Source organism: Ambystoma mexicanum, chromosome 3p (genome assembly GCF_040938575.1).
Source record: "Ambystoma mexicanum isolate Mex_15411 chromosome 3p, UKY_AmexF1_1, whole genome shotgun sequence".
Taxonomy (NCBI): Eukaryota; Metazoa; Chordata; class Amphibia; order Caudata; family Ambystomatidae; genus Ambystoma; species Ambystoma mexicanum.
This window is the reverse complement of record NC_090925.1, coordinates 1,079,799,413-1,079,943,591: the sequence shown is the minus strand read 5'-3', so window position 1 is coordinate 1,079,943,591 and position 144,179 is coordinate 1,079,799,413.

The following is a 144,179-nucleotide window of genomic DNA, read 5'->3' as shown; positions in this document are numbered from 1 at the left end:
TAGCGTTACCACTGCTCGGTCCAGTGCTATTGGGGTGGCGCTATTAGCGCTGGCGCAAATAGTACTGAAAACTGGCTGGAAATTGAGATTTTTACCTCCGGCAAAAAGCTGTAGGTAAAACACCCATTTTGCTCCAGACTCATAATTGGGCCAATCCTTAGAAGCGCTGTAATAGCGTTACCGCTGCATTTAAGGGCTACCGCCCAACTCGTGATGAGACCCCGTGGTCTAGCAGGGCTGTTATGGAAGAATACTTGCTAAACAAATACAGAAGCAGACAACCCACTCACCGCCTCGGTTACACATACTTCAACTGATAACAAGTGTACTGAGCCAGCCCACACCATCACAGAGGATTGCAGCACCACGGTAATTGAAGCAATTGGAGATACAACCAACAGAGCGTGTGCACGCTTTCCGAGACAAACCAGGTCAGTCCTTGAAAGGAAAAAGTGAAATCATAAAAAAATTATAATGAACTTCAGATACAACGGAAGGGCAGCCGCAAGAACTGTCCGGCCAGCTGCCACAAGGACACTAAAGGAAAGCACCTCTAAGCGTAGTGCTGCGTGTGAAGAAACAAAGGAAACTCAATGGAGAAGGTTTCATATTGTCACCTAGCAACATAGATCTATAACATTACTACCGCATTTAAGGAAATACTAATGCTAATACTACGGTCACCAAGCAACACAGAATTATGGTATTACTACCGTATTAAAGGAAATAAATAAATTGAAACATTGTAAAAAGACACTACAAAGCACCAATAACAAACCAAACAGCAGAAGAGATGAGAGACTCTCAATACTAAAATAGAAAGGTCTGCAAAATCACAAAGCACAGGTAAATAACCAAAGCATTGGGATAGGAGGGAGCAATCATCAGCCAACAAAGACATTGGGACCAAAGGGAACCATCCCCAACAGTGATATTACACAACACAATGCAAAATATCCCTCCACCAATGACTGTCCTCCCATCATCTGCAGATCCACCCATCCCACGGAAGAGCGGGAAAAAGGCATTTGAACATTACGCGAATGCAGTGTGTGGAACCAGCTACGGAATAGAAAGAAAGGAATCATTACATATGTATTGCCTAGGGACCGAAACACGTGAATGCCTTCAGGAACTTCACTCGGAAGATACAGAGAATTTAAATGAGTACAAAAAAAATCACTGAATTAGACAAACACTTTGAGACTATCATGAGTGCAACACTGGAGGGGTATCGATTTGGGAAACAATCACATTCTTGTGAGAGTGTAGAATAATTTATCGCTGCATTAAGAGGGTTAGCCAGAATGTGCCATTTTGGACAAAAACCAATGAAGGCCTACAAGACCAGCGTATGCCTGAATGCAGAGACAGAACAGTGAGAGAACAACTGTGGTCAAAAGGCAAGTTTAGCGATTAGCCAACAAAGTAGAGCATACAAACATATGTGTAAAAACCCTGGAGAAGAGATACATAGAAGCATTAACTATGCCGTGGAAGAAGGGAGAAAAAAAGCATCAGACACAAGTGCAATCGCGGCAAAGCCACAAAGCAAGCCTCCAGTGAGGACCACCAGTTGAGGGAGATCATACCAACTCCCAATTCCATGCATCAATAAACCTGGGTGTGTAAGGAATTAAGAAGAGCTTCCCCCACAGAGGTGCTACAGATGCATTGCTGCATGTCCTTCCACCAGCAGTCCAGCTTGCCCAGCGTTGAATATCACCTGCAATAGATGCAAACATAAGGTTCACTTAGCAAGGTGCTGTAGTTAAGCAGAAGCAATATATGCAGAATCAGAGCAAGCAGTTTTTGCAATAGGAGAGGAAGAAGATTAAGAGGGGCCAAAGGTTACGGTAGCCATGAATAATATTCTAATAAGGAGGATGATTGATTCAGATGCAAGATATACCCTACTTCCAAGCACAGTTTTTAATAGAGTAGTCAGAGGCATGAAATTAAACGAAGTGGACATCAAACTGGAGGCATATTGTGGTGTGAGGACAGACATCACTGGTTGCCTTCCAGTGGAGATCATATTCAAATTGATGAGTCCTGGAGCATTCCGTGACCTGCGTTATTAAAGAGATTGGTTGCTTTATTTCCTTCAACTAAAGCCTAGTGCTGTAGTTCCTCTTTCTAAACACTTGCATCAAAGAAAACTGCTAACTACAATCGGACTGTATTTAGGACTTGCACCCATTTCAGACCCCAGACACTCTCCAGACCCGAAACACTCTCTCTAGACCCCAGACACTCTCTCTAGACCCTAGACACTCTCCAGACCCCAAACACTCTCTGTAGACCCCAGACACTCTCTCTCCACTGCAGCATCATAAATAAAATATGATACGTGTTCAAAAGTAATGTGAGGTAGCTTTGTTTGAGTGGGGGGTGGGTGCTGCTCTCTCCTCAACGCAGAACCATTATGAACAGCTCAAACCAGCGTCGTCAGCAGGGGCGTTGCTAGGTATGTAAAAGATCTGGTTCTAGAGCCCATGGCAAGTTTAGACAACCACATAACTAGTCTATATCATATGAACACACACGTGTGCTTTCAAGCGTTATTATTGCATAGTATATTGGTCCTACCCATTTGGAGTACTGCTAACATGTAGCTCTACTGCAACTCCAAAGTGTGAACGTTCATCCGGTAGTGCTGGGTAATTCATCATGCGGTTATGCAAGACAAAGAAAAGCCTTTGGACAGGACAGCCAAAGACTTGCTGTGGATTGAGAAATTGTATTTAAGCAGCAGATGGAGAGCTGCCTGTTTGCCACACTAGCCATACAGTCGCTGGCTGCTTGTTGTCGGGCTGACAAACGGACAGGGGCCTGCTAGTGGGATTAACAAGTGGCGGGACATAATGAATGTAATTATACAATGTAGAGAGCGAGCGCAGAGAGCAGCCTGAACTTGAGAAGGGGAATACAGGGAGGGGGCTTTGTTCGAGAGAAAAAAAACTGTCAAAATCATACACAATTTAGCAGGATTTTTCAAAAATAACCAGAAAAGTACATATGTATGTTTCGGAGTGATATAGAGGGCTACCGAATACTGCACCGCTAATAAACTGCAGCCAACGGCAAGCAGGCGGATACAACTACCCAAATAACATAACGTAACTAACAAATGAAAAGCATTTCCAACTACAACATAACTTTTTAAACTATGACATTTGCGGATTTATTCCATTGTTGTGTGAGTTGCATTTAGTAGAAATGCAGTATCGACAGAACATACTGCAGTAGAAACGAATGATGCAGTTCCTTCAGCTGGTGTAGTGCCCCTTGCAAAATGCAATAATGAGAAGTTCGGGAATTTAACTCAATTTTGCCAACCATTCTCAACGACTTGAATTCTTTTGCTCATTACAATACCACACAATTCAACTAGTCATACTACAGGTCTTTCTAAATGCATGGCATCCATCCACAATTGTGAAGACACCCACCACGCATAGCAATTGGGAGAAAAGGAGTTAGTCAAGGAAAAATGAATGAAATCATGACAATGCCCCTGCTAAAAAGATGCACAGCAAATGCATAAAACCAAATATGCTGCAATCGTCTTCCCCTCATCAGACATCATGCACAGTCTTCCGCATACACGTACTGGGGGTCATTACGACCCTGGCCTTAAGGCTTTAACTGCGCCGTAAAAGGTGTCGGCGCCGTTAAACCCTTAACGCCTGATTACGAGGTCCCTTTGCGGGACCCAACCTTAACGGCTGGCTTTACCAGCCGTTAAAGTAGGGTGCCGCAAAGGGACCTCGGTGCTAATTACGGTACCGCAATTTGCAGTACCGTACTTAGCGCCTTCCCCAGTCCCATTGAGCCATATGGGGCGAAAATGGGCATGGGGAAGGGCCTTGGTGAAATGGGGAAATACCGCCCCGCCAACCTTGGAATGGGACAGTATTTCCCCATTCCACCATGGCGGACTCATTAAAACACCGGCACCAACCATAGTGCTAATAGCGCCATGGTTTAGTGCCGGGGTTGTAATGAGGGCCACTGTTTTTACAACAATGATAGCTGGAGAAATTGAAAACTACTGGGGTATATATACATTTCATGTTGGGTGCAGGAGTGTGGCAAAGAATGAAAACTCACCCCTTCCGAGTGGTTCGGGCAACCATTCAAAGGACATTTTGAAACGAGTGGCTTTTTTTATGACCCATTTTACAGAGGAAAAAGTGATAATAAACTGCCTTATGCGCTGCGGTAACCAATGAAATATTCCAGTACTTGTAGTAGCAAATAACTCTCAACCTATAGACGAGCATGTTCTGACAGCAAATTAAAGTAGCCAGCAGACAATTGTATTATGCCCAAACAACACTTGTTGCATACTAGCACACACATATTTATCACCCGAACCCTGACCTCCCTTACCCCTCTTACACTGCAGCCGATGCTGCTCTGCCAGATCCTTAGTCTGCTCTGCTGACTGCCTTAATTCAAAATACAGTGCGCGTGCCAGAATCTCAGCGTAAGGCAGGGCGGCTGAAGAAACTTACATCAGAAGCTGGCTCGCAGGACTGACCCCAGTACAGGCGAGACGATTAGGGACCATCCGCAAAGTACTAAGCCCCTACTAATCCAAGCTACTAATCCAAGCGTAGGGGGTAAGTATGCTATTCAATTGTACGCTAATGTTGGGACTCTGTGCTACCCTTTTGCAGTGGCGTAGCACAAAATTTGGGCCCCACTTCTGTAAGCCACGCTGAGGATGCCCCCCTACGTTCCTTGACAAAGCACAGGGCACGCCACACTCCAGGCTGGCCCGCAACCACCACGTGTGTGCAATGTCCATGATGATTATGCCGCTGCAGGGACACGCACTTCTCCAGGTGAAAGATGTAACTATGTTTTTTAATCAAAGCTTAAATGTTTGACCTAGCGTAGAAAAAAGGGGGTGATGCCTGGTCTCCTAATATCCCAGCAACCAGTGGTGGCTGGTGAGTTGTTTTATTGGAGGATGTACATTTTTGCCACAAGTATGCGATTGCGACCGAGCATAGCGAGGGAGCCCGAACCAACAAAAATGGGTTTGGCGGGTCAGGGGGGATTCTTTCCACTCCCCAGAGAAAATGTTTTGAATAATGTGCTCTTTCTGCAATGCAAGGCCCTGGGGGGTAACTCTAGCTAGTTTACAGGTTACTGTTAAGATCCATCCTGAGAAATATGTCTAACTAGCTGAAGTACCCCTTCTCCAAACAGTTTCTGTAGAAAGACATGATAACACTGATCCTGGAGGTCACTGTTCCGATTCGCTTATTGCTTGATGTGCTTTGCACTTTGAGTTAAATTGCAATGAGAATACTGGCTGACATACCCCGGATCAGAAGTTGGAGGGGAGGCGAGAGTTGGTGTGCTGATGCGTACTGGGACCTTCTGTGCTCTCTCCTCACCTATCGCCTCACCCTAGCGTGGAGTAGTTTGTTTGCGATGCATTGAGGTTCAGACATCTTGGCAACCATGCATCCTAGGGCCTGGACCTCGACTTTTATTCCTCATGCCGGGACCGGTCCTTCTATGACCACATTGATGTTTCCCCCGATTTCAGTCAACCGTCTCATGCTGAAATCCGGGGAATGGGGTGGGGTCTCCAAATCTCATGAAGCTAGTAATGTCCAGAGGGCCCTAACGGGCAACTATGCAAAATGTGCTGCAGATTGGTGAAACAGTGTGGAATTATATAAGGAACAACGCTTCGCCAAAATCAAACACTTTTTCTCTTTTATATATAGTTTATGTACTAATAGGATCTGTGAAGAAGTACACCATATATTTATTTAAAAAACTATTGGATTCATTTAGATGGTCAAAAATATTATGTAGTGAATAAAATCGAATTAAATATTGTTCTCGCTCCTTATCTAGGAGGTTATATCATTAATGCAAATTCATTGCACTGCTTCATCTTCATTAAAAACCACATGGGTTCTCTTTACCCCAGTGAATGCCATCACCACTAACTAATAAACAGTACTAATATCACATGAGCCCTCATTAAGATACCGGCGCTAAACCATGGCGCTATTAGCACCATGGTTGGTGCTGGTATCGTAACGTGTCCGCCATGGTGAAATGGGGAAATACCGCCCCATTCGAAGTTTGGCGGGGCGGTATTTCCCCATTTCCCCATGGCCCTTCCCCTTTCAAATTTTTCCCCATAGGGCATAATGGGAATGGGGAAGGCGCTAAGTACGGTACCGCAAATTGCGGTACCATACTTACCGCAAAGGTCCCTTTGTGGGTCCCTACTTTAACGGCTGGCCTAGACCAGCCGTTAAGGTCGGGTCCCGCAAAGGGACCTTGTAATTAGGCGCTAATGGGTTAACGGCGCCGCAGCCTTTTACGGCGCCGTTAACCCATTAGCGCCAGGGTCGTAATGAGGCCCATGGACTCGGTATGAATCCCTAATGGGTCGCTAGGAAAGCTCCCTTGGATCTTAGGACCATGTCACAGTAAATTAAATGGATTCTGAGTATTTGGATTTCAAAACATTTGATTGCAGTCAGTCTATTTCAATACTGACAAGTTAATCATTACTTGTTCACGACCCGACATGTCATGTTTCTGTTCTCTTCTGTGCATATAGAACACATATTCAGTGGTGTATAATTAGAGGGCGTATTCATAAGTTCATTTCTTTTGCCACGTATGACCATTAATACAGTTGTGGTCTGTTCTTCTTAGTGTTCCCATGTCCAATTGTGACACTCTGCTGCTACACATTCGTGTTTTCTTTTGTTTTTGTGCTCTAGCTGGGGGGTTTTATTACATCACCCGTGACTGGAGGTGTCACTTTCTTTTTGTGTGCGGGACTGGATCTTCGCATCTGTGTGTGGCTTTCCTGTGTTTAGGGCTCCACCTTTGGCGCAGTTTCTTTTCAAACAGGGCGTCTGTCTGGACATCCTTCCTTGTATCTCTCCGTGGCGCCCTGCAATTTGTATTACCGTGTCCGGCGCGTCTCGGAATGTCTACCGCGAATGCAATTTACAGTTGAATAAGGGGTTCAAATGGTGCATTGTACAGCACACTTTCTGACAGCAATTGGGTAAAAGGCCAAACAGTTTGCAATCGGTTTTGCAGGGTAACTCGTGAAAAAAACCAATAGATGCAAGTCACCAAAAGTGCACAGGTGGATTTCCCAATGCATTATCATGCTGGTCCCTGCAATATCTGCAGGTATAAAAAACATTTTTATGCTGGCTGTGCCCATACATGTCCATGCTGCCTCCACCAGAATATGCCAGTATTCCCATATAAGAACATACTCGTGTTTGCTTTGACATGTTCTTTTTACAGCTTCATTTCTGGCATTAGCAACAAAGCTGGCTCTGCCAACATATGCCAGTACTCCTTTGTAAGAACATCCTCCCGTTGGTTTGGTCATTAAAACCACACTGACACACTCACACTCACCCCCTTTCACCCAGCTGGGGGTTATTTAATAATGAGTGGTTTTATAGCACGCACCAGGTCGTGAATTACCTCTGGCTATTACTAATAATACTACAACTATAGCATTCAATGATACTCATTTTACCGTCTTTGGAAAGGTGTGCCGTCCTATCAAGGTGACAACTATCTCACGCATAGAGGTCTGCAGCTTTCGCTGAACCCACTGAGCTATCTTTCCAAGACTTAGAAATATGAGAGTGGCTGGCGGTGCTCACCATGCTATGAAGGTCTGTAGCCCAGAGGCCAGGTCAGACTAAGCTGTGTGCTCCAAGGAGGGCAGGGTAACCCGATCCTGCCCAGATGTATATATGCTGTGCAATAATTTTAAAAAAATCTATTTACCTTAGAGTGACAATAACTTTATTTTTTATTTGGATATAAAGTACTAAATTAAGAGTTTGCTCTGGTTTTAAGAGGGTGTACTGCACTCTGCAGAAGCGCTGCCTATGCCGCTGTTCCTGGGGAGCGAACGTATAGAACCAGCATATTACAGTATTTAAAAATACAAAGTATAACAGGAGCTTAAAGCAGACTGTAGTGTAGCTCTCAGACACGGGCTGCCCTGAATGCATATATGTGTCCATAGACAGGCTGTTGTGTAGCACCTAATGCCACCTTCTGGCAGCTTCAAAAGGCTGGCACGTGCATTCATCTTTTCCGCTGTTCCTAACTACTGGTACACGAAGAACAGCTTAGTGTGATAATGCGCCTGTTGCAGAGATCGGTGTGCAATCTACAGGCGCCAGGTTTGACTTGCTTTTTTGCCCATTCATCTTTCTGGGGTTCATTCATTCAGCAGTACCTTTCCTAATAGTAATGCGTGCCATTCACAGAGCGTGCATACCCTCGAGGGGGTCCGGCACTCCCGGTGAGTAGGTGCGCATGCTTGCCTGCTCGTATAGGGCTTAGCTCCACTCCCAGAGTCCTGCTGAAAGTGCTGCCGGAGGGGAAGGTGTTTGGGGAGAAGGGGGACGTGCACGGGGAGGAAGGGGCTGGTGAGGGTGTCCGTGAGGGGGCTGATGACGAGAAAAGGATTGGGTTTCGCATCTGGAGACATAGGGATGGAGAAGGTGCAGGCTGGTGACGGCAGTGGTCGAAGTGTACGAAAAGAAGTAGTGGAACTATGTTCCCTGCTGGCCTGCCGGCTCCCCACAAACCCCATCGCTGCACCCCCTCAGACACACAATCCAAGCCCCCAAACAAACACACCTGCTGTTTATGGGAATGTTCAGTGCTCTGCACTGAAATGCAAGCTTCAACTTCTTCCTACACTTTTATTTTAAAACGAAACCATTCCAGAACGGTTTCTTTTTAAAATAAAAGTATAGGAATAGTGAAGCTTAAAAATAAAAAGTATAGGAACACCACTCCCACCCACATCAACCTCTGGGTGACGGGCATTGGGGAAGAAGGGGCAGGTGACGTGGTGAGGGTGAGTGAAAGAAGGGGCACGCTGGTGATGATACAGGGTAGAATGGAGTCTGAGGACGATGATGCCAAAAAGGCATGGGGAGAAGAGAGACACGTGAGGTAACATTGGTGGGGGGTTGGGGAGGGGAAGAGGCTGGATATGGAGCAGGTGAGAGTCAAGAGGACTCAGGAGAACAGTTAAACAGGCTGGGTGATGCATGTTCTGGTGGGTGGGAGGTGGGGTACCCTACCGGCTGCCGCTGCATCAGTGGCGTAGCACAAAATTTGCCCCCCCCCTGCAAATCTTGCTGATGGTCCTCCCCCCACGCTCAGCAACAAATCACGGGTCGTGCCACGCTCTGGGCTGGCCTAGACTACAACCCCAACTGCCAAAATCATCTTTTCATTCCAGAATTACCTCGACATCCCTCTTCCTCATCCCAGTACTTACTGATGAGGTAACTTGCCTCATAGGTAAGTACTGATATGAGGAAAAGTGGGATTAAGAGTAATGAAATTACAGTGGTTGTGTTGAGCTATCCCTTGATAGTGCGCCGAAAAATAATGGAATGGCAAGTAGTGATGATTAATCAATTCCTGTTTATTTTTGTGATGTTAGAGCCTTTGTGGATGACACGTGTTTCGGCAGAGCTGCCTTTATCGAATCCAGGCTATATAGATAGCTCATAAGTCACTGCATAATGCATAAAGGTGCTGAAGTTCACAGGGATGAATCCCTCCTGGATTCATCCCTGTGAACTTCAGCACCTTTATGCATTATGCAGTGACTTATGAGCTATCTATATAGCCTGGATTCGATAAAGGCAGCTCTGCCGAAACACGTGTCATCCACAAAGGCTCTAACATCACAAAAATAAACAGGAATTGATTAATCATCACTACTTGCCATTCCATTATTTTTCGGCGCACTATCAAGGGATAGCTCAACACAACCATTATATATTGTCACAAACGGAGTGGAGGGACTCTAAGTCTCCGTAGTAGCTAAACCTGGTGCGACGCAAGATCTTTAACATCACCTCAACTCTCATGGACAAACCCTTTTAATTTAACGGGGCGCGTAGGTACTGCAGCAGGTGTCATCACAAACAGTCCCTCACCAAGAATGAAATTACAGTTAAGTGAGCCAGGCATTACATCCACATCCCTCTACCTCATCCTAGTACTTGTGAATGAGGCAACAAGCCTCATCCACAAGTACTATGATGAGGAAGAGTAAGACTAGGAGTAATGAAGATTACCTGTAAGTAATGAGAGCATTCACCATACACTCAAACACGCACACCCAGTCACCCATACATTTACATGTGCATCGTTTCACAATATATACACACACACACACACGCACACACGCACGCACACACACACACCCAGGCAGCCACCCATACACCATGCACACACTAATTCACACACATCACATTATATACATATACACATACAGACTTACATGCGCACACACACACATTTACACAAAATACATGTTCTTACCTTTGAATCAATTGAGACAGGGCAGGCAACGAGACCTCCCACTCCCTGCAGCAGGAACGCTTTTTCCCGTCATGGAGCTGGAGGCCTCCATGTCACGGTGTGCGGGGGACCCCTATGATTTCAAAAATAAATGGTTTCTTTTTGAAGACACTCTGCCTTCATAAAGAACTTATTTTTATTGCAAGATCAATTACCATACCCAATATAATTTATTTATGACGGCAGGACTTCAAAAAGAAATGTTTTCTTTTTGAAGTCCGTGGGGGCATCCCATCAGGACATATGGCAGTGAGGCCCCAACACTGCGGGGGCTGCGGTGGCCTCCGCTATGCCACTGCGCTGCACACACAACGAGCAGCAAATCAGGCGACTGTCAGTCAGCCTGGCAGCAGCCTGCACGGTAGGCCTAATAGGCAGTGGCGTCGCTAGGGGAGGGCCCGGCCCCTCCTCTGAAGTCCTGGGCACCCCACCTTGTTCTCCGCCGCAATCTCAACTGGTTTACTTTGTCTGCACTGTCTGCAGTGCTGTGTCCGCCAGCACACACACAGGGCAGCGATCAATGCTGCCACACATCAAAGAAGAGCTGTTAAGTCACCCTGGAGCCAAGAGCAGCCCCTCCAATCATAATGTAGCGCACAAAACCGCTAATGATGGGTCATTAGTGACTTAATGGTTTAGTGCCTACATTCTGATGGGAGGTAAGGTGCACAAAAGGGGTGTGTTAGTTGGTGTGCACAAAAGATTCTCTACAGGAGTGTTTCTGACGTCACACATTGCCCTTTTATAGGCACCCCCCTACTTGTGTCTGTGGCCCCCTCTGTGCCCCTCCTAAATTTGATCCCTTGCAACGCCACTGCTAATAGGTCAATGGAGGTTTGTCTGAGTACGACCGGCGTCCAGGCCAGATATCGTTGCCAAATGGGCACCGGCACCACCCTTGGCACACAACGTGAGTCCAGAGGGCCTCCAGACACTGACTGAAGTCAATCGTGCTACTGCTGTCGTCAGACAAGGGAGTGACTAGGTATGGCTGCTGTTGTAGAAATGGCACCGAGCATGTTGTGGCGCTGCCCCCTTAAGGGACGTGCACGCGGCGGCGTGATGTTGCACGCCGCCGCGTGCATCATAAATAAAGGGGGTGTTGCCGGGCATGGCAGTGCGACCGGGAAGCCCGAGACGATCAGACGTGTCCGTGTGAGTCTGTTCGTACTTGGGGGCTTACGGGTATCGCAGATGGGGGTTCTGACACACCCGCAACAGTAGCGACGAGGTTGGGGTAATGCCTGGGCCCGGCAGTGAGAGTCATTTCAATTTTTCTCCCTGAAATGGAGATCTGTGAAGATTTTCATCTCGCGCCGTAGGCCGTGCAATAACCACGCGGCAGGCGGCCACCTTAGTTTTCGGGTGGTGGACACTCATCGAGCTTCAGTTCAGCCGGTGAGAGGCATCCAGGCCCTTTTTGGAAATACTGATTGCAGGCAGTTCTGCCTGCAAATCCATGCCCAGATTTTGGATTTTTTCTGTTTCCTGTGCCTCCTACATCGAGTGAAGGCGAGGTGAAGGGCTGAAATGGCTGGGCCTGCTTAGCCCAATTCCTCCCTGGCTCATTTTTTGGGACCTCTGTTCCTGACCACTGCACTGCGGCTGCTGTGGACGTCCATATTCATTGTCCTCTTCATCATCACACCTGTGGGTGTGGAATACTGCCAATCATCATCATCATCATCCCCAGGTTTGGATTTGTGTTGCCTGGGTGTGGTTGGGACTGGTGGCAAGTGGTTCCCAGGAGGGACTGAACTGTGGGTGGTGGGAGTAAGTTGCGGCCCCCAAAGCCAAGCTGGGGTTGCCTGTGCGCTCTAACCCATGAATGCGCCTGGTGACCAGGACGGTGGGAAGCCTGCAGACATGCAGCAAACTCAAGTGCAGCCACAACCTCAGGTGCAGCCACAACCTCAAGTGCAGCCACAACCTCAGGTACAGCCACAACCGCAAGCGCAACCGCAAGCTCCACCAGGGGCTCAACCAGGTGTACAGCAGTCCCCCCCAGCCATGGCGCAGATGCGGGCCCGGCAGCCCTGCAGCCCATCCCGGAGTTTGATGTCTCAGGCCCACCATCCAGCCTGGGGCCCAGATGGAAAGGTGGGTGGATCGTCTAGATATGTACTTTAGGGCAACTATGGAAACGGACGATGACAGCAAGCTTGCCACCATGCTGTATGCGGCTGGACCTGCAGTGCAGGAAATATTTGAATCACTCCACACAGCTGACGGCACCTATACAGCTGCAAAGGCTGTTCTTCAGGCTCATTTCCTGTCCCTCGCCAATGCTGACTACGAGAGGTTCGTGATATTGTCGGCTCGGCAGAAGGAGGAGGAAACTTTAGATACTTTTTATGGCCGCCTCAAACGCCTGTCCATTGCCTGTGCATGGGGTGATGCAGAAGACATGATTCGGACGATGCTCATTCAGGCATGTTCATCTGGTAAACTGAGACAGCAGGTGTTGAGGGAACCAGGCATCACGCTCCCTCGCATCCTTGAGCTAGGACGCTGCCATCACACCCGGTGAAGACTGAGGAGGTGTGTGCCAAGTGGCGAGGCGGCAGAGGTGTCAGAAGACCTGGGTATGGCCTCCGTGACAGGGGTGGAAGAGTCGGTGAGTTGTGCCAGAAGTGTGGATATGACTTGCCCCACCCTGCTGAGTGTCTTGCGGCTGGAAGGACTTGCGGAAGTTGTGGTCTCGTGGATCATTTTTCCCTGGTGTGTAGGGTAGCCCTGCCTGTGATGGTGCCCAGAGGCCTGGTCCGGTCTGGATTCTTTCGTCAGAATGCCCCACAAATGTGGCCCAAGTTGATCAGGGCGAGGAGGGCGCCCCAGCGGAAGAGGAGCAAGATTAGGAGGAAGAGAACATCTTCTTCGTGTCAAGTGTGGGGGTCCTCAAGTCAAAGAACAGATGCCAGCCGAGGTGTGTGGTGGAGGTTAACAAGTCACTGGTCCCAGTACTCTTAGACACGGGGCCTCGATCAATGTGATGGCCCGGGGACACTATGATGCTATGGACACGCCTCACAGGTTGATCAGTCCGAAGGCCCGCATCTTTGCTTTTGGGGGCTCGGAACTCATCCCGGTGTCTTTGTTGCGAAAGTGGAACATGATGCCTCGCAGATCACAGCCCGCTTCTACGTCATGTCAGTGAGCACAAACACTCTCTTGAGTTGCGCTGCAGCAGAGGCCCTCGGCATTGTCAGTTTCACATATTCCATGTATCTTGAAGACATCAATGATCTGCTGGACAAGTATTCCACACTGTTCCATGGAATTGGACGAATGACTGGTGACTCGGTGAGGCTGCACATTGACGAATCGGTGCACGCCATAGCCCTGAAACATCTGCGGGTGCCTTTTCATATTCGGGAGCAGGTGGATAAAGAGTTGGACAATCTCGTGAACTTACACATCATCGAGAAGGTGGAGGGTCCGACTCCGTGGGTGTCCCCGATTGTTGTGGCAAGGAAGCCTAAGCAACCTGACGCCATCCGCATATGTGTCGACATGAGGCTACCCAACAAGGCCATCAAGCGGGAAAGACGTCTCACCCCAACTATCGATGACATCATTACGGAGGTGCAGGGTGCTCGATTTTTCTGTAAGCTGGATCTCCGGGCCGGTTACCATCAGGTCGTCCTACACCCAGAATCGAGATACATAACCACGTTTTCCACCCATCGTGGACTCTACCGTTATAAGAGACTCAGTTTTGGCGTGTCCTTGGCGGCAAAGGTGTTTCAGAACATCATCCGGGGAGCCCTCGCTGACCTGGAGGGCATCTTAAACATTAGTGATGATATCCTAGTGTTTGCCAGAACTGAGGTGGATCACCTGCGCAAGCTGGCACTGACTTTTGAAAGGCTACAATCCCTCGGCCTCACGCTCCACAGGGAGAAGTGTGAGTTCCTGCGCCCATCCATCGAATTCTTTGGGTTCATCTTCAAAGAGGGAGGGGTGTCACCAGATCCAAGGAAGGTTCAGTACATCAAGAAGGCCCAACCTCCTAAGTCGGTGTCTGATGTGAGGAGTTTTCTCGGCATGGTAACTTACTGTGGACGATTCATTCAGAACCTGGCCTCAAGATCTGAGCCCCTGAGGGCCCTTACAAAGAAGGAGACCACCTGGCAGTGGGGCCCCCTCGAACAGGCGGCCTTTGACGATATCAAGAGCGCCCTCACGGCAGAAGATACCATGGAGTTCTTCAACACCACCCTGCCATCAGAAATCATCTTGGATGCCAGCACGTTTGGCCTGGGGGCTGTGTTAACGCAATTCGACCGGGATGGTGGTGTCCGCCCAGTGGGTTACGCCAGCAAAGCACTGTCCAACACCGAACAGCGATACTCGCAAATCAAACGTGAGGCTCTGGCAGTGCTATGGGGCTGCCGGCATTTCAGACTCTATGTCCTGGGCCGCCCAGTGACTGTTGTAATGGACCATAAGCCCCTGCTTCCCATTCTGGTGGGATTCTCATCCAAGCCACCGGTGAGGATAGAGCAATGGATGCTGGCCCTCCTGGAATATGGGGTTACTCTCGTATATCGGCCAGGTGCGAACAACGCAGCAGACTACTTGTCCAGGCATCCAGGCGCGACCGGGGGTGAAGAACAAGACCCATGTGCCGAAGAGGCGGACGATCACATTCGCATGGTCATCGACGCGGCTACCTCCAATGCCATGCCACTCGAAGATCTGGAGGCAGCGGCAGCGGGTGATGAGTGTTTCCAAATCTTGAAACACGCCATGCAACAGGGCTCTTGGAAGACGGTGCTGGAATTCCTGGCCGGGTGCACACAAGATGCCAAGATAGGGCTAGAGCAGCTGTGGAAGGTGCGGGATGAGTTGTCATTCTCGGCTTCCGGTCTTCTGCTGAGGGGCGACCGAATAGTCATGGCCCAGTCAAAGATCAAGGAGGTAATCACTCTGGCTCACCATGGACACCAGGTCGACGATTTTGTTGCTGCCTGTGTCTGGTGTCAGGCGGCGTGCCCTCTGCAGAGAGAGCCGGAAATTGAGGCCATGCCCTGAGGAACGATGCCCTGGGAAGTAGTGCATCCAGACTTTGGATCCACCACGATGGGCACCCATTTCTTGGTCATCGTGGATGAGTACTCTCGATATCCAGAGGTGGAGTTTGTGGACTCGGTGGCTTTTGAGCATGTGGTGGTGGCCATCGAGAAGGTGTTCGCTGCCCATGGGTTCCCAAACACCCTGTGCTGCGACAACGGGGCGCCATTTCAAAGTGAGCGGTTCTCAGAGCGGATGGAGGGGTATTGGATACAGCACCAGAAGATTACTTCACTCTGGCCGCGGGTGAATGGTGAGGCAGAGAGACTAATGAGGACACTAAACAAGACATTCAGGATAGCCCAGGGCCAGGGACAGTGCCTGCAGCGGGCCCTTTACCAATTCTTGCGTGTATATCGCACTACTCCTCATGCCTCCACAGGAGTGGCGCCGGTTGAAGCTCTGTTCAAACGGTGCCCCCGAGGGCTGCTGCCAGAGGTGGGGGAGAAGGGGCGGGCCACCGGATGGACTACCCGTGCCGGAGGTAAGCGGGAGGTACCCCCAGAGGTCTGGGTGAGGGAAACCCGCTTACCTCAGTGATTACGTGTTGGGACATGTTTCATGAGTGGCCCGTTGGCTCATAGTGTGACTTAAGGGGATCCAGGGTGGTTGTGAATAAAGGGTCTTGACGTGCATATTGAAAAGTTATGTTGACAAGTTATTTGGTGATTGTTTAGGTTATTAAAGTATTGTTGTTTGTCCTCATGGAAAAGGAGGAGTGTGGTGCTGCCCCTTAAGTCACGCGCACGCGGCGGTGTGACATTGCACGCCGCCGCGTGCATCATAAATAAAGGGGGCGTTCCCGGGCACGGCAGTGCGACCGGGAAGCCCGAGACGATCAGACGTGTCCATGTGAGTCTGTTCGTACTTGGGGGCTTACGGGCATTGCAGATGGGGGTTCTGACACACCCCCCAACACATGTGATGTCAAGTGAAATAATGGCGGCAGTGGAGCCGGGCAAACCGTTATATTATTTCCCACTGCCACTCGCTCTAGAATGGGCTGGCCAGGCGAGGGCTCAGAACGCACAGTAGCAAGTTTTGCCGCTCTGAGCACAAGGATGCAACCTACGTTGCAGCCAAGAGGAAGTCCACTGTCTGCACCCTCTGACCGGGGCCCCATGAGCGGTTGGCTGCATATGCTGCACACGCCCAGAAGCCCAGTTTCCCGTACGGACAAGCACAAGATGTCCGATATTTTTGGGTTTACAGCTCTTCTAGGGAGTTTCCTCATAAGGCCACTAGATGGCAGAACATTATCATTTTTCGTGTGGACGTCCGTGTTGACACACCTGAGTGGAATGGCAGACGATTAATTCCTTCGGATCTTCTGCTGTGGCCGGATGGGCAGACACTGGATTCCTTCTTGCGTAATCCCCGTGACACTCAGTTGGTCAAATGGTGCACCAGACCAACATAACACATCGGGCCGCCCTCCTCCGGTCCTCAATTTCGGATTGGAATGCAGGGAAATAGGTCAATGCCGAAGCGCTTGACCAATTGCCTAGAAAGGTTCCGTTTTGTGGGGCAACATGTTATGATGTTATGTACATATGTTATTAAGATTTGTACCTCGCACTGCTACAGTTTGCATGGTAAAATAGTGCACTGCGAAGTACTGACCCAATGTGCTTTCAGTTGTGTTGTCACACACTTTGAACACAAATGGGCCTCTGGGTAACAACAGTTTGTATAGGGGGACCAGATTTCCAAAATGAAAAACCGGGACGACCAACAACATAAAAGAGGGACTACCCCAGCGCAGCCCACCAATTACCAGCCCTACCCCAACACGCCCACACAACCACCACCCAATCAAATTTCCAGCACTTCTCATTTGTGCAGTTTTTTCTGTGAATCTTGGCATGTTAATTCAAAACAGGCGTTTGCTCTAATTGATATAACACGGCTTGCTGTACACTAATTTCCAAGCTAGTCTCTGTGGCACAGTCAGTAAGTGTTGTGACTTGTACCGGGGAGCCAATCCTCCGACTTCAAAATTCTGAAAGTGTTGTGAAAAATAAATTCAATTTTAATTATGGTAGGCACCACGGAGGGTGATTTCCCCGAACTGTCCCGGGAAAACTGGGACGTCTGGTCACCCTAAGTTTGTATCCAAAATTAACATATTGTGGTTAAAAATTGTGGGCCTTATTTGAGCCTATTTTGGGGTCCCAGTTGTATAGTTTATGCATAAACAAAGAAAACCACCACCTGCTTTCCAACTACCTATTTCTTTGAAAGTAAAATATCACACGGCGGTAGCATAACCCTACTAGGGTCGTAGTGAGGCAAAAAAAACCAAGGCCAGACAACCATAAAAGGGGCTCAAATTCACTTACACATCTCAGTCTAACTCTTTTGTGTGGAAACTTGGGGTGCATTTTGGCCTTATTTGCAGGACATTTTAGCACAGGCGTTGGCAGACTGGAAGGGGTGAAAATCCTTTTAAAGTGCATCATTATGGATGTTTACATCCAGAGCAAGGGGTTGTTACCGACCTTACTCTAGTGGAAAACAGGCTAGAAGCCCTTACAGAGTTTTATTTTTGTACCCCTATTTGAAGGTGAAGGGGATTTTTGGCTGTGGGAGTAGTCAGTTTCCTTGGATGCGCCTTGCAAACCCCGTTTTCAAAGGTGCATACTTTGTGATCCCCATCAGGCAGCATGATCGGGAATAACTGCACCATTTTGGCGGTGGCAAGCGATGGCAGTTGTGGAGAACCAGAATGAGAAGTCGGACTTGAGATTAACATTTCAAGAGTGTTTATCTGAAGTAAAGAGAAAATGCTTCCCTGTCTCTATTGCTATGATGGATTTTCCCTGCCTAAGAGCTGAAAGCTAAGGGCACTCGTCAATTGCCTAAATCCAAATCGTGCTCAGTCCGAAACCTAACCTCTATCTGTCCCTACCACTTTTAGAAAATGTAACATAAAATGTAGCTAGTGTATTAGCCCTTTAAGTCAGGCTTCTGATGAAAACTACTTTGGTGGCGCCCAAGTACTAGCTGTCAGTCTAACGTGGGTTTTTCATAGTTTATTAAAGTAAGGTTTTCCGCCCTCTCTTCTGGTTCCTTATAACAGGTTTGAAGTCTTTACACAAATACAGTAGTTCCAATTCCTAAAAGGGAGAAATAATTATCTTAGTGCGACTCTACCAACTTGGACATTGTCCTTCAAATTGTTCTTGATTTAGGATTGAGTAATTGAACCCTCCAGATTCCCTGGTTTCCAAGTGTTGAAAAATGTTACTTATTTTTCCAGGGCTCCCCAAAGACTTCTGGCCTTCTGACTGTCTCAGTGGCGGCTGGTAACTTTGAAAGGTGGTGGGGTGGAAATTTAGCTGGCCGAATTTGTAAGCGAGCGAGAGCAGAGAGCGAGCCCGGCCCACGTCATGACAGGGGATTTCCTGTTGCAAAATGTTTGGACAAATGGCAGCCTAAATGTGCAGTTTACTGCCAAACCCACACACACGGGACCTAAACGGCATTAGGTTCTAGGTATTAATGGCAAACATTTCGAAACAAGATAATTTGCTAATTGTCGGTGAATTTTTAGCATTACTGAAGGGCAGGAGTCCTATAGCACGAAGCATAATCAGTGCTGTCTTCCAGGGTGTGCTCCAAGGACCGCACAGTACCCCAAACCCGTTTCAAAGGGTCATGTCAGCCTGTCTTTTTCCACGCTCCCATGTATGCTGTATCAGGAGAGCACCCAGGCCCGGCTGAAGATGTTTGGGGGCCATTTCAACATGATAGTTGCAACCTCCCACCCCTTGTTTCGAGCGAAAACAGTCTGAGGCCCCCCACCCGTGGGGTGCATACATTATAATGGTGACACAGATAAGGTTTATAGCCACAGGTAAACACAAAATGGCCAGCCAACAGGGGGATTGAACACTAAATTCCCTCTGAAAAGGGCAACGAAAGTTCTAACACTTTTGCATACCCCAAGGTATAGTCGGCCTTAGGGGGGGCGAGCCAGCGACTGCCCGGGGCACCACGACCCCCAGGGCACCATTAGCCCCCACCACGCCAGCTCGGGGAGTCTTTCAAGGGCTCCCCCGAGCTGGCGTGGTGGTAGAAGGCGTGGCAGGTGCCGCATTGTCATTGAATGCACCCGCGGCGGCAGGCTCATTCAATGACAATGGGGTGCTGACTGTTGACGCACCCTATTTAACCTCCTCGCCGGAGCGAGGTTAAAAAATAAATAAATAAAAGAGTGGCCCATCCTAGACCGCCCCCTTCCACCCTGCTCCCTGTTAAACAGGGGCACACAGAGGATGAGGGGGGTGCCAATTCACCCAGGGCTCTGCTGCCCTTAAAGCCGGCCCTGCCCCGAGGGAAGTGACGGCTCGAAGGGCTCCAGCAAACGCGTCTTGTAACGCAAGTGCTCCAAAGCGCACATTTAAAGCCCCAGAACAAAATATATAAAGGAATATATTGCTGTGTCATGAGAATGCTGACTGGCAACATGGGGGCAGTTGATAGGGCCCCCCTGAGACTCGAGGCCCCTTTGATTTGAAGAGGTTGAAAGGCCCTAACACTGTGTCTGCGTGCACCTCGAATATAATTATGGGTGGTGGCAGGGGGGGCTAACCCTTCAAATGCTGGTAGAGGAACTAACTTCAGACACTGTGGGGGGGCAAATTCACTTGTGTGGGGCATCTAACTTCTTTGCTCATTGTAATCAGGTTATTCTGGTGCAGATTCAATGTGACAAGCAGTTAACCCTCTCTTTCACATCTGAAACCATACACTTCAGAACTGCTGTGAGAATGAGTGTCTTCTGTCCCCGACCCTTCCCATAAATCACTCCCCAGACATGCAAGTGCTAACACTCCATCACGATTTCTATTGCCTAAAAATGATGGGTGCATTAGAATGCATTTGCGAACACTGAGCCTGCTTTACATTAGTAGTTGCTGGGCTTTTGTTAAATGTGCAGCCACAGCCCCCACTTATTGTCTTGGTACTGTCCTGACGCCTGCCACTGCTCTGTAGGTCAGTCGGTTCAAGTAAACATAGGCTGGAGGCTATAGCCCTATTTGCCCAATGGTCGTTGCCAGGGCTGGTCTTGGACCAGATAACATCCCCGGCAGGGCTCATCCTCGGCGCCTCCCTTCCTCCCCCACTGAAAGCAAAAAATAATTTGCATTTTCGCTGTGTACCCTTTCTCCTTTGCACCTTCAAGCTTTCATCGGTGTCTCCCTTTTCACATTCCCCTTCCCCTTCCATGGTGACACTGACACCCTTCTTCTTTCTTTTCTCAGTGACTCTGTTCTTTGACCAAATGTTCTCTGCTCAAATGGCCAGAATATGATCACCCATCTTCTGTCTCTCCACAGGGACAACCTTTTATCATCTGTTTTTCCCTCTCTCCTCTACTGCCTGAAAAATCCTCCCATCCTGCTTTCTGTTTTCTTACACTCAGGCTAGGGGTTGCGGCATGGCTCTGCTGTAGCAACATTCTCATTCCAATTTCTGATTTCTGAATTGTGATGTAGAATACAAGTGCATGCACAACGCCGTATGCCGCAATTCTCCCTGACAGCGAGACCACTGTGTGTTCCACGAAAAGCAGTCATATTTTTAATGTTACTGTTTGCGGTGGCGTAACACAAAATGAGGGGGCCCCCCTGCGAGCCATGCTGAGGGCCCCGCCCCCTAACTCAGCAACAAATCACGGGTCGTGCTACTCTCCGGGCCGGCCTAGATTATCACACTTGCACAACACACACGAACGTGCTGCTGAAGGGGTATGCCACACACTTTGCTAGGAGAAAGATATAAATATGTGTTTTAATGCAATATTCAGCACACTTTCTGAGAAAAATATCTAAAAAGCGAGAGAGTTTGCAATTGGTTTGTAGGGTAACATCAATCCAATACATGCAAGTCACCAACAGTGCCAGGAACATTAATGCTTTGATATTAAAAATACCATGTCACATTGAAAACATGTCCCACTGGCTGCACAATGTAGACCAGTGTAGACAAGTAATAACATTACAGTAAAACATGCCAGGCCACATTTAGACATACCTAGACTGGTTGCACAAAAATGCCAGTCGAAGCAAAAAACACTCATCAAGAAGAGAGCAAACATTGAAGCCCGGGTCTCTGCAGGCCTCTAACAACACGGGCAAACTCTTTATAATCTGCATGGAACTGGTCAATCCTGTTGCGGTCTCTACCTCTCCTGTTCCCTCTCAGGCCCTCTGTATGGCTCTGGCCTCTCACTTCTCCGGTAAAACTCAGGACATCCTGTCCACTATCTCCTCTTCTTGTCCTCTCCCGGCCCCCCCTTAGGCCATCTGTACCTCACCTCCTCCTTTCTCCTCTTTTTCTCTGACAACAACTGATGAGGTTTCTAGACAAGTCCGATCCATGAAAGTGTTGTCCAAACAGGTGCTCCCCTGCTCTTCCAGAACCATCAAGGACCATATTGACCCCCTTGCTGCAGCCTTGGCCGATTTCTGTAATCCCGCTTTCACCACTGGAATGTTCCCCTCTACCCTTAAGCACTCTCTTGTGCACCAACGACTCAAGGCGCTGTCTTCCGATCCTACCTGTCTGGCAAACTATCGCCCAACCTCCATCACCTCTTTCCTAGGCAAACTCTTGGAAAAAAAGCTGACCATCTCCCAGCTTACTCTCCACATTTAATCTGTTTGTTGTCTCCATGACCATCAGTCTGGCTTCAAAGCTGCCAGAGGCACAGAAACTGCTCTCCTGAACACCCGTGAAGATTTGCTCTCCAACCTTGATTCCAGCATTCCTTCTGTCCTAATCCTCCTTGATCTTTCTTCTACTTTTGACATAATCAACCACACCATCCTGATCAATCGACTCTGTGAGAACCTGGGCATCACGGATCATGCCCTGGAGTGGCTGACCTCCTTCCTCTTGGACTGCCCCTCCCAGGTCCAACTTGGTCCCTTTCTCTCCGCCACCTCTCTCTCTACCTGTGGCATTCCCCATGGCTCTATCCTCTAACCCTGGTTTTTCAACCTCGACTTGGCCCCACTGATTTCTACCTTCTCCTCTAATTTTCAGTGTTATGCGGATGGCACTCTGCTTTCCTTCAGGCTCCTCTCATCTCTTGCTCATTCCTGACTGTCTATCGTGATTCAGGATTGGTGTGCCTCCAAAGATCTCTGCCTTAATGCCATTAAGATGGAGATCCTTCTCATTGGCACCCCTGCCCCTGCTTTCCCTCTCTCACTCTGGCTGTCCACCTTGGGCCCTCTTCCTTCGCCTTCCTGCGTGGCAAAAAACTTTTTTGTCATCTTTGACTCCACTCTCTCTTTCCCTCCTCGCATCTCAGCCAAGAAGTCCCACTACCTACTAGCTGCCCCTCCTCAAAGGGACTCTTGCCTTTCTCACTTTCCCCCAGAAGCTCACTGTCTCCAGAGCCCTGTTTCTCTTTAGGCTGGACTACTGCAACAGCCTCTTTCTCAAGCTGCCTTCCTATACTCTCTGCCCTCTGCAACTAATCCAGAACAGGACTGCAAGACTTATCCTTGGCCACAAGTCCAGGGATCATATCTCTCCACTGGCTGGTGGTGGTTGCAAGAATCAAGTTCAAGACCCTTTGCATTGTCCACAAGGCTTTCTGGCGTCGTGCCCACACTACATCCACCGCTCTCTTCCAAAAAAACCTTCTTTCTCGACCCCTTGCCCCAGCTACCTCCAACTCTCTAAGGGGTAGACGCTTCTCCAGGCACGGAGTGGGGGTAGATCTCTCTCCTCTGCAGATGCCTCCCTCTGGAATGGCCTCCCTGCCCCTCTCAAACGTGAGCATACCACCTGGTGTTCTGGAAGCAGCTCAAAACGTTCCTCTTCTCCTCTGCTTTCGCTTTGTCCCTTCCCTGCTGACCTACCTGTCTGCTGTACCGACTTGTTGCTTGGCTACCCTCAGAATCTCACTGAGTCCAGGCTCTTTCTTGGTCAGTCACCCTTGCAGTGTCTCCAGCCTACCACGCACTTAGGGGCTGTAACTGTAACGCTACAGTTCTTTGTTCTCCTTGCACTACGCAGAGCTGCGCTGCCCTGGCTGCACTTACTCAGAGCATTACTGCCCTGTTTCCCCCCCCCCTTCTTCCTTGCACTTCCCCCCTCCCTTTCCCCTCGCATTTCTCATTCTCGCACTTGCACAATCTGAATGACACAAGGACTAGTAAGATCATTTGTCTTGTTCTCCCTCTATCTTCCCTCCCTTGCTTGTCGTGCCTAGAAACACTTGTGTACAGGCGTGTTCTAATAGTACAGATGTGTTATAATAGACTTATATCATATCATTTTATCACAGATGCCCAAAACAATATACAAAACCGCAGTAAGAAACGTCTGGACTGGCAGCACCCAAATGCCAGTCTAGCCAGGTAATTACACTCAGCAGGACTGCTTTATCAGAAATGCACAGTTAAAAAATAGTCATACCAAACTGAGGACTAACTAGACTGGCTGCACCAAAATGCCTCTCTAGCCACGAATACCACATATCATGCCTGCTTAGCCTGGACATGGACAACCATTATGATTTATCACACAATCCCGCCCCACACATCCCTTCTCCCTCCCACGCCCTACCCCACCTCCAAAATCAGATCCTTGGTGCAGAATTACCTTCACGTCCCTCTTCCTTGTCCCAGAGCTTATGTTTGATGCTCCTTGCCTCATAGGTAAGTACTGGGATGAGGAAGAGTGGGATTAGGAGTAATGAAGATACAGGTAGCTAAGTCAGGCATTACCTCCATGTACCTCTACCTCATCCCAGTACTTGTGTATGAGGCACATGAGCACATTGCATTATACTGAGTGGCAGATATAGAGCTTCATACACAAGTACTGCCTCATACTCAACTACAGGGACAAGGAAGAATAGGGCTAGGAGTAATGACGATTACCAATAAGTAATTAAGGCATTAAACACAAGTAGGGGCTTAACAATATTGAGTTGACTGGGCTGCAGCACTCACCCCCAGAAATGTTAGGCTATGTTGACTCAACCTGGCTGACCTTCAGAGCAGTTGCTGGACAGGACAGGACACAGATGTTAAACGGCAACTGGGTTTCGCTGTTAACAAGGGCCAAGCAATTAGTAACATAAAGCATTTCACTGTTAGTACCTGCATTCAAATGCCACATTTTTTAGGCAATTTAAATTGTGATGTGGGTTTAGTACTTTCATGCCAGGGAAGTGATTGGAAGGATTGAAAGGGAACAGGAGACCTTTCATTCTCAAAGTAGTTCATAGGTGGGTGCTTTCACACTTAAAGGAGAGAGTTAACTGCTTGTAACATTAAAGCTGCACTAGAATAGTCTCATTAAAATGCGTAAAGAGGTTAGATGCCCCCACACAAATAGGTTTTGTTGCGCCCCTGAACACACCATTCACCATATACACGCACACACACACAGCCATCCATACATTTAAGCGTGCACTCTTTCACCATACAGGCACACACACCCAGGCATCCACCCATACATTTAAGAGTGCACCCTTTCACCGTACACACACACACACACACATGCACACCCAACCACCCATACATTTGTGTGCACCCTTTCACCATACACTCACACAGGCAGCCACCTACACATTTAAGTGTACACCCTTTCACAATACATTCACACACCCACACGTCACAGGGTTGAGGGAGCCTTATTACTTCAAAAAGAAATTGTTTCTTTTTGAAATCACTCTGACTTCATAAACAAATTATTTCTGTTAAGGAGCGAACCATAACGGAATTCATTTATGAAGGCAGAGGGACTTAAAAAATAAACCATTTCTTTTTCAAGTAATAGGGCTCCCCCACCCCATGACATGGACGCCTCCAGCCTCGGGTCTTCCATGTCATGGGGTGGTGGGAGCCCACAGACTTCAAAAAGAATGTTTATTTTTGTAGTCACTCTGCCTTCATAAAGGCATTATTTCTGTTACAGAAATAATTTATTTATGAAGGCAGAGTGATTTCACACTTAAAGGAGAGAGTTAACTGCTTGTAACATTAAAGCTGCACTAGAATAGTCTCATTAAAATGTGTAAAGAGGTTAGATGCCCCCACACAAATAGGTTTTGTTGCGCCCCTGAACACACCATTCACCATATACACGCACACACACACAGCCATCCATACATTTAAGTGTGCACTGTTTCACCATGCAGGCACACCCAGGAAGCCATCCATACATTTAAGTATGCACCCTTTCACCATACACTCACACCGGCAGCCACCTATACATTTAAGTGTGCACCCTTTCACAGTGCAGGCACACCCAGGCATCCACCCATACATTTAAGAGTGCACCCTTTCACCGTACACACACACACACACACATGCACACCCAACCACCCATACATTTGTGTGCACCCTTTCACCATACACTCACACAGGCAGCCACCTACACATTTAAGTGTACACCCTTTCACAATACATTCACACACCCACACGTCACGGGGTTGAGGGAGCCTTATTACTTCAAAAAGAAATTGTTTCTTTTTGAAATCGATCTGACTTCATAAACAAATTATTTCTGTTAAGGAGCGAACCATAACGGAATTAATTTATGAAGGCAGAGGGACTTAAAAAATAAACCATTTCTTTTTCAAGTAATAGGGCTCCCCCACCCCATGACATGGACGCCTCCAGCCTCGGGTCTTCCATGTCATGGGGTGGTGGGAGCCCACAGACTTCAAAAAGAATGTTTATTTTTGTAGTCACTCTGCCTTCATAAAGGCATTATTTCTGTTACAGAAATAATTTATTTATGAAGGCAGAGTGATTTCAAAAAGAAATGTTAACATTTTTTTTTCAAGTGGGGCCAACTCCCAGGACATGTGCTAGCGGGGCCCTCTGCACCGCGGGCCCTCTGCACCGCGGGGCCCTCTGCACCGCGGAGCCCTCTGCACCGCAGGGGCTGCAGGTGCTCCTGTTACGCCAGTGACTGTTTGCTCTTATGACAACCCTTGCTACAGTGCAACACAATAGGCAAATATGACCTCCCCCTCTGTCTCAGATCTCAGTCCAGAGATTTTACAATCCCAAATTGTTGCATGCATCCAATATTCACATTGCAATAGTCTTGCATGGGCAGTCCAGCATTATAAATGTCTACAGACCTAAAATGGCTTCTTTCAAGGTGTTGACGGTATTGCTGTCGCTGTACGTAGCACATTCAGTAGCGCATTGCATGTGCTGAGGGTTGGTGCAAGTCAAGGCCTGTCTGTAGAGCCCAGCAGGGTCTCACAGTCTTTTCTCACTGCCAGAACTGTGATGAAAGGTTGCCTTTAATATGCAGGTTACCTTACAAAATTCCTTCATCGGCAGGTTCAGCAAGCCACTGGGGCCTCACAAATACTTAACTCGTTTTGTTATCTGTAGAACGTTTGACCCCTTAAGTGCCAAGGGAGAGTATGCTCGTCCTTTTGCATAGAGTTGCATAATAGCATGGCAGTTATGGTAAGTTCTTCATCAATGATGGTGCATTAGAGTAGCTCTTGTTTCTGACAAGACCCTAATCCGTATTACCATTTGGGTGATAAGCACTTTGATAGGAGCATATGTCTTATGAAAGCCTGCATACAGCTCCAGTTGTCTACCAAACTCTTTGCTTCTTTCGAAACAAATTAAATTTGTCATGCAGACAAAATATTTCAAATTGTCTCCTTAATTTTCATGTGTGTTTAGTCGATGCACACAACTGAGTTTGCTCTTTTCTGGAATGTTACACTTTCTTCACATCCTATATAATAACAAGCAACATGGCAGTATCTAACAATGAGTATAAGCACTTTATCGTGCAGCATCTTTTGTTATGTGCCATTAAATGTTGAAAGTAGGTCTGCAAAACCCAAATGACATTTGGTAGCCTCTCATTGCTTTTCATCCTGGTACTTGAATCCTTCCATTCAAGATGGGAAAATAAAGCTACAGCATACTCTTTTTGTTTAAGATATGAAGACTCTATATATTTGTCATGTTGGTTTATTATGCCCTTTGTGTCCTTTTCAACTCAACAATATAAAAGAGTATGCTTGAAAGACAAGCTACATTTTTCTACCAATTAGATTTGTAATAGTATGCTGTCAAGTGGCAGAATTACAGACTGGTGTCCTATCCCATCTTCACACTTAACCTGTGCGATCCTGGACAAATTATTGTGTATCCTTGTAATGTCTCTGAAAAAACGTAGGAGTCCCTACAAGTGATTCAATAAGTTCACGCTGCAAGCTGGTCACAGGGGCCTGCTAATTTACATGTAATCATAATAATCGTGACCATTCATATATTGTTTGCATCACAAAGTTTATCTCTTCGCTTACTCAGAGCAATTTCTTGAAATCTAACTTCCCATGATCCACTTGAGTAGCAAAGTCACACTCTATGAAATAATTCTTCAGTGATGTTACTTTTAATTATGTCAATACAAATGCAAATTGGAGAGTCTGCAGTCTTTTGCAGCAACAGCCCTGCACGTGCCTCCACTATTTACCAAAACACACTATGACCCACCCAGTCCCCAAGTGTGCCTAGTGCCCATGGAACTCACTGTAACAAACATACACACCTACGACTGCACAGCTTTACTAGCAAATGCGCCCAGGCGCACACCCAGTTATTCCACAAGACATTTGGCATTGTGTGGAATGCTTATAAACAAAGGGAGCAAGCATAGACACACACACACACACACAGACATGCACAAGCACACGCACACGCGCGCGCGCGCTTCAGTTCCTGGTCTTAGGGTTCTTACTTTCCAAGGTTCACAAAAGTAACAGTCTTTAAAGGTCAAGGGCACTTCCCTCCTTGTAACCTTCTCTGGTCTCACCGTCTTTCTCCTCGTATTAAACTGGCATCTTGGAACTGCTTTTTCCTTGTGTGTTTTGCCTCGCTCAGAGTGTGCTTTTGTGCTCCGCCTTTTATCCGTGTGGGAAAGTGTGATCGAAGTCAGGCGTGTTTAATGATCATTTGTTTCCTTACCTTTGTATTGGGACATGTCAGGTATACGGCTCTGGTATTAGTCAGTTGTCGCTCAAGGTGAGCTGTCCGTGAGAAAGTGTTTGTGTCGGGAAAGGTGTTGGGGGGTTGAGTTCCTTGTTATCCTACCTGGTAGTTTGGGGGGAAAAGGTGTTACAGGGAAGGGGATACAGCATCTCACCATCCGGTGTCCCCCTACCACTCACCAAAAGCCTCTCATCCAGGTGATTCTCCTGAACTGGTCGACCCTCAAGAACTGGATCTAAAAGCGATGGCCGTGTCCTGGCAGCCTGGATGACAGATCCCCAGGGCCTAGCGGGTGAGACACCTTCAAGTTTCTCACGGTGCCCAGCAATGTCACCGTCCAACTCATTGTTATTCATTAAAAGTGGATAAATAGCCCTGCCAACCTGAGTCATCAGGTTCATGAATAACAATGAGCTCTTCCATACAGAACCCTGGCCAGTGCACACTGCAGTGCTTGAAATTAAGGTTCAATGAGCAGGAGCTCAAATCAGCTCCTGGGTGTTGGGCATCACCCAGTAAGTAGGAGGTACAGCTGGGTAACCAGGAGTGGGTGCACAGCGCACCACAAATCTAACTTCACATTAACCTTTTGGCTACTATGAATGATCCATTATGTTTAAATGTGTCCTAGATGTGTCCCAGTTCTGCTTTATTAACGTTTTCAAGCACTCAAAGTTAATGCAACATATGCATGTTTGTAAGGCACTACTTGGACTGTGAAGACAAAAGTAGTTTCTTGTAGCTGTTGGTTTCATGGTAACCATGGGGTAGAGGTAGGCGCTAAATAGCTCCCAGCAATTTCGAACCTTGCACTGTTGTTGTTATATTACTATGACTGACGGACAGTTAAAATGATAAAGTTGCCAAAACACCACAACATAATTAAGCTGGAATCAACAATAAGTGCAGGGGCTCAGAAATATCTGCACGCGCTCAGCTCTGGCAAGCCCTTCCACAAATGAATCACTGCTGTATATGCTTTCTCTCAAGCAGTGCAATTACTGTGTCAACTCAAAGTGCATATTACTACTTTCTTTACCGTAAGCCTCTGCCCTGGAAGTCACACTCCTTGACACACACTCTGTTCTACATCTCCCTCATTCTCTATGCACAAAAGAAACCAGAATATTTCCCCGTTTCTCCTTGTTAATCAGTGCCTCTCCCAAACGGAGTGGACTAAACTAATGCCTCCCAAACTGTTTTGGGGGTAGAGTGGTCTAGTTACTGGAAAACATTTCAGGGATGCAATGTTACTTTCAGAGTACAGTAGTAAACCGAATGTGGCGCATGTACAAAAGACAATGTGATGTGCAGCAAAACTGCTTTTCACAGTGCTAGAAACATGTGTTTAGGTTACAAGAAACATGAACCACTGGAATCTGTCTTGTGATTAGAGAGGTGCAGGTCGATGACTAGTGCACACTGGGTGTAGGCCCTGCGCATTCAAAAACTTAGAATGTTCTGGGTTTACATTTTACATGGGATGTTTCATAACGTTTTCAAAATGGCCGATTTGAATCCTCGTGAACATGACAGTGCACAATTAAATTGCACAGCCTGTTGAAATCGAAAGTTTAGCTCCCTTCCGCTCTTTTTCATAGGTATGTACGGCCCTCGTTTCTTTTCCTTCTTCCTTGCCCCTTCAGCAGCCCACTTGTTTCTGACCTGCACGTATTTAAAGTGTTGTAACACGCAAAGCACACTTATGCAGTCATCAGGACAAGGGGCAGGGAGCCCTGTCATCGTATCTTCGATCAGTTTGATTGGTTGGTCAGGCCAGTGTGCTGCTCTGCAAACTGTCAGTCACTCCATGTCGGGTCACCCAGTGATCGATTGCTCTTCCACTGGCAGGCCGCAGGCTAGTTCGTGGTAGTGGGTGACTCTGGGCCCGCCAGTGACTCGGCTGACCTGCTGCCTTTTCCTTGATCTTGCCATGGAGCCCGATTGTGAGGCTCATGATGGGTTTTGCTGCAGTGATTCTAATCTCTTAGTCAGGGGAGTTGCTAGGTCTGGAAAAGACCCGGGGCTAAGCTGATGTTGGAACTGTTGGGACTGGGGGCTAGCTAGTCTTTTGGCTGCAGCTGCTGAGATTTTATCCGGGGCTACAACCAAAAGATCAGGGGCTATAGCCCCCTCAGCCCCCCCCTAGCAACGCCCCTGCTCTTAGTCCCTGTCCGACGACCGTCCGAGCTGAGCATCCCAGCACAATCACCCCCAACTCTAGCACATGCGCTGAGGAGGGGGCACGTGCGGTTGGGTCAGGCCCGGGCTCGGGAACTGATAAGCAACAAATGTTGCTTTTAAGGCCCTGCATCTGGGACTTGCAGAGACATCATGAGGTGCCAGCCTAGCTTTGCCCGCACTGCTGTGTGCCGACAGTGACAGCAGGCATGCTGCTCAGACTGGAAGTCTGATGATTTCATAGGTAGCACTTTTTGTTTTAACACATTTTTTTACAATAATTTCACACAAATTGGGAAAAGTGCCTTGCCCTGACATGGTCCCTATTGCTTGGTACAGGCATGGAGTGGCTATATGGACTCCTTATCTGTTGAAACTCTTTAATGTTTGCTAGCAGCAAATACAGTCCCACATTCGTGCACCCCAGCAGTACCTGTTCTCAAATTCAATAAGGGAAATAGGGGATCCCCTTCCAACTACAGACCCATCTCCCTTCTTGATGCTTCGGGGCAAGTTGTTTGCAAAGGCAGTATGATATGATATGATAGGTTATTTATAATGCGCTTAATACTCAGAGGTTTTTAAGCACAGAGCCGAGGGATTGAACCCGTGTTGCTCCGTGACATCTTGCTTCCAAGGCGAGCACGTTGCCCCTGAGCCATCCCACCGAGCCTAAGACCGATTTAGAAAATCTGCTCTGAGATATCATTTGGATGTTTGGGCTCTGGAAGCAGGAGCCTTGAGTCATCTTCAGGCCGGGTTCCACCACAACGTTCGCACAATTGATCAGGTTATGAGACTATACGTGCTATGACAGACTGTTAGAATTCTTCCTCTTGGACTTGGCCCTGTAGTGTAGAAGAAGAATTCTTCCTGCTAATATATCACTTTGAATGTGCAAATAAACATACAAAGCAATCTATTGACTGGAAGATTGGATTCCCATCGAGACCTCGTGGCTGTAGAAAATAAACAAGATTGATATGATTAGAACAACTGACAATGGGTACAAAAAATAATTTCTCTAGAGTTACTCCAAACTAACCTGACTAATGTTTAGAGACTTCACAAGGAAAAAAAGGAAACCCAATTGATGTTCTGAAAGAGGGAAAAAACAATGTGAGCCTATAACCCTGGGATCAAAATGAAGAGTGACAATAAGCAACAAGAACCATATTCTGCTTATAATAATGTAGAAAGTTTACCGAGTGAGGCCTTCTTCCTAGGCAGAGCGGAGGCTGTCCCACGGTGCAGTGGCGGCTGTCCCACGGTGCAGCGGAGGCTGTCCCACGGTGCAGCGGCGGCTCTCCCACGGTGCAGCGGCGGCTGTCCCACGGTGCAGCGGCGGCTGTCCCACGGTATCCAATGGTTATGTTAGTCTCTAATACGCGGAGGTGAGATAATGTCTTTACTGAGTACAAAACAACAGAACGAAAAAACCAGAGAGTTGCCAAGTACAAACCGGGCCGTGAATCCACGCGGGCAAGCACAGGAACAGAAGGAAAAATGGTCAGACGTAGTCGAGGGACAAAAGCAAGAGTTCGTTACCAAGAAGACCAAAGTTTTCAAAGCAGGCAAGGATGATCCAAAAGAGTAGTCGAGTCAGAAAGCCGGGTCAGGAACGTGAATTAAATCAGAACAAGAAAAAGGCCAAAAACCGAACGCCAAAGAAAGCTCGATCAGAAGCACTGAACAACGTGGAGGCGTGGTTTAAATAGTCCAGGTCACCTGATCAATGCCGTGATCCCAAACGAACGTTGCGCTTCCTTAGCAACGTATCACGTAGTTTCCATGGCAATCTCCATTCACTGTGGCGAGTAGTGCTCCGATACGAAAGTTCTCTTACTGCATTAGCGGGACCAAACTTGCGTGAACCAACGCGCAGCGGTCCACGCAAGACACAGACACCATAATACTGCCCACTCTCATAACATTGCTACTAGCAGCAAATCAGCACCCTACTATGGATCTGTCTTGCACCAGAGGTACCTACTTCCAATTAAGAAAGGGCTTAGCCCGCCTACACTGTCTTCGTCACCATCCTACGCCTTGTCCCACCTCTTTCCTCAACAAAATAGCGCCCTTTCCCACTGGCCCACCACACACAAACCCCAGACCTGCCCAGTAAAAGCGTGACCTGTTCTCTCTCCCATACCAAGGATCTCCCATACACTTCACTGCTACCTGACATACTCTCTAGACTTCACCGCCTCTCTGCAAGAACCAGACAAATGCCTGCCCACGATGCCTCAACCTCTCTCCGAAAAAACATTTGTCCACTGACTCTACAGCCATTACACCCCTACTACTTTCATGCCCAAGCACAGTATCAGTGAGAGCTCTTAGACTCGCCTCTTGTTTTGTCATACGGCCAAGTAAATCACACTCCACCTCAAACCTCTCTGCACCATGCCCTTACACCTCAAACACTCCTAAACCTCACAAAGCAGCCCCTAGCATCGTACTAGACAGTATGAATGCAACCACATTAAAAGATGCACTCATCAATGCTAGATCCATCACAGCACACGCCCTAGATATCGCAGACAGTATTACAGTCAATGACCTTGACTTTCTAGAAGTTACAGAAACTTGGCTACACTCAGCCTCAGGACCTCAGCTATCCTTAGCCATCTCTCAGGGATACACTATCTTCAGAAAAGACAGAGTCACCTCAAGAGGTGGTGGCGTTGCTGTACTAGCTAAGGACACCCTAAACATAAGAATATCCCCAGATCCTCTCCCTAGCACGGGCGCATTCATCACACAAAAAAATCCCTTACGCCCTCCTGCACGCTCACCCATCACACTGTCTATAGACCACTTGGATCCATCTCCGCCTTCGAAGATGACACTACAGCACTCTTGACTCACAATACGAAACCACACTCCAAAGTAATCATCTTGGGCGATTTCAACTTAGGCCTGGATGACCCATCAGACATCCGTGCAGACCTCCTAGCCAAATCCATGGAAGCCCTTGGATTCACACAAAGGATCCTAGCCCCCACCCGTGACAAAGGATGCACCTTGGATAGTTTAGCGGACTCCAACTGCACCACTAAAATACTTGCAATACTCCTACACCATCATCTTCACGTCCACCATCATTATGAAAACTCTGAACCACACCGCTCCTGCACCTATGCCCCCATCTAGAAGCTTCAAAAATATGAATGAAGACAATGTGCTTTCCTCTAAACCCCATTTCTAGACGCGAGACATGCAGAGAATGACCCATCAACCTTGATATGTCAATACAATGAGATCATGCAAGAAGCTATCAATAAAGTCGCCCCACTAAAGAGTAAGAAAACTAAGCGTCCAGTACACATCAAACCTTGTTTCGACCCTGAACTCAGAATATTGCGCACCTCTAAAAAATCTTCTGAAAATAACTGGCTCAAATCGCCAACCACAGCAAACAAAAGCCTTTTCCAGACAGTAGCCAACAACTACAAAAAATAAATTCTTCTAGCAAAAAGCAAAGTATACAACCAAAGAATAACTAATGCTCAATCCAATACTAGAGAACTATTCACAATCCTCAGTGAATTAGAATCCCCAGCACCTACCCCAGACCATATTATCAAGGATGAACAATGGTGTCTTAACATTCAAAATGCTTTAGCAGACAACATCTCCTCTCTCCAAAAGAAAATAGAATTAGAAAAAGATAAACTCTGCCTCACTCAAGCCCAGTCAACACCACCTTCACAAACGAAGACTAAGAACTTCTCATTCTCACCACTCTCCATCCCTGACACGATCAACATCATCAACAGCTTAAAACCATCTAGATGTAAAGGCGATATCTGCCCGGCAACACTAATAAAAGAATGTGCATCAGAATTTGCACCCTTCATAACCAACCTCATTAACAGTTCTTTTGCCTCCAACACAGTACCAAGCGACTTAGAAAACAGCCTGAGTTCTACCCCTACTTAAGAAACCAACACTAGACCCCAATGTCCCGACAAACTTCCAACCGATCACCAGCGTACCATTTTTTTTGTTGAAAATATGTTTTTATTGACATTTTGTAGGTTATTATTGCAGACATTGCACCAAAAAACAAAATTACATTTTTAGAAAGCGTACCCACCAATAACCCTTTTATCCCCCCCGCCCCCACCCCCCTAGCCGTTTAATCAAAGTAGACTCTTGATTGCACACTTTGGAACACACTGCACAGTCCCAGAGCACAGGTGATGGGCACATTTTGCACACTTGTCCTTGGGCTCAACCTATTAGGACCCCCTTATTGGGGGGAGAAAGCATGTCCCAGTCAATGGGTGCCTTTGGAGTCCCCGACTTTACAGTTTCACAATGTCCAAAGGACAGAACCAGGTCCACCCTGAAGACTGGGCCCTTTATGCACTGCGCTCGTATCTTTCAAAAAATGGAAGCCAGAGTTCTCCGATGCTGGTTTTAGACTCATCAAGAACGTGCGTAAGGAATTCCATGTCATAAATCGCTCGGACCTTGGTGACCCATTCCTTTTCCTGTGGCATGTTTGGGTTTTTCCATTTTTGGGCCAGGCAACACCTGGCCACCACGAGCATGACCTGGAGCATGTGGCCCTGGGTGTCCTCCTGATCGTCCCCAACCTCAATTCCAAAGAGGAGTAACCAGGGGCAAAGGGGTCTATCTATCCCATCAACTCCCTGATCCAGGATAGGACCTCGCCCCAATACATCTGTACCCTGGGGCATGACCACCACATATGTATGTAGTCTCCAGTGGTGTTTCGACATTTCCAGCAGTGTGGGTCATAGCCTGGGAGCATTCTGGATATTCTCTGGGGGGGATAATGCCACCTATGTAGGACCTTTAATGCCTGATGTCTGTATTGGAGGGACGTAGTTGAGCGATGGGCTCGGATGCACATCTTGGTCCATCTCCTATCATCTATTGCCATGCCAAGCTCTCTTTCCCATTGCGTTCATGCCGGGGGGGGGGTCCCTTGGTATTGAAAACAAGAGGAGTCTGTACAACCAAGCTATCACCCCTCTGGAGCCCCGGGTGGAGATAATCATTTTCTCAAAATCTGTAAGGTCCCTCCTAAGAGTGTCCCCCCATGAGGGTTCCGAAAGGACTCCCTTAAGCTGAAGGTAGCGGAATGGCGACAGCCTACCCAGACCCAGAGCCTCCTCGAGATCGGGAAGGGGCATGAAGGATCCCCCCACCCATAGATGGCCGGCCCTAACTAGGCCCGCCTCGTACCAACTCTGGTATGCTGCTGGTTCTGCTATTTTGGCCAGGAATGGTGGCGCCCAGATGCAACTCAGCGGGGAGGGCCAGGTCGTGAGCCACCTGAAGTAGCTCCCCTCCTTCCAGATCGACCAAAGAACCCCCAAAACTGGATGTTCGTGTACCCTCCTGGGAATGCGTGTTCTTGGGACCCATAACTGCTCGTCGATCGTTACTGGGGCGAGAAGTCTATTGTCTAGAGCCACCCACTGCTTCTCCGTCCCAGGATTAAAATGGTCAACCAGAATCCTTAGCTGGGATGCCCTGTAATATGCATCGAAATCGGGAAACCCCACCCCTCCATCCTCCTTCGGTCTTGTCAAGACATCGTAAGAGATTCTGTGTTTCTTTCCCGCCCAGAGGAATCGAAGCAATACCCGCTTCATTGAGTCGAAAAAGGGCTTCGGCACCTGGGTGGGGAGCATCTGGAAGAGAAATAGGAACTTAGGGAGTATTACCATCTTAATCAGATTGAGCTGTGCCATCCATGAAAACCCCGCCACCGCCCACCTCTCAATATCTCTCTTGACAGCTGTCCATAGTGGGGTAAAATTGCGCGCAAAGAGGTCGCCCGGAGTGGATGGGATTTAGATTCCCAGGTACCGGAACCCCTCCCTCTGCAGTTGAAAGGGGAGACTTTCTACATATTGTACCTCCGATTCTGGCAACTGACCCCCCACAAAAGCCACGGACTTGTCTAAGTTGACCTTGTACCCGGAGAGGTTACCATAGCGCGTCAGGGCCTGTAGTAAATGAGGGATCGTCTGCGATGGCTTGGTAACGTACAGGAGGACGTCATCTGCGAACAGACTAATCTTGCAATGGGAGTCGCCCAACCGGACCCCTGTGATGATTTCATTGTTGCATACCGAAACTGCCCAGGGTTCCATAACTAAGGCGTATATCAGGGGGGATAGTGGGCATCCCTGTCTTGTACCTCGCCCCAGGGGGAAAGGCTCTGACTTCGTCCCGTTGGCCACAACCCTGGCTTTTGGGGAGGAGTACCGTGCCGCCATCCAGCCCAGCCACCTCCGGCCCATCCCCACCGCAGACAAGACCTCTCCCATGAATTCCCAGCTCACCCTATCGAAGGCCTTCTCCGCGTCTAGGGACAGGAGCAGAGCTCCCTCGTCCCGGATCTCCCTTGAGTACAGCACATGAAGAGTTTTACGCATGCTGTCCGAGGCTTGTCTATTAAGTATGAAACCCGCCTGGTCAGGGTGAACCAGTCGTGGGAGGCACTTTTTATAGGCGAGATGCCAGAATTCTAGTGAATATCTTGGCGTCAAGATTTAAGAGGGAGATGGGTCTGTAGGAGCCACGTTCCCTCGGGTCCCTTCCCGGCTTCGGGATAACCGTAATGAGGGCCTGGAGGAAGGAGGGTGGGAGCGTCTCCTCGTTTCGGATTTGGTTAAAGAGCTTGGCTAGGGGCTCCACCAGCGAAGGTGAGAACTGTTTGTAAAAATCGGCTGTGTAGCCGTCTCCCCCCGGTGCCTTGCCCACCCTCAGCCTCTTGATGGCCGCCTCGACCTCGTCAACCGTTATGTCCGACTCTAGTTCCTGTAATTCCGCCTCCGTCAAGCGGGGCGGGGGGTATTCCTCCAAGTATGCCCGCATCTCCTCTGTTGATGTTCCCCCCTGTTTTGTATACAGTTCCTTATAGTAATCTGCGAAGGAGCCCACAACCTCTGCCTTGTTATTAAGCATGGAGCCCTCCCGGTCTCTGATGGGGCCAACCCTTCTCTCCAGTCGACATCCCCTGGCTCTGCGACCCAGCAGCGTTCCCACCCTGTCTCCCCTCTCGTAGTACCTCTGTCGTGTGTATCTCAGCTTCTTAACCACCTCTCCTATGAGAACCGTGTGTAGGGCCTGTCGTTTCTCGCTCATTTCCACTAAGATGGATTCCCTGTCCATCCCCCCCTGGTTGAGCCTACCCCGCAAGATTCCAAGGTCCGCCCGTATCCTGGCTTCGATGAGCCCTCTCTCCCGTTTACGTCTGGCTCCCTCCGCTATGAGGAGGCCGCGAAAGGTGGCCTTTGCTGCCTCCCACACCGTCGGCATGTCTGTTTCCCCATTATCATTTGTTTCGAAGTATGCCGCCATTTCGCCTCTCAGGAAGTCCCTAAAGACTGGGTCTCTGAGAAGCACATCATTGCACCTCTAGTGGGTTGATTGAGGGGAGACGGGGAGAAGCCAGCTCGCCACTAGGAGCTTGTGATCGGACCAGGTTATTGCCTCGACTCGTGGATCCGTGGCCACCCCGCCTCCTTCCTTAGAGGTCAGGAGCAGGTCAATTCTGGTGTATGTATAGTGTGGAGGGGAGAAAAATGTATAGCCTCCCGGTTCTGGGTGTGTCGCCCGCCAAACATCTTCCCAATAGTGTTCCCTCAGGAGATTCTGGAATGAGATATTGTCTTTAGATGTCGCCTTGGGTTCAACCCCTCGGGCCATCCACCAGTCTAGTTTGGGGTCCACTACCAGATTGAAGTCGCCCCCGAGGATCATGGCCCCCTCCGCCCATTCATCGATTACCCCCATAATTTGGGTTAGGAACCTAATCTGGCCAGAGTTGGGTGCATAGAGGGTGGCCAGAGTGATGCGTTCGCCCTCATGAGTGCCCTTGATTGCCAGGAACCGCCCCCCAAAGCCCCTCTTGGTTTCAGTATTGGAGAGATGGAACGTTTTATTCAGGAGGATCCCTAACCCCTCCTTCTTTGAGCTTCTGTGTGATGCCCAATAATTGGATCCAATGTCCCTTCCCCTTATGGGTGATTCCTTGCCCTGTCTATAGTGAGTTTCTTGGAGGAAGAGTACCATTAGTTGTTGTTTGCGAAACATGTTACTCGTCAGGGATCTCTTGTTCTGGGAGTTAAGGCCCTTGACATTAAGTGTGCCTATCTTGCCCTCAACCATTGTCGTATGGGGATGCCCCCTCTGTTTGTCCTGTGTCGCAGTGTTGCCCTGTAGTCTGTTTCCGCATTGTGAGCCCTAGTTTGATTCGGCTATTCCCCCCTCCCTTCCCCTGCGTTCCACACCCTCCCTCCCCCACCCAGTCCTCCCCTCTCACCCCCTCCCCCATTCCCTTTTCCCTTTCATTGTAAGGCGTCCGTCCACGCCCCCCAACTAGTGTCGGGGTTGGTCAACGAACCACCAAGGACTCTTACCCCAGCCCCGGGTATTTCTTATATTAGGGATCCCCAACTCTTGTTTTTCCGTCTATATCGACCCCAACCATTACCTCGGTGGGGGTAGTCAGCACAGGAGCCAAAGAGCCCCCCCGGCCCCCACACCCACCCCAAGGTTCAAACTCAGCCCCACACCGGGAAAACCACAACCAAACCATTAACATTGCATCAAACTGCTTCCCGCCCTTCAACCTGGCGGGTTAAAACTCGCGCCGACGTGGCGCCCGGCCTTGGCCTCGTGAGGCCAGGCCTCAATTTCCAGCTCTGCCAAAGCTTAGAATACAGGAGCCTCAGTAGGGATCCTCAACCCCCGAGAGAGTGGTATAGTCATGAGTTCGGGTGGTCCTCGGAGGCCGTTGATGGGTGTCTTGTTTTCTGGAATTTGCGAGTACCCTTGACCTTAGACCTGCCGCTGAGCTTTCCCGAACCGACCGGGCCCCTAGGGAGGTCTTGGGTGCCACCCACTCTACCTCCAGAGGGAGCGGGGATGTCGCCAAGTAGGTCATCTGTGGCCCTCTGGATGTCCTCCTCCGAGATCAGATGGTACTTCTCTCCCTGCCATTCAAACGATAAATAAAAGGGGTGGCCCCAGCGGTATCTGACCCCCTTCCCCTGTAGCCATCTTGTGAGGGTGCCACATTTCTTCCTCATTAGTAGGGTGAGGGCTGAGAGGTCCTGAAATATGGACACCCTAGAGTCCCCGTATTGGATGTTGCCTAGGTTCTTCGCCTTCTCTAGGATCTTGGCTTTGTCTTTGTAGTGATGCAATCGAGCCAGCACCGAGCGCGGGCCCCTGCCCCCTCCGCCCGCCCGGTGGACCCTATCAAATTTGATCTCGCCTCCAGCACTCTCACCCAGGGCAATCCTTATAATGTCCAGTACTTTGCCCTCCAGACCTTGTGTGGTCTCGCCCTCGGATTCCACCAGCCCAAAAATGCGTAGGTTGTTCCTCCTTTCTCTATTTTCCATGTCGTCCACTTTAAACCTAAGTTCCTCCTCCCGCCGTTGCATATCCTGGAATCTGACCTCCATTTGGGTCTCGAGAAGTGCCGTGGAGAGCTGATTATTTTCGACCCCCTCCATCCGGTCCTCGAGGGTGGTGACTTTGGTGGTAAGGTCCGCCAATTTGGCCTCCATGTCCGTTCTCATCCAGCGTATCTCCTCTAGGATTATCTGGATATTGTTTTGTATAGCCCCCAGGTCGGGGGGAGGGGTAGAGGTGCCCCCCGCCGCCATCTCGCCCTCAGAAGCCACAAATTGGTATTTGGCGAGGCTCTCCCTCCAGCTCATGGGAAGAGCACTCCGGTGGGCTGTGGTTGGTGTGACCTATCCAACCCACAATTTTGATCATGGGAGGATGCAGTGTGTAGTTGACAACCCCGGAGGTGGGACGGGCAGGCACCTGGTGGACGAATGCCCCCCCGACGACGATCCCGGGCGGTGGGGGCAGCCAAGCCGAAGCTTTCGTGTGTGGAACGTGGCCTAGTCGAAAAAGTGGGGGTCCGGTGTCGGTGGTGTCCTCTGGTGTGCCTCCGGTGCCCTCTCTTCCCACAGTGTGCTCGCGGCGTCGTGTTCTGGTGGGGTGGATGTGAGGGGAATGGTCTGATTGACCTCTCGCCAATAGTCCGTGGTCCCTTGTATTCCTCCGTGTATCGGCCTCTTTGTCGTAGGTCTCACCTCTCAGGGTCCCACCTTGACAGTCACTCTGGGTTCACTTCCCTTTTCTGCGCTCTCTTTATCATCGGGGGGGAGAGCCAAAGCCGGGGCGAGAGAGAGGGCGGCGGGGGGGGAGGGGCGCGCTCCAGCGTCGGCCCCCCGATCCGTTGGTGTATTAGGGGCTGGGGCCGCTGCAGTCCCACCTCAAGCCCCGCTTGTCCCAGATGGGGAGAGTCAAGATTGGGGGGTGGGGGGGCGCGCTCCCGCATCGGCCCCCCCGGGATTCACTGGTGCAGTAGGGGCTTGGGCCGCCACGGACCCGCTTCGGGCCCCGTTCGTCCCCGGAGAGGGGGGGGACAAGGCTAGAAAAAGAGGGGGGGCCGCGCACCCGCGTCGGCCTCCCGTGTTCGTGGGGGTGTCTGGGGTCGCTGTCCCACGTCGAGCCCCGTGCGTCTTCAGGTAAGGAGGTTGAAGCCGGGGGGGGCGCTCCCGTGACGCCCCTCTGGATCCGTGGGTGCGCCGGGGGCGATCTCACCTCTCGCACCGGGCCGACGCGCTGCACTGCGGGTCCGGGCTTCAGGTTGTGTCCTCGCTCGGCCGCGGGTCCCGCATCCAGTCTCCGCCTTGGCCTCCGCACTCTCCGCGTCGTGTCTGGTCCCTCCTTCTCTGGGTCTGGCGTGGCCGGCGTGGCCTATGGCCGAGCTCCACTCCAGGGTGTGGGGGGAGGGGCCGGCGGATCTCTCGGGCGGCGGAACTCGGCGACGCCTTGACGGACGAGGGTCGGAGTTGGACCCAGCTGGGGGCCGAGAGTTCCCACAATCTCGTGGGGGGGTCTCGAGGAGGATGGGGCCCCCACACTTCTTTGCTGCCAACAATTACCCGGGGCTGGGTACGGAGCTCTCAGCTCAGGCGGCCATGTTGCCTGCGCCCCCTGGTGGCCTCCACCAGCGTACCATTTTGAAAAAAAATACTCGACCGTGAAACCTATCTGCAGATCCAAAAACATCTGGAAGAGAATAACCTCTTGGGTCAAAGACAATCAGGCTTCAGGCCAGGCCATGGCACTGAGACCTCCTTACTAGATTTGAAAACACAAATGGTTCAATACAGAGACAAAGGGGAACTCTGCATCCTCCTTCTCTTAGATCTATCCGCAGCCTTCAATCTGGCCAATCATGACATCCTCTGCCAGCACCTCGAGACCGCCTCCCAATTCTCAGCAGACGCTATCAAGTGGATGAAGTCCTTCTTCACCAATCGAACCATGAGAGTGTTCTCCAAAAACTCAGCAGCTCCCCCCCCAGTAACTGTGAACTGTGGCGTTCCACAAGGCTCTTGTGTGTAACCAACACTACACAACGCCTTCACTAAGTTACTGTTCGATAAACTGGATAGCATGGGCATTACGTAAACTAACTATGTGTATGATACACAAATACTTATACCCATCACCTGATGCCATGACACCGACTCCAAAAATCTAAATACGATATATCTGGCCATCCAGGCTTAGATGGCACTCAATGAATTGTGTCTTAATGACGATAAGACTGAGTTACTCCTTATCGGCAACAAAACTAAACTTAACAACCTCCCTCAGACCTACAAGTCATTCATTATAGACAGCAATACTATCACAGTCGCCAAGGAAACAAAAACCCTGGGGGTGTATATTGACTCCTCCCTTACCTTAAACAGACAAGTCAATGCTGTTGTTTCCTCAGCAGCATACACTGCCAAATTAATAAGAGCTAGCAAGCAGACTGTTCCTCTCCGCTGACAACTCTATCACCCTAGCTAGAGCCTTGATATTATCCGGGATAGATTACTGCAACTCTCTATTTGGAGGCACTAGCTCAAGAATCATCAAAAAATTACAGGTTGTCCAAAACAACACTATTAGAGCTGCCCTTAACAATCCTAGACACGAGAAAGATTCATTGGCCCCCCCGTCCAGGACAGAATAAACTTTAAAATCCTGACGCTCATTCACAAATGTATTACAAACAAAGCACACCCATACCTCAGTAACCTCATCCACAAAGTCCACTCCAACAGACCAACCCGCGCCCAATACACTTATCTCCTCACCATTCCCAAATTCAAAAGACAGAATGCTGGAGGAACCAGCTTCCCCACGATAGCTCCCAAACTGTAGAATGCCCTCCCTACTCATCTCAGAAAAGAAACGACACCTCACTCTGGTCTTTTAGAAAACATCTGAAGACATTACTCTTCAGGACAGACCTCCCACATTAGCTACTCTAGCACCTGCTGAGTACCTGTTTAACTGTGTATATAATTGTATATAAATGGATATTGCTTTTCATGTAAAAAGTTTACTGTGTAACCTGATGATATGTTTCAAACAACTGTAACCATCTTCTTAAGTATGTAACAGCGCCTTGTTGCCTCTGGGCTTTGAGCGCGATACAAATGACAAAATAAAATAAATAAATAAAAAATAAAATATACCTGATCCTGGAGAAGTTTGTCACGCTAAGGAGCATGAAAGTCTACGCCATATTTGTTGACCTCAAAACGTCTTTTGACAGTGTGCCTAGGGCCAGATTGTGGCAAGTTTTGATGGGCTTGGGCATTCCCTCTGGTGTTCTGCGAGACGTCCAATCCTTATACACTAATAATGAGGCGGTAATCAGATACACATTGGATGGCCAAACAACGGGAAAAATAAAAATTGATGTGGGAGTGAGGAAGGCTGTATCCTTGCCCCCAGTTTGTTCTGCTTGTTCATTAATTGGGTTATTGATTCGCTGTTGGCCGCGTCAACTGACGCACCATCGCTGGTGAATGAAAAAATCCCATGTCTACTATTTGCAGATGATAAAGTCTTACTTTCCCTTAACCCCAAGGTCTTTGGAGGCAATTACCTGATTATGAAAACTTTTCTGAGTCAAATGGTCTGACTATAAATGTTAAGAAAACCCAGTCACTTGTGTTTACTAAAAGCAGAGCCAAGAGTAAACCACATCTTATAACAAGCTTCAGATATGGTCCAATTGAGCAGGTCACTCAGTACATTTATTTAGGTGTTAGAATGACAGCCAATTGTGCATGGAGTGACCAGGTAAATAGGGCGGCACTTAAGTTAACTAGACCGTGTGGGGCTGTGTCGAGATTTATTCAGGACCAAGCGGCACGCCCAGTTAGCGCCACCCTGCAGATATAGAAGAGTCAAGTTAGACAAGTTGCCCTATATGGGACCGAGCTCTGGGCCATGGGTAATACTAGAACGTTGCAGGTTGTGGAACATACATTTGTAGAAACTATTCTGGGCCTCCCTGTAAATCGTCCTAATGTCCTGGTTATTTGGGAGATGGATATGCAGATGATTGGTTTTATCTGTGGAGCGCAGCCTGTGTTTTCTTATGGGTTTGCTGATGGACCAATTGTAACGTGGGCAACTACAGAAAAGCAATAAAAGATGTCTCATCCCAACCTGGCCATAAGAAACAAGCTCTTTTCCATGGGGTGGGGAAGCTACTGGCTCTGCCCTGATTCAATACCCAAAATGTTTAAGACACAACTAAAGAAGGCGTATGAGAGAAGATGAGAGAAGATGAGAGAAGATGGGTGAGTGAAATTTCTGTGAAATTAGCTAACTCGATTAGCTTAACTTCATATATATTATGGAAGTCAAAGCCTGGCTTTGAATGCTATGTAGATAGGCCTAAACCTATGAATATTCTACACACGAAGCTGCGATTTGGTATTCCCCCTTTAGCCAGCCTGAAGCATAAATGCAGCCCGAGCAAATCAGCAATTTGCCCGTTCTGCCCAACCGTTGTCGTACGCACAGTGCACTTGACCTTCTTCTGTCCAGAATATCTTTCCATTAGAAATAAATATCTGCTTCCCCTTTTGAGAGAATTTTGTACAAGAAGAGTAAGGGCCTGATTCACAGAAGAGTTTTATAATTACCAATCCCACAGGAAAACGTTCCGTGAACCAGGCGCTAAGTGAGGCGCTCCATTTGTGTCTCGTGCAGGGGAGCAAATTAGTAACCGATTGTATGGGGAATTATATACACCAGGCATGGAGGAAGCAATCAAAGCATATTAGCTGTTTAACGACTGATGTTTTAGTCCTGGATAATGAATTGCTTACATTTTAATCTTAAGCATGTATCTTATTATTACTAATTTTATCCATTGTTGATTGTTTCACGTGATGAACTTTGAATGTGACTTTTATGATCTGTCGGATTGACATAAAGTTATATGACATGGAAATAATGAAATGGTCTACCATGCTGTACGACAGTGGTGTTGTTGCAATCTGGCACCCCCAAGAAGCTGGCACATCAGGCAGCCGCCTGCACTGCCTGATGCAAAGACTGGTCCTGCGCCAGGCTGATTGAGTCGTCCTACATCTTTCAGCCCGGAAGTATGGAATCAATGTGTCATAACAACATTATAACATTCTTCTGGGCTGCATGATGCAGGTAGAAGTGAGTGTGCGGGAAATGCACAGTCCGTGCTTCTTAAGCCCTTTACTGGAGTGGGCCTGCTCCCGTCTCCAGCCAGAGGCCGCCGTAGGTGGAGGCTGCTTGGCAGGCCCAATCTACGGCTCAGTAATAACTAAACTGTGTGTCGGCTTAGCCCGGGCGCCCACCGCATCATGTTAGCTTTTGATTTGGCGTGCAATTATCATCCTATTAATTGGGCCAGGATCTGCCTCCCCAGTCCTTTTCATTTATTCAGAGGGCTTCCCCCATTCTTGTAATAAACGTGCACGTTTTGCGCATCCAGCTACGAAATACTGATGTGGTCAGAAGGATTGTCATAAGGTCACTCTGACAGATGTGTGTAATTCAATGTACAAAAACGAATTGCTTCGGGACTCTATGCAATTCATTTTTTGAGCATTTGACTACACACGTCTGTAGCTGTCTGAGCCCCATGCCATGCCACTTATCCTACCACAAGCAGCACTGCTACAAGGCCTGCAGCAGACCAGGTTGCACTGTGCCAGCGACAATGATGACCCACTTGACTCGGTCCACCACCTGAGGGAGAGCACGGTTGCGGAGTGGACTGAAGAGGATCAGGTGACCCTCTCTTGTCTATCCAGTCTCTTCCCTCCTCTCTCATCCATGGAGATGGAGAACACAGGGTTCAGGCAGGGAATGGAGGCCTGTAACATGACTGGACTACTGGTCTATTGAATGGACCAGTAGTCCTGCCACGGTACACGCTGGGGCATGGGCTAGGGGTTGTGAAGACATCACAGACAACTGAATCTAGTTTGGGCTATAAACTTTTATTAACTGAAAAGGTGGGTTGAAAAAAGGCCTAACTTGCCCTATGCTAAGGTGGGATTTCCCTACCTAAATAAAACCAGTGGTTGTCTGTGTCAGGAAGTCCAAAGCAAAATGTCTGTCTCTGTCCAAAACCTATACTTGCCCTCCCATCTAAATGTATACAATATGTAGGGATGTCAGTATTAAATGACAAGTGTTCAGAACTTCTTCCAGCTCTTGGGTGGAAAAGGGGTTTCCTTTCCCCAAGGTTCAAATAGTTCACATTATCAAAGAGAGGGTTCCCTTCCCAAACCTTTCAAGTCTCTAAATGTTCCAAAATAACTGAATTCCTCGGGATACATTGCAGCTATTCTGGTATGGTTACCTTTCACCAATTTATAAAGTTCTGTTCCTTAAGTTCAGTACACATATGTTTTCCTTTATTCGATCACACAGTGGCTTTTCCTTCGGTGGGTGTACTCAGTCTAGGCACAGTTGTTAGACCACATGGTCCACCCAACCAACTTGTGTCAGCTTCATGCCACAGTTTCAGCATTTGTGGAAACACTTGTGTACAGGCGTGTTATAAATAATCACATTATATCACATGCCATTGATGCTTTATTATTGCTTGTTTGCCACCATTCACTTGTTTGGTAGCTTTTGCTTGCAAAGACCAACATAGGCTTCCCAGTACACTCTCCTGCTAGGACAATCAGTCGCTGTTATAGTTCTTTTGCACAATCCATCATAAGCTTCCCATTACACTCTCCTGCTAGGAAACATATTCACTGTTTCAACTCTTTTGACCAAAACATCAGGTGCCCTTTGCCAGGTTTCATCGTACTTTACTCTTGAATGCAGGTTTTCGTTTCTCAACCTTTCACTTCTTTCAGTAATACTTAATAAGATCTGCTTGACTCACGGCAATGCTTGCAGGACTCTTGGCAAGGCTTACTTGACTATAGGCAATCCTTATTTGCTTCTTGCCAATGTTCATCACAACCATTCATTTCTTTCAGTAATGTTTAATGATATCTGCTTGACTTTTGGCAGTGCTTGCCTGACTCTTGGCAATGCTTGTTTGCTTCTTTAACAGTTCTCGGCCCCCTGTTCTTGGACTTTTAATATATTTAAGTTTTTTTAGCTTCTTTTGTGCAATCAACATGCCCCAGTGTCCCTTTGCCTTCTGATAGACTAACCGGTTTCCTGTCACGTGTTTGTCGGCTTGGGTGGGGTGCTGGATAACCTCCTTCGGTTCTTGCTGCTAAGCGCCACCTTTCCACAGCCTCGGGTTCACTTCTAAAGGACTTCGCTTCAACCCACTGCCTTCCCTGGAGCACCGGTAAGCACTGCCCTCGTGGCCCTGCAGCAGCAAATGTCCAGGATGCTTATCTCTGCGTTCCTGCAGTTTTCAACAACATCGGTTCTGCTTCAACCAGCTGACTCATGAGTCTCTTCCCTCCGGTTCCATGCTCCTCTACTGCTGCAGCCTGTCCGGGTCCCTGCATCTGGTCCTGTGTCCCGCTGTGTTACTCTGGGCAATAGTGAATTTCAAATGTGGGTTTTTTCATGTTTAACCATTCAAAAAATAGATTTGCTTACAAGTGACTTTTTCTATTACCTAACCACCCTTCGGTCTGGGTACCAGGATATGGTAGGGGGGAAGGTTAAGTTATTAGATTATCCTTCCTCTTATCATGCTCAACATGTTTCAGTTCTAAAACCCTTCATGGTGAACTTTCTTCAGGAGCTTTTCATTTTGTCACTTCTGAACAAGTTATAATGACTTGTATTCATTGGAGGCTCTTCCTCATTAACTACAAGAAAAGAAGAAATGGGATATTCTTTAGCACTGAATGCTAATCTGGGTTTTGGGAGTGGTAGGGAACTTCCCTTCCACTCACTTCACTTCCCTCACGGGTGTGCTTACCCGTGGGGGGTCTCTGGCAAACACTGGAGGGTTGGGCATCCACGACTCTTATTGGGCTCTCACTGTTTATCCACCTACAATCAAGACATTCAATGGCACCGAACCTGGCCAATTTATACGTAGAATGTTTTGATAAAGCAGTTATTTACGCAGACACTAACCCTTATAGGGATCACATAAAAGAATGGACCAGATACATTGACAGTATATTGATGGTATGGGAAGTGTCAGCAGAAACAGCCAATCTATTTTTTTAATGGTTAAACACGAAAAACCCACATTTGAAATTCACCATGGCCCAGAGTAATCAGGAGATTAATTTTCTGGACATCACAATCTATCAAGAAGAAGGGAAATTATTGATCAAATCTTACCATAAACCAATGGATACAAACTCCTTGCCAAAAAAACAAGGACAGAGTCGAGGCTACCCTTCCCTTCAATGCACAGGTAGTGCTGGAAAACCTACAGGAGGCTAGGAGTTATTTGGACTAGCCATATAGGATCGCACTTACAGAATGAAAAAACATTGGTAAAACAAAATGTATCCTAAATCGAAAAACATAATAAACATAATAAAATCACAGAGGAGCAAGTGAAGATTACTTTAACAAATAGGACTTCTATTGAGTATAAGGCACAAGTCTTCTCCTGCGTACCCCCCCAAGCAAACAGAATATGTGAGCGACTCAACAGTCTCCTTAAAGAGAGGATTGCCAAGATTAAATTGTCCTTAAATAAGGGATGGCTTTATTGCCTACCCCAAGCCTTGTATGTCCTTCGAAATCAGCCAGGTTCTGACCACCACCTCAGCCCTCATGAATTAGTGACACAGCGTCACATGACAACGCCTCTTACGCCTCCATCTAGAGTAAGGAGTGATGCCCAGAGTGTAGCGAAGACTCTAGGTGATATGATGCATGATTATTTGACATGTATGGCTATCAGTGTTTCTTTCATTTTAGATCAAATTAAACATCAAAGGGCGGGGTCAAGGAACACGAAAGAGGACAATCCAGCGACCAATCCAAGTGAACTATTGCCACCGCCAAAGTCATATGTTGGTGACTTGGTTCTCATTAAACATTCTACTAGAAGGTGGCACAAACCTAGGTTTAATGGCCCCTTTATTGTTGAGGAAGTCTCCCCTTCTGCAGTTAAGGTATTGGGAAGACAAGCTTGGCTGCATCTAGGTGATGTGAAAGTTTATAAAGGCAAGACCCTCCCTCCAGCGGTTGCTCATCCAAAAGCAAGACAAGAAGAAGACTTTCTGTGTGTGCAGACTCGATCGATGACCAAGAAGAAGGATGATACAGCAGCGAGTGGTTAGCACATATTTATTTTTGGACTGGAATTCAATAGTGTGAGGTTGGAAACCCCGGTACCAGTGAGGTTGGCCGGCAATGGCCAGGAGAAACAGAAAAACCACAAGGAAACTCCAACCAGGGAGTTAAGTCGAGTAATCCTGAGTCACCAAAAACAGTGAATCCCACTAATGAAAACACGAGAAATGTCAATATGTCACTGGTAGGAATTGCAAGAAGTTTTCCTACAGGAGATGTCAGACCACGGACTACATCTCCCATAATGCCTCTGGGTCAGCACAAATATATTCCTTTCAAACTAAAAATGAATAAAAAGGGGTTGCATACTAGGAAGGAAAGGTTCCCTTTTCCCTATAGTCGTGCCAGGAAGAGATACGAGGTGGGCAAGGTACGGGATATGGAAGTTGCACTGTGCCATGATAAAAACAAAGAAGCAGAAAAACCAATGCCTCGGGAGGTGAAGAGGGAAAGGGAGGGACTGACTGGGGAAAGGTGGAAGGAATTGCGCACACCTGAACGTGAAGTGGGTGGAGGGGAGGTGCGGTTAAAAACAGCCACCTGGAACTCATTAGCTCTCCCGATTTTTTTATCCAGGAGCCGAGTGCAGGCACAGCAGAGAGGAGCCCGGACGTCAGTGGATTCGAGTGGGCATACTAAGTCAATCTATCCCTGGGACCGAGGAAGCCCCTACAGCCGCACATTCAAACCAGGGATCCGGACAACCAAAGCGAAAACAAAGACGGCAAGGAAAGGGTGCTCTTGGAACTCCTGGGACATTTTACGAGCAGAGCTCTAATTGCGAGAGCACAACGCCATCTGGGCAGAAAGTTTGTGGTTTTGTTTTCTTTATTTCCCTTCTTGGTTCAAACACTGCTCACGAGGAAAAGCCGGCAGAAAAAAAGGAATGTTCCGTGATATGGCCAGTGCAAGTGAGGTGCAGGACTGAAAAGCCTATTAGTTTTTTTTGCATTATTGTTGGTTTAAGTTTCAAAGGCTGCAATTTCGTTCCGAATAACACAGTGCCAGTGAGAAGCCTATTTACTTTGCATTAATTGTCATATGAGTTATACAAACTGCAAATTCGGTCGTAAAACCTGAATAAACCCCTTCTTTGATTTAACCCGAATTACTGACTCCTGCCTGCTATTTAACAGTGGTGGCAGCGGGGGGATTCACGGTAACGCCTTACTGCCGCGTCCATCATGGAAGCAGTAATAAAAACCTTGGCAGAAGGGCAACAGCAACTACAGCAGCTGATTCAAGTGCAAGGCCACCAGGCACAAGCTGATCGCCAGGCATTGCTGCAAGCCATACAAGTACAGAGCGCGCACAGGACCAAGGAAGAGAGGCGCTAAGGATCCTGGGGGAGGCTGTAGCCGCAAACAGGACACAACCGGCTATACCACCTACTATTCTGCAAAAATACCAAAACGGGGATGACCCAAGTTTTTTCTTTGTTAACTTTGAGCGTATTGCAAGAGCAGCACAATGGCCACAGGAGAGATGGGCATTCTTTTTGGCCCCTTTACTAACGGGATTTATGCAAGGGGCCTACCAAGCCGCCAACCCCACAGGTGATACCCCGTATGCCGAGCTTAAGAAAACAATCCTCAAAAGACTTGGAATGGATGAAGAATCCTACAGGATTAAATACAGAGAGACCCGATTAAAGCCTGGAGAAAGCCCAAGACAGCTGTTCTATAGGATACAAGATTTAGCCGAAAAATGGCTGCAGCCCAGCACCGCTACAGTAGGACAAATCAGAGACAAAATCATATTGGAACAGTTTGTGGAGGCCTTACCCAGCCCAATCCAAAGATGGGTAAGACAACATCACCACTTAACCCTGCCTGAGGCCATAGATGTAGCCACCGCTTACCATAAAGCAGGAGCGCCCAGATCTTTTACAATACCTTCTGTGAAACCACTTGGTGAGGCTACAACTCAGCGTCAGGGGCCCTACCGGACACTCCCAACGGAGCCTAGAACTAGAACAGAACTCCGGCCAGTAGTAGGTGGTGGCATCCAAAAAAATGCAGGCCCACAGTGTTTTGAATGTGGAGAATGGGGTCACATCGCGAGGTTCTGTTCCAAAAAAACAAAATCAGAACCCATGGAAATTGGAACCCTTCAATCACAAGAATACCGAAGGAAGAAAGTACCCTATGTGATAGAAGTCACTGTAGATGGCCATCCTGCACAAGCCATGCTGGACAGCGTAAGCAGACAGACAGCGATCCAGCCACTTGTGAGCAGTTCAGAGAAATACCAGGTGAGAAACATAGCGGTGAAATGTGTGCATGGGGATGTGAAAGAGTATCCCACACAAGACATTATCCTGGGGAAAAAAGGGGACATGATACCTATAAAAGCGGCGGTAATACCCTCCCTTCCAGCACCAGTCCTAATAGGCACAGACTTTCCCAAATTCGAAAAATGGTTACAGGAAGCTCCTTATGCTGGTTCTGAAATAAGAGAATATCCAAAAAGAGAACAGTTATCCCGGGCTCAGAAGAGGGAAATCAAAGCAAAGTGGAGGGTAGAGGCCCATGACATAGCCCTGATAGAATGGAGAGTGGAAGATCATATTCCCTCCTTCCGCACTGAATCAGAGAACGATGACTCACTCAAAAGAGCGAGAGAACAAGCACAGGAAGGGAACTCTAACAGAGGTTCCACGCCATATTTCAAGGAAAAACAGGGCTTCTATTACCGGATTACTAGAAGGGCTGACCACACAGAACAGGAGCAGCTATTGGTACCCCAATCTTACCGCTCGAATTTGGTGCAGCTAGCACATGATCACAACACGGGGGGACATTTGACGGAGAACATGACGCTTAAGAGATTACTCCAGAATTACTATTGGCCAGGAATATATGCAGAGGTGGCTAAATATTGCCAAGAATGTACTACCTGTCAAAAGACCAGCACCCACATACCGCCCAGGGCCCCATTGCAGAGAATGCCCATCATCAGAGAACCGTTCCAAAGAATAGGGATGGACATTGTGGGACCTCTTCAACCAAGCAGTCGGGGATATAAGTACATATTGGTAGTGGTTGGTTATGCCGCCAGGTATCCAGAAGCTTTTCCTTTAAGAGGTACCTCAGCGAAACAATTATGCGATGTCCTGCTTCCCTATTTCTCAAGAGTGGGAATACCCCAAGAAATAGTGACAGATCAAAGGAGTAACTTTATGTCGGTGGTAATGAAAGAGGTATGCAAGACCCTGGGAATAACCCATCTCAAGACATCAGTGTATCACCCTCAGACGGATGGTCTGGTGGAGAGGTACAATCAAACAATAAAACAAATGTTACGAAGAGCCACCAGCCCTACCGGGTTGGGCTGGGACAGAACTCTACCTTGGGTCTTAATGATCTTGCGCGACACCCCACAATCATCTACAGGGTTTTCACCATTCGAACTATTGTTTGGGAGACAACCTAGGTCCATCCTAAGGGTGTTAAGAGAAACATGGGAATCCCAGGAGGAGACCAATTTATCGGATTATGTTAATAATCTACAAGAACACCGGGGACACCTGCGGGACCTGGCCCAAGAGAAGTTAGGAAGAACACAATTGCAGCAGGAGAAATATTACGATCAAGGGACCAGATTACGCACCTTTAAAGCCGGGGACAAAGTGCTGGTATTACTACCTACCAGCTCCAATAAGATGTTGGCTCAATGGAAGGGTCCATATAAGATCACAAAGGTTTTAGGTCTTGTAAATTATGAAGTGGAACAGCCAGACCGACAAGTGAAACAACAGAACTATCATGTGAACCTGCTTAAATTGTGGAAGGAAACGACCTCTTCGATTTTGTGTAGCACCCCGTCAGAACTATCGGTAACGGAACAAATGGTTCCCATGGTTCAGAGCGGTTTACAGGATGTCGTGGTAGGAGATAAGCTGAATGAAGAACAAATCACTGAATTATTCAGCCATCTGCAACCAGTTTCAGGTGTTTTCTCAGGACTTCCCGGGCAAACTAAGATGGTGTCACACCACATTAACACAGAACCAGGAAAGATTGTACGACTACGTCCTTATCGTATACCCGAGGCAAAAAGAGAAGACATGAATCAAGAAATAAATGAAATGTTGAAACTGGGCGTCATTATACCATCTAAAAGCGCCTCGTGTTCCCTGATAGTTTTAGTGCCCAAACCAGATGGAACCACCAGATTCTGCATGGATTTCAGGCAACTAAATGCCATATCTCACTATGAGGCGTATCCCATGCCCAGAATAGATGAGTTATTAGAGAAATTAGGGGCAGCAGCGTATCTAAGCACATTGGACTTAACAAAAGGGTACTGGCAAATTCCCTTACATCCAAACAACCAAGAAAAAACAGCATTTGCCACTCCTCAGGGTCTCTTCCAGTTCACAGTGTTACCCTTTGGGCTACACGGGGCACCAGCTACCTTCCAAGCACTAATGGACCAGTTACTTAAACCACATGAAAAATACGCTGCAGCGTATCTGGACGATATAGTCATATTCAGCACATCCTGGGAAGAGCATCTAGTACATCTAAAAAAGATAGTGACAACCTTGGGAAAAGCGGGCCTTCATATAAACCCAAAAAAATCCAAACTAGCAGCCAAGACCACCAAGTATTTGGGTTACTCAGTAGGTGGCGGGGTCATAACCCCCTTATTAGATAAGGTCCAAGCCTTACAACAGCTACAAATACCAACCACCCGGAAGGGAATAAGGGCATTTTTAGGGTTTGTGGGATATTACCAGAGATTCATACCTCATTTCTCCACCATTGCAGCTCCACTAACAGACGCCCTAAAAACTAATAAACCACTGGAAATCAAGGAGGACGTCATCAAAGCCTTTAATGACCTGGTTGGCATGATTGCTAACAGACCAGTTCTACACTGCCCTGATTTTTCCCAACACTTCTATTTACAAGCAGATGCATCAGGTTGCGGTCTGGGAGCTGTTTTGTTGCAAGGAACCGAGAATAACCTATGTCCCATCGCCTTTATTAGTAGGAAACTGCTACAGCATGAATTACCCTATTCAACCCTGGAAAAGGAGTGTCTTGCTATTAAATGGGCAGTGGAGTTCTTGCGCTACTACCTACTCGGAAGGAAGTTCACCATATTCACAGACCATGCACCTCTACGTTGGCTAGCTACTCAAAAAGATTCTAATCATAGAGTTTTGCGGTGGTTCCTCACGTTGCAACCTTACAATTTTGAAACTGTACATAAGCCTGGAAAGTATCAGTTGGTGGCGGACTACCTCTCTCGCTCTTTGGATACGCCCAATCGGCGTGATCCTTTGAGGGGAGTATGTGAGGTTGGAAACCCCGGTGCCAGTGATGTTGGCCGGCAATGGCCAGGAGAAACAGAAAAACCACAAGGAAACTCCAACCAGGGAGTTAAGTCGAGTAATCCTGAGTCACCAAAAACAGTGAATCCCACTAATGAAAACACGAGAAATGTCAATATGTCACTGGTAGGAATTACAAGAAGTTTTCCTACAGGAGATGTCAGACCACGGACTACATCTCCCACAATGCCTCTGGGTCAGCACAAATATATTCCTTTCAAACTAAAAATGAATAAAAAGGGGTTGCATACCAGGAAGGAAAGGTTCCCTTTTCCCTATAGTCGTGCCAGGAAGAGATACGAGGTGGGCAAGGTACGGGATATGGAAGTTGCACTGTGCCATGATAAAAACAAAGAAGCAGAAAAACCAATGCCTCGGGAGGTGAAGAGGGAAAGGGAGGGACTGACTGGGGAAAGGTGGAAGGAATTGCGCACACCTGAACGTGAAGTGGGTGGAGGGGAGGTGCAGTTAAAAACAGCCACCTGGAACTCATTAGCTCTCCCGATTTTTTCATCCAGGAGCCGAGTGCAGGCACAGCAGAGAGGAGCCCGGACGTCAGTGGATTTGAGTGGGCATACTAAGTCAATCTATCCCTGGGACCGAGGAAGCCCCTACAGCCGAACATTCAAACCAGGGATCCGGACAACCAAAGCGAAAACAAAGACGGCAAGGAAAGGGTGCTCTTGGAACTCCTGGGACATTTTACGAGCAGAGCTCTAATTGCGACAGCACAACGCCATCTGGGCAGAAAGTTTGTGGTTTTGTTTTCTTTATTTTCCTTCTTGGTTCAAACACTGCTCACGAGGAAAAGCCGGCAGAAAAAAAGGAATGTTCCGTGATATGGCCAGTGCAAGTGAGGTGCAGGACTGAAAAGCCTATCAGTTTTTTTTGCATTATTGTTGGTTTAAGTTTCAAAGGCTGCAATTTCGTTCCGAATAACACAGTGCCAGCGAGAAGCCTATTTACTTTGCATTAATTGTCATATGAGTTATACAAACTGCAAATTCGGTCGTAAACCTGAATAAACCCCTTCTTTGATTTAACCTGAATTACTGACTCCTGCCTGCTATTTAACAAATAGACACTCATTTTATATTTTAGCAGAATGGGCAAAGACTTGCAGAGAAATTCCAGAGGCTGAAATAAACTTTTAGAAATTCCTTGAAGAAATAAATATTGCATCAACATTATTCTTAAGCATCAGTTCCTGATTAAAAATTGGATGAGGGGTCAATACCCAGATCCATTTTGTGTATAATACCTGTTTTACTTGATAAAATACATGATACCTGTTGGCACTAACAAAAACAGTCTTGTGGTTGCTATTTTTGTATTTTTGTGTTTATACTTCAAACCTACCCTGCCTTGGTAGGAGAGATGTTAACATTCACATGTTTTTTACACGATCCCAAGAATGGTCCAATGATAAGGAAACTCATAACAGCGATAATTGAACAGATTACAGATGCAAAATTAAATAATTGAAGTAAAAATTATTTGCGAAGAAGATAATGTGATTCCAACAAGTATTAGGATGGCAAACTAAATGTGTTTCCAGACTCCTATGCCTGATATACATATATGGCTATGTATTCTTTTTCTCTTTCTGTATCTTACATTTCTGAAAATCTATTTCCCTACTGATCGAATTGAAAAAAGATTGTCTATGATTGTTATAAGTGCGGGTACAAATCGCGATAATCTCTATGAGCAGGTTAAGCGACATAAGAGAGATGCAGGCGATAAATACCTACCTTGATAATGCAGCTCACCTAGGGAATAACGTTTTATTAGCACATGAAAACATTGGTGGAGAGAGCATCTGGTGAAAATTGCTGTCTGCTCTCTCATCCCCTATGCCATGAATACTGTCAAAACCTTCATTTAAAAAGAGATGCCGGCACAAGATGCGGAGCGCCTTAGTCATCTAGCAGTATGTACTACCAGAGGACAGTTCCAGGGGAGCTGGGCAATGTTGCGATGGAGATAAAGACAGTCATTTCCATACCAGGATGATTATATCAAGACAACCCAAATGGAGAAAGAACCTGGATGGACAGACAGGATGCTCATATATCCGGCTGTAGGCGAGGACAAGGTGATCATTGAAGAAATTAAAAGAATGAACTTTTCTGACATGACAGAGAAGAATGGAATGCCTGTATGCTGAGAAAGGTCACAGCTGCTGATTTATGGGCAAGTGCATACCAGTAAAGGATGGGAAGATGGAATTATGTCATGTGCAGCCCATCTGTTGAGAAGGAATCAGTGCAAGAAGTAGAGAAGGTGAACAATTAGTGCTGGAAGTCATGGTCTAAATACTCTAAATTGCTGACATGGGTGGAGGATGAAGCTGGGCCAGTATCCGTAGTCCCATTAATAAATGCGACCATGTGCTTTCAAGGCAATGTAAAAAGTTATATTAGACACAATAAGGGGTGTAAAAACATCCTGGATGTCCCAGGAATGAGGAGAGGGGCAGCTGGCCTAACGGAACGTTATTGGGCTTGTCGATCTAGAGCATATATGAAATTGCCCAGGAACTGGGTTGGAGTGTGCTCTCTGCGATACAACCATGTTCCAGTATTAGTGAACCCCACAAAGTGACCTGAAGAGTGAAGAATTTCCAAAAGTAGATGATCATATGAGAAGAAGAAGGTCAATAGAACTCTGGCGAAAGAGGAGATCGAATTACTTCTCAGCAAAATCAAAAGCAGCTTTTGATTATATTTCTGGTGAGCACAAATTGTTCAGTAAAACTGCAGTGTTGTTCACATCTATGTTCATGCCTGGGGTCCAGACTGCTGTAAACGCCAGATGGTTACAAATGACCATATGGGAGCTGCTGCAAACAATCAATGCCACTATAACCAGATTTAACACAATAAAAGAAGAGTTGAGGGCCATAAGGCTGATGAGCCTCCAATACAGGTATGTCATTGACATGATCACAGCCATGGAAGGAGGTGTTTGCGTCAAGATCGGGCCATCATGTTGCACATTCATACCATCCCATGACGGACAGAACTGGACGTTGACAGAGGCTATATCGATGTTGACAGATTTGCACGTAAAAATGGTGGACGAGACATCAGCCATTGAAGATGGCAGTTGGTTTGCATTTCTGTTTTTGTGGATTCCTTATTGGTTAGCAAACCTATTCAAGTTCCGTGGAGCTAATTTGGTGCTAATAATATTTGGATTCTGTGTGATAAGGATGATAATTGGACAATGTGAGAAAACGGACAAAAAAACAGTAGGAATGAAGATCATGATTGATGCCATGGATCAACCTGAAGCCAAGGAGCTGACTGATGACGCTATCAGAGATTGCATAAAGGCCAGTATTGTTGCACCTGAGGGAACAAAGTTCTGGTATCCAAAGGATCATAAGAAGTACATGGGACAATCAGTCTGCTGTACCCCAAATGGACAGTGTAATTATATGACCTGGAGTGTGAATGAACACATTAAAACAGCAGGCACCCTGAGGGGGGTGATGGATATGGACACCGAAAAGACATTTTTTCAAGAGAAAATACAAAGGAGCAGACAAACTTGAGGAGGTGGTTGAGGACTCGACTGGGGGCTGGGAGAGTAATGTAGAGGAGCAACTGTGTACATCTGCAGATGATCCCACCCCCCTACCTCCCTTCTAGTGGAGACATGAGATTTTTCCGTGCCTGACACCAGCCATAACACCAATACTGCATTGTGTGTTTGAAAGAAGATATCCATTGAGATAACACTACCGAATGTTCCCTCGATGTGATGATAACTTACAGAAGGATAAACCTGAAGGAGTATGAAAAGAAGCTAAACGGGTGAATTGATGATGTCATAAAGAAGTGTGCACAATGTCTCAAGATAAAGTAGTATGACAAGGTATGAATCCTAAGGGACAAACAACGGCGCAAGAGGTCAAATGAACTATCGACGTAGACAAGAAGAAAACTACACAATAAATAAAATGTTGCAGAAAACAGAAGTTCAATACTTGTACAGATGCTGGAATGCAAAGTAGATTAAGTCATCATAGTGGTAAGCTATAAGTAGTAAATAGAATGCAGGCGAAGCCGCCATTTTAGAGAACTGGACATTGGTATCATGAATTAAGTAAGCCAGAAATCATGAAGCAGGAATGGAAAACTGTGTCGCAGCAAGAATAATAGGCTTATGGAGCTGCACTGCCAGGCTGCCTGGCCTAAAGTCAAAATTCTAGAAGGTGAGGTCAGCTATCTCCCCTGAAGAAGGACGAGTGTGTTGAGAATGAGCCATCTTGCGTTAAGATGCAAGAAAGAAAACAAAGCATGGCAATCTTTCATTCATTTAGAGCATTTAAAAGCTGCAAGATGGACCAAATCGTGGTCTTTTGTCACGTGAGCAAAGCATGGAAATAGAGTTTGAACTTCGAGTTCCAGACACGATAGCGAGTGCCCTCACTCCTGTGCATTCTCAAAAACAAAGATACTCTGCAAGGCCAAGTACAAAGACAATATTATGGCAGAAAGTCACATTGACTTTACTTTTAACACTATTGAGTTGACAAAATCCCATACACCCTGTTTTCCTATAGAAGTGAGGGCAAGCATAGGTTTCGACACTGACAGTATTTTGTTTTCGACTGACAGACTTAGAATTCCTTTAGTTTGCTTTCCTTTAGGGAACATTCCCATCTTAGAGTTAGGGCAAGTTAGGCATTATACCAGCCAGACTAATGAGAATAAAGGTTTTCAAACTGTGTTTCACTTGTTTGTGTCGTCTCTTGATACCATGTCTGTCTCACATTCTCTACAAGGTAATTTGCTTCAAAGTGATTACTTCAAAATTTTACTTGGATTTGTATATTTTTTTCTTTTTTGTAATTTTTTTATTAGTGGTATGGTTCAACATGGAACGTTTTGCTTCATACAAAGGTTCATTTGGGGAGCCCCCCCCCCCCTTCACTACTACTCTTACCCCCAAACACCTCCCCACTCCCTTTTTACCCCTTAATGCACAACTACATATATATTTCAAAGTAATTTTGAAGTAATCACTTCAAAGTAAATGAAACCACGGGATACAGATTCCCAGTGGTTAAGAAATGTTACTTCAGACATTTCCAACCACCGCTCTTTGTTTTTCTCTAAAAGTCATTACTACCTACAGGATGTACATCATGTTTTGTAGAGGCTTCTTGCCTTGGAGTAACAATATTTCTGGTGGATCTAATGTTTGTGATGGTCCAAATTTCCAGCCCGAACAATTTTTCTTATGCAAGATTGCGTTCCAGGTTGCACCAAATCTACCTAGTTCGTCGTTGCCAACTTTGCCAGAAAGACCATCTTCTCAAATGGATCGCCAGCTACCACCACACCTGATGGAAGTTCCTCCAACTTCATTTTGGAAAGATAGGCTTTTTAGTGGAGAAGGGCGGGGATGAAGAACTTGCACTGCATCCAAGCAAGATGGTTCAGAGCGCTGAATGTTCTTCCCACAGATTATCTTCTGAAAGCGTGCCACAGCATGCCCCTGAAATTTGGTTTGTAGCCCCTGAAGAGGTTCCAAAAACCCTCCTCCTGGAGTCATCCCCTGCTTTGAAATCAAGATAGTACTATTAAATGGAAGTCCAGAAGGAAGTCCATGCTGAGGTCCTGCGGATCTCTCACAGTGGCACTGGCTGGAGTATTTGCCACCTCCTAGCCTGTATTTAATGTAGAGCAGTAGCTCCCTGCAGGAAAGGCTGCATCAGAGGGAAAGGCATGCTGCAAGGTAGCTGACAAAAAGTTTCTAGTTAAACCCTCGGATTCAGTGGGGCAGATTTTTAAAAAATGCGCGCATATGAAAAAATGCGCTATGAGTATGCGCTATTTTCATTTGCGCTCATTACATAAATGGACAGGTCACCTTATTTTGCAAGCTGACCTGCGCATTTCATGAGGTCTAAAAGTAGTGCAAAGATGCGCTGTCCTGCCCGGTTGAATACTACTTTAGTGTGGTGAGCCTGCTCTCAGCACTAATGTATTGCAAGCTCCCAGCACCCACCGGGATGCTTGGAGCCCATTTCATAGTGACAGGCCCTTAAAATAATAATAATAATAATAATAATAATAATAATAATAATAATAATAATAATAATAATAAGGAGCTTGTGACTCTGAAATGCGGTAAAAAATAGAAAAGCAATTCTATCCTTGTTTTGAGGCTAGAAATGCAAGTGGGAGAGTAGCGGTTCACAGCACTGCTCTCCCACATGCAAGGTTTAGAAATGTACATCTCTTGCATGTAATCTTCTCCTGAGCCCAGTCCAAACAGGCACATTCAAAGGTCTTTGATTTTTTGCGCAATTCGAAGGGCATCCCATTTGTGGATTTGGGCTGTGCATTGAAATGTGTGCAAAATGCCCCTTTATATGTGCAAATGCACAAAGGGAGCGAATAAAAGGCATCTGAATATGTGCATCTAAGATGCGCACATTCAGGTACCCTTTGTTGACTTAGGGTGCAACTTATTTTGGCACTTGGGCATCTCATCAATTGCACCAAAAAAGGTTGAAGAATTTGGCCTTGTGTAATCATCCATAAGTTCCACTGTGTTTGTTGGGCTGACATTGAAACTAATGGTAATGTTACGGTCAAATGTGTGTAATCTTTCTTTAGGATTCAGAAAGACATGTGGCCAAACTAAGCCGACAGTTGCATTGATTGGTTCATAGGAAGTTCTGGCATGCTGCCACGACACTCTGCATCACTCCTAGCTCAAAATCAAGAACACGAAGACAGAGGGATAATAAATAATTCTGTTCATCAGGGGGGCACCTCATGGCAGACATTCCATGCACGCATTCTGGAAAAGTGTCGGTTAAAGTAAAAGTGCGGAACTAACCCTTTGCATGACGTGAAAGACTTGTTTGTAATTCATCCCTATTCAGTGGCGGGCTGTGAATGTTCCTGGCATTCGCAGATTCTGAAGATTTCCCTATGGCTCAAACGTGGTTCTTTCCGTGTTCTATCCCTGCAAGCAGTTCATGATGGACTCCAATACTAGTGTAGAATAATGGGTGGTGGTCCAAGATCTGCTTGAGCCTCGGTTTGGAAGGGAATTCTCTTAATGAAGGGCTGGAGCTGCCAGTATGACTACACGATGGTCAGAAATTGTGCACTTTCCATAAGCCCATCGATTCTCCCTTTTAAAATATCCCCTATAATATAGCATTAATGGAGACACGGGGGGGGTGGGGGGGGTTTGAGGGGTTTCTGGCCAATAATGTCCCACTTGACCAGGCAGGGGGGGCTTCACCAAGGGCTTACTTTGTGTTTCCCACATGACGATGTACCTTACAAAACATCACAAACAAAGATGGCCGCCACTGGAAACAGTGGCAGCACAGGGCCACATCCTCACATGGACCTCACAGCCCCACAATGCCATCAAAGTTGCTATGAGAAGAATGCCACAGGGATTAGTCTAGTGGTACACATCTACATGCTGGAAAACAGGCATTGATTATTGGAAATGCAATTGTCTTTATTAAGTTCCTGTTGTAGGTGTGGATGGTGATACAAAATATGAAGGGTGCATTTGCAGTTTACAGCCTTTAAACATCTTCAGTTAGGTACCAGCTCTGTGTTTTTTCTCAAGACAAAAAAAGCCAAATACTAATAATGAGCATGTGACATTACCACACAAATTATTTTTCATTGTTGGCATTCAAATCTTCCAAGTACAGTTGCAACACCCAAGGGAGAGTTTTCAGGCTCACATCATTTTTCATTCTGCTTATTGTAGCCTTCCCTTCGTCCTGGGGAAAAATAAAACTCCAAACAGACTCTCTTTGCTTAATTCTTATATATATTTGTCAGGTGTGTTTGTTTTGTGATTCTCTACTTATGAGTTCATCTATAAAGCAGAGTATTCTTTGAGGGTCTGGAAGCTAAATACCAACGCATATTGGTACCAACCATAGCTGTGACGATACATGGCAAAGTCCCTAAATTGCAGATTGTTCAAATGCTGACTTCACCACTTAACCGTGAGATCTTGGGCAAACATTTTAAGTTGTTGTGACTTATATACCAAACTACGGAGAGCCTAACAAATAGTTTGTTCACACTGTACACGATTAAAAAAAGACTCAATCATGTCTTAATCATCTTTAATATTGCTCCATCCTATATATAGCTATATAATTCTGTAAAAATGTCTGTGCACCTGTGTACACCTCTCCACTTCTAAAATTCAGCAAGCCTGGTTTTGGGAAGAGGAAACCATGGAACAACAGATGTTGCAGCCATTTAATTCTCGAATCCAAGTCCTGAGGCTGCCTAAATGTATATGTATGCTCAGGATAGCAAACACTTCAATGTTAGGGTGAGTGTAATGAAAAATGAAATAACTATCAAAACCAGTGCACATTAAGTACTTAGTGAATTAAGCATACAACCCTCTTATAACAAACATTTCTGCCAACAACAAAGATATGTGGTCATTTTAATGTTCCCGCACTTCTCTTTGATTGTATGCAAAGCAGCCAGGAACCCTCACCCTCACCCCTTCCCATTTTTCATAGGGGAATAGCGAAAGAGTGTACTAGGAAGAAATGCATATAGATTTTCTAGATCTTGATAATGGCCTTTTCTCAGTATAAGTGTAACATTGTTATTATGACTAACATATACCCCAAATGTGATCATTAGAAATCAACCATGTGAATCTCTTAACATTCAAAACAATTAAAATATTCCCTTTGCAATGTTAAAACAATGAAATCATTTAATTTTTTTTAAAGTATGCTCTTTTGCCGTGACTGCACACAATTTTGTCTCTCAAAATGTCCTTCTTTCTTGGAAAGGGTTGTGCTCCGATATAAACTAATGATCTGTTTCTGCTGGTAGCACTTGACAGTGAAGTTGGATTGGTATTATGAGTATGGACCTAGCTTCGAGAAGCAACGGAGCGCTTTACAGAGGTATACACCAATACAGACATATAACGGAATGCTTTACAGCGGTATACATCATTACAGATGCGTAACAGAGCGCTTTTCAGAGGTAATAACAGAAAAGGATACAGGAGGGTACAGCTGTACCGGGTGGGGGGAGGAGATGGGTGGGTGGGGTCTGGCGAGCCAGCTAGTGCAAGGGGCGACATGATGCCCTATGTGTTGAGGAGGAGAGACTCCTTGAAGAGGTGGGTCGATGGAAGCAAAGACTCACTTTTTCTGGGCTCCTGGCCAGGTCTGATTTACACAATACTGAGAGTTTTACCAAAATGAAATCACATTCTTGTTATGGACCTGCCTGCAGTCCCATGGCAGCCGACTCAGGTGAGATCAAAGCCCCAGATCTAAAATACAAAATGGCAGACCAGCTAGATATAGACATGGGACAAATCCCTAAACTCCTCTCAATCCCAGCTGTGCTCAGGGGAAGCTGCCAATCGTTGAACTCATTTCATCAACCTTCACAGATGAAAATCCTGACGTTAAGGCCCACTCTGTGGGAGGATGGAATCTACTACAAAACCGACCAAACTCAGTTGTTATTCGGGTTGTTGGGCCCGTTTTTGGTTGGTGGTTTGAGGCATTTGAAAAACGTTCCAGTGATTGTTGCTGAGGCAAGAGAGAGTCAGAGAATGCGCCAGGAGGGGGTGGACAGAGATTGGAGGAGCTGGAAATATCAGGGTGCGTTGGAAAGAGATTGAGCAGGTAGTATTTTACGAGGGAAGGGGTCTTATTATATTAAGAGGAGTTGCAAACACCTGGAGGAGGAGGTGGCTCTACAGGGAAGGGGGGTTGTGCCTGGAGGTGGGGCCAGCTGGAGGAGGTGGCATGATCAGGAGCAGTTGGTGAAGGTTTGAAGGAACTGGCCTCACTGGAGGCTGAAGACCTAAAGGAGGTTGTATCAACAGAATGAGGTGCTAAGTGCAAGAAGAAGGACATAACTGAATGGAGGAAGGAGGCAAAAGAAAGAATAGTAAGCTACTAAGGGCCTGGTAGGCCATGTTGGCCATAGGTAGCACCAGGGTGTGGGAGGAGGAATGAGACAGGGACCGAAGGTTACCATCAGCTGAGAGGTGGAGGCAAGATGCACCCAAGGGTGAGCAACTCTGAAGATGGAGAAGGGGTCTGGGAATAGGAGTGGTAAGGAGGGAATGCTTCTCTCCAACCTATCGCTGCTAGGGGCAGCACAAAGAAAACACAATATGTTCCTACTAGAACACATTATAATCAATTTCTTACACATGCACAATTAATATGAAATCATGACTATGCAACCATCTACACGCTGCTCGAATCATGAGGTTCCATGCAGGCGTGTTACTAAGTCTGGAAAAGATCCGGGGCTACGCTAATGTGGGGAGTGTTGGAACTCTGGGCTAGCTAGCCTTTTGAACGTAGCCGCTGAGCTTCTATCCGGGCCTACAACTAAAAGACCCGGGGCGATAGCCCCCTCAGCCCGCCCTCCCAGCAATGCCTCTGGTTCCATGTCATGTACACGAGTGTTCAGCCCGCTTTCATATTAAAGTACATACTCCATTTTGTGATGGCGCTAGGGGCAACAGAGCAGAAAATCCAGGAAGGATAACAAAGAGCAGGCTCCCGCCTGAACCAGGAAAACGATTGCGCACTTGTTAGTTGTGGGTCTCAGATGTGGGAAAGCCTGCATCTACATAGCCCACCCTAGGATGTGACGACTGGAGATTACCCATTATTTTGTGGACACTGACTCCTTCTGTTTTTGAACTTCATTGTCTTTATTTTTGTATTGAGACCATTCTTTATGGAAAATAAGTAAAGGTGCGCCTGATCCTCAATTCCAGTAGTTCATGCATCTCTCAAGGACCACCCTACAGAACACAGCAGTGATGGCTTCTCCCCAACACGCCAGCATATACTCCTCTAAGAACCCACCAGTGATGGCTTTTCCCCAACACGTCAGCATACACTCCTCTAAGAACCCACCAGTGATGGCTTTTCCCCAACACGCCAGCATACACTCCTCTAAGAACACACCAATGATGGCTTTTCCCCAACACGCCAGCATATACTCCTCTAAGAACATACCTGTAATGGCTTTTCCCCAACACGCCAGCATATACTCCTCTAAGAACACACCTGTAATGGCTTTTCCCCAACACGCCAGCATATACTCCTCTAAGAACATACCTGTAATGGATTTTCCCCAACATGCCAGCATATACTCCTCTAAGAACACACCTGTAATGGCTTTTCCCCAACACGCCAGCATATACTCCTCTAAGAACACACCTGTAATGGCTTTTCCCCAACACGCCAGCATATACTCCTCTAAGAACACACCTGTAATGGCTTTTCCCCAACACGCCAGCATACACTCCTCTAAGAACACACCAATGATGGCTTTTCCCCAACACGCCAGCATATACTCGTCTAAGAACCCACCAGTGATGGCTTTTCCCCAACACGCCAGCATATACTCCTCTAAGAACATACCTGTAATGGCTTTTCCCCAACACGCCAGCATATACTCCTCTAAGAACACACCTGTAATGGCTTTTCTCCAACAGGCCAGCATATACTCCTCTAAGAACACACCTGTAATGGCTTTTCCCCAACACACCGGCATATACTCCTCTAAGAACACACCAGTGATGGCTTTTCCCCAACACGCCAGCATATACTCCTCTAAGAACACACCTGTAATGGCTTTTCCCCAACAGGCCAGCATATACTCCTCTAAGAACACACCTGTAATGGCTTTTCCCCAACACGCCGGCATATACTCCTCTAAGAACACACCAGTGATGGCTTTTCCCCAACACGCCGGCATATACTCCTCTAAGAACACACCTGTAATGGCTTTGGCCAGAAATGCCAGTTAGTGTGCCTGTAAGGACACACCTATGATGGTGCTGCCCTAACATAGCATCAGGCATTCCTGTCAGGCCTCACCTGGGATGCCTTTGGCCAAGATGCCAGCATTTGTGCATGTGAGGACACACCTGTAGTGGCATTTCCGCCAAATGTCAGCCTTTTCTTCTGTAATAACTCACCTGTGGTGGCTTTGTTTTTACCCCGCATAAATCTCCTTTAAGTACAGGGCAGTGCTGTCTTTCCCCCAAGACACCAGTATTTGCCCCTAAAATAAAAGGCCACACCCGCGGTGGCTTTTCTCCAACATGCCAGCATTTTCCCCTGTATGAACACACCTGTGATGGATTTGCCCTCAGTATACCAGCCTATCTGCCTTTATGAATGTGCCTGTGATGACTTTGCTCCAGTATGCCAGCACGTGCCACTGTAAGAACACACCTGGGATGAATGTGCTCCAACAAGCCAGCATTTCCTCATGTAAAGTCACATCTGTGATTGCTTTGCCCAAACATGCCAGTATTTACACCTGTACTAATAAACCAGTGAGAGTCTCCCCCCTCACAATCCCCCACCAACCTGCCAGTTTTTGCCACTGTTTGAAAACACCTGTGAGGGATTTTCCCCAATAGGCCAGTGTTTTCACCTGCAAAAACCCCCCTGTGATGGCTTTGCCAGAAATGCCAGTATTTTTCCTTGAAATAGCACATGTGTAATGGCTTTACTCCAGAATGTGTGATGAATCGAATTCCGGGGCACCAGTGGACCAGGGATGAATATCGTTTTCTAAACCATCAATCAGCCCCACACCTCTAGTACACCAGCAAGGGATCGGAACAGATTGGAAACACAAGTCAATTATAAACCTTCTTTTCAAAATTCGGTAACGTAGACGGAACGACAGGCTTATCTCTGAAAGGTCTTGTATCGTTGGTTAGTTGCAACACAGCGAAAATACAATCATTATCCAATGATAAAAGGGACTGTCCAGTCAAGGTTGTATAAAAATATCAACTTTATTATTATTACAACAGACCGTTCTAGCACACTACAAAATACAACCCACCCTGTAAAGGAACACAGAAGACTGACATTCACATGAAGGAAAGGTATGCACTATGGATACTGATATGAGGGTAGTCGGTAAAGCATTCAGTCTTAACTGTTCAAGGTTATTTGGTTTCAGCACCAAAGGAGCAAGGGGCCGTAAATGTCACTACGGGCCTTCAGAGAAGGACAGGAGGGACAGAACCACAATGTACGTGGTGCTTGAGATGATCTTGATGATCGACAGTATCAAGTCAGTTCCATGATGCTTTTCAGCTCCTCTGACAGAGTTCAAGATGGGGGACAGCTCCGGGTACCAGGCGGCAGGCAGTTCAGCAAGCAAGGCTGGACAGGCGGCTGCAGGCTGGCCTACACGGTGGCTCAGGTTCAAGAATCATTGTCTCTGTGTGGTTGGCAGATCTGGAACGCTGGTCGAGGCGTCTCAGGCAGCTTTAGTGACTGCAGCATGACAACAGTCAGTGGTGTAGCCAGTCGCGGTTTGAGGGCTCGACTGCCTCGGAAATGTTCTTAAAAGATGGACGCTGGTTGATGCTTGTTGTGGCACTCCTCCTATCTTCTTCACAGGGCTTGTGTCGTCCTTTAAGGCGGACGGGCCAAAGCTGTGGAGAGTGTTTGCAGGCAATGGCCTTGTCCTTTGTTCAGAGACTATCTGGCACTTCCCACCTAGGAAGCTTGCTGGCAGAACCTAGCATGGCATGCTGTGTGCTGGCTGGATACCGGTCTCGGAGCTGCTAGACGGGTCCTCTGAGGTTGGTATCTCCCTCTGTTCCCTGGGAGATGTTTCTGGGAGGGTTCTTGCTTCTCTCTTGGAAATCCTGGCCTTCCTTCAATGGCGGAAGTTTTAAGGCAGACTATACCATCAGCCACGGTGCAAATTAGTCCTTCTTCTTACTCCTTTCAAAGTCGTCGGATGGTATCCAAAAGAGGGTCTCAAACCTCTTTTAAAGCCAAATGGACCCCAGTGATTGGTGCAGGCTAAGCCCACCTTAATGAACTGGGGTCCCCACCAACAATCTTCTGTTATGTGTGAGGTCATAACAAGAGTGCTTTGCAACAGGAAAGGTGAGGGGTGACAACATGTACTACTAAGTCCCACCCATCTTCTGTCTTTTGTGGATCAAAGTATCTCTCTGGTGAATTGAGCTCTCTGTGACTCCTGATCAAAGCGCATGTCTCCCTTGAGGTTTGTGGAGAGGACAGACTTTCTGTCCACCTCAAATCAGATACTTCTTCCCTCTGAAAGGGGGTCGCCCTGAAGGGGATGCCTACTGTAAACAGTTGTCCCAGCGATGCGATGACATTCACTGCCCTTCATACAGAGGGGGGAGCCAGTTTGAAGCTAACACATTGCATATCAAAAAGGTTTTGGGGTTTCCTGCCCTTTGTTAGTTCTGTGAACAGGTGTTAACTTCCCCCTTCATGAGATGCTTTGATATACCCGTGGCTGTCACATTCCATCTGAACATGGCAGGAGGACTGCGCCGGTAGGCAGGCTTTGTCCCCCAGAGCACACTTGCCTATGTGCTTGTTGTGCGGTGAGCATTGGGAAATGTGGGCAGATTACCCCCACACATTTTCTGGAGGTTTATCTACCAACATTCAATTTCTTTAAAAAATATATGAAAACAGCCCAGTCGAGTGCACACTTCCGTGCGGATGGTCAAATTCCTCACAGAATGCCAGTACTTACTCTATAAAAACACACTTTTAAAGGTCTTGACGCAAAATGTCAGTATTTGCACATGTAAGACCATTCATGATAGCATTTCCCAATTTTGCAGTATCTCACACATACTACAAACACTCGAGCTGTATAGTTCACCCCACTTTCCTTCACTACTGTGTACGCACCATGCACATGCTCACATACTGCTCACATTGACATAAACAAACATAACCCAACTGTAGGGAAGGCATGGTATCACAGGTATGACACTGACACTACAGGTACAATTTGCAAAACCTTTATTGACGTTTCTAGGGTTGTAAAAACTCCTACTTTGCCCTATAACTAAAATGGGAGTAGTATTGACCATCAAACAATAAACAAAAACAGTCTTAGTGGAGTCAGTCATTTCAAACGCCTGCCCTATCTCTTGTACAAAAAGTGTATAAAGGAGAAATGTATGTAAAGGAAAAATCAGTGTTCAAAAGAATAAATGTAACGAAATCAGCTCTCCTCCCCACATTAGACCACACAGAGTATGGCGGCCCCTGTAGGCAGGATGACACACTGGTTTGGGTTTTAAACACAATTAACAGTTCAAAATCATGGATCGAGGCCCACCTGGCCTTCCATGTTAAAGTCTCTCTTCCAAATAATGTTTCAACAAAAAGTTGATGTAGGCCCCCCATCTGTCTGGCTCAGACCTCTTCAAAACACAGTTCACATGGGTCCCCCTTTGTCGGGCTCAGACCGCTTCAAAACACAGTTCATGTGGGTCCCCCTCTGTCGGGCTCTGACCTTTCACAACAAAGTTCACATAGGTCCCCCTCTGTCGGTCTCAGACATCTCAACAACAAAGTTCAAGTAGGTCCCCCTCGGTCGGCTGAGACCTCTTCAGAACACAGTTGAAAAATATTTGCAGGGGGGCTCCCATCCCCAAGACTATTACACTTCGGGTCTCCCTCAGTCATGCTCAGACCGCTTTCGGATGCCAAAGACTTTCAAATGTGCATTGTTTTCTTTAGAGACCTCAGCAGGACCACTTTGACTAAAAGTTCAAGGTTCAGCTTTCACCCTCCCCTTCTTTAGGAATTAGTTTTGCTTACTTCGCTTTTGCAGTTCATTCGCTTTATCATTATAAACAATGCACCTTTCAATGAGATTTTCAAGTGGGCTACTTCCTTTCGTTGGACCACTCTGTTACTCGGTATCGCTGATTTCACAGCTGGCCTTAATTCCAAGTTCACTCACAGGTCTGCCTTTCTTTGCGTCTCATCCACACGCGTGCCACCTTCAATTGCGATATAATGTTGCCTCTTCAATCTTTAACACACACGGTCTCTCAGGCCACTTGACAACTCACTGGCTGTGTGCATTTCTTTCTTGGTTTTACAATTCCCAATTCACGAGTCAAGGTTCATACCACAGGCTTGGCCTCACCTCCCCAACTCTGCCGTTCACCCGGGAGGGTTTCTGACCTGATTCAAACACAATGCAGCCTTCTGATGTGGGATCTGGCCTTCTCCAAGTGACTTTTTTGCGGCCTGTCAGAGGCAACAACCTCTAGTACGGAACTCTTGTGGTTTTTGACCACCTGCTCTCGTACCTTGGTCCGTTGCTCTGCTCCAGTAGTTTTGCCTTTGCCACGGACGTGCTGCTCATACTCGTGTTCCACCTTGCTCAGAGTGTGTCTCTAGGTTATGCCTTTTATCCGTGTGATGAGAGCCAATTGGTATCAGGTGTATGCACTTAAAGTCAAGTGCGTGACTTTGCCTGACCCGATTAACGGAATATGTCCAGTACACTGTATGAGAGTTAGTCTTGTTACTATCAGTCACCTTCTTCCTCAGCCCAGTGTTTGTGTAAAAAGGGGGGGAGGTTGGGACCTCGGCGAATCCTAAAAATAGGATGGGTTTGAAGAACAAAAAAGGGGGGAATACTGTGTCTGGTCCACCCCCAGGATCCTGATCCAAAGGCGATGGCCATGCCCTGGCCACCTGAGAGAGAGATCCCTGGGCACTAGCAGGTGAGACACCTTCTGGTTTCTCACAGAACACACAAGCAGTAATACATTCTTTTTTAAAAGAAAGATAGCCATTGAGTGTTCTGATCAGTACCACACCTGGTCTTCTCGGCTCTGCTCCTCTTACTTTGCCCATACAGCAGCAGGAAGCAAGGATGGAAGTTGATTGACACTTCCCTTCCTCATTTCCGTCTTCATCAAGGCCCATGGAATTCCTCCAGCCATAGGATAGAATGGAGGCTGTGATGCTAAAATGTAATCCAAAGGTAAGCAGATGTATCACATCTGTGGGGTGTAAATAGTGTGCCTCATACCAGTTGCACCTACAAAAATCAAAAATAACAAAATCACTTGTTGACCCAGCAGCATGGCCCCCTGGCCCCTTGAAAGGTCTGTCAGATCCCCAGCACCACCCATGGACAATATACCCTCAGTGTGTTGGCAACATTTCTACTGGACACACATGATGAAAATACATATCCCAATTGGCAGGCCAGTCCACACTTTAGATATACCTTTATTACTGCTGCTTTCATTCGACTTTACCCCTAAAAACAATATCACCCTGTCCCACCTTCAAGATATCTGTGCTTTTTGTCTGGTCACATTTCTGTCAGCAACCGCTGGGCTGGCTCTAGCTAGTGAGGTGCAAGCCATTTGTTAGGGGAAAAAGAGGGACCAGAAGATGGGGTGCCGGGTTTCTGAAGAAACAACCCCGCCCTCACATGGAACCCTAATAAGAACTACCACTTCAGATTACTGCTTCGAGTACCTCTCTGCCTGCACATCTTCCCAAATAACAGAGTGAAAGAACATGCACAAGCACTTTCTAAATTCAATTCAATGCAATAATTCTCAAACAGCGTTATTGCAGTTGGTCTGTTTTCGTTTTCGATTCACATGACCTCGATAAGGGTTCCATGTTATGAGATTGCTGCCAAAGTTATGGCATTCCAAACTAGAGAACATCCTTTGCCTTCCTTGCCCTCCCTGTCCCCCACACTATTGAAGTGTAGTCATACTTTTGTGGCGTGTCCCGGTTTTTTATTTTGAAAATCTGCCCACCCTACATATACAGCCCATCCTTTGCAAAGGTCAGTAGGTCTCCTTAGCTTGCATCCCACAAAGCTTCAGCCCCACTCCCCCGCTCAAGCCCCCCCCTTATCACTGGATGCCTTCAGGAAGTGGGGGGTGTAACAAAACTCTCTACTAAAGCACAGAGAGAGAGGGAGATTGAGGTGGATCAGTGAGAGGGGAAGAGAGAGCGTGCAACATCGATGATCACCATACATATAGTGCCCACCACATTTATCTCATGACACACTTTAGCCTAAGGTAATTGAACTTTGCGTGAGCACTTTAGTATCAAAGATGGTTATCATTTGTCCCGGGAGGATAGCTCAACGGCAACAGGCTCGCCTTGGCAACAAGACGACATGAAGCATCACAGGTTCGATCCCTGCGCCGCGCTTAGAAGCTTCTGGGTATTAAGCGTGTTAGAAATACGCAACTAAAGACATATTCCTGTAACAGCGCCTCGATGACTTTGGGCTGTGTGAGCGCTTAAAAATGCAAATAAATAAATAAATAAATACATTCTCTGTGTTTTCACCTTTCCCCGATCGTGAATCAGAGGCATTCGCATATCCTTTTTCCTTATAAGGCCACACAAATTCCAAACCAATACTATCTTTACACTTGCAGAGCAACTAGCAAAACGGATGGCCCAGAGCAGGGGCCCAACAAAACCTACATTTCGGGGTGGGGGCGGCTACCTGGAGATGGGAGGGACCACTTCAGAAACTGTGCGGGGCAAACTTGGAGGTCCCAATCCTCTGTTGTACTCCAAGGGTTGTCTGGCGTGTGGGCCCAATGATACAATTTAAAGCATAATATGCCAGTGAGAATGACAACGTGATGTTATTTAAACATAACATACACATTTAGGTGCTTTGATAAGTTTTCTATCTTAAGCCCAGGCATCCGATCAGGCATCACCCTTTTAGCAACATTGACCACCAGGGGACCAGGTGGACGTACAGTGTGCCACTGATCCAATTTCCAAATGAGATACAAACCATACATTTCTGTTCATTATACCATTATATGCCAGTATAAACATTTTCACGCTGGCTGTGCCCATACCTTTCCATTCTGGCTACACCACAATATGCCACTATTCCCATATGGGAACATGTTCATGTTTGGTTTGCGCATAAAGCCAGTAATGAAACCATATAAAAACGGTTCTATGTCATAATTTTGCTTTTTGTAGGTTGTCCAACCAAAGACTGATTTCTTTCCGCCTACAAAAAGTGAAAAAACTGCATTCCGTCAACACGCACCAACCCCTACCAGCCATCTTCCACCTCCCTTCCCACCCAAGACTCCCCCAATCCTAACATACATAAACATACAACACACACACTTACTGGGTCGCCCTCGATGGCACTTCCCTGGTCCTGGTGTGGGTGTCAGCCCGTGCGCACACTTGTGTGCGGCAGGAGCGTGACAGTTCAATTTAGAAAGACCACTCCGTGTGATCACGGAGCAGTCTTTCTAAATTGTTTTTTTTTTAAATCTTTTTTAACCAAAGGTCTCTTGACCTAATGCCAAGAAAACATGTCCATCCCAGTAAAAAATGTCAAACCACAGGAAGAAATGACTAGACTGACTATACCAAAGTGCCAGTCTAGCCACATAATAACACATGTCATGCCTACTTTGTTATAGATGCCAAGTTAAAAAAAAGTCATCCAACAGAAATAAATGACTAGACTGGCTGCACCAAAATGTGATTGTTTGTTTATGTATTCTTGCCACATAACACATATCATGCCTACTATATTATGGATGTCCTCTCAAATATGTTATGTTTAGCGAAATCCCCCTTTCCCCACCCATCCATTTCTCACCAACCACCATGCCCCCCACCTCCCACCCTCTAGTGTCAGCTCCTCAGCCCGGCATTACACATACGCGCACACACACAATTACACGCTCACTCATTTAAACATCCCATTCACCATACCCTCGCCCATTCATAAGCGCAACCAGCCCCCATACATCAAACACTCATTCATACACTCACTCATTCACAAATACATTAAATACACACTGCTTCCACACATGCATTCATACATAATGAGCTAACGTGCAACACCCCCTTAACACTGCCAGTTTCAAAAAAGGCTTCCTCGCCTCTCTGCCTAATTAAAAGCAAGTGAGCACATCAGCCTCCTGCCCTCTGATGTGAAAGAATACTTAACATTGTTATATGTTGGCTCCCATCCGCGGGGAGCGGGCTGATGTGCGCATTCGATTTTTCTGAAGCAGAGAGGCAAAGGAAGCATTTCCTGAAACTAGCAGCTTTAACGTTTTGCTGCGTTTGTGCAAATGGATGTTTCTGCAGCAACGGGGGAACACTTCAACGATGTCACTGTCAGGAAAGGCTTCCCTCTCTTCTCAGTCTAACAAAAAGCAGGTGGCACATCAGCCCCCTTCCCTTCGACGAGAAAGAACACATAACGTTGTTTTATGTTCGCTACTGTATACCTTCCACTAGGTGGCGCACAATACTCATTTTTATCATAATCAAGAAATCTAAAAGTACTTCTGGCGGGGAAATCTTTGTCTTAATAACTAAACCGCCATGTGGAGAATGAAGATATTATTTTCCAGCTATACATCCCTCTGACGCGGCCAAATGGTCCGTGAACAAGTGGAATTTAACGGCAGAGAAAGATCCTCCCATCCCCCACCAGTGCCCCCCACCCTTACTGGCCTGTGTAAGTCTCAGGGAAGACAAAAGATAGGCTATGTGGCATTTTTTTTCAATTTACATTATGTTGACATTATTTAACATAATAAAATAATAGACATTTATGTACATCAAATTGGCGTCAATACAGAGCCCCCGCGCCCCCATCTCTCACACCTCACCCCTTACATTACGCAGTGAACGAAGTTACAAAAGGTCCTGTAGGAAGCGAGGCCCCACAGCCCCAGGCAACGTCGTCTTCTGTCTTTTCAAAATGGCTCTTTCGACCTATGATATTCAAGGCGTTTACTAGACCCCTTCCTTCTTCAACGACGGTTTAACGGATTTCCAACCCTTCAGTATCCGTTTCTTGGCAAACATTGTTCCCCAAAACAGCCAACATTTCCCTGGGAATGACAGGTCTCCCTCCCACTGCGGAGTCGCGGCCAAGGATTAATGTTTCAAAATAATTTTCCATGTCTGTTCTGAAAACTGTATTCGCTGTAACTGCAACGTCCTCCTAGCATGTTTTTCCTTGGCTGCACTCCCGTATCATGTGTTCCAGTGTGCCCAGGGCTTTAAGTGGGATAAGAAATTAAGGAGGGGGGGGGGCTTCATTTGGGGGCGTGGCTTGCATGATGGACGTGGCCTGAAAAAGTACACAAATCATAGTATGGTATGCAAGTAAGAATTTATATATGTATGTGCGTAACTTACTATGGCTTGTGTACTTTGCAAGCCAATCCTTTATAAATGTAGAAATATGATGCATATTTCTATTTTTATAAAAGATGGCTTGAAAAGTACACAATTCTATCCCTCTTTTATAAAGCTTTGACGATGGACAATGTCCGAGGTATCTTTGTCCGTCGGCAAAGCTTTATAAATGATGGCTTGAATTGTGTACTTTTCAAGCCATCTATTATAAACCTCGAAATATGTCACGCAGTCCCCAGGTTCGCAAAGGGTTAAAGATGCCTCTATGACCTGGGTAGGGTGAAACTAAAGGGCAGTAACTTCCTATGGTGACCCCTCACACACAGGGTCACCAGAGGAGGTTACACTGACTGACAGAAGTGCCAGCGAGCCATAGTGAAGACAAGCAAACCCTTTGCAGGAAGTTATTCTTCAAGAAAACATCTTCTGGGAGTCCTTTATGGGCAAATGAATACTTCTTCCGGTCTACATGGTTTAAATAATAAAATAGGATTGTAGTTTTCAGATCGTCTAGTCTTAGTTTCTTTTGAGCGAGCGTTACAATGTCTCTCCTGGGAGCTCTACTGATTTCTCTGTAGCCCAGACATTCAAGACACGGTGGGGCTTATTTTGGATGAGCCCGTAATGAAAGTGAATGGTGTTAATGCCTTGTGTAAAGCTTTCACACCATTCATTCATGTCACGGCTCATTTTTATCCATTTGTATGACTGAGAGGAACCCAATGTGCGTTTCCACCGCTCCCTTCATCTACACCATACAAATACTACATGCTGGCTAAAATGCTGTGGATTTCTATGGAATCCGCAAGCTTTTGCACCAGCAAAAAGCAGCCGGAATCCAAAGCAATCCATTGTAAACGCTGCCTGCCATGCCTTCATAGCAGGCAGCGTTTAGTTCTTCTCTTTTCTCTGCCATTTTGGGATACCAACTTGAATTAAGCCAGTCTGATGATTGTATCTACAGAAAACCATAGACAAGAATTGTGAATAAAACTGCAAAACCTAGGAAACTCATATATTGGGACCAACAGAAACTCAGGGTGAGTTACCTGTATATTCTTGAATATAACCAGAAAACGTGCAGCAATATTCATTACAAAAATGTAAAACTAAATAACATGAACTTAATGAATTTTGAAGAAAAAGAGAACTCGATACATTTGTAACTGCATTTATGAATCATGCATTGTATTAGAATGAAACTGTACCTAGTTTATTTACTTAATTGACTTCTGTTGATTTTTAGAGTACTATGCTTATGAAATCTCTCCTGATGAACCATTGAATCAAAATGGCGAAACACATGTTGAGAGATTAAAACAAGACTGGAAATCAGAGTGAACTTAACTCAAATTAAAAACATTTAAAACATTTTTGGAAACAAAACTTTGTCAGAAAATGTATTTGCATCTTGACTCGCCATCAAAATGTAAACAATACTTGTAAAAAACTGGTTGGCGCATTAGAGAAACATCCCTGCCCCACTATTAGCGTTTACTCAATGTTCACTCCGGAGTGCAAAAGGGTGGCATGCAAGCGTGTACGCTGCCTTTTTGCCCTCCCCTTTTCCAATCCGCTGTTCAAATGAGGAAAATTCAGAGGCGGGGAACCGCTAACACAAAAGAGTAAACGCACAGGTCCCCGCCGCCGAATTACACTGCAGCTTGAAAATGAGCTCTGGTGTCTTATTGGCGGAAATGTCCTATTTTACTCTCATTGCACTGGCAGGGGGATTTTTCTCTTGCCTTTTTTGAAACCCAGAATATTTCTGATGTTTGGTAAACATGCCCCAGTGCTCTTACCACATACATGTCATCATGCTCCACACTGATTCTCCCTAAAATATTGACTTTTATTTGCTTAAAGGCACTTTTCCTGTTAGCAGGTTATTTCAATGCTAACATTTCAGCATTATATTATCTTTTCCAATTGTATTGATTTTGTATTTATTTGTGCTTATATAGCACTTGTCACCAAAAGAAGAAAACAACACACAAGGCTGTAATTGGTTGGAATTCAGATACAATGGTCCATTGGGGGAAGAGAGAAGATGAGCTTTCAATTGAGAACGAAAGGATGAATAGGAAGAGGTGGAGTGAATAGCTAAGGGAAGGGAGTTCCAGAATTATAGGAGGTATAAGAGAAAAAGACCGAAAGCAAGACAGAGCCCAAGAAAGACAAAAGAACGACAAGAGAAAGATATATTGGGAGTGAAGAACATGCAATGGTTGGTACCAGGAAATTAGAGAAGAAAGATAAAAGGGTGCCTTGCCATAGATGCATTTGAAGACGATGCAGAGAAGATGATATTGAAGGCGATGTTCGAAGGACAACCAATGAAGAGAGGCTAAGACCAGAGAGATTGAGTCACGGAAAGAAAGATAACATATTAAGCACACTGAGGAATGAAAGATGGAGCAAAGGGGGGCGAGATGAGAGGCTGGAAGACGAAGAAGTATATAAGAGCAATAGTCAAGAATCATACTAGCAAGTAAATGTTTAGTTGCATTGAAAGTTAATAATGGGGGAACTTTACACAGGTTGAATAAGTGGAGATGCCAGGCACAGGTAGTAGTGAGAATGAATGTGGAATGAGACAAAGAAGGGTCCAACATGGCCCCTAGATTATGAGCAGGAGTAGAAACATGTACAAAAGGAGGGGATAGACTACAGAAGGAGGAATTCGGGATAAGGGAAAGAACAGAATTTCTTTTTTAGAGGAATTAAGGTGAAGAAAATTAGACGACATCCAAGACTGTATAGCAGAGAGACAAGTTGAGATTTTAGAGTGCAGAGATTCGGAAAAGGATGAAAAGTAAAAGAAAATGTGTCATTTGCATAGAGTTGATAGGAGAAACCATACAAAGGAATAATAGCAGAGTGTGGAATTGTATAGCGAGCGAGAAAAGAAGAGGGCCAAGTACGGAGCCTTGAGGGACTACGTAGCACATTGGAGAAGGAGGAGATAAAGAGCCGGCCCAGGAGACTGAATACGTGCGGCTAGCCAAATAGGAACACATTCAGTTATACACAGAGCCTGAGATACTATGAGACACCCTCTAAGAATTTTGTATCAATAATGCGTTGAAATGGTGCACTTTAAATGCATGATTTATGTGAAAAAATAAAGTAAAAAAAACATACAATTTACAATTGGTGCCCTAGGGTAACATTACATTTATCCAATAGCTAAAGTGGGTACAACCTATCTTTGCCAGTAATGGTCACTGTAAATGCCTTGCATGGGAATGAGGCCACCACCTATGTGAGTGTGTATGTGTATATATATATATATACACACACACACACACACATGCACACGCACACACACACACACACTCTCTCTCTCTCTCCCTCTCTCTCTCTCTCTCTCTCTCTCCCTCTCTCTCCTCTCTCTCTCTCTCCAATCTCTGTCAATTTGCATGTCTCTTTTGCACTAATGGGTCCACTCTGGTTGATGCCTTTTCCCTGCAACGCATCCCATAAATGTATTGTTTTCATGTTATTCTGTGGAGGTTGCGACGGGTGTGTTAAAGGGCTTGTGTAAGGGATTTCTCGGATGAAGTAGAGGCGTTCCTGTATGTGCCACAGGATAATATATCTGGCTGCGATTTGTGGTGGTATTGTATTCTTACGCATTTGTCGTAAATTCTTCTGCCAAGGTTGTGATTGTGATATGGTGTAAGCCTGTTGTGTGCCTAAAGACCTTAGACCACGTGCTCATAGCAGCCCAACCAGGTGTCATGCAGAGCGTTGGTGGCGTTTGGGGCATCAGTTCAGATCTTAGATGGAAGACATGCGTGCCCACTTCGCAGGTGCTATGTTCAGTTTTGTGTGTGTTTGTGACACTCAGGCCAATAAGTGCCCTGATGGATTCTACAGAGACACCACCTTAAATGTCACTAAATATTGCTAACTTATAATTAGACACAGCAAGGCCCGATCTCTGTAATTCCCTGAATGTTGTTTTCTGTAAGGCTGGTGTCAACTCCAGGACTGAAAGTGCTCATGTCATGGTCACCAGCAAACAGAGAAGGCTATCCAAGTAATCCAATGTTCAGGCACGTTGCCTTGACACCAGTGGATTGTTTGCAACATTTTCTAGTGTTTCCTCTTTTTCTGCCATGTTTGGTGACATTTCTACACTGTCGTGAAACATGTTATGGGCAACCTATAAAGATTCATACAGATCTAGTCTAGTCCCTGCAATATCAGCAGGTGCCTGGTAGAATGATTACATTTTCCTCATCCCAGTACTTAAGTCTGAAGGTGACAGCCTTCTGAAAAGAGTCTATTTTTAAAATAAACGTGTTTTCCTTTTCCTCCCACCTGCGGAATAAGAATTCTACGAAACCCTCTCTTTAGAAGCCTTTTTTCTGTCTTTTAGACACGATCCTTATCGTTGTTCCATCTTTAAGACCCAATTAATTCTCAAAGTAGATCATACTGCAAGACTTTTGGCTCTTAAGAATAAAAACACAACATTCCCAATCTCCCCCTGGCCAAGGTGGGTTATGTGGGTTGGGTCCCATGCCATTTCATCACCTGCAATTTCATCCCCAGTGATTTTAATGTGTACATTCCAGCAAAAATGCTCATCTTTTTTTTTCTTTTTGAGACGGGGGGCTGGGGTGGGTCATCCGGGTCATCCCACCCTTATTTTTGGCTATTGCTTTCCTGCCTAAACCCTTATCTGCCCTTTCCCACCTCCCCCTAAAGAATTCGATGAGCACATTCGTTGTAATATGCACGTTAAAATGCCAGGGGATGGAAATGCAGGTGATGAAAGGACATCGTACCGTGGGTTGCGTCCCATGAGGCCCTTGGTGAGAATACAACAACATCGCGTGAAGGCAGATCCCTCTGTGGTTCGATAGAGCGGTGGAGGTTGAGTACACGGCCTTACGCTGCCGACATACAGAAGGATCCACCAGCTGCTTCCCACATGATGGGTGCACCTGAACTATATCTTCACAGGAGATACTGGGTGACTGTCAGTGCATCTCCTGCCAGGATTAAGATGACACCAACCGGGAAGTTGTCTGCCAAGCGGTATCACATGGAGCACTCCTCTTCTAGAGCCTCTTCCTCCTCCAGTTCTCCTGTCAGGCCAAAGCCACAGAAAAAGGGACACCTTACCCACTCTTACTCCAGTTTAAAGTGGGTAATTAGAGAGGCAATCAGAGGAGATGTAAAGCATGGGATAAAGGGGAAGAGGGTCAGGGGCCACAAACAAGCTCTCCCATCCTCCTAGTCCTCTGCCTCTACCCTGTCAGATTGAGCCTCAGAATAATAATCACTAGACGAGGCCTGTGGAAATTATTTAGATAAGTTGGCTTTTTCAAAACAGTTGTGCATGTCTGCCAGAAGATGGATTCCCCTAAGCCTGATTCCCTGTGGAGATCAAGTAGGAGGCTAGCCCCATGGTCATACAATCAATTAATGGAGGCAGCCAAGAAAAGATATGTCGCTCTTCTCTGACATTAGAAACACGACGATGATGGGAGTGGAGGGGACCGGACTGCAAACCACTACCTGGGTTCATGACTAAACTATATCAACTGGCAAGGGGGTACTAAAACTCCCTCCCCATAAAACTCAAGATTGAATCTCTCCTGACAACCTTCGTAGGATACCCTTCCATGGTTCCAGTTGAGGCCACCATCATGGACCCTGTAAATAAAAAGTGGATGGGCCCTCAGGAGAAAATACTCAGGTGCCCATTTGGCCCATGAAATCCAGCAATCTTTGCTTCCTATGTGGCACAGGCCAGGCTCTCTAGTGAGATTTTGAGGATCTCTACAAGAACTGCACAAAGAAGAGGGCTGTTCTAATCTGCCAGGAAAGCACCAGGAAACCTAGCTTCACTCTCATTTGGTATATTTTGGTGACGGCCAACATCTATCTCAATGTGCACCTTAGTAGCGACCAGAAGACACATCCATTTCTGGGACTGGGTCATGGACGCTTCTAAGGAGAACATTGCACTGTGATTGCCATTTCAGGGAGCAATGATGTTTGGGGCCCAACTAGAGGACAAGACCACAAAATACACAATCATGACAAACACATGAACACCTTAAAACGATGACCCACACCTCTGATTCCAGGCCATCCAGCTATAGAGTTAACCCCAAGCTGCAGTAGCTGCCAACCAGAGGCAACCGCAGGTGCAGAGGTAAACCCTCCCAAACGTCAACAGCCGCCAAGATTAGGCCACCACTCAAACAGCAGTTGTCCTAATTGATCCAGGTCTCCGGAGGGTCTAGTATGGGGAAGTATCAGCCATTTTCTCAAATTATGAACAACAAATATTCCTGACCCTTGATGAAAGTACAGTGCAGAAGGGGTACCAGATAGAATTCAGCTCTCCCCCTGCTCCCACGGGCACAAAATGTACTCCATGGCCGCAAGATCTGATAGAACAGCCCTGAGAGTAGGGATACTGAAGCGCTCTACAGGTAGATCCAACCAGTCAGTGGCTCAGACTCCAGGACCTGATGAGGGCCTGCATGTGACTCCTTGAGCCAGGTTTCACATGTGGCCTTTCACTGCTCATCTATGCAGTAAATCAGAGGTGACCTCCCTTCTACAATGATGGGCCTTTGTGGAAACCACTCGAGAGGGCGCCCTCCGTAACCCACCATCATGCTGGCAGATGCCTTCTCCCTAGCCTGGGGGCCCTGGAAAAATTGGGTTTGGTGCACGGCAGGTGGGATCCCTGCAGGCCAAGATAGCATTGATTTGAAGGGAACTGGAGGCAATCACCAGAGCCCTAAATGTTTTTACACGCAGTGTCCAGGTAAGAATAGACAATATGACGGCATGGCTTACATGGACAGACAGATGGGCCTGAGGTATTACTAGCAGGAAGGGCTGGCCTTCTCTCCAGAAGTATTGCTGGAGAAATGGTTCATCGCCCTGAGACCTTCTCACATCAGGGGGACAGACCACTCCTTGGCAGGTGCCCTGTACATGGTGTTGCCCACTCTCAGAATGTATCCCTCTGTGGGTAGGCTTTTCATTTCCTGACCTTGACCTTTGCATCCCTTCGGTAGATCTTTTTGTCTATATGGGGAATAATCTGCTGCCCCTGTACTACAACAGATCTAATTTCACAGGAACATGTGAAATCATGGGTCCCTCATGTATGCGCTCCCTCGGATTTGCCTTCTCACCAAGGTCCTGGTGAAACGGAGGGACAGCTCGGCCATCTTCATCCTGGTGGTGCTCAGCTGCGTCAGGTGGTTGTCTCTCTATCTCGTCCTGAAATTGGCACTTTCCCCTGCCCCTCTTCCCCTGTTCCGCCTAGCTGCATCTGGAACCCCAGGGACATCCCCTCAACACCTGACACTGGGTGGGTTGGCTCTTGAAAGAGATGTCCTCGTGGAACAGGGTTCCTTACAAGAGAAGGTTCTAAGCATCCAGCAATCCTGTGACCAGTGAATCAGAGATCTAATTCCAGGCACTGGAATTCATTTACTAATCCAAAACATCCAGCCTCTGGTGTATAGGTTCTCCTGCATTTCCTAATTTCTCAAAAAAGGTTTCTAAGTGTACCTCGGTGTGACCTCCTTCAGAGCCCAGTGCGGAGCCATCAGAGCAGCGAGGATTAACTCTGAGAGACGCCCCCCCCGTCTGGTCCACTACCCTTTCACAACGCTGCTCAAGAGCTTTACCTCACCCCATCTGGTCACCTGTTTGAGCCCTCCCCATCTTTGACGTGCAAAAGAATAAAACAACACACCCCTGACAGGGAATAAGGCAAAGTGAGCAGGCTGTGAGAGTCCAAGAAAAGGTTTTATCTCTGGTGAATAGTATTCAAGAGATATCTGAGAGCACTCTGCACAAGTTATCATTACATTACGTTTTATAGGGTAAATGACGCAACTAACATAGGATACTACATTGGTCCCGGATTGGTCAGTTCACTCAATGTCTCAGGTGGGGTGGCATCTCTTCATCCGGGTTGGTCGCTTGGTTGGCAGGAGGACTGACGTCAGTCATCTGCGCTCCGCATGGGTGAAGGTCAGGTTGCTGGGAGGTAGGATGGTCATTATCTAAGCTAACATAATATATTCTCAAAAAATGCATGCACTAAATAATAATTGTTCAAAAGACCTTCAGTAGTTTATCATGTCTCTATAAAAGTCACACATATATCTATACTATCAATAACATAGGATTATACAAGTCTTAGGTTAAGGGACTTGACCGCTATAATACACTGGTTGAAGTTAAGGTCCGTACACATAAGAATCTCTGGTATGTGGCATTAGTTAGTGGTAGGCAACAATATATTGCCGCTGGGGTCTAATGTTAGTTGGGGATCTGCTGGGTGGGCATCATGGCATGGTCAGTGGTCTGGCACATGAAAGGAATATCTTGCAGGGACACAGCGTCACAATGCAGTAAGTTTCCACTGGCGAGGGTGCAGGAGGGGCAACAACATTTTTGTGGAGATGGACGAGCTATGTGCTTAGCTCCTGCTGGTTCACATGCAGGACAGTGATCTCAGTGGAAGAGCGATGTGTTACATTTATTATTGTGTTGCGAGCATCTCCGGCTTCAGCGTGAGAATGGACCTGCAAGGTTTTCCAGTCAGAGTGAGAACAGGGGTGGGGGTCCTGTGCCCTGCGTGCCTGGACGGGCTGCTGCGAGAAAAGGGAAGAGAAGCGTTTTTGTACTATCGCAGTGAGGCCTAGTCACCAAGATGGAGTCGAAAGGGGGTACAAAAATGGATGCCCCGTGTCCTGCTCAGTGGTCCCATCTATGCGAAAGTCAATCAAGGTTTACATTGCATAAGGGCGAGGGGCGAATCCACTACTGGAGGCACTTGGTCCGAGTTTTGTACTGAAAAATAGAGGACGCAAGGGGCCTGATGGCCCATCGCTCCCACACATTCCCCCCTTTCGTTACATCTAAAGTAACGAATTATGACACTTTATTCTTTTCATTCTCCCTTCAGTAGTACTCAGCTTCAGCCACTGGTTCGTCCCAGGATGGGGTACCCTTTATTGGCATCCATGCTCTTCATGCACTTCTCAAACTATTCCCTCTTCTTGCATATTCATCTGGAGTGCATGTTAGGTATATCCCACCATCCCTGTCTAAGTCTACCCATACCTCGTTATACCATTGCAATTCTGTTGGTTCCTTTATTGTGGTGTGGTATAAATTATCTATCCTGGCCCCATATTGCCTGTAGATGGCAGTCAGCCTGTACTTTGGAGGGTTATGTTCCCCTGTTTGTATTTGGGCGTCTATCATGGTTGCTACCATTGTCAGTCGGCCCATTGTTACCATCATCATAGTCGAGGTAAGCATACTTTTTGCACAACACCGGAGTCCCAGTTGGCACACGCAGAAGAATAGTAACACAAAGACGATGATAGGAACTAGTATTTTCATCATCAAATTTACTCATGATGGTATCCAGCTGAACAAGTTGTCAAACCATGTACTTTCTTCCGCTCAGCCCTCTGTTCTCATCTTCTCTTATAGATTGTGAACTGCTGTTATCACATGTGAGAATGTCCCGTTATCTGCATCTTCGGATGGCACAGGCCCCCCCAATTTTTCGGATAACACCACCGTCCATCGCCGTGAGGAGATCTAGAACATATCTGTTTTGCATTGTCATTAGCCGTTGGGCGCGGAGCTCTATTTTTATAACGTTGAATCCTTCTTCAGTGTCGTTGGCCAGTTGGATGAGCTCCCAGCGTACTATTTGCAACCATTTGGTGTTTGCTCGCGCTTGGAGCCCTGGTGTTAGGAGCGATGCAAAAAATGTCTCTGCAGATGAGAACAGCTTGTATTTTTGCGGGATCTCAGCAAGGAGTTTCGATGATTCGGACGAAATGTAGTTGGATGATCTTTTGCTTCGTGACAACTTTGGTTTTAGCTCGTATTCTGACAATAGTTCATAAGCTGGAAGTTCTGTGATTTCACGTTGGGGCGCTGTCGATGGACCAGCCGATTGACCTGCTGCCGATTTGTCAGCCGAATTTCCTGCTGCCGATCTGCCAGCCGAATCCTCTGCTGCCCCTTGCATATGGCTTTCTGGTATTACCATCAGTGCTGCATGGAGAGTGGCTAAGGCACAAGTACCCTTACAGGGTGCGGGTAGATGCAGGTATGCTTGCTTGCTGCAAACCCAGTACATGTCCATGAGGGCTGCGGTGCCTTTTTTCATGTCTGGTATTATTACTGTCTTGTTGCATTTTCTTGCTTCCCCCATGCTCACCTTCCCTTCTCCACGGAAGCATAGTTCGTGCGGTATTTCTTTTTGCGTTTTTATGGGCTTCTCCAGCTCTGTAATCCATGTTAGCTTAGCAACATGCTGTGACCAGACAGGCGTGCACACTCTTTTCTCCATTGGAATGCGTCTTCGGCCAGCCCCCGGAGTGCTTCTGCTCTGCACTCAATAGTTTCATCGTGTCATTTGTTCTCAGCATACCTCGTCCCCTTTATGACAAGAAATGGCTCTTTGAGGCATATCACTCCTTGACGCCGACTCGTGCATGTTCTTTCACTCTCCATTCTTTCTAAGCTGACGGTGTGTGCCTGGAAGGTGCTTTTTATTCTACACAGAACAAAATGAATTAAACACTGAGCCTCCGACAAGGGCACTTCCTGCGGTATCAACATTTTTGGTGTCCCTGATGCATGAGGAATGAGTGAGCAGACATAGCAGCTTTAATTTGTTGCTTGCTTTGCAGTAGCACTCATGTCCGAGTACCATTTGTTAGATTAGTCAGGGCGGCGGGGGTCTTCTATTTCATCTAACACCAGGTCATGATAAATGTCGTATCTTTTCCCTCCCGCCCCCCTTTTTCTTCACCTTCCCTCCTTGTTGCTTCTCACTCTTTGGTAATGTATTGGAAACATTCCAGCCCAGGACGTGTCGTTGCTGTTAAACATGGCATGTGTATCTTCACTAGTGGTAGCAGCGTAATATGAGGTAGGTTCTATAGCTGCCTGTGTATATGCACTTGTATTAGCTAAGTCTTTCGGCCAATAGTAGTTGCCATCATATTAATTTTTGATTCATAATAATTTCTCATATTTATTCCAGGATGTAACAATGAGACAATTGTTGGACCTGCAATGGCGTGTTCTGAAGATTGCGTTACATTTGTACCGTTAATGCCAATGTTATAAGTTTCTCCCCACATTGTCTTTACTCCATTCCATATTAGGGTGGAACCTTCTCGTATCATATTAACCCCGCTCCCCACTTTGTGCAAATCATTAACCAGAGATAAGAGAGTATAGTACCAAGCCATGAAAAATAGCATCACTGAAAACAAAATTGCAGCACATTTCAAAACACATTCAACATTGCTAAACATTTTTCCCCTGATGGCATCCCTATCACTATCTAACATAATTGCATTCACCGCAATTGTACTTCGTTGGGCCATTTGTCACCTGGAGGGGCGATACAACATTTTTAAGTCACCATAATACGTACATTTATTTATATATTTACATTTCATATTTACTCATTATTTCCATTTTGTGATTTCATTTTTATATGCATTTCTTAGCCCTGTGTTCCAATTACATTCTCTGTTCTAGGCTTTTCTATCAAGAGGGAGAGAGAGAGAGCGAGAGAGAGCGAGAGAGAGAGAGAGAGAGAGAGAGATAGAGACAAAGGGCAGTGAACGGGAATTGATACAAACATATGGCAGAGCAAACAAGAGGACATAACATCCTTTCATGTTTCATTAAATCACATTGTCATTGTTTCTCAATATCGTTTGTAGTACCAGTTGCACATTCCTGTTCGATCTGAGGGAGTGTACTATCGCGTGCCCTCCTCACGTCTGAGAGGTGCACCCAATATTTCAGTTCCTTTACTTTGACTGCAGTCGGTGTACTATATATGACCTCGTAGGGGCCATGAAACCTAGGTGAATTCCATCTCCTCACAAAGCTTCGGACGTACACCTGTGACCCTGGCATTAGTGGCCCGCTGGGGCTGTCTGTAGCTGGTGTGGTAGTATCAGTTGCCACATTTTCAGTGAATGGTGGTGCTATTTGGCACGCTATGCTGCGAACTGCGCGCGTCAACTTAGTTAAATATTCCCTGAATTCTTCCCCCAGCACTGTGGCAGCCCTTTGTTTGCCTGACACTCTTCTAATCGGGGGAGCGGTGTGTGTATTCGCCGCCCAGTCACAATTTCATGGGGGCTCAGATGGTGGTCCTTGCATGGTTGCGTTCTGAGTTGGAACAGTGCTAGGGGCAGGCAATATACCCAGTTCTTTTTTAGTGTGTTGCACAACTTTGATAATTTGCACTTGAGCAGGCCGTTGATCTTCTCCACCATCCCATTGACCATCGGATGATAAATGGAACACAGTTTGTGCTTTACCCCCAAGAGTGTCGTTACTTCCTTGAAGAGGTCATTCACAAAGTGTGTGACATTGTCTGACCGTATCACATCACATATTCCCCACCGGGAAAACACTTCTCGTACTAGAAACTTCTCCGCATACTTTGCATCTGGGTGGGGACATGGACCCGCCTCCACCCACCTTGAAAAGGGACACACCACCACAATTAGATATCTTACTCCATTACATCTCTCTCCCATGTCAGCGTAGTCAATATGGAGTTCTCTAAATGGCCCTACTGGTCGTGGCAAAGTACCTCGCAATGTCCTCAGTGTCATCCCTGAATTGTATGTTTGACATGTCATACACTCTATGACAAACTTTGACAAATGCTCCTGTAGGTTAGGGACAAACCAATGTTCCTGAATGTCTTCTGCAATGTGTTGTTTCGCCACATGGGCTGGGAAGTTTAGCTGTTGGAATGCTACTTCTAGTACTTCTACCGGCATTACTACTTTTCCTGTTGTCTCCTGTCTCAATATGAGATCTGTGGCTGAATGTTTGCACCCCCGCTTGCTCCACAACTCTTGCTCCTCTGGTGGTGCTCTCCTTTGTAGCTCTATTAGCTGTGCTATGGGTGTGTTACTAAAAGCTCCTTCTAGTGGTTCTGTAGTAGCTGCTTTTACAATGCATTCTGTTGCTGGTGTTGTATTGAAATATGAGGCCTCCTTCGCTGCTGCGTCAGCTGCCGCGTCAGCTGCCATGTTCCCCAATGAGATTGCATCTGTGTTGTTGGTATGGGCCTGGCATTTCACCACTGCCACTACCGATGGCTCCGCTAATGCATCTATCAATTCATTCAATAGTGCAGCGTGTTGTACTGGCGAGCCATCTGCTCGTCTGAACCCTCTCCTACACCAACGCGATAGTCCTGAATGAACAGTGGTAGTTGCATATGCTGAATCTGAATATATTGCCACTGTGCATCCTTTGGCTGTGCGTAATGCTTCAATGAATGCAGTTAGTTCCGCTGCTTGTGCGGAGTAATGGGATGGGATTGTTTCATAGCTATCTTCTTCCATTCGTACTACTGCCATCCCTACATGTTTTTCCCCTGTTTCCGGATTCTTTGATGCTGAGTCATCGATGAAGTATATTTCTCCTTCCTTCAGGGCTTTTCACTTGCTTTGGGAATATCATCACCCTCCCCCTCATACGTTGCACAGTCATGTTCCTGCATGTCCTCCATTGTGCAAAGCTCTGTTATGAACGTTGCTGGGTTTACCGTTTTACACTCAACTACATGTACATTGGGGCTAGAAATTATTATTTCATATGCTGTTGCTCTTTGTGTTGTCAGTGTCGATTTTGACCGCTCGAGAATTGCAAATAATGAATGCTCGGCATATAGTGTTACTGAACATCCCATCACAATTGTGGCACTCTTTTCAATGGCGAAGGCCACAGCTGCGAGGGCCTGTTTGCACGCGAAGTGACCTTGCATCACTGCGTCTGGTGTTCCACTGTAATAGGCCAATGGTTTGTAGCCTAATGATGTTTTTTGTGTCAGTACTGCTGTCAACAGTTTTCCATTGCAGTGTGAGAACAGGAAAAATTCCCTCTCATAATCTGGGTTCGCGAGGACTAGAGCATCTGCAATGAGGTCTTTTAGCCTAAAGTACTGGGTCATCATGTCATGTGTCCATTTTATTGGGGCTCTGTTCTTCTGCGCTTCTTTTAGTGCTTGCAGTAATGGACGTGTTTATTCTGCGTAATCAAGGATCCATGCTCGGCAATAGTTACATATGCCAAGAAATGTTTGCAAGTCCTTCACTGTTTTTGGTATGATTATGTTATGTATAGCAGCTGCTCTGTCTGGCAGTATTCGTTTCCCATCTTTCGATATCAACTGTCCGAGGTATACAACTTTGGCAAGGCAGTATTGTAATTTCCCTTTATCCACCTCGTACCCCTTTGCAGCTAACACGTTTAGTAGTGTTATGGAGTCTTCCCTGCACTTTTCCTCTGTTTTGCTGCAGACGAGTAGATCATATATGTATTGTATAATGGTGCTCTCTACATTTATGTTCCCAATATCTTCACGTAGTACCCTGTTAAAAATGCTGGGGCTTTCGCAGTACCCCTGTGGGAGTCTGCGATGCTCATATCTGTTGTTTCCCAGTGTGAATGATGCGAGGTACTGTGATCCTGGATCAAGTGGTATGGAGAAGAAAGCATTCTTCAAGTCAACCACAGTAAAACATGTCGATTCTTTGGGTATACGGCACAGTATTGATGATGGGTTAGGCACTAACGGGAATTCTTTTTGGATGACGTCATTGAGTGGGCGGGGATCTTGGATCATCCTCCAAGCCCTCCTTTTGCTGTTTTGATCAGGACAATTGCCGTATTACACGGGGAGTTTGATGGCACTATGATACCTTGGCTCATGAGTGCATTTATTGTTTCCCTAATTCCTTCTTCTGCTTCTCTGGATATTGGGTATTGTTTCACTCTCGGCAGTATGGCACCTGGTTTGAGTTTTATCTTTATGGGTGTCACTTCATGCAGTAACCCTACATCATGGGGGACTGTAGTCCACATTTCTGATGCCACCTTTGCCATGTCTTCCTCAAATATTGTTGGTGGGGCACTAACACTGGCCATAAGCGGGTTGTGTACCTCTCTGTACTGTATCATAATGTCACATGGTATGCTTATTTCCATTATTATCTCTCCATCGTCTTCGTTATCAGTGAATAATTCTTCATCAGTTATGTCTCTGAGCATTATGTTGGGATCTATACATAGCACAGTTCTCCACTCGCACCCATGCGTGTCCAGGCCTATGACCACAATACGTTTACTCGATACCTGAACTGCCTCAATGTCTATGGACATTATCGTGCCTGGCACGACATCTACACTTGTTATTGGGCGAAATATAAAGTCTGATGGTGTCCTCCACTCTTTTCTTGTTATTTCAGGCCCTACTCGGGCTAAAACCTTGATGCCATAGATAAACATGTCTGTATCAATGGGTATCCCTCACACTACAACTTCATTCATCATTGTACTGATCATCAACATTGCTCGTACTGGGCACACTCCTGGGGTGGAACACACTATTCCCCGTTCTGTTAATGAAATGGTCATTCAATTTGCTTAACAAGTCCCTTCCCAGAAAGTTGATTGGCGCGTCTTCGTGGTACAGTAAGGGTGCGCGCACTGTTTTTCCCCCCACCGTTATATTAAGATCTTTCATGTAAGGAACTTTTAAAATAGCCCAAGAGAACCCCTGCGTTTCCAGATTCCTGCCTGAGAGCGGAAACCGCCCTTCCATAAGACATGATTTTACTGCTCCTGAGTCTAGCATCAAGATAAACTGCTTATTTCCTATCCTTGCCCCCAATAGTGGTTCCTCTTCTAGATAGGACTGGACACGCAAGTGCTCCCTGTGTGCAGTCCTAATCTGCGTACCTTTCTTGTCCTGGCACTGGAAAGACATTGGGCCTCATTACACGTTGTGCGGTAAAAATCTCAAATTACCGGTATGGCGCTCTTAACGTGTCCGCCCTCGCAAGAGGGAGCTAAAAGCATACCATTACGAGTACGCGGACACGAGCATAGCGCCATGCTGGTAATGACCCTGCCGCCATGCCGCTAAAGACCCCAAAAAGTCACTTACCTCCCTCGACGAAAGTGCAGATAGCACCTCTGCCCTCACGCTGCATGCAAATAGCGGTCACCGCTGTTAGCGGTGACCGTTAAATTGCGGAACCGGAAATAGCGTCATCGCACAGGAACGGGAAAGAGCACGGCGGCCATCTTTAAAAATACAATCCATTGCCATCCTCTGCCCCTGGACCTGTTTGGAGTAGCTTGCAGTTGCAAATCATCAGGGACACCCTCAACATGCCCAAGGCATTGAAAAAAACCACCGACCGGCAGTGGAAAGAAAAATTCACCTCAGAGGAGCTAATCATGCTGACCCAGACCCTAGCTGACAATGCAGCCGTTGTCTTTGCCAACAACATGCGGCGGGAGACACTCATTAAAAAAAAGGCAATCTGTGCTGATGTTGCAGTGAAAGTTAGTGCAGTGGGCACCACCACCCGCAATGTGCGTGAGTGCAGGAAAAGGTGGAACGACCTCAGACTCCGGGTGAGAAGCATCCTTGCCGAAAACCACAAAATAGCCACTGCAGGTGGATCCGGTTCACCCATCAAACTAAAGGAATGGGAGGAGACCTGTGCGAACCTAATCAGAGTGGAATCCATTGAGGGAGTCGGCACTATGGAGCATGGCGTGGCAACCACTTCAGATGGAGGTGAGTGTACACATGACAGGATGCTATGTGAATGTACTGGTCCCCCCAAATGTGAGCCCAGAATCATCTCATGGATGGACAAACATCTGCACATGCATCCATCCCTGCCCATGTCAGTGTCAGACCCAAACACACACACATGCACACATCACCAGAGACAAGTGCCAAACACAACCATGCATGGATGAGGCACTGAACTGAAACATCACCTGCATCCCCAACAATGAAGTCCCAATGGCCACAACTGCTTTATTGATGTATTCTGCATAAAGTACATAGAAACGTAACCAATGCCATCCCCCTTATTGTCCCTGACAGGATCACATACCGACAGTGAGGATGCCGGAAATGCATCTCAGGCACCCCCTGCAAGTAAGAGAACAAGGGCACAGGACTCTGCGGACACCCCCATGACATCAAGGGGCAAGGGGGGAAGGTTCCACATGATGAGTGTCAAGCATCGGAGGAGTGCCACTGCCAGGATAGAAGTAGCCACACCACCAACTACAGCCCCACCACCGGAGGTGAACCCACAACCACCAATCCCAGCCACGGAGGGCCCACCATCAGCTGCACCAAGCTCCGCAGGAGAGGCAGCAGCCACTGCTCCACTATCTGATGTTGAGGACACAACAGATGTCACAATGGAGATGACCACCCCAACCCCCCCTGGATCCCCTGAGCCATCACCACTCCAGACACCTGGGTCTGATGCCACTGGCAAGGACAACATTCTAGGTTCTATGACCCCCACGGTGGCTTCAGCTGCTGACATGGATGCATCAGAGGGCACAGCAGCCACACCACCAGCACCCAGCACTGGCCTCGACCTGGCCACCATCAGCCAGCAGCAACAGGAACTAACTGTGCTGGTTGGCCAGCATGTGGAGGAGGCTGCCCGTCTCAGGGAGGAGATTGTGGAGACAGCAAGGCACTCCAGGGAGGGGATGGAGGCCTGTACAGACAGGCTGTGTGAGGAGATAGGCAGACTTAGGGAGGACCTCACTCGAATAGCGGACACAATGGACCGCCACTTCACACCACCAGGACAGTCAGCCACGTTGTCATCCGCCGGTTCAACGCAGACAAGCCCCCTCCACCGCTCCACACGCACCACCAGGCGCATGTCTAGCCAGCCTCCAAATGCTGCTGCAGACAATGGCCAATAGGGAGTTCATGGCGAAGCTTCTGCGTGCATGGCTGGACGGAAACGTGGTGGCAGACACATGAGGAACTGTTGTGGGGGGTGGGGGAAAGGATGTTATGGGTCTGTTGTGGGGGGTGGGGGAAAGGGTGTTATGGGTCTGTTGTGGGGGGTGGGTGGAAGGGTGTTATGGGTCTGTTGTGGGGGGTGGGGGAAAGGGTGTCATGGGTCTGTTGTGGGGGGTGGGGGAAAGGGTGTTATGGGTCTGTTGTGGGGGGTGGGTGGAAGGGTGTTATGGGTCTGTTGTGGGGGGTGGGGGAAAGGGTGTTATGGGTCTGTTGTGGGGGGTGGGTGGAAGGGTGGTGGGATGTTTGGGGACATGCACGTTTTCATCTTTCCGTTACTTAATACACTGGTGTCTGATCAAAACACAGGCTTGGACATCTTCATTGTGTTTGTGTACTTTATTGGCGACAGGGTCCATTGGGTGCTTCCAAACATACCCATATCCATTTGATAGTAAAAAACCACGTTACTCAGAATATTTGGTTGATCAGATGTTGTCTCACAGCACGTCCCTCCTGACCATCCCCTCTTGCATGTCCTGCATCCCCTTCACCTCCGTCCTCATCACCATCATCATCCTCATCAGGTGCTTCCATTTCAACGTCAGGGGGCAGTGGCACATTCCGTCTGATACACATATTGTGCAGCATGACACATGCCATGGTGATCTTGGCCACCTTCTCATGGCCATACAGGAGAGCGCCACCAGACCTGCTAATGCACCTAAACCGTGAATTCAAAAGGCCAAAAGTCTGATCAATCACGTTGCGGGTACGGTATGTGCACGATTGTATTCCTCCTCGTACCTGTTCTGTGGGTTCCGTACAGGGGTAAGGAGCCACCTCTTCAGGGGATAGCCAGCATCACCTGTATGGGGGGACGAATGGGGACCTGTTATTGTTCAGCTCAAGTGCGTCCAGTTCATTTCAGGCTTTTTTAATTTGCATTGTGATTGAAGTGCACAATTAACAGCATACATGCAGACTGTCTGTGTGACTGGAATGTGCAAAGGTAAGGGCCACCCTGCAAGTACACATGCCCCGTCAATGCCTACAACAGTAATTGACATGTCCTGGCTGAAGCCATGTGTTAGGGGTTCCTTGGTCCTAGGCAGATTTGGTATCACACTGCTGGTGTACTGCCATTCCAACATTGATGTTGCCATGCTGAGAGGCATCACTTGAGTTGTCTTATAAGTGCGTGGTGTTATGCTATGGCTAGGGGTGATCCCTTCGCATGCATTCAAGGCCACAATGCATTATTGATGTTGTGCTGCGCTCATTTTGTATGACTATGTTGGTGGCATGTATGAGATTTGTGTATTTTGAGGTGTGGAATGTTGTGCAATGTGGATGTGGATGGATGTTTGATTTTTCTAGACCTTGATTGTCATCTATGTTATGTAGCTCACACTTGCATGTCCATTCATCTCTGGTACGTTTTGGGCCTACCCAGATGAATGTTGGTGTACATCTGTATGTGCATTTGTCCAACGGACAACAAGCTACACCCAATCGGAGTATGTATCTCCCCCCCAATCACACTGCCATGTGCTTGCCCTGCTACTCACCAAGTAGCCACGAACGTTGTCCGGCTTGTCGCTCCATGTAGCATGGGATAGTTGAATTCCGCAGGACCATGGAATCATGGGTTGATCCAGGAAATCGGGCACAGCAATGAGTGATTATCTTGTTGGCGTCACATACCATTTGGACATTGATGGAGTGGAATTGCTTCCTGTTTCGGTACACTACTTCATTGTGATGTGGGACCACCAATTCCACATGGGTACAGTCGATTGCCCCGGTGCAACTTGGGATGCCTGACAGTGTATAGAAGCCAACTTTGGTGTTTGCAATCCCCTGGGCCGTCCGTGGCATGAATATGTGTTCAGGTGCATGCTTCAGGAGGGCATCGAGTACGTGGGTTAGCGTGCGTGAGAAAACTGGTTGTGAGATGCCATGCATCTGCCCCACTGTATGCTGGTAAGTGCCTGTGGCCAGGAAGTGGAGCACAGTCACCACCTTCAGTAGTGGGGGGATGGCAGTTCGGATGTCGATGAGGCTCACAATGTCGTTGTGTATCATGTCTACAATGCTGGTGATGGTATCCGGGTCCAGACGGTACAGGGTGTGTATCTGCTCTGGGGTTAGGTTAAATGGACTGGCTCTGATCCTGGGGATTGGTGGGTGCCTCTGTGGTATGATTAGGTGCCGTGGTGGTGCTTGCTGTGCCTGTCTTGCCCTCCTCCTACTCCTCCTGCGTCTCCTCTGTGCTGCCTGCTGCTGCTGCGCTGCGATCATGTCCTCCAGCCCATGTAATGCTGCTAGTATTGGAACCATCTCGGTGTGGGAAGGGGTGTGGTGTGCTCCTTTTGTGCTGCCTGAGTCTCCATTGCCTCCACCTGTGCTGATTGTGTCCACCTGTGGCAGGTGGGAACACTGCTCAGTTCTCTTAACGGGTGGTTCGCGATAGCGGCATGGCGTAAATTACAGACTCGAGGGTCGCGCGCCCGCGGACTGGCCGCTATTAGTCGCACCGTACTTAACGGTGCCGCAAATAGCAGTGAGCCAGGTCGTAATTTGGATGGGGATTTAACGTTACCGGTATTCCAGTACCAGTAACGTTAAATCCCTACCGCCTACCGTGTAATGAGGCCCATTATCTCCAACTACTGTTACACCACGGAATGGGGCAGGTGCACCGTTTGCAGCCATTTTAAAGCTGTTATTGCTGGAGTTTCCTACAGTGTTTTGTCGTGCCATGGGCTGTGATGCACTGTGATGTGGCTGTGGGGGTGGCTGTCTTTGTTGCATTTGGGGTTCGTTATAACACTGGTCCTGTGGTCTTTCACTCCCCATTGGTAGTCCATAGGGACTACCTGGGTGTGGGCAGCCCCATACCTGTTCATTGTCCATGGGTGGTTGCCCTTGAAAGTACCCTGACGGCCTCATTCTGCAATCTCTTGAATAGTGTCCCCATCTTCCACAATTCCAACATGACCCTTGCTGTCCCCCTCTCATCCCTTGCCCACCAAAACCTCTGTTTCCATACCGCTGAACCCCCCTCTATGGCCGCGGTACCCACCTCTTCCTCTGCTTGGTCGTTCTTGCCACTGCTGTCCTCTCTGTGGTTCTTCTCCGTTCCACTGTCCTTGTTCTCCTGCGGCCCACAGTGCTGCTATTCCAACTGGTCTGTTTCCCACACTTTCGTCCCCCTCGTTCTCTCTATCAGCAGTTACGCTGGTGTTTATGGCGGCGACCTTCAACAATTTGTTCTGCACTAGTTTCGCTTCGTCTGCCAACCTTTTTTGTGCTATCTCTTTTTCTCTCTCTTTGATCCTCCTACAGTGGTGTACAATTATACTCTGAATTTCTGGTCAACCCTTGGCTTCTATCCCAGCTATTTTATCCAAGGCCTTCTGTACCTCCTTCGGGAGACCTTTTTTGATAATAAAGTAGAACAGGGCAGTGGATTGATTCCATGCCGTGCCAGTTTCGCTTCTCCACAAATCTTGCACTCGCAGTATGAATTGCGTAGGATCCTCATTCTCCTCCATTGTACATTGCATCGCTAAATGTAAATCTGGAATATCTGGAAACGTGCGCCACAATGCGTCCCATACTTGCGCTCGAACATTGTTGAACGGCGATCCATCGTGGCGGTCACAACTCATTGTCACTCCTGGGAACCCTGCTTTTTCCCACACAGCGTCTGCCTGATCACCGACAGCGGACACAAGCAAACTCTTTACATCACCTATCGCTAATGGAACTCCTGATGTGTTTTTCTTAAATGCATGAATCCATTTCCCTGCCCCTCCCGCAAGTGGGGGGAGGAGCTTCAACAGGTTGTTTTTGTCCATTTGGGCCCACAGAATGTAGTGTGGCCTACCTGCTCCCTTATGTATCAGCGGCATCTGCAATGATGTGGCAGTGGGGATCCTACAGCTTCCACTCCTTCCTCGTATTCGTCTAGGTCGCTCAACACCTCCTCTACTTCCTCTTCCTGCTCACCATCCTCCTCTTGTCCTTCTCCGCGCTGGCTTTGTGGGGTGGCTGGGCGTATAATTCTCACTGGTTTATCGTTCAGATGGAACAGGAACTCTCCTGATCGCCATCCTTTTTCTCGCCCTTGTGATGTGGGTGTTCCCTGGGACAATATTAACTGCGCTGGTTCTGGTGTGGTTGGAGCTAACTCCCCTGTTGCACTTAGCAGGGGTGTGAGATCTGCCATAGTCAAGGGTGGTACTTCGCCTCCTCCCGGTAGCATTTGGACCCTATCACACAATGCTCTTAGCTGTGTTATTTCCATCTGTGCATGCGCAGGCTGGCGGTCTAGGTCTCCAGTTAATCGCGCAAAATTTACTGGGGGCACGCTCGTTGGGCCATACAGGCCTCCTTTGTCATATGGCGTGGTGCGGTGGCTATTGCTCCATTAGAGGGAGTGGGGAGGGGCATGGCAGAATGTACAGAGGCTCGCTGTATCCTACTGCTGGCCTTGTCATTAAGGGGTATATTTTGGTTGTGTCATTCTCAGCTGTGGTCGTTGTGCACTCACCCTTCGGTGTTCCGCTTACCTCTTCCTGCGTTTTCTCCTTTTCAATTGTCTTCCCTGTACTTACCTCTACTGTGGGGGCTATTTCCTCAAATATTCGCCACAGATATAGCACTTCCCTTCTGTTCTGCAACTGTATTCCCTTATACCTTGCCAATAAGTGCGTGGACACTAAATCTAACACCCGTTTGTCGAACGACCCGCCCTCTGGCCAAATTGGTGTCACACTGTCCCCTTTTATCTCTGTCACCCACTGATCGTGGTATTTTTGTATTCTATCACTACATAGCGGGAGGTGTTGGCAAATATGGGCTAGTGGTTTTATTCCTCCCATGATGATATTTCTCCCTCCACTTGTACGTGCACTTGCACCTGAGCCTCCCTTCTAATCACCCCCCCAACCACTTGTCCACTTGTACAGATCAGCAATGTCAAGTGTTTCTCAATTATAGGCAATTATTGTGTACCAATATTCAATGTTACTTTTGTACCTATTGCATTTCTAACTTCAATAGTTCACTTTTAGCATGTATGACTTTTTACCAACAAATCACTTTTTTCAGCATATGCGACACAAAATGGACAAAAGGCAAAAACATATAACACATAACATGCACATGCACTACCTATGCGCTTCTATTTCTCCCTTGTTCCCGTTACTGAACACCTCTTCCCATTCCCAGTTTTACCTACTCTTCTCATTCACTCTCCACCTCTTACACCCTCTTACTTGTTCCCAAAGAGACCTTGCTTACATGGAAAAAGAATATTCTGAATAACTACTCCGAGTCTATTCAATATACAAGACCCCTACTGTTTTCTCTTTATCTTGACTTATTTATCTGCACTGGACGAGACAACGCTACGCGGCGCCGCCTTCTACCCCATTCGGGCTAGGATACCTCTTTTCCTTTTCTTCTCACTTTTTCACAAAACCTAATGGCCATATAAAGGACAGCAAAGGATTTGGGGTGCAGGGGTGCACAGCTACTTCCGATTTATAAAATAATGTATATTGAACTTTCAGATATAGCTCTCTACTTTAGTGTAATGAGATTCTAATTGTTATTTCAGGTGAAAACGGGCAAACATCACAAGGCCACTTGGGACATGGAAATAGTCAAAAAAACAGCACTGTGTATTTCTACCCAGTAGGCCCAAATGCACTCCTAATGGGACAGAAAGTCCCAATCAACATTCATTAATACTTTGGTAGACTTTAACCTGTGGAGGCTTAGATATATATTTGTGCATTCATAGATACTTTGATTAGATACAAATAGTTCGCATTTATGCTTTGTCGCAAACCTTTCATTAAATAAATAAATGATATTCTTCATTCAAAAGACCCAGTCTCAAGCTTAATTCTCAGAGAATCTTTTAATTCTCTAGTTTTACACAAATACAAGTGATAAATTTCAACATTATTGTCTTTCATGACAATATGAAGAAACATTGACACTTCAAACAAAAGGTTGATACTTCAAACAAATAGTGAGCATAGCAATAAAAAAACATTTTTTTTTATTGTTAGTGAAAAGTGTGTTAGACGCAATTGCCTCTTGGAGTGGTTGACTCCCTCCAGGGAAACCCTTTTTAGATTTAAACAATCAACCAACGCGTTTCGGATCAAAGATCCATCTTCAGGGTGGGGGCTTCTCTGTTCCTATATATGGTGAGCTACAAGAAGTAGTAGATTCCTAATTCTGGTCCTGTGGGCAATTTAAAGGGACATTCATTTAGTTAACTAACTAGAATAAAGACAAAATGAGGCTAAACATAAGATAAAGGGAGGCTAAAGTTACTGACCTATCATCGAGGGCTGGAGAGATCCAGAATTTGACCTATCATGAAAACAATCAAAAATAGGGAGCCGAGGTAAGTAACCTAAGAAGAGTCAGATTTAACCTTAGTCAGAAGAAATGTAATTAAAGCAGCACCACTGCACTCACCCAGTCTTCAGATGGCAATCATAGGAGACTGGGAGGCGGTCAGGCACAGTACGGCGAGAACCCTACAATTGAATAAGTAATATTTTCAGGTACATCCCTGATTACGAGTGTAGCAGCGAAAGTCAGAAATATCAATCGAGAGACCCTGTTGGTACCAAAGCCACAGAAACCTGGTGAACATGAGAATTAAAAAAAGCTATAAAGAAACACTGGCCAATGCTACAGTTGGACCCACAACTACAACACCTGTTTCCCGCGCTTCCAACATTTGCATACAGAAATAGCAAATCTCTACTGAAGAGTCTAGTGAAAGCCAAGATTCCACCTTCAGGGATATCGACTCAATTTAAAGGCACGATTCCGTGCCACAACTGTCAACACTGCAGCAATATCATTAAAGGAAATTCCATCTCACATCCCCACTCAGGAAAACCCATACTGCTAAAACATTCTTGTATCTGCGATGCCCAGAATGTCATATACGCATTGAAATGCCCATGTGGGCTCTACTACGTTGGAATGACAACTAGGAAGGTGAAAACGAGATGGACCGAACATAAGTCCAATATCCGTACTAGGAACCAGAAGTCACCAGTCTCAGCCCATTTTGTAGAAAAACGCCATACTGTAGCACAGTTGAAATGTGTTATTTTAGAGCAGGTAACAGCTGGAAGCAGAGGGGGAGATGTACAACGAAAGTTGGCACAGAGGGAGATCCTATAGATCGAGCTTTTGGACTCACTAAGCCCTCGAGGCATGAACATTGAATTCGACTTAATGAGTTTCGTGTGAATCTGCAATGTTTACTCTACATGTTGTAAAAACTTTTTCCACGCTGTGGCTGACATTGATTTTAACTTCATCTCTCTGAATCTTTACTCCTTAGATCTGCTGACTAGACTGCGTATGTGATCTTTTTGTTGATACCCGCAAGATGTCATTCTATGTAAATGCTATTTCATTTTGTAATCTGGATACTCATGACTATGAGCTTTGCCATCATATATGGCGAATGTGGGCTAGGCCACATGGATGCAGCACCAGCGTTAAATGTATGCTCTCTGTTGGTGCAGAGCTCAGAATGAATTTGGAATCTGATATGAGACATGTTGACAAGTTATTGGTGTCAGTGTTGAAGTACTTTCAAGCAATGTAATCTTTGATCTAAATAATCAGTTTGTCAAAACTGCTATGTGCTAGGTTTTATTAATGCACCATTTAATTATGTGTCACGAAAGCCTCATGGGTAACATATATTTGTATGTTGATGAGGTTATACAACATATGGTAGACACTACTGTCTGCAACACTGTACCCAGGAGATTGATGTGTGAGTACACATGCCACGGGTTAACTGCAGCACGAACAACTCCTTCTTGGATCGCACATGGATACATACTTGACACCGCTGACAAATGACCTTGGCGCAGCCCTCGGGAAACCCTACCTAGAGGGAACTTAATGATTGATGCGCCATGGGGGAACCCCGCTGCTTTTTCATACCGCGGTTGTGCCCCCATGTACACTAGTCTCCCTTCTTGTTCACAATAAACATATAGTTGTCCAGGTTTACCTGAATCCTTCAAGAGGATCGTCTTATTCTGTGTAGAGGTTAGCGCCGACGCGCGAACCAAACTAATTACATAATTGCACGAAATCCCTATCCCCATGACAACGGATGTTTGGGCCGGGGATCCCACACCAAGATGGCCACCGTCCGGCCTCCCCGTGCGCATGCGCGGGGTTGCCGAGACAACCTTGAATGCTCCCCGCGGCCGCGCTGCTTTCAGTACAGCAGTCGGCGCGGTTGGAGAAGCTCTGTGACACGGTGAGTGAAGGCTTTGACCTGAATGAGATTACGATATGGGCAAGCTGCACCTCTATGCATGCCGTACGCTGGGGAGGCATGAAGGGAAGTATATTGAGATACTGTCTCCTTTATCCCACTCTAAGGATCGGGCACACATTGGACTACTGTCCACCGCCTGAGTCCATATTGGTACCGTTGAACAGAACTTAAATTCACAGAAAATATTACTTATTCAATTGTAGGGTTCTTGCCGTACTGTGCCTGGCCGCCTCCCAGTCTCCTATGATTGCCATCTGAAGACTGGGTGAGTGCAGTGGTGCTGCTTTAATTACATTTCTTCTGACTAAGGTTAAATCTGACTCTTCTTAGGTTACTTACCTTGGCTCCTTATTTTTGATTGCTTTCATGATAGGTCAAATTCTGGATCTCTCCAGCCCTCGATGATAGGTCAGTAACTTTAGCCTCCCTTTATCTTATGTTTAGCCTCATTTTGTCTTTATTCTAGTTAGTTAACTAAATGAATGTCCCTTCAAATTGCCCACAGGACCAGAATTAGGAATCTACTACTTCTTGTAGCTCACCATATATAGGAACAGAGAAGCCCCCACCCTGAAGATGGATCTTTGATCCGAAACGCGTTGGTTGATTGTTTAAATCTAAAAAGGGTTTCCCTGGAGGGAGTCAACCACTCCAAGAGGCAATTGCGTCTAACACACTTTTCACTAACAATAAAAAAAATTGTTTTTTTATTGCTATGCTCACTATTTGTTTGAAGTATCAACCTTTTGTTTGAAGTGTCAATGTTTATTGATATTGTCATAAAAGACAATAATGTTGAAATGTATCACTTGTATTTATGTAAAACTAGAGAATTAAAAGATTCTCTGACAATTAAGCTTGAGACTGGGTCTATTGAATGAAGAATATCATTTATTTATTTAATGAAAGGTTTGCGACAAAGCATAAATGCTAACTATTTGTATCTAATCAGAGTATCTATGAATGCACAAATATATATCTAAGCCTCCACAGGTTAAAGTCTACCAAAGTGTTAATGAATATTGATTGGGACATTCTGTTCCATTAGGAGTGCATTTGGGCCTACTGGCTACATATAAAGGACAGATCAGAAAAGCCTCAACATCAATCTCACAGTCTCTACTTCTGGCTTAAACCCACTATCACCTGTTTCCTTGTTCCCGTATTTTCCCCCTTACCTTTCCTTGGAAACCTTCGCAACCGGCACTCACGTGTTCGGTCAGGTAATCCGAGGGTCACCGTTCTCGGTCTGACCCCAGTCCGGTCCGCACCCCAACCAAGTCATGGCCCGCCTCGGCGAGCAGCTTTTCAGTCGGGTGTTCGTCCACCGGGAACCCTTGATCCTTTCTTGTAGTGCGCACAGGCTGGTCGGCCGCAGAGGCAATGGTTTTGCTGGGGGGCGTCGCGGATCTCGCCGCTCGGTGTGGGCCTCGAGGCACCTCTCCAAATCATGTTGCAGGTGGTCACCAAATGTTTGTGCCCTCCCGGTCTTTGAAGTGCAAAAGAATAAAACAACACACCTCTGATGGGGAATAAGGCAAAGAGAGCAGGCTGCGAGAGTTCAATAAAAGGTTTTATCTCTGGTGAATAGTATTCAAGAGATATCTGAGAGCACTCAGCACAAGTTATCATTAGATTACGTTTAATAGGGTAAATGATGCAACTAACATAGGATACTATGTTGGTCCCGGATTGGTCAGTTCACTCGATGTCTCAGGTGGGGTGGCATCTCTTCATCCGGGTTGGTCGCTTGGTTGGCGGGAGGATTGACGTCAGTCATCTGCGCTCCACATGGGTGAAGGCCAGGTCGCTGGGAGATAGGATGATCACTATCTAAGCTAACAGAATATATTCTCAAAAAATGCATGCACTAAATAATAATTGTTCAAAAGACCTTCAGTAGTTTATCATGTCTCTATAAAAGTCACACATATATCTATGCTATCAATAACATAGGATTATACAAGTCTTAGGTTAAGGGTCTTGACCACTATAATACACTGGTTGAAGTTAAGGTCCGTACTCATAAGAGTCTCTGGTATGTGGCATTTGTTAGTGGTAGGCAACGATATATTGCAGCAGGGGTCTAATATTAGTTGGGGATCTGCTGGGTGGGCATCATGGCATGGTCAGTGGTCTGGCACATGAAAGGAATATCTTGCAGGGACACAGGGTCACAATGGCAGTAAGTTTCCACTGGCGAGCGTGCAGGAGGGGCAATGACAGGTTTGTGGAGATGGACGAGCTATGTGCTTAGCTCTTGCTTGTTCACATGCAGGACAGTGATCTCAGAGGAAGAGCGATGTGTTACATTTATTATTGTGTTGCAAGCATCTCCTGCTTCAGCGTGAGAAGGGACCCGCAAAGTTTTCCAGTCAGAGTGAGAACGGGGGTGGGGGCCCTGTGCCCTGCGCGCCTGGCCGGGCTGCTGCGAGAAAAGGGAATAGAAGTGTTTTTGTACTATCGCAGTGAGGCCTAGTCACCAAGATGGAGTCGAAAGGGGGTACAAAAATGGATGCCCCGTGTCCTGCTCAGTGGTCCCATCTATGCGAAAGCCAACCAAGGTTAACATTGCATAAGGGCAAGGGGTGAACCCACTACTGGAGGCACTTAGTCCGAGTTTTGTACTGAGAAGTAGAGGACGCGAGGGGCCTGATGGCCCATCGCTCCCACACACACCCGTTCCTCTGATCCATTATGAGTCCTGCTCCTGGGTCTTAATTATATTTAGGGGACTCCCCTTGAGCCTCTGGAGATTATGGATGGGAAGCATATTACTATGAAAACCATTGCCCTGGTGCACATCACCGCAGACCACAGACTGGGGAAACTGGTCATCTTCCCTTGTAAGCCTTATGATATGATATGATATGGCATTAATAAAGCGCCTATACACAAGTGTTTCAAGGCGTGACGCGGCAAGGGAGGGGGAACAGAGGGTAGACAGAGAAAACGATCCTACTAGGCCAGGTGTCATTCAGATCGTGCAAGTGCAGGGGAAGCGGGAAGGGGAAAAGTGCGGGGGAAGGGGTGCGGACAGTGCAGTACATGGGATAAATAGAATAAATAAAAACAATAGGTAAAAGTACGGCCAGCTGGAGGCAAGTACAAGGCCTATAGCCTCCAGCCCTATAGCCCTCAGGCTATGACTCTGAAAAGTGAGCCCTCTTTCAGATTGAAGGTAGTGTTCAGATTTAAGTGCCATCCTCACTCCATGCAAATCCCTCAGAGGACACTGAGAAAATACCCGAGACACAAAGAGAGCCTTGCTCAAATACTCAGTAGAACTGCCCCGTCACAACATTGGACAACCTCTTTGTGCCCTTTACGAACCTCAGACAGGGCCAATCTGTCTATCAGCAGATGATTGAAGGTGCAATTTCCCTGGCTTTCTCCGTCTCATCTCGGGGTCCTTCGCTAGTGTGAAGAGATCCACCAGGTGCATGACGGGATCCTTGGCCGATACCGGAGGGATCTTACTTCAGGAATAAGCAGAGTTGCCACCTGATGTTCCTTAAACCTTTATGCATCATTACCAACTCCACCGCCTTGAGTCGGAAGACAGTTATTTAAGTTGCAATGAAGATCTTATTGGGTGCTGCATTATTACTGAGTAAGGGACACGATCATTCATCTGTGTTGTTCTTCAGACTTAAATACTGCAATGAGGACCAAGGGCGTGGAGAGAATGTACCAATTCCTTTCATGTAATCTTCATTACTCCTGGTCCTATTCTTCTTCTTCGTGGTACTTTCACGCACCCCCCTCTCCCTGATCAGATGATCACCTCATGCTAGGAATTAAGCAGGAAGAGAGAGGTTTTCTGGGAATTATTATACCCAGGAACTGAGGGAACGGGAAAGGAAAACAAGGATTTTTTAAATGGAGTCCACATGGAAGGCTGGCGCCTTCAAATGTAAGGACCAATATAGGGAAGAGCAGCATTAGGAGTAATGAAGATTACCTGTAAATGATCGCCTAGCAACAGATCATGGGGTAATTCCGGCTCCAAAATCACGTGGTTCCCAATGAAACCTTCACCCACTGAACGCATGAGTGGATGATGCAGAATGAAATGAAATGCAGCTATTTGTGGGGCGGGGAGCTGTTACACTTCTGGCAAATGCAGGCATCATGTCAAAGCTCGATAACAAATGCTGGGCAGTTTTGCACGAAGCAGATCCACAACATGCAAATCAGAATTCCTAAACAAACATCTGCACGTTCCCTGCTCCAGCATGCATAATGCCTGGGGCGGGGGCATGCCCCTTCCCAGGAGCACAGCACGCGCAGGATGGATGCATTTGTGGATTGACACAATTCCTCAACATCCCACCTATAATCCTGGCCGGATGTCTCCTCACCCTGTGCGCTGCTATAGTAACTGTTATTCCTGCCCAACACAAGTCGGCCCAATTATCAACCCCGGAAGCATGGCGGGTTGCGTCAGACCTGACTACGGCTGGAACTTGGTAAGAGCCTGCTGCTGCCCCCATGTCGCAGGTGGGAGCTTAAGAGCTGGATTTCGCCCCGCCCTTCTCTGCTGAAGTCTGCACCACTGCCGTATTAAGTGTCAGCTTAACCACCGTTGTCCTTTGCAAAGGATGTTGCGGTGCGGCAAACAAGACGAAGGTATTTGCTGCGTCACACTCTGCTTACATGTCGGTATCACTTACTGAGTGCTACTTCCTCGGGCATCTGCGTTCGTGCTGAATTCCCATAAGGCACCACTGCAGTCTCTGCCCACTCTATTACACACAAACTAACCCTTGGTGATTCAGGAGATAGACAATGCAGAGTGAAAAATATAAAATAAAAGGGGAGAGGAGGTGATGTTGAATCGATTGAGAATAGGGCATGTGGGGCTGAATGAATGTCTGTTTAGAGTGGGGAAGCGAGAGTCGAGGGATTGTGCGGTGTGTGGAGTGCCTGAGACTGTGGAACATTTTCTGTTTAGGTGTGAGAGACATGCTGTAGAGAGAGAATTGATGAGGGTTCGATTGTCTGCGCAGGGTATGACTGAGTTGAGTGGGAAGGCTTTGTTGGGAGGTGACGGGGTGAGTGGCAGGAGGAGGAGTAGTGTGTTGTTGGATTTTGTGAGGCAGACAGGGCGGTGGGAGGAATTGTGAATTTTACGTGGGTTGAATGCTGAATGGTGGATAGGTGCACATCATCCAATTGGATGGGGAAGCACCTGCGTGGGTCCGTCCACGCCTACTCTAATTTAAAGAAAGAAAGAAAGTAAATTGTGAAACGGAAGATCCTCGGTAGACTGCACTGGAACGTACGTAATGTCCGATTTTTTTTTAATTGTGCGAAGTCTAAACAGTCTATTTTTTTTTTAAGGAATACATTAAAAGAAAGTTTTTTTAAAAAAATCGGGACTAGTTTGTGGCTAAAGAGATGGAAGTTTCCCCGCATAAAGGCTGTTTCAAAATAGTCAACCTTGATGTTGGCTGACTGATTCGCAATTAAACACCAATTGTGTGTTTCTCCGTAAAAAAAAAAAAGACTAATTAAAAACGCAAACATTGCAGGGCCTTCTCAGCAGAGCATGCAAGCGGGAAGAACAACAAAAAAGGTGATAAAATGCTGACAACTGGAAAAGAAATTACAAGCATTTATCAGTAAATGGAGCAAGATATGCAAATGTGGATGTGGCAAGGCGTCATGGGAGCAGGCGGCGGCTCTTGTTAAACTGCAATTCCTGAAATGTAATATTACCCAATGGCTCTGGAGGGATGCATTAAAGACACCTCTAGGAACCCACTTATAATAGGTAAGATAATGACTATACTTCATTAATGTGTGCAAGGGTCTGAAATACCCCACAGTCATGCAGTTTCAGTCAATCAGCAGTATAAATAAATAAATACATACACAAGCATAAACACGCACACAGGGCTGTTAAGGTGAAGCTTGTGTACATAGACATTCCCCAAAATTCTATTGCAAATAACTTTTGACTCGCTAGACGGATTTGGAAGACATTTTCAAAAAATGCATTTTGGCCCATGACCCACCCACCCCTCAAACTAGAGATTTGGGAAAAAAATGTGTTGAAAGTTGAACATGCTATGTTCTATAGGGAAAAAGCACCCACTTGAACACTCATAGCATGAAAAACCGTTGGTCGTATTTGGACCAAATGAGAAACAACTTGGGCACAAAGAGCCGCAGATTTGTATTTGTATTTTATTACATTTATAAAGCGCCTTTCGCAAAAGGAGCAGAACAATTAAAGAGAATCAAAAAACAGTACAAGACAAAATGGTACAAATGCAGTATGAATAAAGGTTACATTAGCAGACGGAGAAAGCAGAGACATTTTAAGAAACAAGAGATGAAAGAAGGTAGAGTTTAAGATTAGTTAAAAAATGCAAAGAAATGATGAAGAGTGAAGTGAGAGGGGAAGAGCGTTCCAATGTTTAGGAGCCAAAAGAGAAAAAGAGCAGAAACGAGACGAGGCACATGAAGGCTTAGGAACAGTTAAAGGAAATAGATTCTGAGATCGTAAGGGTTGTGGAGGGATATATAACGGGATTAAGGTGGAGCGGTAGGGCGGGGCCAAGCCACAAGTGCATTTGAAGACAATCTTGAGAAAGTGATACAAAAGATGGGATTCTAAAGGAAGTAATGAGATTGAGAGCAGGGAGGATTTAATAGGGAACCAAGGGGGTAGAGAAAAAAGGAGACACACAGACGAGTTGTAGATCGAGCGAAGAGGAAGAAGGTGGGAGATAGGCAGACCAAGCAATAAAGATGAACAGTAGTCGATAAGGGAAAAGACACGAGAAAAGAGAAGAAGTTTAGTAGAGTGAAAGGAAAGATAGGAGTGGGCACAGTAAATGTTAAACTGAGCATAGCAGCAGGAGCGGGCAACAGAAGAGACAATAAGGGAGAAGGAGAGGTAGGATCAAAGATAACACCCAGGAAGGTGAAAAGGAGAGAGAGAATGGGGGGAAGGAAAAGAAAGGGGGATGGAGTGGGAGAGATAGTAGAGGGGGGAAGAACAGAACCTCAGTGTTTTGAGGGATTAAGATGTAGAAAATGGGAAGACATCCATTTCTGGACAGCTGAAAGACAGTTTGATACGGTGAAGTGCAGAGTAGAATCAAAGGAAGAGAAAGAGAGAAAGATCTGGGTGTCATCAGCATAAAGGTGAAAGGAAAGGTGAAAAGAGGAGATGAGCGCAGAGAGAGGAGCGGTGTAGAGAGAGAAAAGAAGAGGGGTGAGTACCGAGCCTTGAGGGACACCATAGAGAAGTGGGAGTGAGGGAGAAGAGTGTCCAGCCCAAGTAACTGAGTAGGTCCGTTGTGAAACATTTGAGCGAAACCATTTGAGTGCAGATCCAGACATACACAAAGTGGAAAGAGAGGAGATAAGAAGAGAGTGGTCCACAGTGTCGAACGCTGCAGACAGATCGAGAAGAATAAGAATAGAAGAAAGCTTGGAGTGGCGTGTTTTGAGGAGAGAATTAGAAACATGAAGAAGGGCAATTTCAGTAGAGTGAGAGGGGCGGAATCCACACTACAAGGGATGGATGAAGAATAGAGTGAAGACTCAGATAACAGGTTACCTGGATATAGGCGCCACATTCAAGAATTTTAGAGAGAAAGGGTGAAAGGGAAATGGGGCGAAAATTAGCTGGGGAAGACGGGATCAAGAGAAGGTTTTTTTAGGATAGGGAGAATAAGCGCATGGTTAAAAGCCACAGGAAAACAAGAGTGCACAAAGGAAGAGTTAATGAGAGAAGTAAGGTACAGAAGAAGATGGGGATACGCTTGGGGGATGAGAGAAGAAGCAAGAGGGTCAGAAGTAGGGTCAGTAGGATGAGCACGAGTTAAGAGAGCAGAAGCGTCAAGGTTCGTAAGAGGAGAGAATGATGAAAAGGAGTGATGTAATGGAACAGGAGAAAGAGGAGAAGAAGGAGAGGCAGAGGGAGTGAAAGCTAGATGAAGGCTAGCTACTCTAGATGTAAAGTAGGTTGCAAAATCAGAGGAAGAAAGGGATGAGAAAGCAGAAGTATCAGGGCTTTTGGATAAAGGATATTGTTTAGAAGCTGATAGAGATGACGAGGGTGATGAGATGGGGAAAATGTAAGTTCAGAGAAGTAGGGTTTCTTAGCGATAAGTAAAGCATAGTCAAAAGAGGAGTGCAGCATTGAAACCATAACAAGATGGGAAGGGGAGTGATAGTTTTTCCAAAGCCGCTCGGCTTTGGAAAAAACGAGAGATTACGACGCGTAAAGATAGTCAAAGAAGGGACAGGGGGATAGAAGGAGAAACAGAAAATGAGAGAAGTAAGTGATCAGAAGCATAAAAGGGGGAATAGGAGATGGGAGGGAGGGGGAAAAGGAAAAGAAAATTAAGTCTAGGCAGGAGCCAGACTGATGAGAAGAAAGAGAGTGGAGGAAGTGAAAGTGATAAGAGTCAGCAAGTGAAAGCAGTAGGGGAAGTGAAGAATTAGTGGCAGGAAGATTAAAATCCCCAAGAAGAAAGAAAGGGGAGGAAGAGGGAAGAATATGGGATAGAAGAAAATCAAGATGTTCGAGAAAATCAGTGGGCGGGCCAGGGGGATGATAAAGAACAAGGAGAGAGACAGGAAAAAGATTAGAAAAAGAGGAAAAGTGGTATTCAAAAGAAGGAAAACTTGGGAGATTAGAACGAGGTGATGGGAGAGTCCAGGAGGAAATGAAATCCAGTGCTCTCCCCCCGAGCCTCAGTAGGTGTGCAGTGTGGGAAAAAGAAGTAGGGGCAGTGTGAAGAAAAGCAGGAGTTACAGAGTTATCAGTGGTGATCCAAGATTTATTTAAACAGAGAAAGTGGAAATTAGAACGAAGAAATAGGTCAAGAATATAATGTGATTTATTACAAATAGAGCAAGCATTTAAGAGACCTAAGTGGAATTGAGCGTCAGAAGAAATGAGAGGGCAGGACAAATTAGATGCATAACGTAGACAAGCAGAAAGTAGCACCAGAGGAGTGAGATAGGTTATCCTAGATGGGATAGGATGAGGAATAAAAACAGAAAGAAGATTAGAAAGGAAAAAAGTAGACAAATAAATGACTAGTCGGCAGATGATTTGCCACAAACAGAAATAATGAAAATTGAAGCCTTTCAAGAGGGATCACCCATTGAGTGGGGTGCCCAGGGTTACAGATGTCCAAGGGGACTCTTAAAATAGCAGTCACGTGGAAACACGTGACTGCACCAGTCACCAAACACAGGGGGCGGGATAAGATTGTGAAAGCCGCTGCAGTGCTGATGAAATGGCCATGAGAAAGTCAGTCTGGAGGTCCAGGAACAATGGCAAAATGGCAGCAGCAGATGACAATGGAAGAACATTGCAGGTACCAGTCAAAGGAAAGGCACACAGTTGTAAAGTCAGAGAAGATGGTAAGGTGGAGACAGTGAAAGATGGTAGTTCTGGCACCCCAGACAACAGTCCTGGCGCAGACAGCAGAGTGCAACAAGCACACTTTCGCTGAGGTCTTAAGAACAGATGTGCCTTTTGCTGGTTTGGGGAAAATCCATCCAGTAGTTTTGAAAATATTAGATGAAGAAAGTGGTTCCCCGTGCTCCTGAAAAACGTTTATGCATGTCCCATTAGGCTTTGTGGCAGAGAGGCTTTTCAGAACTGAAAAGTAACTTTTTTGTGCTCAATACAAGAGATTCCTGTAGTAATACCCAGGCAAGCCGAAAATGAAAAGTGCTCAAAATGTTATTTGAATGAGTAAAAGAGAAGTATTCACATCAGACCAGAGGTGGAGGGGGGAGTGGCCAACATGTGAATTGGGGGATTTGGGAGTGGACTGAGAGTCCGTTTGGAGTAGAAAACTTTCATTAATTGGGGGAATCCCAGAGGAATCTCGTGCAATTTCCACGTAAAATCGCAAGACTATCTCAGAAAAGAAAATGTGTTGCACACCGAAGAGTGAAGGGGGTAATGGGAGATGACCAGTAAGGGAAAACAGAGTGGAGGAGGCAGGAGGGCAAGAAAAGAGGAGAGGGACACATGGTGAGTGCCAGCGTAGATAGGACGACTTTTTAATTTTCAGGCGTTTTTCTGTTACCGCGGGAATCAGCAAACTTTACGTTACCACAGGAATCTGCATACTCGGGAATGATTACAGGGAAATGATTGCAAGAATAGGTAGAGGGGGAAAAAAACAAAAGTCACTGCAACAGTCTTTTAAACCTGCACAGGACAAATTTACTAGGCAGGCAGCAATGGGTCTTTGGGAATAATTGGTGGAACACATACAAATGACAAGGCCATGGCCAGTGAAATACAATGGGCACAGTTGTGCCAGAGGTGCCCAAGGCCATTGGTCATGGCTAGAGGGATAGGGGCCTTGGCCTTCCCTCTTTTAAAATCATCGTTGCAACATGTACAGGTCCCTGAAGAAGCTACAGTATAACAGAAACCTTGAAATGTAGTAAAAACACTGTAGTTAAGAGAGAGTTAGATTAACCAATTTAGCTCAACAAAACCCTTGCAATTCAGCTGATTTAGGAAGTAATGACCTTCTGAACTCGAGTTGCCAAACCAATGAGCATATGCATGATATTAGAGAAGGGATTAACCATGGCATATAAAGTGACATCATGGGGACAGCAATGGTGGAGGCGCCGAGTTAACATGCTTATCAATTCCCACCTCAGCTGAATTTCAAGAATCTTTTGAAATAAATATGATCACCTTAACTCTCTCTAAACTAATGTTTTTTCACTTAATATATTACAGGTCTCCGGTAGTGACCCTGTAGTTATCTTTATGTTGCTCTTCTGACAGGAAGGGAAGCTTTTGGGTGGGCTTTTAATGTTCATGCCGTTTGACGAATCCTCACCAAACTTTGCAAAAAAAGTGTAGACCCAACTGTGAATTATTTTACGGAGCGGTTTTGTGAAGAGGGGGGAAGTTATAAGGGGTTTCCCAAAACATTTTAAATCTGGATTGATGTGAATGGAAAATGTTTTTGCTCGTGGCTACAGCACAAACCGGATTTGCACCAAACTTCTGTCAGGCGTAGCGGGCTGGCCCCAGAAGCATGCTTTTGTAAATTTGTGTAAATACATTCAGTAGATTTTTAAAAAATGCTCAAATTGTAGGGCAAATAAAATTAGTGATATCGCCATCCAGTCCGCGGACTCACTTCCTGATTGAGTGTCTGCAGATGCCTCTGAACCAAGCAGAGAGCCACGCAATGTTTGCGGACATGATAGATTGTCGATGATTGGTCATTTGAACAACATGAAGAGGGTCAAAAGTTTCGAAACTGACGCCATGCTGTATTCACAAACTGCGCTTGTAGTCTGCGGACATCGCGGTAAACAAAAGTTGTGAACAATATATTTCTGGTTGTTTTGAGGATGGAAGAGTGTCTGGTGAGGGTGAAGGAAAGGAGAAAAGTATGCGTTATTGTGTGTATAAATGGCCACTGTGTTTGCAGTAATTTTTACTGCCTGTGATCAACATGGACAGTGATAGGTGTTTGCAGACATCCATTGTAAATGGTCGTGTTTCTCTCATATGCTACAACAATACTTAATTTTGGTTTAATACTTATGTAATGGAGCTAGTAAGCGTGATTGTGGCTATAGCCAAATTCTGTAGGGCATGGAACCAAGAGTAATAACAATACATAATGTTGTGGCCATGCCCACAACAGTATGTTTACTTTGGGTTTAAGGCCTACAGTAAAGTGGCTACTTGCCATGGCAGAGTAGTAGTTTTGGAGTGTGAGTACGTAGTAGTATTAGTGGAAGTTACAGTACAAATTGTTGTGGCTATGGCGAATTAGCAGAATGTTCGGGGCATAGTAGCATGGAGTGTGGATATAGTAGTAGTAGTAATTACAATACTTTTTTAAAAAAATTTTTTATTTTTTACTTGTATGCATCTAGATAAATAGATTTGACAAGGACGGTGCTTTAGAGGTACTTTTTGAGTGCTTCTGAGGCCAATCTGTGGTGATCCTGAAGTTTAGGGTTAATCAGTCATTGGCTAGGCTTGTGCCAGGTCAAGGAGGAGCAGGGCTCTCTGTCGTCAGTTTGTTGCATTTTTCCAAGGCTGCTTGAAGAATCTTGGCCGTAGCGATTGTTCAAGATGTTTTGTTCCCGCTCATCAGGCGAGGCCACCACTCTTCTTCTAGAACGGTGTGTGCAGCTAGCACCGGTCCTAGATATGCGAGTCGGAGTTCCTTTGTTGCCGGGCAGGTCGTTAACAAGTGACGGACAGATTCGGTATGGTCGATCATTTTGCACAGTCTGCATGTTTTTGAAGCAGATTGGCCTCTGATCTGCAGAATTTCATTGGTGTGTAGAAGATTTAGACGGGCTCGCAGAAAGAGTTGTCGTAAAGGTCTGCTGGGAAATCTCTTAAGAAATTGGGGTGTTTCGTTCAGTTTCATTGTCTGGACTGCTAGGTGTGCCAGGAGTTTGTTTTCGTTGGCTTTTCCGAGTGTGCTGATCCAGTCTAGCTCCGCTAGTTTTCTTTTGATTTTGCATGGATTAGCAATTTGATCAGCCTTGGTGCAGGTGATTTGGTCAAGCAGTAGCCTTATCTTTGTTGCCCAGTTTGTTAATATTTTGCAACTGCCTGCTGTCAACTCTGAGTTTTTCAATTGGTACAGTGGAAGGCCTTGAGGGAGTAGCATTTTTCTGAATAGGGAGATGCTGTTGAAATCTACTGTTGCTTTTAGAGACGCAAGGCCCAGTTCTCTCCTTATTGCTGCCATTGAGGTGGATTTAGGCAGATTCATCACTGATTTCCAGAAGAAACCCTCGATTTTTTGCCAGAAAGCTTCTGGAATGGTGGGCATGGCTTCGGCCCCATATGTTAATGCTGGAACGACTTTTGCCTTGTAGAATTTTAGGGTAGGGATCAGAGAGAAGTGTCCAAATTTATTTTCCAGAATGCAAGTTTGTGTTGTTAGAGATTGCACTTTCACTCAGAGATGGTTTTGCATACTGGCTCCGTTCTTGTGCTGTCGACAATGACACCCAGGTATCTGATGTAATTACAATACATATTGTTATGGTCATGCCCAGTGGTCAGATTGTTTGGGTCCTGGCTCTAACAATCTGGCCACTGACCATGGCCATAACAGCATGTTTACTTTGGGTTGAATTACTGGTCATTGCTAAAATAGTGAATACAGCTGGACACGGTAACAAGGGAACATCTGTGTTTCTTTGTCTGTAAAGAAAATAAAATATAGTAGAACATGGTATGGAATGCCTACATATTTAGATTTTTCACATACATTTAATTATTTTGACCATCATAAGAAGTACATTGTATGTACTATGATTTCTACAAAATTTGTTTGTGATACACTGTTGTTGTAACATATTTTAATAATTGTGTCATGGGGAAAAAAATCCCAAAACCAATTTTGTACATTTACTGTTAATAAAATGTAAATCTTGTTCAACTTTTTCTCCATTTTATTCAGACTGTGAAATTTAAGAAAGGGAGATACATTCTGCATGCATAGGGAGTTGTATAGTGGTAGTACGGCAGTATTGTGTAATTATATAGGTGATGGCATGTTTTAAGTGTAATGTAATTAAGGAATATTGGTTTTGTGTGCTTGTTTATGTTTAAAGAAGTTAGAGACCCATTGATAATTCAAACTGTATGGTATTGTAAATGTGAATTTAAAGCGTAATTTAATGACTAAATTGGGTCAAGTAATATTAAGTAGGCATTTGTTAGATTTGCTTGTAATCTTTACTTTTGAGTGATGGAACCAACCACTTATTTCTTTCACATATGCAGTATAGTGTCCTGAAATGGTTGTGGCACCAGTGTGGTATATCACTCATACTGTTGTGAATGTTTCCTTGCCTAGAGATTCTTAGATGTGTGTGAAGTAAGTGAGTTTACAGTTATATTTAGTGCCATCTGTAGTGTATCTTAAAACTATTAGTATTACATATTGGGAATTCAAATCTATTTGTATGTTTGAAAGATTGTCTGAATTGTAAAATGAGCACAGTATGTCAAGATTAGCCTTTTGGAGAGGTTGTTGAAATGCAATTGCATTACAATTTGCTATAGATACATGCACAACTCGGACATTAGGGACATGCTCTTGTGAAACATGGTTGCAGAGACTGCATGTATGTTTCCAAGTGTAGGATAGGATTTCATTCATAGGGATGTGTACTGTCTCTAGTACCTCTAGTAGGTACATAATGAATTCTTGTGGATCCTCCTGTGTGTTTATTGGGACTATAACTACTCTTGCACAGTGGTCCAATTCCTGTCTTATCCCTGAAACACTGTAGATAGTGTCTGGGTTGTTAGCATTTGTGTGCAGGGTGTGGATTTGTAAACATAGCTTTTCTTAGCCATGTAAACATATATTGGACACATTTGATGGCAACTGGAATACAATATTTGATACATCTGCACAGCAATTTGCTCCAGTTGTGTTGCTGGATTTAAAAGTATCAGAGGATTTGGTCTCTCTTTGGGTTGAATGTCCTGCATTTGTTCTTTCTTTTTTTTTAATAGGAATTATGGGGAGATATGCTATGGTTTCTGTTTTTAATAGTTGTCTTTTAAAGGTTTTCTTTTTTACGGTACAGGTTACATATCCACATGCGGAGTGTACAGTGCATGCAGTCTGTTGAATTCTAGGATGCAAGGAATGTCAGCATTGACTTTTTTGCATCAAAGTTCACTAAGAAGAGACCAATGAGTGTATGAAGATGCGAAAGTGCTACGTAATTCATAACCTCTTTAACAACTGTGCTGCCAATATCTTGAAGTGCATGATCGAGGGTTAGAATCTGCGACTTGTGAATGGTAACAGCATATGCAAGAGACAAAGAGAATTGTTCTTTGCTTGCATATACATATATTTAAAAAGAAGGAAATATGCTGTGGTTCAGGGATTTTTTTTGTTAGGTTAAGTTTGTCAAAATGTATTATGACAAATTGGATATTGTTTTCATTTGGCTATGTTTGAAAGCCAACACCTGTTCCAATTGCTCAATTGGCTAAACCTTGTTCTACGTCAAGGTTGCGTTTTAGTATCACTCTGTAGTTTTGGCAGAGAGTTCATAGTTTTTCCAATCCAGCTGTGTTTGAGATAGATTCTTCTAGGTGATTTAGTCGCACTGTTGGTTGTTGACACACAGAGATTGCGATGCCATGCACTTCTAGTTTGTCTGTGCAGCTGATGTGGACTATGGGTTGCATCTCTTTTTTTCAGCATTACATTGGTTCACCGTTTGCAAGGGTTTGCATTAAGTACATGCATTTAGATTTTGTTGAGTTCATATTTCCATTACATCTGGGCAGATGTCCTTTGTCCATAGAGCTAATTTATTCTACTTTTCAAGGATGTCTTTACATCTTCAGTAAGCACACCACTTCTAAATGCCTTGCAAAATGTGAGCATATGTTGGATCTGCAGACTGACACATGTTTTGTGCAAGTTCTCTATAGTGAAAATGACACTGCAGATGGGCATTGCCTATGCTGCTAAGTGTATTAGAGAATGCTTTGTAGCCTAATCTTTTAAGTATGGATTGCCCTTTCACTGGTGTTAACTTTAGGAGGTCTCCAAAGGCAATCACATGTTTTCCTTCAAATAGTTCTTCGCATCCAGTATTTATTACTTCCTGAATTCTTAGATTAATTAAAGCAAGCATTAGGTTGGAAACCATGCTTACTTCGTCTACTGGGAAGACTTTCATTTGTTGTAGAATTCTGCATACTTCACTTGCAGCTTTGGATGATGATTTGTAATATTCAAATTTGTTTTGGTGTTCAACTGAGAGGAGGAGTAGTCAGTGTATGTTATGTTGGGGGCTGTTACAACAGCTGAAAAGTTATTTGTTTGGTCTTCTACAAATGTCCTTATTGTTTGAATTACAAAGGTTTTGCAAAAACCAGTTTCACCACTTGCATACAAGTGCAGAGGTTTGTAATTTGAACAACTGCAAACATTATTTTTATGTTTGAGCCCATGTTCAATTTTCTCAGTGGTTTCTAGGTAAATGGTGAGTTGTTCATCATTTAACTGTGATGGGTATCACTGCAAAATACTGAATCCCATGACTGCGAGGTAGAAAATCCTGCATGGAAAACTACACATTTCCCTAAAAAAATAGATGGGCGTTTGGGTATAGGTATTTAATAAAAAGAGGGGCTGTAGAGTGGAAGTTGCTGGGGGTTTCCCCCTGCAATTAAAATACATAAAATTAATTGTTTTAAATCCAAGGTTTTCGAAATCACAGTAGAAAAGTCTGTATTTTCACATAAATCCCTGTGATTCGAGCACTGACACATCTTCTTTAGATTGTTTGGATGGCATATGACCTTTGCAAGTTTTCTTTGTAAAGCAAAGTATTGTTGAAAGCCAGGCATGTGGGCGAGGATGGGAAATGATGAGAGAACAAGTACATCCTGAGTATTTGCACAACATGTTGCAAGAGAGGTTACAATCATGTACACTGGTGCAGTTATATTCCCCTGATTGTGGCTGCTTTTCATGGCACAAGAACACATGTAGGTGGAAAGCGTAACTTATTTTCAGGGGGCAGACGAAACCCCTTTGTTTTTTTTTTTTAGGTTGGCAAGCTTGCTCAAGTATTTAGCTACTAGGAGTTTACTCAGGTTGTCATGTTCCCAGTGCAGACACTTACCCACAAGACAACAAGCAGTTCTTTCATATTGGGATTTTGTTTTCCAGGGAATATGTCACTACAGATTGTTAGGTTTAATAGGTGAACACCTTTTATACTTTGGCAGCATATTTATAGGAACATTTCACCTCTCGGTTATTTTGCTGGTGTTAATGACTTTTTTTAAAAGTCCAATGCTATTTTGTCTTACACACTTTCTTCTAAGGGGACGGTAAATTGAACTACGTTTGTATATTTCACTTTAAGATATATGTTCACTTACTGTGCATCTATTCATAGTTGCCAGCTTTTTATTTTCGCTATCGGGCCAAAAGTATCTGGACATTTGTTATTCTTGCAGCCAGTCATTTCTTTTCCCTTTTCCGTGCTGCTTAAATGCAGTTAATTGGGGTCGTGCGAGGTATCACAACAATCACTAATATACCGGCCAGAAAAGAAGGGGCTTGTAGCACGCTGCTTAACCAAAGTGTGTGCCCCTTGGCAAACAATTTAATATCACTGTGCGTTGCCCAAACAATTGTAAGTTCTCAAAGGTGGCCATTTTCAATATATAACAATACCACTGTTAGACCAGGTTAAAATCAGTCTGTGTTTGGTGATGGTCTTTGAGCTATGGGTTTCAAGTGCTTTAAAATATATAGTGGGCAAGGCTGAATGCCATGGCTAGTGGTCTGGTAGTGTTGTAAAATGGACAGTGGGCATGGCCGAAGGCCGTACCCACTGGCAATGGCGGAAGGCTATGGCTAGTGGTTTGGTAGGGTTTTAAAATGGACAGATGCCCAGTGTCCATGGCCAAAGGCCATGGATAGTCATCTGGCAGTGTTCTAAAATATACAGTTGGCAAAGCCAAAGGCCGAGAACACTGGCCGTGGCCTGGTGCATAAAACATCTATTGAATAACAAAACCCTTGGAATTCAAGGAGGAAACTTTAGTGGCTAGTGTCCATGGCCTTTGGCCATGCTCACTGTATATTTGAAAACACTAACGGACACCTTGCCATGGCCGTTGGCCATGGCCAGTTGCCCTGCCCACTCTATATTTTACAATACTCAATGGCCACTAGCGATGGCCTTCGCCATAGACAGTGGTCCCAGCCTTCGGCTGTACCTGCTGTATATTGTAGCACAATAATGGGCCACGATCTATGGGCGTCGGCTATGGCCAGTGGCTACGGCTTTCGGCTGTGCCCACTGTATGTTGTACAACACTAACCAGCCACTAGCCATGTGAGCTAATGGCCCTTGGAAATGTGCATCTGTTACTGGATGGGGCTACACCAGAATAATTCTGAGTACAAATAACAGGACAAACTCAAGAAGATGGCAAGTTGCTGGTTTATTAGCAACTGTCTAAAACAGGGAGTTTACAACGAACATCAACAGACTTGTACTCATTCTCCGCGATTTCCACATGAAATACAATTATATACCCTCTTTGTGCATCAGAATGATGTCTTGCACCGTGGCAACAGTGACAAACCTATCAAAGGTTGGGATTGGCTAGGGGACACATCTAGATGTACAATCATATAGGAGCTAGGTTTATTATTGGCTGTCAGATATCAGGTGGATACCTTATGACTACCTCTTCATACATGTCATTTAAGAAAAATCAGTTACGCAGTGTCTCATTGGCGTCTCACACTTTAAGGTCCTTCATTATATGGATGAATACAATTGGTTTGGCACACTTGTGCCATGTCTGGAACATTTGGTTCAATTAGAAGCACATAAACCAAGACCCAGGTGCAAATGAATAGGACATGAAGCTGCACTACCACCCAATTAGCACAAAATCTCTCATCACACATGCCTTCTGTCATGAAATTCTCTTTGCACTTGGCCTTGCAGAGTATTCTTGTCCTAGGAATGCAACGGGAGTGAGGGCACTCACTAGCGTATCTGGAACTCCAAGTTCAAGCCCTATTTTCAGCCTTAACTCACTTGACAAGAGACCACGATTCTGTTAATTCTGCAAGATTTTAAATGTTTTAATGAGTTAAGATTTGGAATCTTCTGTGTTCTATCTTCTACCTTAACGTGAGAGGATTCATCCTCTGCATACACGTTCCTCTTCAGTGTAGATAGCTGACCTCGATTTCAGTTCTTGGCTTCAGGCCAGACAGCCTCCCAACACAGCTCCAGCAACCTGCTATTCTACTGCGACACAGCCTTTAATTTTCTCTTCATGATTCTTTGGCTAATTTATTTCAGGATACCAGTGTCCAGTTTCTGTACAATGGCGGCTTCACCTGCATTCTATTCACTAATTGTAGCTAGCCTATACAATGACTTGATCTATCTTGCGTTTCAGCTTATGTACATTCATTATAATTCTGATTTCTGCAACACTTTTTACCGTGTAACCTTCTTCTTTTACACTTTTAAGGTTCACTTGATTTTTTACTTCATCATTTCTCCTCTAGATTCATACATTTTCTTCATTCAGTATTTCAGGACTTTGTGCACACTTTCTTATGACGTCATCAGTCTATTTTCCTATCTTTTTCTCATATTCCTTTGGGAATCTCCTCCTGCAGGCTGTCATCAACTCGAGGGTACATTCGATATCATTGTCTTAATGGATACCATCTTCCAAATACTCACTGCGGTATTTCTACCATTTTTATTTTGTTAAATCATATTTGGCGTATGGTTTGTTACAAACCTTTGCCAAAGACCATAGTTACAGCATGTGTTATGCAGTGTATCATGTACAATTATGGTGCATTTAAAGTGAATCTTAAAAGTTAACAGAAGAGGCTACAATTCATTCTAAATAAATGTTAAATGCTTTGGTGTTATGTACATATTAGGTTTACAGCTTTGCCATTCAGCAGCCTTTCACTCTGGGATCAAAATATCCCATGTGTCCATGAGAAAGATCTCTTGAAGCATTTTTCCCAAAGCCAAGATCCGTTTGCAATTTTCAGTCTCACCCAGCTTGAACCACCACACTTCAATTTCCGTTATGCAGTTGTCGTTTACAAAAGATCCAAGGTATTTTGTTCTCAGGGACACAAGCCGCTTGCATATTAGTTCTACATGTTTTAATGTTTCCTTGTCCTCCTTACATAAACAACAAAGTTGGTTGTTTTCGTCTATATGCTTTCTTGAAGCTAATGTTTCTTTTGTTTGAAATAAGTTAAATCTAAAATGCATGAATAGAGATCTGTAGATTGGACTGGAGAACTTGTTTAAATAACTTGGCAATTTTTTCAGGGCTTTCACTTCTGTTACAACAAAAGACTGCCACTTCTGTTACAACAAAAGACTGCAGTTTTATTTTTGCTCTGGATTCTTCCGTTCTAATCCAATCATAATTCCAGATTTTTTTCTTCGCCACGTCAGGCTTGTTGATAAGTAGTTCTTTTGTAATATTAGCATTTGTCATCAGGGCTGAGCAACATTTGGACCAAGTCTGTATAGCGAAATCAGTTAGCCCGACAGCTTTGCATTTTAAGATTTAAAATTGCTTTTCAGAGTCATTGAGCAAAATTTTCCGAAACAGTGACAGCGAGTTCCACTCAACTGCCGCTTGTAGAGAGTGTAGGCCTAATTAATGCCGAATTAGTTGCACTGGATGGCTTTGTGGAAGTTGGAGGATTTATTTCCAAAAGTGCCCTTCGATTGTTGGCTAGATTTTCCACGATAAGCACTGTGTTGTGTCTGCTCCATAAGTAACTATTGTGCACACTTCTGCTTGTAAAAGCTGAGCATCGGAATGAATTAGCGAGAACTTGCCATATATCCAATGGATTATCCGGCCTTGAGTTGTTAGAGCCCAAATCTTTGCTTTTATGGCCATGCAATGGTTGGCATCGCTTTTGCTTGAATGAATTTCCACTCCTAGATATTTTGCTTTTGATGTTTGGAGCAAGGCTGACTTGCTAGGTACCATTTACATTTTTCTTTTTCCCTTCTTCCTTTCAGTGGTTCAAAAATCAGTATAGTTTTTTTATTGGTAGTAATTCTAAGTCCATTCTGTTCGGTGTAAATATATAGGAGGTTTAGTTGCCATTGCAGACCAATTTTGGTCTGATCTAATAATATTAGATCATCTGCATATAGGAGTCGCCCTGTTCTTTGCCCATATATCTTTGGAGAGAACATTGTATCTTCTTGGACTGTGAGGGACATGTCCGATATAAACAGCTTAAAAAGCTACGAGGCCAGGGGACAGCCTTGTTTGAGGCCTTTGGATGTTTTTATCTCCATGGTCAACAAGCCATCACAGTTCAATCTTATCTGAATTGTCGTATCTGTATACAGGGCCATTATGGGTTCTATGTTGTTCTGCGGGCACTTCCATTGAGACAGCTTTGACCAGTGTAATGTTCGGTCGACGCTGTCAAAGGCCTGGGCGAAGTCTATTAGGGCGAAGTCTATTAGGGCGATGTATGTTTTTTCACCCTTGCAGAGTGCTCTCATCTTCAGTATGTTCAAAGGGGGCCCCCCGGGGAAGTTTTTGGCGCTGCACACGGCCAGTGAGTGGCCGTGGCGGCAGAGCGCCTCCCAGGGTATTTAAGGGGCTAGGGAAGGTTCGGGAGGCAGGCGACAGTCGGACTTGGTGATTGTATCAGTCCTGTCGCCTGCTCCCGAGCCTTCCCTGAGAGAGCTGGGCCTAGTGCGTGTGCTAGTGTAGAGCAGGTGAGGTAGGGTTTGTGTGAGTTAGAGTGGGTGGTTAGGCAGCTTAGTTAGTTCAAATAACAATAATTTTGTGAATTTTATAGTGAGGGGTGCCGTAGATAAGACACCCCTCTTTTATTACCTGAGTGTGCCGGCGGGTATTATTAACAGCTGTTGCTTTCGATAGCAGGGCAGACAGCACAGCTCCGTTTTGTGAGAGTAGGGATTTATTGCATTACGGCCGTCATCCGTTGCCTGGGGAGTGGGGGGTCTGTTTAGGTGGGGGTAGATCAGTACGGCAGGTTTCCTGGGCCCCTCATGTACGGCTGGTTGCTGATTCTGTCTCCTAGGCGTTTGTGCTCGGTAGCATTTAGACGTTGTGAGGGGGCACTGCAGTTCCCTAAAAGGGACAGCGTTATTTTTCCAGTGACGGTGCGGTGCGGCATAAGAGCAGCTAGGGGGCAGTGTTTTCTGTCACCTTTTCAGCCCCAAATTGCTCCGGGGCTGTAGGTTTGGTGGCAGGTTTTAGGGGAGGGGGTTTCTTAGGGCAGGGGTTGTATTAAAAGGGGGTTTATATAAAAATAAATAAATAATAAAGTGCAGAGTCCCGTGTATGTGCACGGTGGCATTCTCCGGCCTAAGAGGGCACTGCAGTTCCCTTAAAGGGACCGCGCTTCATTTCCTGTGATAGTGCGGTGCGGCCTGCATGCCGCCAGGGGGCAGTGCAGGAATTTCTTTTTTGGGCCCCAATTCTTCGTGAGCTTCTGGTTTTTGGGGGTATTTTCTTCTCTGGGGCAGGTCAGGAGCGAAAGGTTTTTTTTGTTTAGGGCAGGGTTATTATTGAAAGGGGGGGTTTAAAAATAAATAAATAAATTTTAAAAAAATATATATATATTCTGTTAGGTCCACAATTATTTAATATATTTTATGCATTGGAATTACATCATTTAATTTATTTTATTAAGTATATTTGCTTTATAGCCCAACATTGTTTAGGGGGTTTCCCAATTTTTGGGGTTTGTCCACGGTTAGGTGTTGGCTCGGGGGCTTAGTTAGGTAGTGAGTAGAAAGGGGCATATTTTTTAGTGCACATTCAGAGTATTAGTGCACAATGGTGGGCCAGGGAGCTAGCAAAACGGGTTTGGTGGATGCTAGGGCTCTGAGGGAGGCCCTGGAAATTATCAGCAGGGCATCTAAGGCACAGCTGGAAGGGACGGTGGTGGAGGTCACGGGCGAGGTGGAGTTAGATGGTGGTAAGCCGCAGCGTAGAGCAGCGGCAGATGGGGCTCTTGCGGCAGTGGTGGCGTGCACCCCCGCGGCGGGGAGAGTGGAGGTTTGGGAATCCAGGGGCAGGAAGATGAGGAGGGAGATCGACAGGAGAGCGTCCAGGGGTGAAATGATTTGGGGGGGAGCCAGTTAGGGATGGAGCTAATAATGACCAAGGGGAATTAGGGGAGGTGAGGAGTGCTCGGAAAGGGGTGAGTTAGGGGAGCCACGGTGGGGGAGGGCTGAGGGGGTGCTGAAAGAGGCGACTGGGCAGAGGGGGAAAGGGGGTAAATAAATACCTGCGGAAGAGTGCAGGTGGGAGAAGGAGAGAGAGGTCCCCATTAATTGAGGAGATTAGGGAGGGGCGCGGAACGGCCCCCCCGGTTAAGAAGAGTGGGGGCGGAGGGCGCTGCGCAGCCCCCGCTGTTCAAGAGGATGGAGAGGGTTTAGGAACGGCCCCTCCTCGGTCCGCGTGAAGAGAGTCTAGAGGGTGCTGTACGGCCCCTAGCGAGGAGGATTAGCGGGTGGAGGACTGCACGCCTCGCCCGAGAGAAGAGGACCAGGCAGGGGTTTCTGCGGCCCCGCCGAGAAGACGTCGGATGAGTGGCGGGGCGGACACCCCGGGCTCGCAGGAAGAAGATCGACTCAACTCGAGCATGAGCTCGCAGCCACAATGGTATTTAAGGGGTGATGAAGTTGGTTTGGAGGTTTATGTGGGGCAGTGGGAGGAAGAAGGTTATAGGGCTGTAAGGGAAAGGGGGGAGGAGAGAAGAAGTTTGAGGGGGGAGTGGGAAAGACAGGTGCAGGGCGGTCGAAGGGCTAGAGGTCGGGGGAGCAACTGGCTGGGTGAGTCTGCTGACATGTTTTGTCCCCACAGTAGGAGCCCTGTAAGAAAAGAGATGAGGAGCATCGGTGTGGACGCCAGACTGCAGTCGGGCTGTGTTGAAAGAGGTGAGCGGGGAAGGGAATGGTCATCTGCATGGCAGAGAGGGGACAAGAGAATGGGGATGGGAAAGGAAGGGTACTGTCTGCAAGGGGCAAGGAAAGAAGTTGGGGTACAGGTCATTGGTGCCTTGGGGGATGAAAAGGGCATTTGCTCAGTGGAGATTCAAACTGACAAGGTGGTGGAGCCATTGCCGCTCGAGGTACAGGGTGCAAAAGAAAAGGAGGTTGAAGTGAACGGCAAGGAGAAAAAACTGCCGTACATGGTATCACAAAACCTTTGGGGGCGCACTTGATGGCAGCGACCAGGGAGAAGATTCAGGCGGGGGAATTTGTAGATGTTTTTAAGTTGCTCCATAGGGAAGTGAGAGCAAAGGAGGGGTCTAAATAAGAAGAGAGAGAACTGGCTTCGCGCCCAAGCGTCCCGGTGACTATTGAGAATTGGACGTCGACATTTATCATTTATGCCAGTGTATATTGTGAAAAATTCCCAGAGCGTTGCGTGGCCCTGCTTAAATATATGGACGTAATTAGGAGGGCGTTCACAAGTTTTGGGGGTTTTGCCTGGGTACGCTATGATGAGGAATTCAAAGCGAGAATGGCGGAGGACGGTCAGGCGGTCTGGGGGGAGATAGACATGGATCTTTGGCTGCAATGGATGGCTCCAACGAGGCCTGCCCCGACATTGCACACAGCAAGTGGGCTGCCTGTGCCTTACCGGCCCTTTCTTGGTCGCCCCGCCCATGAGGGGGTGGGGGGGAGGAGGCGGAGGACAGCCCTCGACAGCATGTTGGGCGTTCAATAAAGAAGGCTGCACGAGGTGGATGTGCAAATTTAAACACGAGTGCAGCAGGTGTGCGGGTCGGCATCCGGTTACATATTGTTTTCAGGCAGGGGACAGTGGGTCAGGGCGAGGAGCGGGGCAAGGAAATGGGGGGGAAAGACCGCATGCCAGGTAAATTGGGGTGTGCTGGTAGGTCGGGCTCAGTTTATCATAAAAGGAGGGGGGCACAAGGTTTGATGAAAGGTTTTGGGGGTGATTTAAAGGGGGTAGGGGAGAGGTGAGGAGGAAGAATAGTAGGTAGGGGAGGGCCGCAGGGGGGTGTAACTGTGGAAATTGTTAAGGGGTGGTGGCTGTCGTTTGGAGGGCATGGTTGACGGTGGCGAAGCCCTCACGCTTGCCGCACGACAGGGTGAGTAAGCTTCAGGCTGCATGGACGGAGGTGCGGGAGCGCCTCTTGTGTAGCAGGGGGAAGTGATGAGATGGGTCTGCATGGACAGGGGTGCACTAGGGCCCCTGGTGCAGCTGGGGGAAAAAAGGGGAGCGAAGCAAGGTGCTGGATGAGGAATTTATGTGGAATGGTCTGCATGGACAGGGGCGCAGGTTTGGCCCCTGGTGCAGCGGTGGAGAGGAGTAAGGCAGAAAAGGGGCCTGCATGGACGGGGGTGCACTAGGGCCCCTGGTGCAGGTGGGGAAACAGGTGGTTATGGACGCAAGGAGCTTGAAGATTAGTTATATGGAAGGGACTGCATGGACGGGGGTGCAGGTTTGGCCCCTGGTGCAGTGGCGAGAGGAGTAATAAAGTAAAGGGCCTGCATGGACGGGGGTGCACGTGGACCCCTGGTGCAGGGGGGGCAATGCAGGGCCAAATTAATACGGTGATGGAAGGTGGGGGGGGCTAGGGTGAGCAGGAGGGTAATAGTTTAGGGGAAAAAGGGGGGGCTAAGTGGGTTTAGGTGTATTGTTTAAAGGTTGGGTGAAAGGGGCGGAATATAGGGGGACAGGTAGGAGAGGACCTTGGGTGTTTCCGGAGAGGGTTAAGGAGATGGCCAGAAAGGATAGGGTACTGAGGAAGGTGTTACTAGTGGTGTGGGAAAGGTTAGGAGGTTGGAACTCATTAACTTAGGAGGGGTGCAGCATCTGAAGGTAGCAGGCTGGGCTATTCAGAGGAGTAGGTGAATAGGTTGGGACGCTGGGAGTAAGGGAGATACAAAGGGTATGCCAGGGACCGGGTCAAACGGAATGTCATTATAAAATGTTTTCAGTAGGTAGCAGGAGTGTTGCATTTATTAGGATGTTGTTGATTTGTAAGTGATTTTGTAATTTCTTTTTCAGATGCTGCTAGGAGGTACGGTCAGATGTCAAAAATCTGGTTTTTGGGACATTCTAGGGTTAAGTGGGCAGGAAAAGAAGCTGAGAAAGGGTTGTTGGCAGGCAACTGGCGTGCAACTATAAAGATGTTGTGGTAAGATGGTCCGGGCTTGGGGGGCGGGGCTGGGATCAGTGGCTTCCTATGTTGGCTGGTTTGAGGGGAAACTATGGGCCTCCAGTTGGGGGGGGGGGATTAGTCTTGGTGGGGAAAATGATCTGGTAAGGGATACGGGTGTGGCTCTTCTTAGGAAAATAAAAAGGGTTTTTTGTTATGGGTCCGACAAGTGTGGCCTCAAGCAACTGTAGGGGGGGGGGGCTAAGTGTTTGCCACAGAGATTTGGGTGGGGAGCGAGAAATGAGGGTCCGATAGAGCGGGCAAGGAAGGAGATAAACAGAGAGATGGTACAATTTTGTACATCAGTGTCAGTAAAGGTTTTGGACCATAAGGAGATGGTTTAGAAAGGATTGATTAGATTTAGAGGGGATGGGTAAACTTTCCGGTTTGGGGAACAATCATTATCTGGCGGACTTGAGCTCTTGGCTGGGAGATTGGTTGAGGAGTGGAGGTAGGAAAATTGGTGTGGGGGGAGGGAAGCACAATGGGGGAATGACACGGGAAAGGATGGGGTGGCGCTGTTTGCACAAGCGGGCCACCAAGGGGGAACAGGTACTGAGCCTGGAGGGGCATGGCCCCGGGGAGAAAGCGGGACGCCTGGAAAAGGGGTAAGGAGACGGTAGTGTCGAAGGGATAGTTAGGGAGGAAATGGCTTTATTTAATTATTGAGTAAACATGAGAATGTTTAATTATTTAATTGGTTGTTTAAAATATGTCTTTAGTTTGTAAGGCCATGGAGCCAGGTAAGCGTTTAATTGTAAGCTTTGGCCTGTCACATTAAAGCGACCTTTTCCACTTTTAAATGAGTCTGGGTTTTTGTGCAGTAAGCCAAAAAGAAACAGATTTTGTGCGCAACCCACTCCTCTTACAAATCTGGATTGCCTTTCATCTATGTGGCCAGGGTCCTGACTCCAGCATTTCAGGCGGTCCAATGACAGCGATGCATAAACTTTGCCTAGTACATCCAGTAGTGCAATTGGACAATCGTTTTTTGGCTCATCTCTGGATGCTTTTTTGAAGATTGGAATGATCACGGAGCCTTTCCAGGATGGTGGTAAACTCTTTGATGTTCCGATTATGTTGAAGAGTGTATAGCAGAAATGTGTCCACTCTTCAGCTGCCTTTTTTGTTATAAAGTTAGTTAATCCCATCCGGGCCAGGTGCTCGCAAGATGCTTAATCTCTTCATTAACATAAAGATTTCGGCTTCAGATGTTTTTAAATCCCAGCCTTGCGTGGTACTTTTGGTAGTTTTGCTGGTATTGGATACCAGAACGTCACTGTATATTTTTTCACTGGTATTAAATGCCAGCAGTTCGTTGTATGAGGCCGAGTAGAACCTGCTCCATGTTGTTCCCGATATTGCGTTGGTAATGGCTGCTTGATTGACTGAAGCAGATTCATTCAACAACGCCCATACGTTTTTTGTGTTTTTTTCGCAATAGCTGTCATCATTCGCTCTGCATCATGTTGGAGCTGGATGCTTTTATGCGATATCAGACAGTTCTTAAATGTTGGGCAGCACTTTGAGATGAGAGTCTGTTTTGATCTGCAATTTTTAATCCAATGTTTAACCGTATCCTTCGGAATTCTTTTCTTAAATTGCATTTCTTTTCTTGGATGGCTGCGTCACACACATGCTTGTGTCTGAAGCAGGGTTTTAGATGTTTATTTGCTTTTTGCTCAGATACTTGTAAGAGGGGTACATAGTTGGATCACTTACATCGCTCTGATATTTTTCGCATAATATGCTCACTCCCTCACGCGTAATGTAGAGCCGATTTCCTGCCGGCTGTAAGGTTCACCTGATGTTGGTGGTACTTTTTTGGACTGAGATGTGTCCAATTCATTGTAAGTTTAAGTAGCTCGTGGTCGCTCTTAGTCATTTTGGTAATTTCTAAGTTTTCTACTTGAGCTACTAGATTGTTTGTTACAAAACAATAGTCAATTGTCGAGCTTTCTAAGTCATTGCTCCAGGTGGTTGCTGTTGGGAAATCGCCCTTCGTGTTGCCGTTTAGCAGTTGCATGTTACGAATTTTCATTTCTTCCATCAAAAATCCACCTCTAGATGTTTTCAAGGCAAGGTTATTTTTTTTGCATGGTGTGTTATGGGCATTTGGGAAGCAATTGGTATTAATGTCCCCACATATTATGATCTTTAAATTCTCGTTTTTAACTAAGCATTCATCAAGCGCGTCAGCCAAAGAAAACGGACTTGTGAATTGTTATGCTGAGCATTTCGCATAATTAAAAAATTATATTTTGTTTACAAAAAGTAGATGTACATGCCTTGTTGGATTTATTAATTGATCTATGAATTTGGAAAGTCTTGTAGTTAATACTGTTTTGTACAGTATTTGAAAGTGTGCAGGGGACGGGAGGATGCGACCATTGAATCTTCTTCTTTTCCCTGTATGATATGATGTATGATATGATAGGTTATTTATAACGTGCTTAATACCCAGAGGTTTCCAAGCGCAGACCTGGGGATCGAACCTGTGTTGCTCTGTGTCGTCTTGCTTCCAAGGCAAGAACGTTGTCTCTGAGCTACCTCGGAGAGTATCTCTTTCTATCCTCCCCACCAGTCAGTTTGATGACGGGCAATTTGTAATAAGAAGTTGTATAACAGGTTGCATGGTCCTGGGGCAAACAGATCGTTTTGACACTGAGATCATTGTTGGCATGGTTACTAAGTGATGTCTTCATCTTGCAACAGTAATTAATATGTCTCTAGTGTTACAATGGGCTTTTGGAGCACTGTGTAGAGTAGATGTACAGGTCTAATGCTTCCTAGTTAAATGGTAGCCGTACTGCAATATAACCGTGCTAGGACAAGAAAGAGACAGAGAAACCTTAGAAAACTATCACTATGTGCAACTTTTACAGAGAAATCTGCCTGTATCAGGGGAAAGCCATGGTATGTTTGACAGAAAAGCAGATCAGATCACAATGGCGTATTGCCAGGTTGCAGAAAACGTGAGGGTGAGGCACAGAACACAGGGTGTAATGGACTGAATTGAGGTAAAAAAGGGGGTACGGTTAAGAACAACATATAGGGCAACACAGCAGCAGGCAGCTGGATACTCTGCAGTGTGTTTAGGAAAACAGTGTCAAGTGCACAGAATGGAATTGAGAGAGTAGAGCAATGTGGCCATAAGCCAGGAGTGTGTATATATCGCCACCTTATTCTAACTCATCTGAAATTACATCTGTGGTTACTGATTGGTTGTCATCTGTGTATTAACTGCACAGATTGTCAAGGCATAAATGAGGGCCAGAGTTAGGAGGTTTGACTTTTTGCTGAGTCACAGTGACTTGCTTATTTCGCCCACTCGGTTTTAAAGATAGGAGGAGTGTGGGGAGAGTGCTGCTGCACTAGGTGGCATCCCAAGCATCAGACCTTGCTTGGAGCTGGATGTAGCAGTTGCCATGAGAAATTGGATGGAGAGAAAGGGAGTGTAAAAGGGCTGACTTAGATCCTGTCATCTCTATTACCTCTGACTTGCTGATTGAGCTCTTGATTATGGTTCGAGTTTGCACTGCTGCTGGAGGAAGAGTAGCTGATGACTACTGAACTCAGGAAATAGCGTGCCCCTCTGCAAATCCAGACTCAGGCTTCCACCTTGTGGTGCTCTCTCTGAAATCCAGATTCAGGCTTCCACCTTCTGGTGCTCTCTCTGAAATCCAGACTCAGGCTTCCACCTTGTGGTGCTCTCTCTGAAATCCAGACTCAGGCTTCCACCCTGTGGTGCTCTCTCTGAAATCCAGACTCAGGCTTCCACCTTGTGGTGCTCTCTCTGAAATCCAGATTCAGGCTTCCACCTTCTGGTGCTCTCTCTGAAATCCAGACTCAGGCTTCCACCTTGTGGTGCTCTCTCTGAAATCCAGACTCAGGCTTCCACCTTGTGGTGCTCTCTCTGAAATCCAGACTCAGGCTTCCACCTTGTGGTGCTCTCTCTGAAATCTAGACTCAGGCTTCCACCTTCTGGTGCTCTCTCTGCAGACAGGGAGTTCACACTGTATCATACATGCACTGACATCTGTACGCATGACATTGCTGAGCCAGATGGCTGTCTCTTAAAAGAGAGACTGAGCCCCCTTGCGTGACTAAGGCTTGATGTCAGTACTGAGGCCAAGGTCTGAGATTAGGATGAAACTGTAGCTACTTACTGATACTTTCCCTGAAAATATAGGCAAGCCCAAAAACTCTACCGCAATGACCAAACCGCAGCTTCTGCATAGTAGAAGCTGCCTCTGAATATCCACAGGGGCATAACACACTGAGGAGCTCTTTTTGGAAGTCCTCGTAGCGTAAATGGAGACGCTAAAGACAGGCATAACTGTCTTAATGCCTCCATTCACGCTATAAGGAATTTTCATTGTTTTTGATGGCAGAGGTTGGGGGCGGAACAGGAGTTACGTTTCCACCTCCCGTTTGCCCTCTGTCTTCAAAAACAACTTGGTTTCGACTAGCAGATGCTGGCATGCAGGTTTTACAATTACATATAATTACTGTCGAACATAATGGTTTGGCGGACAGCATTTTTATTCATTGCTCATAATGAACAATACACTCTGTTTGACTTGCAAGCATGTTGGACAGCGTTTATGTTTAATTGTGAGTGCTGCTTGCGGCCCATACAATTAAAAGTGCACTCTGCATGTCATGCCAGGCAGCGTTTACTTCATTTACGGTTGTACGCTGCTTTTTGCCCTTTACATTTGCATCCCGCATAGCAAATGATGAATATTTGGTTGTGGGTACCTGGCTATGCCTCAATGCCAACATTCCAGGTCCTCATTGTCATATTATGACTAGTAGCAAAATTAACTGCTGCGTGGTACCTCGTACCCCCATAAAGGGGTCTGCACACTGAACGCTCCATTGTGCTCTTTTACTGAAACGTGTGTTTAGCTCAGAAATCTGACATGGCCTCAGATACACTGTACCTGCCCATGTTCGTTTTCCTCACTTTTCCGTCCCCTAAACTAGTTTAACACTAGGGGCAGCACTTTGCACTGGACAGTATGAAAAATGAAGGCATAAAAGCAAGGTGTTGCTTTTACTCCTCCATTTCTTGTCTGCTCTATGTTCATGCTGACACAAGGTGGAGGAGAGGGGCACAGAGCGCAGTAGACTTCTCTGCCGTTCTTTCCTCCTCCATCTTGTGGGAGCACTTCATTTTAGGTGTGCATGAGATTTTTATGCCGGCGTTAAATGAATGGATTCCTATGGAATCCGCCTCACATTAGCATCTGCTAATGAGCATGCGGATTCCATAGGAATCCATTAGTAAACATTGCCCCCAAAGTGCAATTTGAAGGCGATTCAGCCTAGGTTTACTCTTTACTTTTTGCACTTGAACATTGCATGCAGGGGACCCAACAGCACGTATTGGCATGGCAAACATTGGCGCTATCCTGTGTGCAATTTGCATTTTTTTTAAATGACCAACAAAGTGTCAGACCCGGCCTCAGGACCTCTACTTAGAGGGACTGTTCATTATTGTATAAAGTTTATATTAGTTCTGATATAGAGTGGATGATAGGATAAGGGATATGAAGTGAATAATAACCTCACTGCTCAACCATTGCTTCTGGATTTCCCTTTCATGATATTTAATTGATCACAATAAAATAATCACGCTAACATTCCTATCAAGAATCTGCATTATGGCTGATGTGCACTCATCCTGGGCTATTTTACAAAGCGGTACCTGTGTATCAGTTCTTTTAATTTCTGCCCAGAACTGTTAGCAAATAACTAGAGGGACTGTTCTTATACATCGAATGTTCCCGCTGACCAATGGCGGTGGGGGGGGGCAATATAAAAGTCCTCCAGGTGGCCGTATGGACGCGCAATATCCTGCTAATATCCAGGTGCGCCATCACACCAAAGAAAAGACTTATACTTAGCAAAATCACACTGATCCATCTTAATAGCTGTATATCCACATTTTGTGTATCCTGTCCAATTATTTTGCTTATTTTGTTAAATATTATTAAAGGAAACCTTTCTTTTCAGAGCATTTTGAAGAATAGCCTTTCAGATCCTGATACATTATCATGTGACTTTTATCCCAGAATACGACTTTATGAATTTGGATACATTTGATCACGTATTATGTTATGATGTTTTGTGGAGTTTATCTGAAATACATGATATTGATTGTTAGAAAGTATATCCAGGTCAAACCAAGGAAATAAAGGAATTGATGTTTCGAACCCTAACGTTGCATCTAAAGAATATCCGCAAATCCCAATGTTAGGGGGGAAAAGCTATTGATCAAAGAATTCTCGAGCTGAATTATGAGGCATGAGGCTGGTTACTACTAAATAATGAATTACTCTTGACCTTTCTATCTAAATTAGCACCATTTGGCCCATGTCCTGCTGAGCTCATTGGATTGTCATTGCACTTTATCGGCAATTCCAGGTCGATGTTAAATAGACGTATGTGTTCATTGTGTGTAATTTAACACAAATCCTATTGACTATTTGTTTTTATGAAATTGCACTATAACGTGTAGATCAAACTGTCATTTGAATGCCTAATGTAATTCACTGACTTTTAAAGCTACGTTCACTCATTGATTGAGAGCCTCATTAACTCAGGTAGGGCTAATTTTTCAAGTCGCTTGAAAATAACCGAAGGTGCTGAAGAGGTATTGCCCCATTTGATCAAATGACAAATTGACGTACTCTGAATGGACTGCGTTTTTTCGGTCGAATTCGATAGGTCAATTGGTACATTTGCATAAAAAAAGAGATGTGGGGTAAGGGAATAGGTTAAGGTGGAGGGGGAGTCAGGGAGGTGGGGAGTCACCCCCTGCATTATGGGGGCAGCAGGGGGTCTCCCCTGGCAGTAGGTAAAAAAATATTTGACTAAAAAAAATAGGTCAATTCGGCAGAAGGTAATTTCTTTCCAGTCAAACAACCCACATCTGCTCAAGACAGGTGTGAAGGTGTTACACCTCTCTTAACACCTTTATTCAGGCTCTGCGTTTTTGAAGTTGGGGACAGGGGGGTAGGAATGGGAGCTACATTTCTGCGTCCCTTTTCCCCTGCTTCTTCAAAAACCATTTGGTTTAATGCCAGCAGGGCATTTTTATTCTGACATAAAACCAATGGATTCCTATGGAATCGGCCTGCTTTTTACAGCAGGAAACAGCTGGCAGATTCCCTAGGAAGTCATTGTAAATGCTGCCTGCTGTGTGCATTTACCCTAGTTGCACTGTAAATGCAATGTGCTTCTAGTATAGTTTACATACACTGCATAGGTTCTATTTCAGTTAATGAAATGTGCAATTATATGTCTATTTGTTGAACCTAGCATCTATTTCCCTCATCTTGTTTGGAGCAAAACGACATTTAATGCAAGAACCACATTTGTGAAACGTTGTGGGTTCTGGGGGAGTCCAGTTGGTGTGGATGTCCTTCTTTGGCTGCACAAACCTTGGGCATCATTTGGTCTTAACTGTCTGAGCTTTCCTGGTCACTACTCTTGGTTTCTCATCAATATATGTGCCAAGTTCTGTGTGCAATCTCAATACATATCCGTGTTTACTCTCAATCCTGTGTAATAGGTGATTTTGTCCTGCACATTGCAAAATCGGACGCACGTTGTCTCCATAGATTTTGCTCTGTCCTGGAGCCGCCCCCGTGCTGAGGAGTGAACAATGCGGTCCCTTGTGGTCGTCTTCAATGGTTTTGCCGATGAATCTCTGTCTCGTGGCTTCTGCTTCTTTCATATTATTTCTAGTAGGTGCCTATTCTCTGTCAGTGCTTTGGCATGACCACTTTTTGGTCTCACTACATATTATCCCCACCAAAAATATCACCGTATATATGGTCGTCTGGAACGGCGATAGGCAATATTTTTTGGGGGGGTATCATTTTTTGGAGCGGAGGTTGCGGTGGTGTCCCCCGCTCCTTTAAAAATAATGCATGGGTTGCGGGGGTGTCCCCCGCAGGTTCCATGCCTTAATATCGCTGCAAAAATATGGCGATATTTTTGTATGGTGATATTTTTGCGGGGATATTAACACATGGAACCCACTTTTTGTATGAAGGACTTTACTCACCTCTGTGTTCTCGTGGTATGATGTGACTTAACTGGCTGTTCTCATGGATACAGAACTGTATGTCATGGAAAGCAATCTTTTATTTTTCACGTGTCAAGCTCAGGGTGATTTTAAAGCGCTTGATCTTAAGTGTATTACAATACGCTAGTACTTCCATGTTCGTACTTCCTGAATGATGAGGCTATCGCTAATATACAGTCTGCATAGTTGTATCTACTCATCGTAGAAGGCGAATTCTGCTTTTCCTCCATGTTTTCCTTCAAACCCATTCACAAATAAGTTTTCCGCCTGTGAGCAGACTTCACTCCCATTCTGAACAATGAAACATGGGGCAATTAAAGAGAGAAATATTGTTTTTAAGTGTCGAACTGAGCATGTCCAATCGCATCCGGTTGTGTTACATGGAGGTTGCTGATTGCAGGTTGAGGGCTGTCTCCAGGCCGGTTTTCCCCAGGTCGTGACCTATAGATGTGCAAAGGGAAGTCACGTCCAAGGTCACTAATATGCAACTTCTCTCCCATTTGATATTCTGGACCTTGTTAGGGACGCCAGTGCCTTCAGGCATATATGCTTGGTACGGGACTGCGATGGGCCCAAGATTAAAATCCATATGATTGAAAATGAGTTCAAAAAGTGACCCTACTCTGCTCACAATGAGACGTCATGGCAGGATGACAAACCCCCTTAATAAACTTTGGTTAAAGAGTATATTACTTCCAAAAATAAATATTCTTCCATGGTCGGTAATCTAAGGTAATACAGGTACCCTGTCTCTATTTCCTGAGGTTGTTGGTTGCATTATGATGGTCTGTTAGATGCCTCATTCCTTGTTTGATCATTAATACTCATGATAACAATATTCTTGTCTTTGTCTGCCTCTTTGGCGACTTCCCGTGATGTATTTCAAGCAGGCTTTTGCATATTTTTCATCTTTGGCGATTGTTACATTGGCTGCGTGGTTTATTTTGAGTATCTTCCAATTACTTGAGATCTTTTAGCATTGCTCTAAAGATAAATGTATGTTATTCTTTGGCGGGAGGCGGTGTGTAAATAGGAATGTTGGCTTTAATGCGGTTTCTTTACTCATGAATGGATCAATGTCCAATTCATCCATGACTTGGCCTCTTGTAGAATATTCATCTGTTAATGAAGGTATCGAAGTTGTGTCTTGAATTATAGAGTTATCTGAATGTTAGCAATCGCCACACTCGAACTGAGTTGTGGACATTAGCATGTACACTGGCCGTATGAGTGGAAAAGGAAGGCAGGCAAGGTGTTTTGAAGGAAGTTGATGGAAGTGGAGGCTATATGTGAAAGGCACTGTGAGTACATGGCAAGCCCAGTTCAGGACAGAGGTGCAGAAAGGCTCCCACACCGATCTGGGGAGATTACGCAAACCCAGCGCCTCACTGCAAGACAGAAAGCCAACAAACCAATCCACTAACAATTTCCCCCTCTGCATACACCTCTCAAACTCTAACCAAACAGAACCACAAGTCTACAAGACAACAATCCGCACAAACTTCACCACAATGCAAAAACAAAACAAACCACACATAGACTCGCACAACAGCACACGACTACCGGCCACAAACACCTCAAGCCCAGCCAATGGACCCACCGGGCTGTGGCCGCCAACAGCACATCACTGCTCCCTTGCACTTTTCCAGCTTCCTCCCACTAACTCACCCTCCCTTTTCCCCTCTTTCAGAGCCGCCAGAGCACCAGGGGACCACTCCGGTGGTGATAGTGCGCGGTACAAATATCCATTAACATTAACATCTCTTTAAGGTGACATCCCTCGGTGGTAAGTTGGGTGATGTGTTCATTGCTGTTCACCACATATATTAAAAGTTAGCATTATTTTACATAGGAAATAAGCAGGACTGCACTACGTTTCTACATATAAAATTCATGGCATTTACAAAGACAACATGTTTTTTGGTAACTTGGGAATTACATTTTAATGGAATGAGAGCAACAATAAGGGAGGATTTACTGTTGAACGCCTGCTATTGTTTCAGACAAATCTAGCAACGCACACAGAGACAAGTTTAAATTGGTATCTTCAATCGCTGAAGCAATATATACAAATAAAGGGAAACTGAATTCTGCACTTCAAAATAGAGAGTAGTAATGAAGAGGACACACTTTTCTTTGCCCCTGTTATTTCATTTGGTAAATGTGACATGGTTATATCTGTATAAAACATGTATTTACAGTAGAGAGACAATAGCTTGCGACAAATGTAACTGAAAATTGTATCTAGTGGAACTAAACGAGCAATGAGTTGTCATTAAATCATTATTCTTTTTCTTGAACGCTCCCACCTGTCATGACAGTAAGGGACCATTCCTAAATGTGTCGAGATTGCAGGCAGGGTCTAGAGTAATGCTTCTTTGTTTTGTTGTTTCATTTTCAGCCTTGAGAAAGGGCAGAGCGCGCGAAACACATGTGGTCTAAGGCAACTTTTGTATTTCCCCAAAATTCACACACAACAAAACTTGCAGGACCGGAATGTTATTCCATTGAATTTCTTTCTGAGGAAAACAGGGTCTTGCTTTACGATTTAAAACATGAACCAATGACTTGATGCTGAATTGCTTAGGGAGAACAATAGAGTATTCCTGCCCTAGAGAGGAGAGTAAACTAAGTTATACACAGCATTTATCATACACGTTTAATTCAAAACTGTAAGGGCAATGTAGAAAAGGTTAGGATGTTTACAAAAAATAAATAAAGCAGCCCAGTGAAAAAGTAATACATTGTGAACATAATCCCCCAAAAATTACAAGAACTGAACTGAATACAAAGAACAATTCATCATGTAAAATTAGAAGCTGTTGTCTTTTCATCGGTTGTAAAGTCCATACAGAATACAGGGATCAAGCAAATTCATCAGTGCTCGATGAGTCTAAGGGCCCGCTTCACAGAGTGTTTCTCAATGGGATTACACCATTATAAAACACTTCTGTGAATCAGGTCCCAAGTCTTTAGTCATCGGGCGAAGAGAGGGACATCCAATTGGTTATGTGAAACCAAAAAAGTGATGTGGGAAGTTTTTGAATCAATCTGAACCCCTGGCATTGCTCTGGGCAACCTTCCACATCACCTTTTTTTATCCCGTCTGTGGCCATTACAAAATGGGTCCAGCCATGCGCAAATCAGCCATTTACTGCCACCAATGGGCGCAGCCCAGCCCGAACTACTAGGCCAGGTGCCCTCTGGAAAGAAACACAAGTAACTCCAGACATGTTTCGGCCTTGTTGGGCCTCCTTAGTGAGGTGCAAATTGGTTCCCTATGACGCAGCAAGCAAAGGACCCACCTCTGGACATACCCTCCCCGACATAGGGAGAGAAACTGAAACCAAAAAACAAGGTGATGGGTGGAAGGCTTTGAATCAATCTGAATCACTGGCATTGCTCTGGGCAACCTTCCACACCACCGTTTTGTATCCCAATTGGTTAGGAGCATGAGGAATAAAACAACTGAGCTGTTGGCCTAACATTTATTCTTAAAGCAAGAAGTCGCAGAATGGACTAGTATTTATTGTCTGGAGAGCATTTGGTTGTTCATGAGGTACAATAACAAGATTGAAAACCCTAACCATGTACATAGCCCACTAACTGCATTGCCTGACTGGCTGTTAAGTATAGGTATTATTTTTGCCCTACTCAATGAAACCTATTTTAGTGCCCTTACAAGGAAAGGAAAAAATGGTGAGTCAATCCTCCTGGGATTCATACTAGGGCCTTCAGGTTAGACCTGCAACAGAAGAGTAACACAATGACCTACTTTATGAGCCATCTAGAGTGCAGAGACTGTCCACAGCCATCCTTTGATACAATCCCTACATGCAATCCTAAGAGAGGAGGGGATCTATTTTGTATTAGGGGGGTATGTTGTTGTTCTTCACCCAACCAGGTGGGTAGTGAATGCCACTGTGTTCCCATGCAGTAATCTATACTTAAAATTGCCTGAAAATCAAGATACAAAATGAATGTCAATCAATAGCTTTAAAGACTTCTCAGTTAATTTGAGCAAATAGAAAGTAGTTTCTGAAAATGCTTAGAAGTACTTTCGATGCAGCTATGAGCCTTACTAACAGACCTCTGGAACCACCTTCCTTCTCACTCTTGTGTCCGACCTGGACTCGGGTATGTTGGCGGATGCCTGCAACACCTCAACTGGAAAGGTGTTGCAGCAGATGCCGTATTAATGGTTGCTCTATTTGCCCCACAGCTTCTTAAATGGATGCCCTTCATTCCAGCCCATTGTCAGAGCCAAGAGGCCAGACCACTACCCTAGCCTTCTGGTAGTGCCGCCACTCACAACCCTAAACTGGAGCCACTGCATCACGGCTGGACTACACATAGAGGAACACAAAGTGTTGCGGGAGAGTGGATCCTGAAGGAAGGATTAAGTACCAGATAAAAGTAATTCAAGTCCATGAACATCGGTCACTCCAAATGCGGGTCAGAGTTCATCCAGAGACCGAGCAAAGTATTGTAACATAACAATCATTGAGAAGCACAGTATGAGTTGTGATGTGGTCCCCTTCCTGCTGCGAGACTCCTAAGCTTCCAACGTAGCACCCGAAAGGAAGGAAGTGTTGCAATGGCGGTTCCGACAAAGCAGCACCACAGACTTACAGCAGCTGAGTAAATGCTTTATTCGCAACAAAAAGGAAGGGCAAGTTGCTCCCTTCCTGCCCTCAACCTTTCTCCTCTTCTCCAACTGATCTCCATCAACTCTTCTTGCATTCGGCCACCCGTCACTTGGTTGATTTGACGCCACCGAGGCATGAGAAGAGAGCCCATACAGCCTGGACCCCTGCAGAGAGGGAGGTGAGACAAGTCCTGAAGGTGAGGGAATCAATTAGAACAAAACAATAAATAAGACCATTGTGTGCATGACATACAACCAGACCTTTGTAGATGGATATGGGTTGTTTGACCTAAAAAACGTGCCCTACTGCCCATTTGACCTAATTTTTTTGATCTAATTCTTTTTGACCTACTGTGGAGGGAGACACCCCGCAACTCACCCCAATGCAGGGGGAGACCCCCACACCCACCCCCGACTTCTCCCACCTTTACCTATCCCCTTAACGCAGCCCACACAACTATTTTTTTATTAAAGTGTACCATTTGACCTACCGAATTAGATCACAAAGATGTGGTCGAATGGGAGTAGGTCAAATTGGACAATACCTTGTAGATCACAGGTGGTGAATTCAGCCCCCTCCAATAGGAAGCATGTGTGGGTCATGATAGATTGGGAGCTTTGCCCTCCATTTACTTGAAGGAAAGAGAAGGTTATAAAATCACAGCAGATATCTTGCAATGGAAACCTCATTTTCAATGGCAGAAACTTGATTTCATCTTCAGTGCACATGCGGGTTTTACTCTTGAGCACCAATGCCATGCATCTCACTTTCCCGCCCGACCCCCTTGCCTGTGCATGCTCGACCTACTGGATAGTGATGCCAGGCTAGCCCGACCCACTGGGCTACCATGATGGTCATGGAGCAGGACAGTTTGCCACTGGTGGGCAACCTGATAACACAGGCAGACCCCGCCAGAAGGAGGCGAGGTGGCAGGCCTGGGGCGCTGGATCTGAGATGTTCTTGGGGCACATCCTGCTAGTCACAATGAAAAGGAATTGCTAAATAGGTTTCAAATGATAGTGATCGAATACACAAATCATGCAAATAGACCAAGAGAGTGGACAATATTTATGGAAGATATAGAGCTCGCAGAACAACACACCTGACAGTGAAAAACGATCACAGGGAATGAAAATAGACAGCACCAGCTGTGTCGACAGGATGGAAAAGTCGGGATGCAAGCCAGAAAGAAAAGTCTCAAAAAAGCATCCATTGCAGAGTCGTAGAACCACACAAAACTCTAGTGCGCCTTATTTCAAGGAGGGCCACCTTTGGACCTCGCCAAAACTCCCTGGGGATTACAGACTAATTACAAAACAGTAGTTGTTCCTAACAAGTCAGTTAGGAACTCCCGTCCCCTGCACACTATCTACTGTCTGAACATCAGACCAAACATTCAAATGGGTAGTCACTAATTCATATAAACCATTTGGTATAGTTTCAAACATAAGCAACAATTTGATATGCGAGGTTCTTATAAGAAAAACAATGTTTTCAATTTTTCAGCAAAACATAGTCTTTTATTATACAAATGAAAAGCCCAACGCGTTTCGAGTTACAAACTCTTCTTCAGGGGCAATGTAACAATTCTTCTAATTTCTAAAAAGTAAAGATAGAAAAGAACACATCTTAGTATATCATTTCTAACTTCATTTCAATAATCAAACAGGTATTTCATTACAAAGGAACACATTTTTTAGAGGAGATGAACTAAGCTCCTCTTCTAATCAGAGGAGGTCTCCCCTACTGTAGTGCATCCTCAGGAGAAATATGATAATTACTCAATTTTTAGATACGCCTCATGGTCTTCATTACAACAGAATAATAAGTGAATTTAGCACAGTGCTAACAACAGGAGGTTGTAATCATTAAAAGAAATCATAACACTCAATCCAACCAAAAGAGTCTAGAGAGAATACTGTCAAATGGTCTTGGTCTGTACAGTCAGTAGAAAAAACGGGGAACATCACAACAAGTCTGACGCCACTTCATAGCATCTTGTTTATCGTACTCTAACACTTACGCGCATGCTCACGTATGGCGTCAGCTCTATGACGCCGGGATTTTCTATCTTCGGACACATGCGCATGCAATCGCTTGCTGCTGCACATGCACCCCATTACGCCTTCGTGTATGAATGAAGGGCTTACATGGGAACAACACATCTTCCAATGGCAAGATGTGTGCTTCCATGGCTCCAACATTACCTGGACTAAGGCGAATATTGTAAGTATTTGAGGATCCTTGTTTTGACTATTTGGCCAACTTAATGAGTAATAGTGATAGAACTCATACTCTTTTTCTATCTCTTTCTATCTTTACTTGCAGCTTTGTGCTGTTAGGAACCCGTCTTTGTACTACGGATTTCCAGAGGGACACCATTTTGAATGTAAGTGCTGACTTACTTTCTTGCATTGTACTTTTATACCTAGGGTGAGCACTTTATTCTGATTATATTTATTTTTTGTTACCGATTAGGTATTTTTCCACTATCGGATGTAATGTCCTATGGAATCATTTACTTGATGAATATTGGCACCTTTAGTCCTTTATCTCAATCTACACACCCACCCGTTGGTGTAAGTGATGTTCCCCTGTTTTTCTACTGACTGTAGAGACCGAGACCATTTGACAGTATTCTCTCTAGACTCTTTTGGTTGGATTGAGGGTTATGATTTCTTTTAATGATTACAACCTCCTGTTGTTAGCACTGTGCTAAATTCACTTATTATTCTGTTGTAATGAAGACCATTAGGCATATCTAAAAATTGAGTAATTATCATATTTCTCCTGAGGATGCACTACAGTAGGGGAGACCTCCTCTGATTAGAAGAGGAGCTTAGTTCATCTCCTCTAAAAAAATGTGTTCCTTTGTAATGAAATACCTGTTTGATTATTGAAATGAAGTTAGAAATGATATACTAAGATGTGTTCTTTTCTATCTTTACTTTTTAGAAATTAGATGAATTGTTACATTGCCCCTGAAGAAGAGTTTGTAACTCGAAACACGTTGGGCTTTTCATTTGTATAATAAAATACTATGTTTTGCTGAAAAATTGAAAAAATTGTTTTTCTTATAACAACCTTGCATATCAAATTGTTGCTTATGTTTGAAACTATACCAAATGGTTTATATGAATTAGTGACTACTGAATGTTTGGTCTGATGTTCAGACAGTAGATAGTGTGCAGGGGACGGGATTTCCTAACTGACTTGTTAGGAACAACCACTGTTTTGTTCTTATATATATCCATCCTAGTTGCCAAGGTTGAGCCTTTGCCCCCCGCACCTCAAAAATCCCATATAACATCTCTAAATATCTTTAACATTACCTCTTGGGGTAATTACCATAAAGACCCTTCAATATAGGTGTGCCTTGGTGTTTTTTTGCTCCTCTGATTACAGACTAATTCCCAGTCTCAGAGCCCCTGTGCACACACTGGAGCCCACTCCCTAGATGTCTCAGGCCAGCATGTCTGATCTGCAATGAAGCAATCCTGAGTTCTCCCCCCATCTGACATGGGGAAGGCTGACACAGTGGTGGTACAATATAGTGAACCAAAATCTCCCACGCATGTGAAAGTAACCGTATAACAGCCACAGCCAGGTGTGTAGATCCGGAACAGATAACAGGGAGAGAGTTTCTGGGTTGCAAGTAGA